The sequence below is a fragment of the Rhinolophus sinicus genome, chromosome 15 (genome assembly GCF_057876585.1).
Source record: "Rhinolophus sinicus isolate RSI-liver-muscle chromosome 15, RSI-T2T, whole genome shotgun sequence".
NCBI classification, from domain to species: domain Eukaryota; kingdom Metazoa; phylum Chordata; class Mammalia; order Chiroptera; family Rhinolophidae; genus Rhinolophus; species Rhinolophus sinicus.
This window is the reverse complement of record NC_142515.1, coordinates 74,382,992-74,523,949: the sequence shown is the minus strand read 5'-3', so window position 1 is coordinate 74,523,949 and position 140,958 is coordinate 74,382,992. Positions and strand designations below refer to the sequence as shown.

At 52.1% G+C, this 140,958-nt stretch overlaps 5 protein-coding genes and 1 long non-coding RNA gene across 24 annotated transcripts in view; 1 reads left to right on the top strand and 5 right to left on the bottom strand.

The window, feature by feature from the left end:
- Positions 1-19,869: 19,869 nt before the first annotated feature.
- On the top strand, positions 19,870-26,471 carry LOC141572667 (uncharacterized). Its single transcript, XR_012498008.2, has 3 exons — positions 19,870-20,348; positions 20,767-20,892; positions 25,256-26,471. It is a non-coding gene; the product is annotated as an uncharacterized LOC141572667 (long non-coding RNA).
- CELF5 (CUGBP Elav-like family member 5) lies at positions 26,463-71,976 on the bottom strand. Of its 12 annotated transcripts, none has more exons than XM_074337558.2 (14): positions 71,840-71,976; positions 68,470-69,124; positions 53,150-53,232; positions 42,417-42,465; positions 40,474-40,602; positions 39,277-39,356; positions 37,462-37,608; positions 36,542-36,683; positions 36,311-36,457; positions 34,806-34,868; positions 34,209-34,298; positions 31,962-32,105; positions 29,615-29,778; positions 26,463-28,286 (listed from the first exon to the last, which is right to left on the bottom strand). In XM_074337558.2, exons 2-13 carry the CDS (start codon positions 68,726-68,728, stop codon positions 29,651-29,653), a joined length of 1,461 nt encoding a protein of 486 aa, XP_074193659.1. In that variant the 5' UTR covers positions 68,729-69,124; positions 71,840-71,976; the 3' UTR covers positions 26,463-28,286; positions 29,615-29,650. The 12 variants fall into 12 exon arrangements, with proteins under 12 accessions (XP_074193659.1, XP_088648391.1, XP_088648392.1 ...); XM_088792265.1 differs by having other exon boundaries at positions 26,463-29,172; positions 29,615-29,904; positions 42,414-42,465; positions 71,840-71,974; XM_088792266.1 differs by having other exon boundaries at positions 26,463-29,118; positions 29,615-29,904; positions 42,414-42,465; positions 71,840-71,974.
- Positions 71,977-72,034: 58 nt separating this feature from the next.
- NCLN (nicalin) lies at positions 72,035-98,263 on the bottom strand. 7 transcript variants are annotated; one of them, XM_088792264.1, is made up of 15 exons: positions 96,583-98,263; positions 90,718-90,908; positions 89,631-89,895; positions 88,012-88,106; positions 86,593-86,673; positions 84,575-84,678; positions 83,433-83,521; positions 83,191-83,330; positions 82,601-82,779; positions 80,963-81,050; positions 80,806-80,844; positions 80,560-80,723; positions 79,642-79,695; positions 79,461-79,539; positions 72,035-72,091 (listed from the first exon to the last, which is right to left on the bottom strand). In XM_088792264.1, the coding sequence occupies exons 1-15, from the start codon at positions 96,764-96,766 to the stop codon at positions 72,050-72,052; spliced, it is 1,794 nt and encodes a 597-aa protein (XP_088648390.1). In that variant the 5' UTR covers positions 96,767-98,263; the 3' UTR covers positions 72,035-72,049. The 7 variants fall into 7 exon arrangements, with proteins under 7 accessions (XP_088648390.1, XP_088648389.1, XP_074193653.2 ...); XM_088792263.1 differs by lacking the exon at positions 72,035-72,091 and adding an exon at positions 77,829-79,307; XM_074337552.2 differs by lacking the exon at positions 72,035-72,091 and adding an exon at positions 77,829-79,307 and having other exon boundaries at positions 80,560-80,720.
- A 3,079-nt stretch (positions 98,264-101,342) lies between these two features.
- Positions 101,343-103,729, bottom strand: S1PR4 (sphingosine-1-phosphate receptor 4). The gene has a single exon (XM_074337559.2). The coding sequence runs from the start codon at positions 102,926-102,928 to the stop codon at positions 101,771-101,773; it is 1,158 nt and encodes a 385-aa protein (XP_074193660.1). The 5' UTR covers positions 102,929-103,729; the 3' UTR covers positions 101,343-101,770.
- Positions 103,730-109,275: 5,546 nt separating this feature from the next.
- GNA15 (G protein subunit alpha 15) lies at positions 109,276-129,275 on the bottom strand. Of its 2 annotated transcripts, XM_074337560.2 has the most exons (8): positions 128,679-128,807; positions 128,183-128,252; positions 121,759-121,943; positions 117,637-117,791; positions 116,794-116,922; positions 114,341-114,470; positions 112,987-113,140; positions 109,276-110,225 (listed from the first exon to the last, which is right to left on the bottom strand). In XM_074337560.2, exons 2-8 carry the CDS (start codon positions 128,250-128,252, stop codon positions 109,999-110,001), a joined length of 1,050 nt encoding a protein of 349 aa, XP_074193661.1. In that variant the 5' UTR covers positions 128,679-128,807; the 3' UTR covers positions 109,276-109,998. The 2 variants fall into 2 exon arrangements, with proteins under 2 accessions (XP_074193661.1, XP_019599615.1); XM_019744056.3 differs by lacking the exon at positions 128,183-128,252 and having other exon boundaries at positions 128,679-129,275.
- Positions 129,276-138,826: 9,551 nt separating this feature from the next.
- The window catches only part of GNA11 (G protein subunit alpha 11), a 19,425-nt gene continuing 17,293 nt past the window's right edge, over positions 138,827-140,958 (bottom strand). The window contains exons 5-7 of the mRNA XM_019744057.3: positions 140,881-140,958; positions 140,643-140,796; positions 138,827-139,255 (exon numbers count right to left, since the gene is read on the bottom strand). The exon at positions 140,881-140,958 is cut by the window's right edge and continues 52 nt beyond it. Coding sequence (XP_019599616.1) covers positions 139,065-139,255; positions 140,643-140,796; positions 140,881-140,958 — 423 coding nt within the window. The 3' untranslated portion in view covers positions 138,827-139,064. The remainder of the gene's footprint in view (positions 139,256-140,642; positions 140,797-140,880) is intronic.

The following is a 140,958-nucleotide window of genomic DNA, read 5'->3' as shown; positions in this document are numbered from 1 at the left end:
GGCCACCAGCAGCCCACAGACCCAGCCAGGAAGATGTGCCATGGGTGGGAGGTGGCTTCCTTGGGGTGAGAGCCTCAGGGTGAGGGATTGGACCCCTGTGCCCCTGTGGGCTCAGGGTGGGGGGCAGGGAGCGGGTGGCTGGCACCCAAGGTGGGTGGGTAACGGCAGGAAGTCGGTTACAGAGGGAGAGAGTCGTTGGCACTGTGATTTCCGGCTGTGCTGCTGGGTTATGCAAAGGGGCAGAGTGGCAGGGTGGGGAGAGCAGGCACGCTGACATTGCTGCCCACCATGGTCCTACCTGACTGAGGAGGGAAATGGAGGTTCAGAGCAGGGTGGCCACTCACTTGAGGCCACTAGGCTGGGATTTGAATCTGGGCCCATTGGGACTAGACACCCTTACCTCATTTCTCCATCTGTCCCTGACTCCCCTCCACTGGGCAACATGGGGGTGGAGGGGTGGGAGGCAGCCGATTTGTTTTCTCAACTCCCAGCCCTGCCCCTGACACGCCACATGAAGCCCAGCCTCAATTTGCCCATCTCGGCAGTGGGCCTGGTTTATTCATTTACTTCTTTTTTAGCTCTAACTTTCTCTTATTTAGCAGACACTGTGCCAGCACCCATTCTAAACACTTTATATGAATGAATGTGTTTAACCTTTTCAGGGACACAGCAGAAGGAGGGGACACAAGTATGATCCCCACTTTACAGACAGGGCAACTGAGGCACAGAACAGCAAAGTGCCTGGGAAGACATAGTTGATAGAGGAGGAGCTGGGATTTGAACCCAGGCCTCTCCGAGGGGGCTGCCCTAAGGTTTAGACAAAGGGGAAGGTGTGCTGTCCTCCCGAGTCTCAGTGAGGGCCACCAGGGATGTGGTGTCCCACGGCCAGTCCTGGGGTTAACCTGCACCCAGGTGCCCCGTGTGTGTGTGGGGGGATGGTGGGCACCACCTCTGAGGGTCACCTTACCAGCAAGCAACCCACGTTAACTGAGTACTTGCTATATGCCATGCTCATTCCTTGTGTGGACTTCTAAATAATCTGGAAGTTGGGATTATCAAGGCCCCCATTTTTTGGAGGACGAAACTGAGGTGCAGAGTGGAGAGGTGACATGCCTGGGGTCAGAGCAGGACCAGAGCCTGACTTCGGTGCCCTTGCTCTGGGACTTACACTCCCATCTCTCAGATACGCTCCATCAGCCGTGCCCAGCCCCACGCCCCTTCCATCAGCTGGACCTGGATTTGGGGGGGTGGGCAGAGGCCCCACTGGAGAAGTGGTGGAGACACAGGGGTTAGGGAGGGTTAGGATACAGACACCCCATCCTTGAAGAGGCCTGTCCCCAAGTCCCCCACCTCCAGCTCTGTTAACGGAGCGATTAACTAGTGACAGATGAGGGGGAAGCCTGCAAGAATTAAACAAACACAGGGAGAGGATGGTTTATATAATCTCCAGGACAACGTGTCCTCTAGAGCCAGGATTAGGCGCTGGCATTTCCCAGGCAGCCCTGGGGGTGGGGAGTGGGCACCCCGCTCTGCCCTGCCCCAGTGCCCACCCTGGCCACCTACCTCCTGAGGCCCAGCTTTCCTCGACCCCTGCTTGTGGAAGGCTGGAGTGAAGGGCAGTGGCGGTTGTTGCTGGGAGGATGCCAGCTCTGCCCAGGGGTGGGGTGGGGTGGGGGTGGGGTCCAGGAAGCATGCCACCTGGCAGATCCGCTCCCAGGCCCTGCCTGCACAACCGGCTTTCAACCTTGGACAAACTAGATACCTCGCTTTTTCCTCTGGGAAATGGGCTGGCAAGGTTATACATTTGGAGCATGGTACACAGTCAGCATTAAATAGTCGCACACCTTGGAAGGCTTCGGAAGCTGGAGAGTGGGCTATCCACACTGTGGGTGGTGTGTCAACAACAGTAACCACAACAATAATAAAATCTAACGATCGTTTCAGTTTTCTTTATGGCACTCAGCATTCCTCGACACGTTTTTCACTTGCTGTCTGTCTCTCTCCCTGGAAGGCCAGCTCTACAAAGATGGGTATCTTTGTTTTGTTGACTACTGGATCACTGGCATCTAAAACGGGACCTGGCACCCAGGAGGTGCCCTGCACGTGTTCTAGGAATAGGAGGATGAGCTGTTTGTGTGTACTGCATAGCTGTTCAGGACCATGCTCTGTGCTCGGAGTGTCAGTATCACATGTGAGCCTCACAAAAACAGGAAGGGGGGGGTCATCGCTCCCATTTCCCAGAGGAGGAAACTGAGGCTCAGAAAGGGCGGGTCACCTTCTCAAGGTCACCCTACAAAAAAGCAGAGCTGAGATTCCAACCCAGCCCTCCTTGATGTCAAGGCTCCTGACCAAATTGCTACTTTGTTTGTCCTGGACACACTTGGTTCTCCGGGACCAATACCCAAGGAAATATGTGGGGCAGCCAAGGAGGAACCTTGGCCTTGTAACACTTTGGTGGCCATGGCACCCTCTTCTCCAGTGGCCAGGCTGGGGACCATGCCCGACCCTTCCCCCACACAGGAGGATGAAGCCACTCAGCTGGCTGAATTATTTTTCTGGTAACGATTACTCAGCTCCAGGATCTTGGAGAAAGGTCATGGCCTCAGCCAGCAACAGCAGCTGGACTGAACAAGGGAGTGGCTAGAATTCCCCCCCTTGCACCCCCTGGCCTAGCCACCATGGCCTCTTGCAGGTGTCTGGTGTCCCTGGAAGCAGTGGAAGCTCCCTGGCCCGAGATGCCTCAGACTGTCCCACAGGTAGCCTCTGTGTGGTCCACCCCAGTCGGTCCCATTTTAGCCACCTGTCTGTCCCCAGCCTTCAGACCCCACCCCCTCAGATAGTAACTGAATCCACCTGGCAGCTTCTTCTGGGGACTCCTTTCCCTCGTGCCTGGCACAGTCCCAGGGAGAGTGGAAACGAGAGTGGGCCAGAGGGGTTTCTACGCCCAGGGACTTGCCAAGCAGGACATGGCTTCCTGGGCCCTTTCAACCATCAGTCTTCTGTTCCCTCCATTTTATTTCTCCATCTTCTCATACAGGCAGTTGCCCGATTCCCACCACTGCTCATACCCTTTAGCCGCTCTGTGGGCCTACTGTGTGCCGGGCACCAACCAGCCACTTAACATATGTCAACTTCTCCCAGTATGACTTGGGAGCACTCTTCCTTTCCCTGAGCCTCGGTTCCTCCACCTGTCAAATGGAGAGTATAAGAATCCTGACCTCACACACAGCATCCAATGTGGCCATATGTTTGCAATAATCAACTAGATCAACTGGAGAGATTCCAGAGCCCAGAGATGCATCCTTGAATGAGGATGATGCAGGCGACACCAAAACAGATGGAGAAAAGCCGGTGGTTCAGTCGACAGCCTAGGGGCAAGTGGCTCGCAACCTGAGAAAACCCAAACTGGTACCCTGACTGACTCTGCCTGTACAGGTGGTTGCCACCTGGATTAAAGACCTAAATGTGAAAGGTCAAATGAGAATGAAAATAGAGGAAAATGTAGGAGAAGAGCTTTATGACCTGGGGGCAAATAAGGACTTCCGAAACAAAACTCCCAAATCCCAAGCCAGAAGGCAAAAGATGTGTAAATTTGGTGACATTCAAATTAAAGATTTCTGCCCAGTGAGGGGAGCTATGAACAGAGAGATGACAAGATAGGAGAAGAAATGGCAGGGCTGATAGCTGGAGTATACAAGGAACTCTTATCCAGGGTTGCTGTACTGCATATTAGAGGGGAGTCATTCTCACTCTAGTCTAACTGAGTTTCATGAAGTCCCGCTGAGAATGCTTTCCCTGGAGGTGTGCAGTATGGTGATCCTGCTCCTCAAAACTACTGCAAAAAGATGGCACCCTTAGAGCAAAGTGGACAATGTGAATGAACAGGCAACTTTCACAGGATGGAAGCCTACAGACCACCAAGCTCAAGAAGAAATGCTGGGCTCCCCAAGCACTGCAAATTAGCACAACAGTCAGGTATCACCGCATACCTATCAGAGAGGCAAAAATGAGAAAGACAGATGATGCCAAGGGGTGCAGAGATGTGAGGACCTGGGAGCGTGTGTGAGTGTGTATGTGTGTCTGTGTGTAAGAGAGGTACTGTGGCAGCTGCTCTGAGTGCAGTCTGTCACTACTAGCTGACACAGATAGGTACACACCCAACAGAAAGGCCACATCTGTCCACCAGAAGGCAGGCACAGGAACGTTTACAGCAGCTTCATTTATAAACACCTCAAACTAGAAACAACCTAAATTCCCATCAGTACCAGAACAGACGAAAAAAAAAGAGGTACATTCATAAGATGGAATATTATACAGCAACGAGAAAGAACCATCTACGTTTATAATAGGGTGTCATGAGCCAAATTCCTATAGTGAAGCCCTGACCCCCAAGACCTCAGAATGTGAGTGTATTTGGAGATGGGATTTTTACAGAGGTGAGCAAGCTAAAAATGAGGTCATCGGGGTGGGCCCTGATCCGATATGACTGGTGTCCTTGTAAAAAGGGGAAATCTGGACAGAGATGGGCACACGGGGAGGCCACCATGCACATACCAAGGAGAGGGGCCTGCAGCAGACTCCCCGTCGGCCTTCAGAGAGAACCAGCCCTGCCAACAGCTTGATTTTGGACTTGTAGCCTCCAGAACTGTGTGAGTCAATTTCTGTTGTTTAAGCCACCCTGTTTGTGGTCTTTGTTACCGCATCTCCAGGAAACGAACACACCAGGGTTGACACATTATGGCCTCCAAGTCAAATCCAGCCTGTGATGGTTCAAGTTTAGATGTCCACTTGGCCAGGTCATAATGCCCAGCTCTTTGGTCAAACACTCATCTGGATGTTTCTGTGCAGGTGTTTTATGGGTGTGATTCACGTTTACAATCAGTTGACTTTAAGTGAAGGAGACAGCCCTCCATGATGTGGGTGGACCTCATCCAATCAAAGGACTTAAGAGCAAAAACTGGGGATTCCTGGTGAAGAAGGAATTCTGCTTCAAGACTGTAACATAGAAATCATGCCTGAGTTTCCAGCCTGCCCTGCAGGTATCAGACTCAAGACCACAACATTGACTCTCACCCAAGTTTTCAGCATGCTGGCCTGTTCTACAAATACTGGACTTGCCAGTCCCACATCACATGAGACAATTCCTTAAAATAGACATCTTTATTTATGTACATATATTTCTATACCTAGCTCTCTATCCACACATATGTCATACATATATGTACACACACACACACACACACACACACACACACACACACCTATTGGTTCTGCTTCTCTGGGGAGCCCTCACCCACACACAGCCCATCACCTGCTTTTATAAATAAAGTTTTACTGGCACACCCATTTACCTACGTATGACCTTTCCAGGCATATTAGGAATATGTGCAACCTACAACAACAAAATAGATTTTCGTCTATGGAGGGAAGGTAATGGGAAAAAACGGTTAGAAATATTTAGGTAAATAAAAATAGGGAGGAACAGGAGAAAGAAAACCTTTAATAATAGGCGAACAGATCGGAGCTTGAAGGCAGGTCTCCTGGTCATGTGCTGTCCTCTAGCGGCAACCATGAGCATCGCAGCCTTGATCACGGTTTATCTTACAGGTGGTTTGCCCCAGACAGAACAGCTAAACCTCAAGCCTGTTAAAGGCTGCAGTGGTCTATTTGCATGGATGCACCACGGTTCTTCTTCTTTTTTAAATTGTGATTTTTAAAAATGTAACCTAAAATTTAACATCTTAGCCATTTTTAAGTGCACAGCTCAGCGGCATGAAGTCTATTCATATTGTTGTACAATCATCCCCACCATCCATCTGCAGAACGTTCTCATCTTCCCAAACTGAAACTGTCCCCATTAAACACTAAATCCCCCTTCCCTCCCCCAGCCCCTGGTTCCCACCATTCTGCTTTTTTGTTTCTGAAGCTTTGTTTTGACTCCTCTAGCGACCTCGTATGAATGGGCAAGGGTGGATTTGGGGTTTGACCCGCCAAGGGAGGGGAGCCCTGGAGGGCTGTGGGCGGAGGGGCGGGACCGGACTCAGGTGCTCACGGGCGCCCTCTGGCGGCTGCAGGGAGAACAAACTGTGGGGACCAGGGCAAAAGGAATTTTACTGGTCCAGGCACACAATAATACTATCAGGTCAATTTATCTAACTTTCGGAGGTCTTGGTGACCCCATTCATAAAGTGGGATTGCAAGGGTTTGGTGAATAGACAGTCTTATGTCTGGCACATAGTAAGTGCTTAGTAAATACCAGTGTGTCCTAAATAGTTCACGTAATCCCTCCAACAGCCCTATGAGGAAGGGATTATTATCCCTCTTTAACAAATGAGAAAAATAACGCACATAGAGGGAAAGTGACTTGCTCAACGAAATACAGCTTGTGAGTGGCAAAATGGGGTTCTTGCTCTTAATCCCTGAGTATCTAGGAAATTAAGATTGTAGATATGGGTGGCAGGGCAGATGTCTCCGAGACTAAATGATTGGAGGAGTTGATTTATTCTTGGAGGGCTTCCTGGAGGTGGTGACATTGGAGCTGAGACCTAAAAGATGAACTACCTAGGCAAAGGGGGGGAGAAAGGGGACCCCTGACAGGAGGAATTGCATGGGCAAAGGACGTGAGGAAGGACTCACAGGAACGCAGGGGCCCAGGTAGATCAACCCCCAGAGTCCAGGGTCATCTTTTTCCCTGGCCCTCCCCACCATCACAGCCACCATATGGCTCTCCCCCTCTCCCCAACGGCACTGTTTCCAGGCCCCCTCCTTGTCCCTTGCAGATTGGGTGGCTCGGCACTGACCCCCTCCCTCAGCCGCCTCCAGCTGGTAACAATCCCCAGAAAGGGGTGATTAAGTGCCCCAGCTGAGGCGGCTGATCACCAGCACACAGGCACTATTTTAATTTTCCACTGATTTGTCTGCGGTGGGCCCCCCAGAGCTGAGCCATGTGTGTGTGGAGAGGAACATCAAGTCCCAATACCGTTTAGGGGAGAGAGGGCAGAGGAGAGGACTTGGGTGGGGAGGTCTCACAGAGAGACAGCTATGGGGGCAACTGGCATGGTTTCTGGGGCCTCCAAATCTCCCCTGCCTGGCCCAGAAGTGGGGGCTTCGTGAGGCTGTGCTGGGCCCTCTGCCCTTCACACTCAGAGCAAGCACTTCTGTCTTCAGCCTCCACCTACCCATCTGTCCATTCAACCAGCCAATTGTCCATCTGTCCATCCATCCATCTATCTATTTGTCCACGTATTCATCCATTCAGCAATCCATCCATCGGTCCATCCATCCACCCCTCCATCCCTCCATTTATCCACCAATTCCTCCCTCCATTCCATTGACAGGCAATTCTGGATCACGTAGGAGGTACTAAGCACTGTTTTAGGACCAGTGGTCTTCTCCACACCTACTCGGTGTCCCCCTAGAACAGCCCCCCAGAGGCCCTGGATTCAGAATCTTCCTCCTCCCCTGTGTCCCTATCTCAGGGACAATTCCACCATCGCTCCCCATCCCTGAGACAGGGATCCAAACATCAGCCTCATCTCCTCCCTCCCCCTCACTCCCCACAACCTGTCTGTTGGTCCCCACGTTGTGCCCACTCTCCCCAGGGCCTCTCCTCAACCCACCCAGTGTCTGCTCAGGTCTCCTTTCCTTCCATCTGGATCACAGCTTCTATCTCCTCCTGGCCCCCATTTAAATTCCCACACCTGCCTTAGATCTGCCCATGTCCCTTCCTGTTCAAACACCTCCCGTGACTCCCTATTCCCCTGTGGAAAAAGCCCCTGTTCCACAGCCTGGCATTCAAGGACCATCACAATCTGACTTGGCACATACCTCTCCCCTCCCCTCTATTATAGCTGTCACACCCAGCACATCCCCACTTCCACACCTTTGAGCAGTTTCTTCTGCCAGGAATGTCCTCCCTGCCATCTTCTTGTGTGGAAAAACTTAGTTAGCATCCTTCCAGGTCTGGATCAAATGCCACCTTCTCCAGGAAGCCCCCAACCAGGGGCGCTCCCTGCTTGTAACTTTCTAACAAAGGACCAGGTGCCCCCACCCTGCCATTGGCTCTGCCCTTCAGGCTCTCAGAGGCTTCCAAGGCTGCCATGTGCAAAGCTGGACGAAAGCACACATCGTGAAGCTCGTGAATGTGTGAAACTAGGGTGTGACACACAGCTGCTGGATGACACAACCTCCCAGAACATCATCCATTTACAGATGGCAAAGCCACACACTGGTATCTGTGCTCACTCTGACCCAGCAGGTGAGCTCTGAACCATCATGTTACCCTGCAACCTCATACAGCCACTGCCCCTCTCTGGGCCTCAGTGTCCCCATCCACAAGCTGCTGACGATAATGGTTCCTTCTTCATAGGCTTGTTGGGAGGATGGAATGAAATATAATGTGGAAGGCTCAGCTGGCTGTGACTCCAGTTGGCTATTATCTGAGATCTCTACTCAGGGCTACGAGTTTAAAGCTGTTCGCTGTGTGACCTTGGGAAATGTGTCATCCTTCTCTGAACCTTGGCCTTCCTTTCTCTGATGACTTCTAGAATGAGAAGCAGCCTGGTTCTGCCCTTCTCCTGGAGAGATAGCCTTAGGAGCCCCCAGGGAAGGGTCTGAAGATCCTACGTTTGTCTGCTCTGGAGAAAAAAGGATCGAGGAGAGGCTGAGGTTGGATATCAGGAAGGACTTCCAGAAGGTAGGAGAAGTGCCAGGAATTGGAGAATGGGGGTCTGATGGGTGCCATCAATGTTCTGGTTTGTGTCAGACTGAAATAGGACGCTGTTCTAGCTAGTGTTTGCTGCCTTCATTCACTCACATCATTCAGTCATCCATTCATTTATTCTCTGAAAAAACTGCACTGACTCCTTTACTATGGGTTAGTGGTTACACCCCCAAGTTCTACAGCCAGGTGGCCTGGGTTCAAATTCCAGTGCTGCCTCTCCCCAGCTCTGTGGACAAATCCATCCACCACTCTGTACCTCAGTTTCCCTATCTGTGAAGTGGGAGGGCATCATGGTGACAACAACTTCACTTTGGCGTGTGGTGCTGTATGGGCCTGCCCGCCTGCTCTGGCCCTGCTTTGTGTCTCCCCGACTCTCTTCTCGGGGCTCCCCGCCCTTCCCCTCCTCACCACTGACATTCCCGGCCCAGGCGCTCCGGGAAACATTCCGTGGTTTGCAGCAGACTGTCCGGCTCCTTGGCGCTTCAGATGTGGGCAGAGTGGGCGGCGGCCGGTCGGGCGCAGGCCGGGGGCTGGGAAGACTGTGCACCCCCGGACCCCCCACTCCAGCGCCGGGCACCCGGCAGGGGAGGCAGTGGGTGGCACTCACAGACTGGCAGAGGGACGAGTTCAGGCAGATGGGGGAGGCCTTCCCCTGCTTACAGCCCTCCCGGGGCTCCCTAGTGCCCCTTGAATAAAACTCAAGTCCTCCCTGTATCCCACAAGGCCCTGCACAACCTACCCCTGTCCCCTCCCTGCCCTCACCTCCTCCCTCTCGCCCCCTCGCTCACTCTGCTCCAGCCACACAAGCCTCCTCGCTGTTCCTCTAACACGCCAGGCACTGTCCTGCCCCAGGACCTTTGCATGTGCTGTTCTCTCTGCCCCCAGTCCTTTGGTCCATTGAGATCACTCAGGCTGCAATGTCACCTCCTCAGAGAGGCCTTCCCTGCCCACTCAGTTCCACCACCCTCTTCTAAAGTCTCTGCAGCCTTTCTCCCAATGTGAAGTTATCTTACGCATTTATTCACTTTTTTATTGTTCCTCACACTGGGCCGTAAGCCCAGGAAGGGCAGGGCTGGGTCGGCCTGGTTCACCACAGACACGTAACAAGCACTCACTGAATAGATGGAGCAACCACGGAAGTCCTCCTGGAATCCAACCACAATCTCTCCTGCTTTAACTGTCTGAATGTCACACAGTTCCCTACCTAGGCACAACCCTTAACATTTTGCAAGACATCTCCACAGTCATCCACTAATTGGATTTCCCACAAAGACCTTGTTGGGGAAGGGAAACTGTTATTTATGACCCCCCCCCATTTTACAGATGAGGAAACTGAGGCACAGGGAGGTGGTGAGATAACTTTGCTCTTTGAACGAATAAACAGAGATTGAATGAACTTAGCTGCATTGTGACTTTTGAGGGCCCAACGCACTTTTGCCTTCCTCCGTGAAACTAAAATCATTAACCATTATCTTTGAGGGCTGCGTTGGTGTACAGATGAATGTGATCCAAGCTGGATTCAGTTCTATATAGTCATAGTATCATATTTACTGCTTTCTTCTGATTGTAAGAGGAGTTCAAATTAAAATCTGTCTAAGGGCCCCGAAAGTCTCGCAGACTCTGGGCATCATGCCTCGTGCGGTTGTAGGCCATGTTGAGTCTGTTGGGATGTAAGGGCTGAGGCTGGAATCTCTGACCCCTGCTCTCTCTCCCCAACCCAGCCCCACATTGTAAATTCTGCCTGGACCACTCACCCTCTGGGGATCCTTGATGCTCTGAGCATAAAGGGACCTTTTCAGAATCACCTTGTCCACTCCACTTAAGAGAATGAAAGTCCCACCAGTTGGGGCTTGGATGCCTCCTGTGACAGATGCCTCACTACCTTTCAGCCAGTTAGGAGGAAGTCCTTACAGAAGTTGAGCTGATCCTGCAGAGGCAGAGCTCTGCACTCTAGGGTTGCACACAACACCCCCACCCCTACCACCACTGCCCTCATCAGTTTCCTATGCCCAAGGCAGCCCTGTTAAAGAGATTTGAGAACCTGTGTTGGGTCTGCCTGTTTCAGCTCTCGCAACTGGGGGCTTCTTGTGAGTGGGGCTGGAGCTGATCCTCTGTGGGGAACCCAGATGACCCACCTGGAAGCTGAGCCCAGAGACAGGTCAGGAGGAACATGGTGAATTGAACCAAATTCTCCCAGGCATCTTCTTTTTGGGACTGAAGCCCTGTGTCTCTCAATCTTTCCCTGCAGGCTGCTGAGCTCCACCCTCTTTCCTCTTCCAGATATACCCCAATATGACACCTGTCCTTGGCTGATTAGTGCGTCCATACCTCCCCTGTACTGGGGCTTCTACCTCAAGTTTGCACAGAAATGGTCTGCTTTTCTCAAACTGCCAGTTCTGCCTGACTCTCCCAGGACCCTGGAGATCAGGGATGGGAAATTGCTACCCTCACCTCCAACTTTGGCCCCAGGCCTCTTCTCCCATTGCCAGCTCTGCCCTTCGCTTGCTGTGTGACTTTGAGCAAGTCACTGTGTTATCTGAGTTTCCAATTGAATCGCCAAGTCCCTGCCATTCTTCATCTGAAACTCACCCACTTCCCTCCACCTCCAGGCCCCCACCATTGCTGGCCTGGACACTGCCACATCAGCTTCAGACTATCCCTTCTTCCTTCAGAAGCCCAGGGGAGCTTTAAAAAATATAAAACAGGTCCCATCCCTTCTCTGCAAAGAGCCTTCCAGGGCTCCCACTTCACTGGGGTAAAAGCCCAAGGCCCTACACAACCTCCCCCATCCCCTCCCTGTCCTCACCTCATCCCTCTCCCCCTCGCTCACTCTGTTCCTGCCCCACGGGTCTCCTCACTGTATCTCCAACATGCCAGGCACGGTCCTGCCTCAGAACCATGGCATGGGCTATACCCTCTGCCTTGACCATTCATTGCTCTTCTCTTCTAATGAATTCTGTCATCTGTCAGGTTTTAGATTGGATGTCACCTCCTCAGTGAAGCCCTCCTAGGTTGCCTAGTTTCAAAGCCCTCAGTTCCTTATAACCCCTTACCAATCATAACTAACTCCTACTTTGTGCACTGATATTTTTATTTTCTGTCTCCCCCACTGGAACACCAGCCCCAAGAGGACAGAGATCATTGTCTGGGTCACTGCTGTGTCCTCAGCATGAAAACAGGAGACACAGTCGGTGTTCAATATGTACTGGCTGAATGAAGAATGAAAAATGAAACCAACACATGATGTTACCCAGGGATAAGGGGGAAATCTCTGTCCTCGTGGACCCTGAGACCTCGATACCCTGAGACTAAAAGGAACAAATCCCACTGCCCCCACCACGTGCCTGAATCAGAAGAACCCAAGAGGCAGCAGCTACGAGGGGCTATAGCAGGTCATGAGGTGCTGTTTCCCACTCTGAGGCCCAACTCTCCTCGGGGACTCACAGAGCACTGGCCATGAAGCCCAAAATGTCCGGGCCCCACAACATTTCCCCGACGGGAAAGTCTAAGGGCCAGAGAGAGTAAGCCACTGGCCCAAAGTCACACAGCATGCCCAAGCTCAAACCTGGGTGTGTGTGATCTAGAACCATGTTGACAGAAGGTTTCAGAGTTCCACGAAGGGTGACAGGCTAGCTCCTGGATGGATGGACAGCAGGGCAGACAACAGTGCATTATTAGCCTGGTGGCCGCATGCTGGCCTGAAATTCAGACACTGGACTTTCAGCCCCGGGTTTCATGGATTGCCCTGCTTCTGGCTTCTCACCCCATAGGCTAGGTCCTGGAAGCTTCCAGAAGGGTGCTCAGTCTTAGGGGTGGATGCTGCCCACACCCTCCCATGGCCAGGCGGCACAGAAACATCTAGGGTCCCCCAGCAGCTCAGACCCTGAGCCTCCTGTCTCCTGGCCAGTTAACCTGGGTGTTCCCCAGCATCCCCAAGACTTCGCTACTCTCAGAACTTCCCATCACAGGCCCTGGGGCCATAGAGTTGCGGCTACACCACTGCAAGGTCTCCAGGTCCAGCTAACTCACTGCCAACCTTCCAAGAGAGCGGCCGCCCTGGGCGCCGGCCTGGCCCAAGGAAGCCGGCATACTTGCATGCTAAATCTGGGGAATCTCAGACACGCTTCCAGGTGCAAGACAGGAATGGCTTTTCTCTCCATTGTCCGGTCTCGGTTTCCCGACTTATAACCACCTTTCCTGTTTTTCAAATGGCTGCCGCCACCAATGCGCCTGATACCCCAGCACCAACGCTCCAGTGTCCAGGCATCTGCGAGGCCCCCTTGCTGCCCACTGTCCCCTCCTGCCCCCAGGAGGGCCGCCCGAGCCCCTACGCGGGCCCGGCAGAGACCTCCCCACTCACCATCCACCACATTTTGGCCGTCATGTCGTAGCAGAGTTGCCATTTGACCGAGGTCTCTCCCGGCTTGCTGGACACCGGGGGCCCAGGCACCTCCATGCTCGGACAGAGGGCGAGGGCGACCCCACGTTGCCTTATTCAGATAGGAGTGTGGGCTGGGCCGGCCGCCTGGGACGCAGCGGTCCAGCGTCCATGGCCCTGGGCAAGAGGGCTTTCTTCGGGGAGTCAGAAGAGGGTGCCTAGGATGCCCAGAGCTGGAGATCATAGACTTGAGAGAAAGAGAGAGAGAGAGAGAGAGAAAGAGAGAGAGAGAGAGAGAGAGAGAGAGAGAGAGAGAGAGAGAGAGAGAGGCGGGGGATGAAGATACGTTAATCTGAGACACACCAGGCCACCAGTCTCATGCAAGTGGCCACCCACAGCCTGAGGAGGCTGTCGCAGGCCGTGTGTGTGTGTGTGTGTGTGTGTGTGTGTGTGTGTGTGTGTGTGTGTGTGAGAGAGAGAGAGAGAGAGAGAGAGAGTGGCAGCAGTCAGTATGATCATACCAAACCAGGGATTTGTGAATGAGACCCTGATGGGGAATACCCCCAAACCTCCAGCCCCTGAAGGAGTGTGGCTTGTTCCATTTACCCGCCCCCCCATTTGCCTCTCCATTAGGAAAGAAAGCCTGGGGCTGGAGGGAGTTGGGGTGTGTGCAGTGGGTGCCCCGACCCACCCACCCCCTTATCCTAGCTGCTGGCTGGGGAAGGCTCCCATGAACGTGCCCCGAGGCCTTGTTAGTTTCAGGCAGGGCCCTGAAGCCATGGGACAGTAGATGGATACATTTTGAGAGATGAGAAAGGAGTTCTCAGTGTGCAAAGAGGGTAGAGGGCAAGGACCCCAGATTTAGAAAGAGATGGGTGTTGGGTTCTGGCTGTGTGATTTTGGACAAGTCACTGTGCCTCTCTGGAATTCACTCTCCCTATCTTAAAAATGGCATATAATCATTGAGAACAGTGGAGGGAGGGAGGGGGATGAGACAAAATGCAAAAGCCCATAGAAGAGAATGTAATTGTCATGATTTCATTTTTTCCTTCCTTCTCACAACCTCTGATCAGTGCAAGCCAGGGAAGTGCTTCTGTTTTCATGATCTAATCATCACTGTGCATGTATGGAGTGCTGAGTGTGTGCCCAAGCTAGATGAGAAGGGACTTGTCACTGCTCAGTGTGGGTCAGATGTCCTGGCCCCACACTGGCAGTAGGAGGGACTGAAGATAGACAGCAGGAAGAACTTCCCAGCAAGGAGCTGCCTGCGAGCTCTGAAATGGCCATGCCAGGGTCTGGCTGGAAAGTATCTGGCCTCTGTGTTTGCATGTGGCCGTGGATTAGGAGTGGACAGAGGAAGTGGGAGGTTGAGCACTGGGTGCTGGATGTGAATGAGACCAAAGCTTATCCCTGTGGAATAGGGAGTGAAGATAGGGTGGCATGTTTGGAATGTGGCTTCCCCAGGCTTGCCTCCTCTCCTCTGTCCCCCAAAAACCTGGAGGAATCTTCCTAAAATGAGGTTCTGACTGGTTCCCTCCCCTGCTTGCAGCCCTTCATGGTCCCCAGTGTCCCCGGGTTACAGCCCCCACATCCTTCCTCTTTTGTCACCTGGGGACTCCTATGCATCCTTCAAAACCCAGCCCAACATTCCCCACCTACGCCCAGGGTGAGAGAGTTAAATAGAGACAAAGGGAAACAGAGATGCAGAGACAAAGAAAGAGACAGAGATGGGGAGACAGAGAGAGTAAAGCGGCAGTGAGAGAGAGAGAGACACCCAGCCATACTCCATCCATTGTCTGGGTCACACACTCTTAACTCCCTCTCCGAGAGGCTTGGGCTCTCAGCCACATTTTCCTTGATAGAAAGATGCCTGTGCGACCCACAGCCTCCTGGCTCTGAGCACACAGGGGTTCCTGGAGGACAGGCCCCAGATCTGAGCTCTCACTGGGACTCCCACTCACCCAGGACAGGGCTGTGCACACGATAGGCTCCAATGATCACAAAGGGCAAGCATGTGGATTAGACCTGGTTATTTGAAGCATTATTATTAAAAGCAACCATTGGTCGACTACCTACTATGCACCCACTGCACAATCACACCCACCCCTCCCATGAGCCATGTGAGGTCAGTACTTCTATTGTTCCTCTTTTACAGAGAGGGAAACTGAGTCTCAGAGATGTTTAGTCAGGAGTCTGAGGACACACAGCAAGTAGAACTCATCGCTGTGACGTAAGGGAGCTGACTATTCACCCAGCTCCCTCCGCCACTTCCTACAGGTCTCATCCACAGATGTCACCTCCTATGGAAGCCCTCTCTGACCCCCCTGTTTAAAATTGCTCCCTCTCCCCTCCAGTTTTTTCTTTATCACTATTTATTTCTTGTCTGTGTCCCTCAGACAAGTGTCAGCTTTTGTCTGTCTCATTTGCCTCTTTGGCCTCAGTGCCAGAATAGCGCCTAGCACAGAATAGGCACTCAGTAATATATCTGTTGAATGAATGCATGAATGCATGAATGAATGAATGAATGAATGAATGAATGAATGAATGAATGAATAACGGATCCAGTGTTTTGCAAACATTGGCATTTCCTGCTGACTTTCACAAAAGGCATTTACATCTTGGCACAAAAGATGCAGGTCTGGCAAAGGGGTGGGGAGGGGCAAAGGACTGGGCATAGCTCCCATGGCCTGAGCGGGGCCACACCTCGGCCATCTCACCCAGCTGAGGTCAGCAGAGCCCAGCCCAGCGGACGCGGTTCACCCACATGGAGGCCCCCGCCCCATAACTATAATTTGCCTCAGTACCTTGTGGTCTAGGAGACAATTACCCCACAGATGTGTGGTTGGAGTGAGGCATTCAGACGGCGGGTCAGAGCCTGGGCCTCGGCGGAAGGCAGATGTGGGAGGCAGCCTTCAAACGGGAAAGAAAGGAGGGAAAGAGAGAGAGAGAGGGAGGGGAGGAGAAGAGGAGGAAGGAGGGAGAGAGAGAGAGAGAGAGAGAGAGAGAGAGAGAGAGAGAGAGAGAGGAGACTACACAGAGACAGAGACAAGGAAAGAAATTGACAGGGACAGAGAGAGAGTGGGGGAGAGGGGGGAACAAAGAGAGGAAGTAGAGAGACAGAGACACACAGAGAGAAACAGAAATAGAAAGAGAAACTACCCAGAGGGACAAAAAGACAAGGAGAAACAGAGTGAAACAGAAAAAGAGAAAGAATAGGAGAGAGAGGGAAGGAGGGAAAGACATACATAGAAAGAGAGAAACAGAGATAGACATGTACATAGAGATAAAGACAGACACACAGAGGGACAGAGAGGGGTAGAGAAGGTGAAAGGAAGACAGAGAGACATACACAGAAAGAGACAGAGGCAAGGAGAGAGAGACAAATTGAGACAGAGAAAGAGAGACACACAGAGACAGAAACAGAAAGGGCAAGAAACCCCGGCTTACCCTACTCAATGGGACAGATTATGGGGCTTGTGGGTCCCTACACTCCCACCCTGGGAGGCCTGGTTCATCAGCTACATTTTCCACTTAAGGAAACGGAGACCTCTGAGGGCCAGCCCAGTGCCCAAACCTCCAGCAGCAGCTGAGCTGGGCCAGGGCCTGGATCTCTGTGAGGGCGCCCACTTGCCATCCCCCCAAGGACAGAGGGCTCAGGGCCACTCTGTGCCTCAGTTTACCCAGCTGCAAAATGAGGAGGCTAGATAGGGAAGCCTCTCTCAACCTTCTGTCCCGATGTGTCTGTGTCCAAATATTACTGAACATTTTTCTCTCAATTGAACAATTTATATAAAAAGACAGATGTATTTAAAAGAAAAGTACTGTTCACTGCTACAGGCTGCCACAAGTCAAGGTCAGCTGTAAATATAAATGCAATAAGAACCTCCTGAATCTTATGCAACTGTACACAGAGACCAAGCCTGAAGCTTGCTTGCTTTGTTTAAAAGATAGTTAAGAATTGGAGAGGTGTCACAGACAGGTTAGGAGCACCCAAAGGCTGTGGGACAAGAGCAAATGATCTAAAACATATGTAACCAGAATCCCAGAAAGAGAAGAGAGCATAATATTTTAAGAGACAAAGGCCAATAAATTTCCCAAAATAAAGACATGAAATCACAGATACCAGAAGCTCAGAAAATACCAAATGGAACAAATATCCCCCAAACACGTACCCAGACATATCATATTCAACATGTAGAAAATTAAAGAGAAAGAGAACATTATTGAAGGCAGCCAAGAGAGGTGGGGTTTGCAGGGGAAAGACATGTTGCATTCAGAGGAACAAAGGCAAGAATAACAGCAGACTTCTCATCTGAAACTGTGTAAACATGGAGATGATGGAGTGACATTTTCAAAGTGCTGGTAAGAAAAGACTCTGAACCCAGAATTTTATACCCAGTGAAAATGTCATTTGAAAGTGAGGGAGAAACGAAGGCTTTTTAGCAAACAAAAATCTGAGAAAATTCATAATTAGCAAGACATCCACTTTAAATATAAAGACATAGATAAGTTAAAAGTAAAAGGATGGGGGAAATATACCAAGAAAACACTAATTTAAAAAACGCTCAAGTGAATACATTAAAAGCAAATAAAGCAGACATCATAGGAAGGGACATATAATGATAAAGGGGTCAATTTGCCAACCCTGAATGTGTATGCATCTAACCACATACAATCCAGCAATATACAATCAAAACACACAAAATCAGCACTGATAGAGCTTAAAGAAGAAATTGACAAATCTACAATTATACTTGGAGATTCCAACACTATTCTCTCAGCAATGGATGGAAAAAATAGAAAATCTTCAAGGTTATAGAAGACCTGAATAACATTATCAACCAACTTGAAGTGACATTTCTAGAACACTCTGTCCAACAACAGTAAAGTATATGTGTTTTTCAAGTTAACATGGAACATAACCAAGATAGACAATATTCTTTCATCATGTTCACCAAGATAGACCATAAAATGAACCTTAACGAATTTAAGAAAATTCAAGTCATCCAAATTACATTCTCTGACCATAGCAAAATTAAATAAGGTATTAATTATAGAAACATATGTGAAAAAAAATCTCCAAATATTTGGAAAGTAAACATACTTTTTAATAATCTAAATCAAAAAGAAAATCTTTAAGAGACCTGAGAAAATACTTTTAATTCAATGAAAATGCAACATATCAAAGTTTGTGAGATGCAGCTAAAATGGTGCTTAGGAGAAAAATTACAGCCTTAATATTATTTATATTATATTTCATATAAATACTTATATTATGGCATTTTACCTGATTTATATTACATATAATATATAGAGGTTGCCAAAAAATGTATACACATTTTAAGAAAGGAAAAAACGATCAAAATTGTAATACTCAACATATATCGATAACAAAAGATGAATACAAGTCATGTGTATACATTTTTTTGGCACCTCCGGTACCTGCTTATATTATAAATTATGTTAATGTACTTCAATGCCCTTGAGCTGTATGCCTAAAAATGGTGAAAGTGGTAAATTTTATGTGTTGTGTATTTTATCACAATTGAAAAAAACACAAGGAGGGAAAAGTATATTAACCATGGGAGTGACATCATCACCTTTGCCAAATTCTATCAGTTAGAGTAAGTCACAGGTCCTGCCTACAATCAAGAGGAGGAGCTGACCCACGGGCAGGCACTCTGGCAGATGTTATGAAAGCCCACACCCCACAGTGCTCTTCTCTGTATCAGATAGACCTTCCCAGCTCAGAACCATCTCCCTGACCCTCAAGCCCCACACATTCTGCCCATTGGGTTTCCAGCTGGATTTCTTCTTCCTGCAATTCTGTAACTTGACTCTCACTCACATTCTTCCTGTAGCCAGGAGTTACCTGCTCTGACTCTTAATCTTCATCCCCACCCTTCCAACCCCCACCCAAATGCTACCTCCCCCTGCAAATCTTCCATTATCACCAGAGGCTTCTCTCACTATGGTTTGGGTTTGCTCAGGCAAATCCCTTCCCCTTTTTGAGTCTCAACTTTCCCATCTGTACAATGGGTCCAATGACACCCTCTTTGTAGCTTTGGTGTCTCCAAGCCAGGGCCTTGGGCATGAAACATTCATTCATCAGACTTTTACTGAGTACCTGCTGTATGCTAGGTCCTCTACTGAGCTCTGGGGAACATAGCAGGACCAAAGCAGACCCCAATCTTGCCCTCAGGGAGCTGACAGTATGCTGGGGGAGACAGACATTAGATAGATACTTATATACATTCATGTTTAAATGACAAAGGTGACAGATTCTGGGGGAATTCTGCACGGCCCTGGCCTTATCTAAACCACACCCTTGCTTGACTGGAAGTTGGCACAAGCCTCTTCTTTTTTCCTAGTTTGCCCTGCAGCATGCTTTCCACACAGCAGCCAGGGAGAGACTTTAAAAAAAACAACCTGTCTCACCTCTCCCCCATGTAAAATCCTCCCATGGCTCCCTACTACCTTTGGGATAGGGACCGACATCCTCACTGGATCTCTGGGGCATGTGATACCTGCATAGTTACCCCCCTGCTACTTCTCCCACCGCAAAAGATACCCCTGTGAGTGAGAAGAAAGTGATAACAAGTTTTGCAGGTGAATATCTGGGGGAAGAAATATCCAGGCAAAGGGCACCGCTTATAAAAAGGTCCTGAAACAGGACCATTCCTGGCGTGTTAGAGGAACAGCCAGGCCTGTGTGGCTGGAGCAGAGTGAGTGAGGAGGAGAGAGGGAGGTGAGGGCAGGGAGGGGATGGGGGACAGTAGTGCAGGGCCCTGTGGGCCAAGTGGAGGACTTGGGCTTTGACCCCAAGGGAGAAGGAGCCCTGCGGGGTTGTGGTCAGAAGGGCAGAGGAGGTTGCTCATTGGCGCCCTCTCTTGGCTTCTGCGGGGATGACAGACTAAAGGTGCTGCAAGGGCGGGGGCCTGGGGACCAAGGCGGAGGAATGCACAGGTCCACGTGGGAGACGATGCGGTTGGACCAGGTGGAGGCAGAGGAGTGGGGAGAAATGGGCAGATTCAGGATAGAATTTTGAAGGCAGAGGCGACAAGACTTGCTAACAGATTGGCTATGGAGTGAGCAATAAAGAATGGAGTCAAAGGTAACATCAAAGTGTTTGGCCGCAGATCCTGGAAGGATGGGACCGCCATCTGCTGAGATAGTGACGATGTGAAGAAGCAGGAGTGGGGACGAAGAACACTTTTGACCTGAGGAACATCCGCTTGGAGATGTCAGGTGGGTTCATAGATTTAGGGCTGGGCTCATTGGAGGCTTTGATGGGGGACAGGCAGGCAGAAAAAAGATTAGGCCCTTGTCCCCATGGGCGGGGTCCTGGGGTTCCTTCTGGATTCTGTCTCCAGAATCGCCTACACACCCATCCACCCCCACACACAGCGGCCCTATGATCAGATCCCGGAGCTGTCCGAGACCCCCGGTGCTGAACCTCCAGCTCTAAGCAGCAACCGCGTTCCAGCTGACGGGGAGTGAGAGATGAAAACGTATGGTTGGACTTTACCCAGAATGGCAAAGCTATTTTGATGCGATTGGTCTGCGCTGGTTTCTATGCCTCGCTCACTCCAACTTGCACTGTACAGACCCCCAAAGAGAGGCAGGTATATGTTGTTCTAAGTTGGTTCCAAACTGCACCTTTAAGGATCGCTGAATGTGTCACTCCTGACGTCGCAATTCCCCAAGCTCTGAAGATAGGCCCGACTTCAGACTGTGGATTGGCTGATGACTTCATGAATATGTGGATCACCATCAACTTCACTTCGCTCCGGTAGGCTCAGGAGAGGGGGCGGAGAGAAGGCGGGACTGGGGCAGGGCCAGGGGTGGGCGCGTGCTCAGGGAACTGCATTTTGTTCCCTGCAGTGTCTCCAGTAGTAGTTACAGCAGCTCCTGGCACACGGCAGGCGCTTAATAAATGCTCCTTGCTGCTCGAATCCAGTAGTATAAATGGTGTCCGGGAGTTCACTTTGCTGACTTAGGAGGAGGCCCAGTTTTGTTTTGCCTTATAATTTATATGGTAACGACAAGGCTATTGCCCGTGTGCACTAACTAATCTCCCTGGTCGTGTCAGCAGACCTAGACAGTGCACGCTATCATAAGCCCCACTTTACAGACGAGGACACTGAAGCTTGGAGAGAGAACGAAAGTGTTTAAGGGCAGGCAAACCTTGAATCGCTCAGCAAATATTGAGAACCCAGAGCTGAGAGTAACAGTCTTTGCCCCCCTTTACCTCATGTCCTATTTCAATCTCAATTTGACCACCACACGCCCTGCTTCCGTCCTCTGTGCAGCCTTGAGGCCAACTAGGCTGAAGGCCCCTTGTTCTCTCACTAGGACCCGGGTAATTCATACCTCTACACCTTGGCTAGGGCTTTTCTCTGCACCTGGAAAATCACGTATGCCTCCATCCCAATTTAGCACCTCAGAACTGGAGAGGGGGTGGTGGCAGGAAGGACAATGTTCAGACCAAGTTCAATCTGGAGAGGAGGGGAGAGAAGGGCGTGGGGCAGATATTAGGGGACGAGGAAAGAAATTTGCACAGGGTAGCTTTTGTGTCCCCGGAGAGAGCCTGGGGGGGTCCCCGGAGAGAGCCTGGGGGGGTCCCCGGAGAGAGCCTGGGGGGGTCCCCGGAGAGAGCCTGGGGGGTCCCCGCACCACCTTATCTAGCTGCGTAGCGCGTGGCACACATTGGGTACTCAATAAATGCTTGAGGCATTTCAAATGGAGACTCCAATACTGAACGAAAGCGTGGGTCTCTGCTCCCCCTGCTGGTGGTCAGGGGCGAAACCTCTGGAAAGGACATTTTTTACTTTTCAAGAGGATTATTCTGACACTTCTGCAGCGCTTACTCTGGGCTTCATAAATATTAACTCATTCATTCCCACAACGATCCTCAGAAGCGTGTGCCCTATAACTTCATTTCCTAGAGGGAGGGGGTAACTGAGCCACAGAAAGATCCGCCACTGGTCTGATAAATCTCATAACTGGTATTTAAACCCTGGTCAGTCCTCTTCCAGACTTAACCGCTCTGCTTTTAGGACACTTAGTAAGCAGCTACTATGTGCTGGGCTCTAAGGAATAGAAAAATAAACAAGTCACAGCAGGCACTGATGACATGCTATTTTAGTTACTATAGCTTCATGATACATCTGTGTTTTATAGGGTAGCATGGTAGAGGTTCAGTGGGCAGGCTCTGCAGCCAGCCAGCCAACCTTTCTGTATTACCCCATCTGTAAATTAGGTCCTACCTCCTAGGGCTACTGGGTGATTGAATAATACTTATAAAGCACTGGGAACCATGTCTGGCACATAGTAGGTGCTCAATAAACAGCTATTCATTTCAGCCCATTCCAGTCTTGCTTCCTTACGATCCAATCATCCACATGAATTTGAGAATCAGTTTGTCCAGTTTCATGGAAATTACTGTGGAGATCTGAACTGTGCAGAAATCAAGGTTCATCTGGGAGAGAACTGACCTTTTAGAATCGTGAGTTGTCCTGGGTACCATCGTCTGGCTTTTTCCTTTATGTCTTTCAGTAAAATGTTACCGTGTTCTCTAGGTTCTTCTGAAGTATATTCCAGGTACTTTGTAGTTTTTGTCTTTGCAGTTGATGAGGTTCTGCTGATGTGTTAGTTATCATTGCTGCACAATGAATTACCTTAAAACTTGGCGGTTTAAAACATTTATTATCTCACAGTGGCTGTGGGTCAGGAATTGGGGGTGCTTAGCTGGGTTCTCTACTTCAGGGTTTCTCACAGGCTGCAATCAAGGTGTCAGCTGGGCTGAGGTCTTATCTGAAGGCTGGACTGGGAAAGGGTCCACTTCCAAGCTTGTGTGGTTGTTGGCAGGACTCAGCTCCCAGCTGGCTGTTGGCCCTCTATAGGGCAGTGGGGTAGCTGTGTTAAATGTAGGTACTTTCCCCAAAACACATCCCATACCTATCTTTTCCATTCATCTTTTAAAAATGTATTTAAAATGAATTCTTTATTTCCTAAATAATACCTAATATATTCACCTTGTCAAGATTGCAGCTAAGACTCAACTCTGCTTCATCCTGGCCCCCCAGTTCCTCACTCCACAAAGATACTCCCCTAACCGTTCTGGAGAATATACTTTTATCCTTCCCTCTCATTATTACAATCATATACATGGTCCCAGAGAGAATGTATACATATTTTAAAAAATAACAAATGCATACACCATGGATTATTTCCTGCTCTGTGCATTATTCTACAGCTCTCTTCTTTTCATCTAACTATGTGACCTAGAGGTGATTTCATTCTCTAACAGCCACATGGTATTCCACGGTGGGAACACTCCCTGTGGCAGCCACCCTCCAAGGTGGCCCCAAATGCCCTACCTCCTGGTATTCATGCCTGTGTGTAATCCTGTTGTGACTGTGGGCTAAACTTTGTGACTCATTTCTAACAAATAGAATAAAGTAGAGGTAATGGGGTGTGACCTGGAGACAAGTCACGAAAGACAGGGTTCAAGAAGTCCACATGGAGAGGAACTGAGGCCTCTCACCAACAGCCACTTGAGGGAACCGTCTGAAACCCCAGTCCAGCCTTCAGATGAGGCGGCCCTAGCTGATGTCCTGACTGTGACTTCATGAGAGACCCCAAGCCAGAATCACTCAGCTATGTCACTTGCGGGTTCCTGACCCACAGAAACTATGTGACATAATGAATGTGTATTGTTATAATCTGCTAAGATTGGGGCAGGGTTAACTTGTTATGCAGCAATAGCTAACTGATACACCCTGGATGTCACTTAACTTATTCCCCCTGAATGAACACGTATACCACAGCTAGGGCTCAGCTGTCTCAAGCACATCCCTGTTCACTCTATGGAGATACTCAGAGGTAAAACTGCTATAGTATAAGGATTCGTGTTCTAAATGTTTAATAATTTTAAGTTAAATGTAAAAGCTTAAATTTGACTACTACAAATAACTTGAATTACAACCTAACATTTGAATTTCAGTCATTACACAGCACAGGGAAGTGGGATGGTGCAGCAGTTAAGAGACCAGCCTGAGAACCTGGGTTCAGCTCCTGCTGTGCAGACTAAAGCAGGGGACTTAACCTCTCTGAGCCCTAGTTTACTACTCATAAAGTCGGGCTAATAGAACATACTCACAGGGTGGTATCAGGCTAGATCAGTGCTGCCTGGTAGTACTTTCTGCAGTGATGGACATGTGACTATCGAGTCCTTAAAATGTGGCTTAGTGTGACTGAGGAAGTTAATTTATAATGATTAAAATTGATTTAAATATAAATAGCCACATGCAGCTAGTGGCTACTGTATTGGATGACACAGGCTTGAAACAATGGTTGGCAAATAGTAAGTGCTTAATAAGTGCCTTGTGGGAACATTATCCTGCCATATTATCCTCCAAAGTGTCCATTTATACCTCACCAAAATGAAGGTCACCCCAGGTGTCCTCTTAACATCCCTATCTGATCATGCTTCTCCTCTGCTCGAAGTCCTTCTGTGGTTCCCCGTTGCCCTAAGATAATGTCTCAGATTTGCTCATCTCATTGTAGTCACAGCATTTAGCATGCTGTAGAATTACTTTGTCTTGCAGAAATGGGTAGGGTTTTTTGGTCCACCTTTCTCCTTGACTGAGGCCTCAGGAGGCCAGGGACAACGTCTGGCACTCGGTAGGTGCTTCATCATGAAAGGACCTCTATAATCCTGCCCTTATCTCTGCATCTGTTTTTTTGTTGGTCAGCCAACTGTCCAACCACCACACCATCTCAAGACTCTGAGCCTTTGCCCAGGCTTTTCCTTCTACCTAGAAAACCCTTCCAGGCAGACTCAGACTCATCTCTCCAGCTCGTACCCCAGCTGGTCCTCATTCTCTGTGTGGGTGCTGGAGCAAGGCATTTCATTTCTGAGCCCCAGTTTCGTCAACCATAAAACGGGATGAATTACCAATAAGGCATGGTTCTGCAAAGCATCTGGCAGGATATTAAGTAGCACATTAAATCCAGTGGTTAGGCTCAGCTTGGGTGTGGCCATCTCCACTATTCACATTCCCACCCGAGTCCCTCCCCTGGAGACCACTGTCCCCCACCCTGGGTCTCAGGACTGTTTTTGTTGTTGTTGTTGTTGTTGTTGTTTTTAGGAACTTTGAGGCCTCCACTAGAGTGGGGCAGGAATCAAATCCACATCGCCTCTCTGCTCTCACCTTCAGGCCTCCCTCCTCAGGGCACTCCTCGGTCTTCGGCTGCATCACGTCCAGTTGGGGACTTTCTCCCTCAACATTCCAATTCAAAATCTATTGTGTAACAGTGCTGGCGAGGATGCGGAGAAACTGGACCCCTTGTGCACTGCTGATGGGAATGTACAATTGGGGCAGTTGTCATGGAAAATGGTTGGGTGGTTCCTCAAAGTGCTAAACATAGAATTACCACATGACCCAACAATTCTGCTCCTAGGTATCTACCCAAGAGAACTGAAATAGGTGTTCAAACACAAACTTGTATACAAATATTTATGGTGGCACTATTCACAATGGCCCAAAGGTGACAACAACCCAAATATCCATTAATGGATGAATGGATACACAAGATGTGGTCCATCCACACACTCAGCCATGAAGAGGAGGGAGGCGCTGACACTCGTTACAACGTGGATGGACCTTGAACACACGGTGCTCATGAGAGAAGCCAGACATACAAGGCCACACAGCGTGATTCCATTTATGGGAAATGTCCACAACAGGCACATCCAGAGACAGGGAGTGGTTGGTGGTTGCCAGGGGCTGGGGGAGGGGATGGAGAGTGACTGCTAAGGGGGACAAGGTTCCTTTTGGGGTGATGGAATGATTTGGAGTTAGAGGCGATGGCTGCAGAATCTTGTGAATGTACTTAATGCCACTGAATTGTACACTTTAAAATAGTAAAAATAGTGAATTTTATGTTATGTGCATTTTGCCTCAATTTAAAAATAATGTGTATTGTAGTGTCTCCTCTCCTAGGCTGCCTCCGTGAAGGCAGAGACCATCTGGTCACTGCTGTGTCTGTGGCCAGCAAAGGAACAGGTGTGCAGTAAGTGTTCAAGAAATGTTTGCTGACTGACTGAATGAATGAATGTGGGAATCAAGAAACACAGACACCTGCTCTTCCTGAGAGAGAACACTCCATTTCTTCAAATTCTGGATGAGTCAGACAAAATCTTGGCTATGGGAATATGAGGCCTGCCTTCTCAGAACATACCCTCCTGCATCCCCTAACTCTAAATCTGGATTTTTCTCTAGCCCACACACTCAATGGGGCCAGACCATTTGGTCTTTATGTATGTGAGAGGGTAAATAAGGGAGGACTCAGTCCTTTAGCAAGTAAAACTTTTATTAAATAAACTTTCAGTTTCTCCAGACCAAAGAGAGGCGTTTTGGACATAAAGATGATGCTTGCAGCTTCTCACCTGAAACACGCCACAGTGACAAGGACCTCTCCAGCCACGAAATTCAAACCAAGTCAACCCAAAGTTTCTTCTAAGTCCTTTTCTTGTCTTTTGTGTGTTTGTGTGTGTGTGTGTGTGTGTGTGTTGTGTGGCGGTTTGTTTCCAAAAGTCGATTTGCAAGTTGAAACTTCATGAAATTACTCGTAGCAGAAATAAAATACATTGTACAAATCACGTAGATCTTCAATGTGGAGTATAAAAATGGTATTTACAGCCAGTAAACATGGACCAGAAGGACACACGCCACTGCACGCCCCGCCTGGCCAGAGCTTGGCGGGTGCTGGGGACACAGACGAGGCCCCCTCTCGGCCCCTGAGCACACGCTTGCACACGCAGACGCACGGGACACAGGCACGCTAGAGAGTGTCTCAGAACAATTATTGAAACAAGTTGGTCAGAAGATTTTTTTTTTCTTTTCCTTTTTTTTTTTTTTTTTCTATGAGTTTTTTTTTCTTCTTTTTTTCTGGGTTGGTCAACACATTTTGGTAGAAACAAAAGGGAATGCTGTGGGTTTTTTTTTTCTTTAAAAATTTTTTTCTTTAGCTTATCAAGTTCTTTGGTGCCTCATTTGGCGAGAGGCCCCACTGAACGTCCAAACGAACTTGACTCTGTGCTTCAAGGTGGGTTTTCATGGTTTGGGTAGCTATACAGAGACACCCCACAAGGTCTCCCTCCCCGCCCCAGCTAGGAAACAAAAATCCATTATTGTTTGTTTTTCCCCCCATTTTTTTCTCTTTTCTTCTTGTACCTGCTCAGAAAGACCAACATTTAAAAAAAAAAATTCTTTGAAGAGGTATCTTCGGCAAAGGGGTGCTTGGCCAGTGCAGGTTGGGCTTGTCCAACGAGCGTGGCGATCTTGGTCATGAGATCGTGAATTCCAGGCTGGTGATCCGAAGGCAGGGAGGATTGGCTGCCTGCCCTTGGGAGGGGGCGCGAGGGGTGGGGGCTCCCCCACCCTGTCTGCTCCCCCGACGGAAAGCTAAGGGCTATTGGTCACATGAGTAAGGCTATGACTGGGGGGGAAGGGCTGGGGGAGGCCAGGGGGTCTCTTTTGTGCCTGGGAAGGCAAGGCCCTGGGACGAGGGAGGGGGGTCGGGGGTAGTTCCGGAAGCTGCAGCTAGGAGCAGGGACACTCAAGCCGGCTGAGCCCATAGGCCAAAGTCCTGGAGGTATATTGGTTGGCTGATGACTCCCAGTGCTTCTCCCACGCCCTGGTCTGACATGACAGCCAGGAGGTGGGGAGACATCGGGCTGCCCGACCAGCCTCAGCCCTTCTTACGTCCCTGCTGAGTGACCCACCCAGGGTCACCTTCTCTTGGATGGAAGGAAGTCGGAAAAGTTTGGTCCCATGATCTATACTCAAAAAATATATATACTGTCTATAGCTCTATATATATATGCATATATATATATATAGGAAAAGTGTGATTTAGTTTGGAGAAGCCACCAAGGTTGTGTGTGGGGGGGAGCGAGGAAATCTCCCAGGAGGGGGCAGTCAACCCCTTGGCCCCCAACTCAGGAGCTCCCCCATCCCCCTACCCCCTTCGGTAGCAGTTCACATTTTGGGGAAGGGGCCAAGGGGAGACAGGAGAGGAGAGGGAGGGCTGGTGTCCAAACTTGGTTGTAATTTACGGAAAAGTCCTGGGTCGGTTGGAAGCGGGAAACCCTCCTGGGGTGGGAAGGCCCCTCACCTGGCGGAGAAGGGAGGGGCGTTAGGGAGCGCCGAGGGGGGCACACAGGCAGACGACCTCACCTCCCACCGACCCCAAAGCGCCTAATCTTTTCGGAAGGAATCCATTTGGGGGTTTGGAGGCTGACACACCCGGCTTGGAAAGGATTTAGGGTCACAAAGCCTGTGTCCTCAACTGGCAATTGGGGACAAATATTCCTGTTTGAGTCTCCTCTCCCCTGCTGCCTGCCACTGAAGCTCCAGAAAGGCAGTTTCGCCCCGTCCATTCCCCCCCAACCCCATCCACCCCATTTCTGTTCATTCACAGCTGTATCCCCAAGTGCTGGAAACAGTGCCTAGCACATAGTGGTGCTCAGGAAGGATGTGCTGTCTCAGCGTGTTAAAAGTGTGTGGATCGCCTGTGAGTTGGCTTTCAGGTGGCGGACTTCCAAACGTGTGTTCCAAGACGTAGGACTCTGACTGCACACCCTCAGATCTGTGGGTGCTGACCTGACAGGGTTTGAAAAGTACCACCAGCCCCTAACTGAGCACCTACTTTGCGCCAGACCCCAGGCGAGGCTCTCTGATGACGACGGCACTGGTGATTAAGATAGAAAAAACCCCAAAAAGAATTATCGAGAGCTTTCCAGGTGATAGGTCTTGGGCTCAGCTGGGAAAATACCATCTTCCCTGTGTGAGTCCTCCCTGCTGAACTCTGGGGGAGGTGGCTTTTAAGAGCCCATTTCACAGATGAGGCTCGTGGAGGCTTGAGGTCAGTAGTTTCCTCATTGGCCCCTTAGGCTCACTGTTCGTTCCTCAAAGAAGGCGATTAGTTGTTGATAAAGTTGTTCACTCTGATGGCAAAATACACTCTTGGGGATTTGTTTGTTTGGGGGGACATCTTTTTCCTGTCATGCCAGTGGGAGAGGCAAAATCACACTTTCCTATCAACCCACTGGGATGAATGATACCAAATAAGGAGCTATGAGAGGGGCCCCGCTGGGAGAGTCACAGGACAGGACAAAAGCCCTCCCCACAACATGCCCCACCCCAGACCACACCTGACCCCTCAGACAAACTTGTATTCGTCCTTCAAAGCCTTTTCCAGGAAGGATTCCCTAAACACCCTTGGTGAGCACTGGCTTCCTCCACCTCCCCACCCCAATCCCACCCTCCCGTCCATGGCAGGAAGTGGGTATCTTCATTCAGCTGCCCCCACCAATCCAACCTGGGGGCTCCTGTAGCCTCTTGCAGCACCCCCCAGCCTGGGGAGGGTTTGGAGAATGGGAAAGGGTGCAGACAAGATGGGGAGGGGAGGGTTGGGATGGGTGGGGCCGCCTGGCGGCTCACCTGGGCCAAGCCCGCAGCCTGGGTGGCTGTGGGCAGTCAGTAGGGGTGTCCCGGGTCTCTGGGCCGTTTCAGCTGCACCTTCAGCCTCTTCATGCCGATCTGAAAGCCATTCATGGCCTGGATGGCAGTCTGCGCGCTAGCTGGGTTGTCAAAGCTCACGAAGCCTGCAGAGACCGGGGTGGACCGCGATGGTGGGCACAATGGGCGTCCTCTGCTCGCTCCAGTGCTGCAGCCCTGGCTTCCTGGCTCACAGGGCCCTGGGGGCAGGTGTGCTCGCAGGAGCAGATGGGCTGGGGGAAGTGGCAGGGCTTGCCAGAGGACACACAGCAACCCTGGTCTAGTTCTGACACCCCTGGGCTTGCATGCCTCTGGGGATGGGGCACTCACTCCTTACCTGGGGTCTGCTCTGGGGAGACTTCCCATTCGGAGTGGGGGACAGGTGGGACCTCTGGGGGTCCTGCGAGGGCCACGTTCTCCCTCCCTTCCACCAGTATGCCTGCCTGTGTCCTCTGGGCCCTGATGCCAACACTGCCTCCTCCGAGACCTCTATCTATCTGGGGTCTTATCTGTCAATCTGACTGTCTATCTCGTGTGTGTGTCTTTTTGTCTCTTCTCTCTGTCCCTCTTTTTCTATCTTTGTGTGTGTGTGTCTTTGTCTCTTTTTCTGTCTCTTTTACCCCCTCTCTCTCTGTCTCTGTCAGTTTCTCTACCCCTGTCTCTCCTGAGACCATCAGAAACACTTAAGCCTCCCTTCCTTAAACTGCCACCAGCCCAAGCTCCCTTCACCTCCCAGCTCAAGGCCACCTGGCCCTACTCCTGTTCCTCATTTCTTGGTCCTCACAGGCTTCTCAGGGGACCATGTGGAGGCCACAGGGGCCAGGGGGTAAAGGACCACATATGCAAGCATTTGGAGGTGGGGACCCCTGAGCTCTGTGTGAGAGGCCAGGTGGGAATCAGGTAGAGAGATGGGGGGGGTTAGGGTTTAGGGGTCTTGCTGAGGCCACGGGGAGCCATGGAGGAATTTAGAGCTGGGGGATTGATGTCTTCATATCTATTCTCTCAAATAATTCCCCGCTCCCCCCCCATTATATAGATAAGCAAAGTGAGGCTCAGAGAAGGCATGTGACCCCCTCATTGTTGAAAGTGATTGAGTAGGTTTTCCTTCAGAAATTTCCTCTTCCTCCTGGAAGCAGGATACAGAAGAGGAGATCTGGGCACTGGTGGGTGTCCCTTACTTGTTGTGTGACCTCAAGTGTGTCACTTGACCACTCCATGTCTCTCTTTCCTCCCTCAGTAAATTGGGACACTTTTTCCCTTTTATGGTTGGATACTGAGTATATGCTGGAGCCACTTAATATTAATAGTCAAGAGTAGGCCCTTCAAAGAGGACAAGGTAGGGTTAACAGTCCAGATTTTGGAGTCAAACAGACTGATTTTAATCTAGATTCTTTGTTGCTATGTGACTTTGAACAAGTGGCAGTGCCTCTCTGAGCCCTAATTTCCTTTGTTTCTGGGACAACGAAGTCCTCCCCAAGGTCCACAAGGCCCTGCACAGCCACTCCCATCCCTTCCTTGCCATCCCCCACTTCCTATCTCCCCTCACTCACTCTTCCACTCACATAGCCTCCTCGCTGTTCCTACAGCATGCACGGTCCAGCCCCCGGGCCTTTGCACATGCTGTTCCCTCTGCCTAGAGCATTCTTCTCTCAGATTTCCCCATGCTGGTTCCTTATTGGTCAGGCCTATTTTTCTTCATACCACTCATAAGTCCCTGACCTATATACTATGTTTATTAATTTCAATCTCCTCCCCCTAGATTGTGCTTTCCAATTCGGTCGTCACTGGCTATGGTGGTTATTTTAATTTAAATTCATTAAATTAAATAAAATTTAAAATTCAGTTCTTTGGTTGCACTGGCCACATTTCAAGTGCTTGGTAGCCAACAGCTCAAAGAGCCCTGATACACAATATTTCCATCATCAGAAAAAGTTCTGGTGGACAATGCAGCAAGACTGTGAGCTTTCTGAGGGCAGGGGTTTGTTGGCTTCCTTCACAGCTCTGTGCCCAGAGCTCAGCACGGTGCCTGGCATACAGCACAATATATCTACTTGCTGAATGAATGAATGAATGAGCCTTAGAAAAGATGCATAGCAAATGCCTGGCATACAGTAGGTGCTTAATAAGTACTCACTCTGATTATGAATGGGATTCTTTTTTTAAAAAAAAGTGTGACTCTTTTGGACTAGGTCTGTCTCATGGCTGACCACCCCCTCCTACACTCCCCATTCCAGGGTAAGGGGAGCGGGATGGGCTGCCAGCAGGAAGGGTTGCCCCAGCAGGTACTCACCAAAACATTTGCTCTGGTTGGTGGCCCGATCCATAAACACCTTGGAGGAGATGATATTGCCGAAGGGCAGGAACATCTGCGTCAGCTCCGTGTCTCCAAACTCCTGGGGGAGGTGGTAGATAAACAGGTTACAGCCTTCGGGACCTGCAGGTAGGGGAGAGAAAGACGTAAAGCCCCCAAGGCGAGGAGGCGGACCCCCCTGTGGGAGGGGCATGGGTTGGAACCTCGGGAGAGGGGTGCCCCATGACACCCAGACTGAAGGGATGTAAGAATGGGGGGCAGGGAAGGCAGGGAACTGACCCTGACCTATATAATCCCACACGCAGGGACTCCAAACCTCTCATGATCCTCAGGCCCCAGATAATTTACAAAATTCTGATGATCCATACCCCTCCCCCAAAACCGATATAAATCCCAGGCAATCCCAAACTCCTGGAAAATCCCTAACCCTCAAACTCCAGATCATTTACAAAAGTCAGGTGAACTGAGGTATATGGAAACTTTGATCTATCTTTGCAATAATTCTGCAAGTCTAAAACTGATTCTAAAATAAAATATTCTTCTATTTATTTTTGAGTCTGATGATCACAGAATAAAATAAGACAAGTAATTAATTATCTGGTCCCAAACCCCAAATATCCAGATATACTTTCCAAAAACCTTGGATAATCCTCCTAACTTTGGATAATTTTCAAAACTCAGATGATGCAAAAATAAAATCAAGTAAAATACAAAGAGTATTCTCCCGTCCCGCACCCCAGATATCCTGAAACCACAGATAATTTTTAAATGGTAGACTATACCAACCAGAAATAATTTTTTTAAAAGCAAGGCTAACCCTCGGAATCATCCCCTCCCCATATAATCGCCAGTGCATGGCTCATGCAAAAACTATAAATAATACCATTTAAAAACCTGGATTACCTGAAGCCATGAACTGTTCCAAAACCTCTCTTATACCCCCCAAAACAAAGGTAATCATCAAACCACCAAGAATTCCCCCCACCCTTGCAATGAATATTCCCCACCTCAAAAAATACAAAATCCAAGATCACACAATCACACCCACCCCTTACCTTCCTGATTAGGGCCACAGTTCAGCTATAATGCCTGTTTTTAAAACGGAAGTGTGTTTCAAGGTGATTGATACGTTACAGCACGATTTTGAGCATAACAAATTTTGCGTTTGCTTGTGGGCTACCTTGTCTCCAAGAAACACTAGATGAATGCAGAAAACCTCACCCAGCTGAACCAAGCCTCAAGAAAACAAAATGCACGTGAGTGCCCACGGCTCAAACACCTACCAACTTCCTCAGTTCCCCAAGTGTGTTAGAAGCCACACTCTTTCCACTATTTCACAATAACTCACATGTTGCAACCCTTCCGATGCCACTTCCACATGCAAATTTCAGGTCGTTTCCACCATAAAGTTGTACTATCCATGTATTTATTGTACTATCCATGTATTTATTGTACTATCCATGTATTTCTTATCCATTTACATTCATAAAACTGTGCTACCCTATTAGGGTCCTATCTGGTTTGTTTTTGGTTTGTTTGTTTTCCATGTCTGCGGGCCAAGCTCCAAGATTCCCTCGCCATGGGTGATTTCGGGTTAGTCTGATTGGTCACTTCTCCCCATCCCCCATCACCACCCCCACTAGCTGGATTAAAGAGAGGAAGGGACTCTCTGGTGCTGAGCGTCCACTATGTGTCAGGAACAGCCACCGCTTATTTCCCAGTAATGTCTCCTGGCACAGATGGTCGCCCGTATTACAGATGAAGAAACTGAGGCACGGGGTAGTGAGGTGTCTTCCTTATGTCACAAATCAGAACTGGGTGGATCCGAATTCTGGTTGTCCCACTCCAGAATCTAACTCCTCCCTCCCTCGACTCTACTGGGGAGGCCTCAGGTTACGCGAAATACCTCACCACTCCACCCCCCAACCTCAAAATGAGTTTCCTATCCAAAAATTCAGAGAATCATCCAGTTTTGGAGAGGACATCTCTATACCTAAGGGGTCCCACTTTCCGGAAGAGGAAACTGAGGCTCGGAGAGTCAGATTCAGTTAACCCTCCCAAACACCCAGGGGCTGCGTCAGGACTCGAACCCTAGTATGTCGGCACCCGGCTACACTCAGCCTCAGCCTCGCGGATCCCAGAGGCCCAGCCAAGCCCGGGTCCTGGAGGTGGACGGGGCGGTCAGAGGGTGGGGCTGGCGCCCGGGGGAGGTCAAAGCCCCCTCACCTTCTCGCTGCTGCTGCTGCTGCTGCAGGAGGGGCGGCGGCTGGGGGACGCTGTGCGCGATGGGCGTGATGGCCGCTGTGGGATACATGGCTGCAGAGACGGGGAGTGGAGGTGGGCGTGAGGTCGATGGGTGCCGGAGTGGGGTGGGGCGGAACTAAGACATAAGGGGTGGGACTGATTCGGGGAAGGGGTCAAATGTGAGGGCGGGGCCAAACCCGGGTCTGGGGAAAGAGGAGGGGCGTAGGCACCGCGAAAAACGGGCCTAAGGGTGGGGCCAAGGCAACAGGGAAGAATGGGGCGGGGCTATGAGTTGAGGGCGTGGCCAAGGCAAGCCTTTGGAAGAAGAGCCAGAGATGGGGCGGGGCTTCAGCAGAGGCGGTGAAAGATGTGAGGGGCGGGACTAAAGGTGGGCTCTTGGGGCGGGACCAGACGCTGAAGAAGGGCGGGGAGGGGGCGGAGCCAAGAGCCAGGATTGGGCCAGAGCCAGAAGTAGGAGGCGTGACTAGGCAAAGAAGACGGGCCGAGGGGCCAAACCCTGCAGGCGGGCTTCGTTAGGGGCGGGGCCATGCGTGGGGCGGGGCCGGGATGCCTCCCTACCTGTATACTGTTGGACTCCGGAGAAGGCAGGGTGGAGGGTCTCGGCCATGGTCGGGCTCTGAGCTGCGGGCAAACGGAGGGGCTGAATGGGGTGGGGGCAGCAGAAGTCTTCCATCCACCCTCCACCCCATCCTTAAGAGCCAGAAGGAGAGCAAGAAACAACGGCCCCAGCTTCACCTCTGCATAAATGTTTTACAGGTGGAGAAACTGAGGCTCAGAGAGTTGAAGTAACTGGCACAGGGCGACTCAGATAGGAAATGGCAGAAGCCAAACTGGAATCCATGTTTCTTGGACTCCAGAGAAGTTGAAACATCACCCCCATCTCTGTCTCCTTATCCTGGCCCCTTGTTCCTTCCCTTTAGTATCTAGACTCTCAGGACTCCCAGCTTTTGCTCCAGACAACTACCCACCCCCATCCCTTCTCCTCTCTCGCTCCTCACACCTCTCTCATCAGACACCCTCTGGACAGCCCCCCTCTCCCACCCCTGCAATGACCTTCCGACTGCCCCTAGTGGAGGAAACAGGAGAGGGGAGAGGTTGTCCAGCCACCAGAGGTGGTGGGTCTAGGGAAGATTCTGCTGGAATAGAGGGATTGCTAGATGATGGAATGGTGTGGAGGGATAACACTGTAAATGAGTCGCATCAATGAATTACTTTGTAGAGCTGGAACAGTTCTGTATCTTGATTGTGGTAGTGGTTACACGAATCTATATCTGTGATAAAATGGCATAGAACCACACACCCAACTGCATGTAAAAAGCGGTACACTGAATAAACTCTCCTACTCCAGTTGAGTTCACTCTAAGCTGGTACCAATATCAGCTTCCTGGTTTTGACAATGTCCTATGCTTATATAACATGTCAGCATCAGGGGAAGCTGGATGAGGGGTACACAAGACTTCTCTGTATTATTTTGGCAACTCCCTATGAGCCTCCAATCATTTCAAAATAAAAACAAATTCTCCTCAATGGTGTAAACACAGATGACTTACTTCACCTCAGCAATGTGTTGGAAGATGTTTGCTTTGAATCATGGTATAGGGTAGGAAAAGGTGGAATCTCTGCCTCCTGAGGGTAAAGTCCAGCCCAAATCAATGCATGGTCAGTATTGAGTGAATGAATGAATGAATACGGGCACTGATATCTTCCCAAATGGTAATGATTAATAATTAAGATTGATGGTGCCATTCTTGGTACTAGGTGAGGTGCTAAGCATTTCACATACTGATTTCATTGTCAATGCAACCTCACAAGATGGCTGATGTTATCTGCCCCATTTCCCAGATGAGCAACCGAACCCGAATATGAACCCAGAACACTGGATGCAAAGTTCCTAAGTTTAACCTCTTTCTCTGTGCCCACAGCCCATATCTGTTCAGCTAAGACTGACTTCCTTTGTTCTGGCCCTCTGTTCTCTGGGTACCAAGGTATAGGAAGTCATGCTTGTCCCAGAGACACTGCCCTGTCCCCTGCTCTGCTAGGCCCCAGGGGACCACCTGAGTTACCTGGGTAGGGCACAAGGCCATTGGCATATACAGTCTCTAGGGCGGGGTGCCCACCAGGGAAGGGCACAACACCTGCAAAGCCATTGGTGATGGGAGCCACGAGGCCGGGCACAGCGGCAGTGCTGAGCAGTGGGGGCGAGTGCAGTCCTGCAGAATGGAAGAGTCTCATGGAGAGGCTGGGCCTGGTCCCTACCCTGCCCACCCATCCTTGGGTCCCTGGCAGACTCTCACCAGAGGCAGGGGTGATGGGTGTGGCAGGCAGCCCATTAAGGCTGACGGCGCCGATCTGCTGGATGTGGCAGGGTGAGAAGGCCACACCAGGGCTCAGGTAGCTGCCCGAGGTGGACAGGACTGTTGTCTGCTGCTGCATGAGCTGGGAGTGGAGAGAGAGTCAGCATGCACAGTCAGGGTGGCACCTGCCCTGATATCGTAGCTCACAGTGATTGGGGTGGGCCTGGTCCTCCAGTAACTAGGGAATACCGTGGCTTACATTAGGGTCAGGGCTCAGTCAGGAACTGTGGTTCAGCCTGGGATCAAGGCCTCAGCTTTGGGATCAGGGCTTAGCATGAGATCGGGGCTCAGTCAGGAATAAGGGCTCAGCCTTGGGATCAAGAATCAATCTAGTATCAGGGGTCACCCTGAGATTAGGGCTCAGGCTAGGTTCAGGGTTCGTTTAGGAATCAGAGTTCATCCTGGGATCAGGGCTCAGTCAAGAATTTGGTCTTAGTCTGGGATCAGGGATCAGCCAACATTGAACTCAGCCAGGGTTAGGACTCAGTTTAGAATCATCCTGGATTTAGAGGCTCAGTCTGGGTTTGGTTTCAGTTCGGGGGTTGAGGCTCACCCTAGATTTGGGGGCTGAGCATGGGGTCATGTCAGTCCAGAGTTGGGATTCAACTTGGACTTGTGGCTCAGCTTATGATTGGGGGCTCAGCCATGGTTGGGGCTCAGGAATCAGCCTGGATTTGGGGACTCAGCCATGTCCAAGATAGGATTCTGAGTCAGAGAGACTGGGCAAGAGACAGAAAGATGGACAGAGAGGCAGAACCCCTCAACAGAGACTAGATGGAAACAGAGAAACTCAGCTGGATCCCGAGAGTGGTCTTGGGAGCCCCAATGGAGACAGAAGGATGTCTGCTGGGATCACTCACAGCCTGGGCGTAGGCGCTGTAGGGGCTGAAGGGCAGGGTAAGGGACGGCGTCAGGATGCCCAGCTGGCCCACCATCTGCTGCATGCGTCGCAGTGTTCGCTCCTTGTCTGTGTCAGCAAACTTGACCACCAGGCTGGAGGAGGCGCCCTGCAGGGGCAGCCACAAGCAGGAAGGGATAAAAAAGGAGGGAGGCAGCCAGGACTCTGGGGTCTCCAGAATACACCAGCTCAGGCCCTTGGGTAAGGGGTGTAGATGGCAGCAGCTGTCAGTCCTGTCCACGACCCCAGCTGCAGACCTCAGGTGCCACAGCAAGACAGCCTGGAGATCAGTCTTGGGTCTTGCACTTGACAATGTAGCTACTACTCCTGTATACAGGTGGGGCATCCAGGCCCAGGGAGCTGTGTCTGGGGTGCAGTGGAGGACCCTGACTGTCAGCCACACTCTCAAAAACAGGAGGAGAATCCAACTGCTGGAGAAGAACAATGGTGGCCCTGGGTGGAGGACCCTATAACTGTTACCCACACCTGAGAACAAGTGAGAATCCAACCAGAGAGGAACAATGGGGCACAGATGGATAGCTCTGTGAATGGCACCTTGCACCTGAGAACAGGTAAGATTAAAACCATGAGAGGCTGACATGCCCCCTTTGATGGAGAGCTCACTCCCTGCTATGCCTGCCAGCCCCATCACTGGACAGCTCTGAGCTAGAGAAAGCCTGACCTGGTGGTGAGCTGGATCCTGCCCTGTGCTTCACACCCATTTTCAAGAACAACTGAGGGGAGAGTTATTCATCTTTCCCATGCAGATTTGGACATTTATGTACAGTGATAATGGCTCCTGGAATCTCCTTCCAGTGGGGCAGGGCCACCCCCAGTGCCTGGGTGATGCTTCCCAGCCTCACACTGCTGCTGACCCACAAGCTCCTGGCTCCAATCTGGCCCCAAAGGGACATTTCCAACCCACCTGGCCCCTTTCCTCCCCTGTTGAAACCCTCTGTGGCTCCCTATCACCCTAGAAGGAATCCGTGCACCTCAGCCTTGAACCGCAGGCCCCTCTACCCCATCCCCCCTGCTCCTTGGGGGCTCCCCATTCCCACCCCACCTTTGATCTTGTTACTCCCGGCACTCTCATATCCCCTGCTGGCCTCGGCAAATCATACCCAGACTCAAGTCACCCCTCCCGGGACACCCTCGTGTACAATCACATACAAATATACATACTCTCACATGCACTCACACACATACACACCATACCTGCTCACACACACTTGCACACATGCATTCACACACTCTAGTGCCCAAAATCACACACGTACACATACATAAGCATATACAGTCACTACGCAACATAGTCACAACCTCACCCACACATATTCATACACAAGCACTCATCCACACGCATACTCACACACTTACCCTCACACACACCTTCAGGGGCACATGTGTGCCTGTGTTCCCCACATCACTCAGGCATACTAATGCAATCACAAAGACATGTACTCGTATACATACACACCAGCACACACCCACCTAACCATACACATTCACATACACACTTCATGTACACATGACACTCACATAACCCTCACCTACTAATCATCACACACTCACAGAGGCATACATCCCACCCACACACTCTCTCAGACACATTCACACATGCATACACACCCCTCACAGCATCATCAGGGGCTGCCCCTCTTCCTCCACCTGTGCCCTCTCTGAAGAAGAGCCAGGGGCTACCGGATGGCTGGGCTGGTAGGGACAGGCCCATTTCCCATGCCCACCACCATGGCCCAGGGCAGTTCCTCCTACTCACCGGCATGGTCTGGCTGCCATGCAGGGCGTGGATGGCCGCCTGAGCCTCCGTGTGGGAGGAGAACTTCACGAAGGCACAGCCTGCTCCAAGAGAAGGACAGATGAGGTACAATGGGTTGTCTCTGGGCAGGCAGGGGCCACAGGAGAGGGCCTGGAGGTGCTCGATGTCCAGTCAGCACCAGACACAGGCAGCCAGAAAGTCAGACAGTTGGACAACACAGCCAGCAGCCATTTGCCCAGGCAGAGAGTTGGAAAATGAAGGATCAGACAGTAAGAGAAGCACACAGCCAGCCAGCCAGCCAGCCATAAAAGCTGGACAGTCAGCCAATTGGCCATCCATTCAATCAGAAAGCCAGCCAGCAAGAGAGCTGTTTGTCAAACACACACTCAAATGCAGGAGACGGGCTTAGAGAACACCCACCAGCCACCGACATAGGATCCAAAGTTGTAATCAGATGTGCAGAATTAAAGTGACAAACCATCAGACACAGATGCAGAGAGATACAGTCCTGTGGGCACACTCAAGCAGAGATACACTCAGGCCCAGATGGGTACGCCCATGTGACCAGAGTTAGAGAAATGGGGATAGTCACCAGACAAGGGCAGACCCAGCCGGCCAGTAACAAAGGTGGACAGCCAGCCAGAGACCACCGGACACATGAAGACCCGGACAGAAAAAGTCTTTTGGACACCCAGGTAGAAAGAGTCAGAGACTAAGAGATGCAGGGGGAGTGATACTCAACCCTAGACACATACAGTCACGTGGGCAGACAGGAAAACAAGTCTTTGGAGGTCATTAAACAATCATTCCTAGAAGGTACAGCCATACAGGAACAGGGGAGTAGGTAGGATCAGGCAGAAAGACAGTCCACAGGACACAGGCAAATCCAGGTGGAAACAGTCCCATGGACAGAGTCAAGTGGAGACAGGCAGCCCCAGATGAACATGGGCACATAGGTAGGAACAGGTGGGACTATAGTCTCTGCCTACCCTGCCACAGGAGTTGGCCCCGCCCACCCACCGGCCCCGCCCACCAGCCCCGCGCTCTCCGGCGGCGCTCTCCGACCCTGTGTCCTAGGCCCCGCCCTGGGACCCAACCCCGTCCCCCTTGGGCCCTGCCCTGTCCCCTGCCTCCTCGTCCCTGACTCTCACGCACGCAGCCCCTCCCCCGGAGCCAGCCTGGACCCTGGTCTGTCACCTTTGCTGCTGCCATCGGGTCCCCGGAGCACCGTGCATTCGTCGATGACCCCGAAGGGCTGGAACAGTCGCAGCACGTCCTCCTCCGACTGCTGCTTGTTCAGCATCCCTACAAACAGCTTCCGATCCCCTGTGGGCGGAGACACCACCTCAGCCAAGTCCCTGCCTCCTGGCCTCCAGGAATTTCTCGGCTGGGCCCTGCCGACGGGAGGGAGGTCACAGCCACGCGCTTCCCCTGCCCTAGGTCTTTCCACCTTCCCAAGTCCCTGCACGGTCCCATCTCCATGCTTTCGCTCACGAAGTGCCCCCTTTCTGGAATGCCCTCCCTTCTGTCCTTAGGGGTCTCCGCTTCACTGCTCCGACTCTCTGGGCAAAGGTGGCCTCTCCCTCTTGTGGCCTCTGAGAGCCCACACTTAGTACCAGGGTTAGGAACTGCCTTGCCTGACCTGGGTCCCTGGCGGTCTACCTGTCTGTTATCTAGATTTTCCAGGGAGGGGCGAGCGCTGAGGGTCTCTGCATCCTCACGGTACTCAGGGTGGCCAGCAGAACTCTCTGCCTAATCTCACCAGGGCTCAGGAGGGGCCAGGCAATCAACATCTGTTGAATAAGTGAGGGCATGTGTGGGTGTGTGTGTGTGTGTGTGTGTGTGTGTGTGTGTGTATGTGTACAAGAGCAGGTGCCTGCAGAGCCTGAAGTCCCCATCTGGTGGGGTTGGGATGGGTGCCTGGCTGCATGCCTGACTGGGATCTGCCCAAGTCTAAGGGCAGGGGTCAGTCGGCCAGTCTCTCCCATGTGAAGCACCAGAGCCCTGCCCTCTTGGGTAATTGCACTGTTCCCCTGTAATCAGGAACGTGGGAGCTTCCTCTACCCCATGGTGAGCTGGGTTACTATGGAGACCCTTTCTCTGGCAGCTGTCACTCATGGGGGTGGGAGGGAGGGAGAGACACAGAAGCAGAGAAAGAGTCAGGGAGAGAGAGACAGAGGTGTGTGTTTGGGGGGGGACAAAAGAGAACACAGAGAGGAGCAGAGAGAACCAGAGAGAAAGAAGGAGAGAAAAAGATAAGGAGAAACAGATATGGAGAAAGAAAGAGGACAAAGAGAAAGAGACATGCAGACCCCACTTCTCTAATCCCTGACCCACTCTGGCAGCCAGGTTAGACAGTGTGGAAACAGGCTCCGAACCCAGATGGGCTTTACCAGCTCCTACACATACACAGGGGTTAACAGCCCTGGCCCCCCCACACCAACCCCGAGGCTGGATGCCCTCCCTCAGTGCCCAATCTACCTGAGATGGGGAGGGGGACGAAAATCACCAAGAATGACTATCCTTGGGTCCCACGGGACAGCCAAGCATCCCCCATAGGCACACCTTCACCACACAGCCCAGCCCACACAGACACCAGGCCCCGAGACTGCTGCCCACATGCCCAGCACATCACAGTCAAGCACTCATGCTCAAACAGACACGCCTGCGCACGGGCCGGGCATGCAGCTGTGCACAAACCCCCACTGCACCAGCCGCAGAAACATGCATAAACGTGCACATACTGGTACACATCTACACACAGACATGCCCAGGTACACATGCTCATATACACACATATGCACTTGTCCGGATGTGCAAACATGTACACACACACACACACACACACACACACGCCCCAGAAATCAATCCACAGTCCTTCAGGGACCCCATCCCCTCTGTGTCTGAAGTTCCCCATTACCACCCGGAGAGGAGTGGAGTATTTCAAGCTCCAGGGGAGAGCAACTGGACCTGGCCTGTGACTGTGGTTGGGAAAAGGGGACACAGCCCCCGCTCTCCTGTCTCTGCCCCATAAAGTGTGAGCAGGCAGGTGACTGCTGCAGCCTTTTGTGCAGGGATCTCCTTCCTTCCCCTATTTCTCAACCAACCCCAGCCTGGCGGCCAGGAGAGATGACAACTACCTCCGCGGCTTTCGCTGTCCGCAGGCTTCACCTGGATTGGCCGTGCCATCTGTGGAGAAAGGGGAAGGGGAGGTCAAGATTGGCAGCGGAGGGTAGTGTGAGTGGGGGCTTCGCCTGAGCTCTTCCAGGCAATTCTGCCCACCTCCCCAGCCTTAGCATCCCAGCAACCCTTACCCTCCACCCCTCCCAACTAACATCCCACTTTAATCAAACATCACATGGTCCCACCTGCAGGGCTTTGCTCATGCTGTCTGGAAAACTCTTACATAGCCTTCAAAACCCAGTAACAATATTCCTTCTTCCAAGAAGCCTCCTTATCTCCCCAAGTGTGATAAACTGTTTGCAAGGATGGCCCAACTCTTCTGGTCCCTTTACGTGATGTGACTTTGTGGTTCCTCTCATCAAGAACTAGAGTCTGTGGGCTGGCCCGGTGGCTCAGGCGGTTAGAGCTCCGTGCTCCTAACTCCGAAGGCTGCCGGTTCGATTCCGACATGGGCCAGTGGGCTCTCAACCACAAGGTTGCCAGTTCTATTCCCGCAAGGGATGGTGGGCTGCGCCCCCTGCAACTAGCAATGGCAACTGGAGCTGGAGCTGAGCTGCGCCCTCCATAACTAAGACTGAAAGGACAACAGCTTGACTTGGAAAAAAGGCCTGGAAGTACATACTGTTCCCCAATAAAGTCCTGTACCCCTTCCCCAATAAAATCTTTAAAAAAAAAAAAAAAGGAACTAGAGTCTGTTTTCCTATTGCAGCTGGACTTGGCCATGTGACTTGCTCTGACCAATAGAATGTGGTGGAAGTAAAGTTGTGGGAGTTGGCTTCAAGAGACCTTACAGCTTCCACTCTTGGGACCCTGAGATTGCCAGGTGGACAAGCCCGGGTGAGCTACTGGAGGATGACAGACCTCATGCAGAGAGAGGCCTCACTGACACAGGACATAGGAGTGAGGTTGTCCTGGCCCAACTAGCTCCAGTTGAGCCCCAACTGACTGCAGCTACATGAATGACCCCAGGAGAGACCAGCAGAAGAACCACACAGAGAAGCCCAGCCTGGGCTTACCAACCCACAAAATCATGAACAAATAAAATGGTTGGGGTGGTTTGATATTGAACAGTAGCTGACTAATACACCGAGGCTGCTACTTTTAGTCAGCTCCCTGAGCCTTGGGTAGGACTGTCATCCCTGAGTGGACCAGCCTGCAAGCCGGACTCATTGTTCTGGACACTGTCCCTCAGCTTGGCACTGAAAATGATGTGCAATGGAAAAAACTACCTCCCATCCCAACTTACGCAGTCATGAGCTAATGTCAGAATTTAAGAACAGACTTGAGGGATGTGGGATGGGGGTGGCATTTGCTGGGACAGAATCCTCCTCCCAACCTGGGGCAGGGTTACTGGTGAACTCTTACTCATCCTTCAAAACCCAATTTAAAAGCCTCCACACAGACAATCCTTCCACACCTTTGGGTTCCCTCCTCCCTCTGCCTCAGAGCAGGAAGTGTCAATGTCTCACTCTTCCCCCCCCCCAGTCTGGGAACCACAGTATCACCCCACAGAGGTCAGGGTACATGGGAGAATCAGGAGTTTGCTGAACTTAGCTGACCAGAAGAAAGCAGCCAATACCAACCAGCACAGAAAGGCACCTGGTCCCACACAGGCCTCGGGTCAGTGAGTATTGGTCCCAGGTCAGACAACCTTGGAGTAGATCCCCACCCATCCAGAGAAGGTACTTGATAAATGTCAGTTGTCTAATAGTGCAGCTGCCCAACAAGGTTGAGAGAGCAGCACAGTTTTCACCCTGTTTTACAGATGTCAAAATCAGGGCCCAGAGAAAAGTTATTTATTATATCCACCAAGGTCGTGGTGGGTGAATCCAGGCACAAGGAATTCCTAGACATCAAATTTAGGGATCTTTCCACCCACTCCCATGAGTAGAGACCCCTCTCCGACTTTGAAACCCCCAAGTCTCCTCCCCTCTGAACTCTGCCCCTTCTCTCAGACCCTGTCCCAGCTCTCAGCCCCCTCTCTGAGTCCCTTCCCTTACTCTGCACACCCACTCCTGAGCCCACTCCCCCAGTGGATTCTCCATCCCTACTCTAGCTCCCCTGCCCTCCCTGAGCCCCTCTCCATCCTGAGTCCTTCCCCTCTCTGCTCCTCCCTCCCTCTCAGAGCCCATCTCACGTGTGATATCCTCCCTTTCTCTGAGTGTGTGTCCCAGGCACACCTGGGCCACCTCAATTTTGAACTCAACCTTGGGAGCCCAAGAACCAGAGAGACTTCTGTCTGCCCCATCTAGTGTCCCCACTTCCCACAGCCCAACCTTCCTGTCGCCCAGCCACACCCTCAGAGGGACCCCGACTACCTGAGAAAAGCGGAACCATGTTTCCCCTTCTTCCAACACACACACACACACACACACACACACACACACACACACAAACACCAGGCCCTCTCCACCTGGGTACCACACCCAGATAGCTGGAGGCAGGAGGGGAGATTATCAACCAAATGGCACAAGAATTCTGGGCTGGGGGCAGACTGTGGTGGTGAAATGAGGTCGGGGGAGAGGGGGCACCTGAGCTCCAGCCTCCTGCTCCCCCCCCACCCCTCCCACCTTGCCGCCTCCCCAGGCCCTCACCTCCTCCCCATTCCCAGCACCTTGGGCAGATGAGGATGGGGTTGCCATGGCAACGCTGATTCACCACACGGAAGCTGGCAATTGTTGTTGCCATGGAAACTGCCTCTTAGGGGCGAACCCAGCTCCTGCCTTGCACAAAAGAGATATTTAAATATAATCTTCTGGAGATGGATGAGCAGAGGGAGAGAGTAAGGGGGGGGGGCCCAGGGAGGGCACCTGTCCCCATCACTGCACCCTTAACCCCCACCCCATTCTTGTGGCCTGCATACCTGCTCCCCATCTCCCATGCCCACTGCAGAGCCTGAGTCCTTCAGCCTCCTACTGGAGGCCCCTGCCCCCGCCTAGGTCAGCTTGGCAGGGGGAGGGACTTCTAGTCTGGTCCCAGATGCCAGGTGGGCAGTCCCCTTCTCTTCAACCCCCCACTTGAAAGCAGAGGCTCGGAGGCCTGGCTGTTCATACCCTGTGGCCCCGCACCCAGTCTTACCCACCGGCCTGGAGATATGCACCAGGCTGGCATCCACGTGCCGCCTGCCCGGCTGGCCCCAGGGCGCACAGGCACGCACAGCCGCACACAAGCTGGGGCCCAGCGCCTCATTCCCTGTGCCCCACGCCCAGGCAATCCACCAGCCAGAAGCGGGGCCCTACCCACTCTGCTCACCGGAGCCTACAGGAGGCATGCCAGTGGGGAAGTGGGATCTCCCCACACCCCACCCCTCCCTCCTGTCACCCCTGCCTGCCCATCTGGCTCTGCTTACCTCCTTCCGGCTCCCTCTCTCCAAGGCTCTCTCTCCATCTGTCCCACCGAGGTCTCTGCTGAATGCCCTCCCTCTCTCCTCCACCTTCTCTGGCTCCCCATCATCGCATGTCTTCCCTGCCCCCTCTCTTCTTCTTTTCATTTATTCAACATTCCCATTTCTCCCATGCTGAGTAATTCTGCAAACCCAGGGAGGACCCCACTGGTCTGGTGGAGCGGGAGACTGAGGCAGATATAGACACTCCAAGACTCACGAGGTCAGGATTGGGGCAGATGGCAGAATCAAGGGCTAGGAGAGCCTAGAGCAAAAAACAGTGAAGAGCTGCCCTGAAGGTGGAAAATCTGTGGTGGGTTTTAAAGCATGAATAGGAGTTTGAAGGGGAGACAATTTCCCATGTTGGAGCAATACATCCACTGACTCATTTAAACTCCAAACAACTTTATCAGATGGAAACATTCCCATTTTATGGATGGATAAATCAGACAGGAAAAGGAGGAAGCCAGAAGCACAGACCCAATTTCCTGCCAGTTTCCTCAGAGTCCTCTGAGGACCCAGCCACTCCTCCAGCCAAGGGTACTGTGGGCTGCAGCTCCAGGAGTATCTGTGTCTTTGGGGTGGGTATACATAAAGTGGCTGGGATCCAGTCCTTGTTCTGCCCCCTAGCTTTTGCTGGGTGACTTCAAGCAAGCCATACACCATTGGGAAAAAAGGGTCCCTTATGTTTGACCTCTTAGTATTACAGATGGGGAAACAGGCCGCTGGGGGAAGGGACTGCAGGAGGAGTCTCTAGTGGTGTGTTTGGAGCCCCAAAGAGTCTCCTGGATTTGCAAAGTTGTGCCTTTAGAAAATGTGGGGACCCCAGGGGAAGTCCCAACTGGATTTTTTTGGGGTGTGGAGAGAAAGGAAGCAAGGTGGACCCCCTATCTGGGCTCCCCAGGCCACCATTCCAACCTCTTCCTCTCCCACCTAGGCCCAGACCAAGCTCCTCTCCTGGTCTAGATGCTACCATGGCTCCCTATTAGTCTTGGGGTAGCGTGTCAGTTCCCCATCCTAGTACTAGAGGCACCTCTGCTGCTTAGCCCCAGGCATTCCTCTCATGCCCCCAGTACACCGCTTTTTCACTCACTGGGCTGGAATGCACCTCATCCTCCGCACCCCGTCCTCACCTTGAAGAGGCGCCCTCAAATGCCACCTCCCGGTGAGGCCTTCCTTTTGTTATCCATCTGCTTCAGTTGCTTTGCGCAGGCCTTGCTTTGATCATGACACATCCCCCACCACACACACACACACACACACACACACACACACACACACACACACTGTCCCTCTTTGGGGTGAGCTCCTGGGAGCAGGGGCTGGGCAGCTCTCTGCGTTCCCTCCCGGAAAGGCCCAGCACAGGGTCCACAAAGACAACCGAAATAAAACGAGGCAAGACCTATGGTTTTCAGAGAAAGTGAAACACAGGCCTTGTCCCCATGGGCACAGAACGAGCTGGACCTGTGCCAGGCAGTGCCTAGCAGGGAAGATAACCCAAGAGCTTGTGCCAGGCTGTCTATACTGTCCCTCTTTCACAGGGAGCAAACAGGCTAAGACAACACGATTGGCCACAAGTCCCACAGCTTGACTTGCCTAGGACCTGTTCCTTCATTCGCTCGGCATACATTTGACAAGTTCTTGTTGTGTGCTTAGCACCTGGCACATGTCACCTTACAGAATCCTCAAAACGCGCCTGCAGTTCCATTTCACAGACGAGGAAACTGAGGCCTAAGAAGGTCCCCTCATTAGACGTACGGCACCTTGGGGCCCCTCACTCATTCACAGGTTAAGCTTGATGCTGAGCCACATCTTGGGGCATGGGGATGGGCCCTACAAGGGGGCCACTTCGGAGACCCCTGTGAGCACAGGAGTTTTCAGAAAGGCCTGTGGGGGGGACCCACAGACAAACAGATAAACGCAACCCTTTCTTGGGTGTTCAGATGACCAGCAGGGTGGCTGTCAGATCTGGGGCATCCCTTGCCCCCCAAGATCTTCACAAAGAACAAGATGGTGTTGCCTCAAATTGTCCAGCCCCCTGCCATCCAAGAGATGGAAGCTGGCCCTCCGGCCCCCACAGCCCCCTGGAATCCGTTCCCTCTCCAGGAACCCCATCCTAGGCTTTGACAACTGACAGAGACCCTCCACTGGGGTCCGAGGCATCCGCCCAGCCTGGAGTCACGGTCCTGCATCCACTCCGGGCTCTATTCTGGGATTCCGTTATTCAATTTAGGATCCTATTCCAGAATGCTGAGATTTGATTAAACCGCGTCCCTCGCGAACACTGCTGGCACACTCGAGGAGGGAACTGGGAAGGGGGGTCACTCTCACTTCAGAAAGCAGCATTGGGGAGGAGGAGCTCGGCTGTGCCATGGGGCAGGGGGAGCACAGGGCCGCAAATTACCTGACGCTCTTCCCCTATGGCTTATCAAGAGACAAAAGGACAGAAGTGTCCACTCCATACTGCCTCCTCATACACACACAGTGTATTTTTTTTTGGAGGGGAGGTGCAGGGGACAGGAGAGATGGTGGCTATCTTGGTCTCTAAAGTGACCCAGGTCTGACCCATAACACCTTGGCTGTACGTGTGGGCATGTGAGGGCATGGGAGCTGACAGGGTGGGCTTCCCAGCATGGGGTAAACCTCGTGCGGCTGCTGCTCTATCTTCTGGCAGAGTCACCTTAGCGGGGGTGGGGGTGAGGGGCTCAGACGTCTGTTTTCCGATGCACCCAACAGGCGAGGGGGCCTTCCGCTGCAGCAGCCCCTCATGCAATCTGTGAATGAGTCTCCCACTCTGGTTCTGAAAGGCTGGTCCCATGTCTGCAGGTGTCCTTGGGTGAGGGAGCCTTACCAGGAAAGTCAACCCCTTCGCTAATCAGAAGCAAAGGTAAACACACTCAGGGATCGGAACTCCTGAGTGTGTGCCCAACAGGAACATGACACGTGCCCACCAAAACAGGAAGAAGGATCTCTATTTGAACCAGCAAAAACTGGAAACAACCCAAATGTCCATCAATAGGAGGATGGACAAATAAATTGTGTATTCGTGTCATGGAATACTACACAGAACTGAAAAAGCACCAACCATGGATGCATGCAACACTGATTCTCATTAGCATCACACTAAATGAAAAAAATGCTGATGGGAAAGCCGACATATAATATGATTCCATTCATATTGGGTTAAAAGGAAAACAGGCAAAAGCCATCTAATATTTGAGGGATGTATTTGTAAGTGCTGACACCATGGAGAAAACCAGGGCTTGGGTACCATAAAAGTCAAGAGAGTGGCTCCTCCAACAGGAAAAGAGGGTCACGGAATGGGGGTTCCCAGGGTGCCAACTGTGTAGCAGTAATGGGGGAGCTTGCTTTACAGTTATGTATGTTATGTGCACTTTTCTCTAAGTGTGTAGTGTTTTGCAAACTTTAAGAAATATTTTTTACAAACCAGGCTCTACTCCCAGAGTATGCTACTTGACGATGGTCCCCAGGGGTCCCTGCTTCCGCCTTCTTATTTATCAAACATCGGCCCTCACCTTCAGGAGGGCAGAGGCCAGCTTGCAGGAAAGTAAACCAGATGAGCCAGAGGTTGAAGGCCTGTGGAGCGGGGTGGATATCCTTTACTCACGAACAAGTCCCTTCTCTTACTTGTACCTTCTCTTGTACAAGTCTCCCCTCTGTTCAAAAGGGCTGGCAGCAGCCCCAGCCCCCTAGTGGACAGGGCAGTTAGATGAGGGGCCTCGGCAGTGCTGGGCAATGGCGATAATTCACACCCCAAGTCCCATGTGGAGGCTGAGGAAACTTGGGCCCAGAGAGGAGAGGATATTGCCTGAGACTCTTCACCGCCCCACCCCCAACTGTGAGCTGGTATCAAAGAGAGACCTCCAACCCTGCAATCTAGATGTATGACGACACTGCATCATGTTCCTGGGTCTAGAACATTCTAGGTCTGTGCTGTCCTACTCTAGAACATTCTAGGCCTGCACTCTCCAACACAGTAGCTGCCCTCAGTCTAGAACATTCTAGATCTGTGCTGTATAAAAGGTAGCTGACCCTTCATGTAGAACATTCTAGATTTGAGCTGTGCAACGTGTCAGTCACTAGCCACATGTAGCCATTTCAGTTTAAATTTACATTTCTTAGAGTAATTAAATAACACTAAAAATTCAGTTCTTGAGTCATATTTGCCACAGTTCAAAGGCTCAATAGCCACATGGACCTAGAGGCCACCATAGTGGACGGCACAGACAGAACATTCCCACCATCATGGAAAGTTCTATTGGACAGTGATGGTCTAGCATGGGGACTGGTAAACTACAGCCCTATTCAGGCCCCCTGTCTGTTTTGTAAATAAAGTTTTATTGGCACACCCATTCATTTACATGTTGTTTGAGGCTTTTATGTGGCTATTACAGAGACTATATGTCTGGCAGAGCCAAAAACATGTATTCTCTGATCCTTTATATAAAAAGTTTGCTGACCCTGGGCTTAGACTATTTTAGAAATATACTGTCCAACGTGGTAGCCACCCATTATATATAGCTACTGAGCCCTTGAAGTGTGGCTTGTGTGACCGGGCAATGGGGTTTAAAATTTTGTTTAATTGTAATTAATATAAATATAAACATAACTCTAAAAACTGATACCCAACTCTATTCTTGGAAAACCTTTAATTATGTTTAGAACCACTTGGGTATGTGAATCTCATTTCTCAACTGTCAATTTCATGAAATTGAGATGGGCTGAGAGTATATAATATGCACACCAGGTTTTTACACAGGATGAAAAAAGGAATGTGAACTATCTCATTAATAATTTTTATACTAACTACTCTGACTGCCTGTTGAAATGATAAGATTTTAGAGATAATTGGGTTAAAATGAAATATAGTATTAAAATTCATTTCACCTGTTTCACTTCCCTATTTTTTTTTATATTATTCGTTTATTGTTGTGGCTTTTTCTTTCTTTTCTTTTTTTTAACTTTTATTTATTTTAAATGTGTTTTTCCAGGACCCATCAGCTCCAAGTCAAGTAGTTGTTTCAATCTAGCTGTGGAGGGCACAGCTCACAGTGGCCCACGTGGGGATCAAACCAGCGACCCTGGTGTTATGAGCATTGCGCTCTAACCAACTGAGCTAACCGGCATCCCCTCGCGTCCCTTTTTAAATGTTGCTTCTAGAAACTTTAAATGCTGTGTGTGGCTTGCATTATGTTTCTAGTAGCGCTGCTCACCAGCTCTCTATTCTCCTCACCAGGGTTTATCCACCTGGGCACTATTGATCTGCGGTGGATAATTTTTGTTGTGGGGCCCCGTCTTGTGCCCCCCATCCCTGGCCTCTACCCACTCCATGCCAATAGCATCTTGCAGGCTTGACAATGACAAACTTCCCCAGACATCACCCAGTGTCCCCTGGAAGCAGAATCGCCCTGGGTTGAAAATTCCTCTGAGCCTAATGTAAACTCTCCCATTAGATAACAGAGGCTCTTATATGTTCTCAACAACATGCCGGACACCTGTCTGCCTCCGAGTCTTGGCACACCCGTCCCCACGTTGCCCCCATCTCCAACTGCTGCAATCCTCTCCATCTCCTGATTCAGCTCAAATGCTTCCTCCTCCAAGAGGTCATCCTGTTTGCCCTCTACTAAGTCATCCATGCAGGGCACCTGGTTCTCCCTGGTGACGCTGCCCCCACCCTTACATCTTGTCATTCACTGTGTGTGGTCACCCTCGTAGTGGGTTGAATGGTGGTCCCCTAAAAATATGTCCAAGTCCTAACCTTCACAACCTGTGAACGGGACCTTATTTGAAAAGGGAGTCTTTACAGATGGAATTGACAGATCTGGAGATGAGGTCATCCTGCATTTAGGGTAAGCCCTAACTCTTATGACAGGTGTCCTTAGGAGAAAGGCAGAGGGATATTGGCGAGATGTTGACATGGGGGAGAAGGCCATGTGAAGACAGAGGCAGGGATTATTGGAGTGATGTGTCTACAAGCCAAGGAACGTCCAGGGGCCACCAGAGGCTGGGAGGGAGACATGGAATGGATTTGCCTGGAGGGAGTGCAGCCCTGCTGTCACCTTGGTTTCAGATTTCTGGCCTCCAGAACTGTGAGACAATATGTTTCTGTTGCTTTAAGCCCCCCACTTGGTGGTGCTTTGTTACAGCAGCCCCAGGACTCCAGAAGTTGATCGAAGGGGGCTTTTGAAAGTGGAAATCAAACCAGGTCATTCCTCTGCTTGCCACCCTCCCATGCCCCAACCACCCCTGGAATAAAATCTAAACTTCTTACATGGCCCTGCCCCTTTCCCCTTTCCCCTCTTCCACTCTCCCCCTCACTCCCACAGCTCCACTCTGCTGACATGCTTGCTGTTCCTCAAATGCATCGAGCTTGGTTCAGCCTCAGGGCCTTTGCACTGGCTGTGTCCTCTGCCAGGAATGTCCTTCCTGCAGATAGTGCACGGCTCCCTCCCTCACCTCCATCAGGTCACCTCCTCAGAGAGGCCTTCCCTGATCACCTGGCCTATCTAGAACACCTTGGCATGTTCCTCCAATACACCAGGTCTCCCACTGTTGGCTGTACTGTGCCCATGTTCCCAGCATTGACAGCTATAGGTGCCACTCAAGCAGCCCCTGAATACCTTTGAATACCTTTGATGCTGCAGGGTCTCTGAGAACTCCAGAGGGGGAAAGGCAAGCTCCACCCCCAGAGCCACAGACCTCACTGTGATTCCTTCAGTTTCCATCAAGATGTGCTGCCTGGAGACCAGGCTCGTCTGGCTCAGGGGGACGCCCCCATCCTACACTGGGGGCAGGAACCTCTTGCCCACCCAAAGAGGAGAAGGCTGACAAGAGAGACTCAGCAGGGACAGAGCCTGGCCTGCCCTCCCCTGGGGATGAAAACACTGCCCACGCAGCTCCTGCATCAAAGGACTCTAGCTCTATTTACTTCGATGTTCCTCCCACATACCAGGCACAGTGCTGCCTCAGGGCCTTTGCATATGCTGTTCCCTCTGCCTGCTAATGCTTCCTCATCTTCAGGTCGCAGGCCAAAAACACTCCCACCCTGGGCCAAGTCCTACTTGCACAACCACACACAACCACTCTGGTGGGTACAGGGTCCAACATGCAGTAGGCATTCAATAAATGCTCACTCTGGTCATCATTTCTGCCCTCTGCATCTTATACCTCTTTCTGAGTCCAGAGGCATGTGGGCTTCATAGCTGATCTCAAAAGGGGCTTCGGCCACCCCCCAGGCTGACAGCAGCCCCTCCATTCCCCCAGCCCCAGACAGCACCCAGGACTCACCCCAGGCAAGGTCTTCTGTTCGTGCAGGGCAGTCTGAGCTTTGATGGCAGAGTCCCTGGCACAGTAGGTGAGAAAGGCACAGCCTAGAAGGGAGAGAATTGTGGGTTTAAGAGACAAGGACACTGTACACCTGTATTAATAGCAGCGTGATTCCAAGAAGTGGCAGCAACCCCAGTGACCTCAATGGATGATGGATAAACACAGTGTGGTCCATCCATACAGTGGAATATTATTTAATCTTAAAAAGGAAAGAAATTCTGACATACGCTACAACATGAATGAGCCTTGAGGACAATATGTTCAGCGAAATAAGCCAGACACAGAAGGACCGATACTGTGTGACTATACTCATAGGAGGTCCCCAGAGGAGTTAAATTTGCAGAGACAGAAAGTAGATGGTGGGAGCCAAGGGCTGGGGGAGGGGGAGGGGAGTTAGTGCTAAATGGAGACAGAGTGTCAGTTTGGGAAGTGAGAAAGTTCTGGAGATGGATGGTGGGGATGGTTGTATAACAAGGTGAATATGTTTAATGCATCTGAACTGTACACTTAAAGATGGTTAAGATGGTAAATTTAATATTATGTGTATTTTACTACAATAAGAAAATTTGGGGGAAAAGGAGGAAAAATGGTTAAGATGGTAGATTTTGTTATGTGTAAAATAATAAAAAGGAGGACCCTGAAGCCACCTTTTGCGGGGCGGGGGGGAATGACAGTAGCAGTGTTCAGCTCCCCCCACCCCAGTCCCCAAAGAGTGAAACAGTAAAGGACAGAGAGGAGACCAAGCGGTTAATTAAGTCCATGGCTGATGCTAGATGAAGAGATACTGAAAACACTGGGCTGGGCGAGGTGGGGTTGGGGGAGTGGACAGAGCAGCAGCTGCCCAGGGGAGTCCAGTGGGGAGGGCACCAGCAGCGCCAAGGAGCCAGAAGAGGCCCCATCACTGGGATTAGGAGCAGTGGGCTCTGCCACTGACCTGCTTTGTAGCCTTGTATGGGGCACTGTCCTTGTCTTTGCCTCAGTTTCCCCCACCAGCGAGGATGGTCCGAAAGTGCCATCCGATGGACCAACCAATGGGGGGGCGGAGCCAGATGGGGTGTGGTTCAGAGGCAAAGGGCTGGGCCAATCAAGAGAGGCAGGGAGCAGGGCCGGCCCTGAGGGGTCCAGAGTGAGGGTGTGATTGGACGACTCCCTGGGGCTGAAGGGGGGATGGAGGGGGTGTGCGAGGTGTGGGAGCCACAGAGATAAGAGGTTGAGAGAGACAGAGACAGAGAAGTAAGGAGAGAGAAACGCCCAGAAAACGACCAACGAGATCAAAGGTATTTTGAAAGATGTTTGCCGGAGGAGGGGTGAGGTCCCCTGGGATGGACACAGGGGTCTGGGCCTTGCCTCCCTAACCTCTGTGGGCCTCATTTTCACTGCCTATGAAATGAGACCATCATTCGCTGCTCCGATGCTGTTGGACCCTGTGTCCTTCATCCCCAGCTTCCCCCACTCATGGTCTCTGTCTCTCTGCTTCCCCTTACCTTGGACCCCTGTGCAGAGCTCTTGGAACAGCTCTGTGATGCCCACTTTCACCCCAGGCAGGAGCTAATTAGAGCTATGACCTGCTGGGCTGCACTCACCACAGGGCCTGCTTTCACCATCTGGGCTGGGTGATGGGGAGGGTTCCCTGCCCAGGCCTCAGAGGTCCCCTGGAACCCTGGGGAGGGGGTCACTGGGCAGAGCTGTGCACGGTTTCTAGCATTTTAAAAACCATTTGTAAAATGTAAAATGGTGTACCCATTGTGGAGAACAGTTTGGCAGTTCCACAAAAAAGTTAAATACAGAATTACCATACGATCCAGCAATTCCACTCCTGCATATCTACCCAAAAGAACTGAAAACAGTGACTCAAACAGAAATTTGCGCACCCATTTCACAGCAGCATTACTCACAACAGCCAAAAGGTGGAAACAACCCAAATATCCATCAACAGATGATGGATAAACAAAATGTGGTCCACCCATACAATGGAAGATTATTCAGTCCTAAAGGGAAGGAAGTTCTGACACCTGCTACAACATGGACGAACCTTGAGGACATTATGCTCAGTGAAACAAGTCAGACACAAAAGTATAAGTACTGTATGATTCCCCTTATAGAAAGTCCCCAGAGGGGTAAAATCCATAGAGACAGGAAGTAGGTGGTGGTGCCAGGGTCTGGGGAGAGGGAGGAAAAGTTAGTGTTTAATGGGGACAGAGTTTCAGTTTGAAAAGATAAGAAACTTCTGGAGATGATGGTGGGGATGGTCGCTTAACAATGTGCTTAATGCCACTGAGCTATACACTTAAATACTGTCAACTTTGTATGTATATTTTACCACAATAAAAGAATTATAATTGGGATATATTACAAACACCACCACCCCAAAAAGCACAGAACATGTAAGTGTACAATGTAACAAATACAGTCATGTGACCATTTCACAGATCCAGAAATAGAGCACGGCAGCCACCAGAAGCCCCAGTGTTCCTCCCACCCTACAATAATCTCCTTCATTCCCAAGAGGTGATTGCTATCCTGCTCTTGTGATAACCAGGTCATTGCTTTCATCGTGGTTTCCCACCCCACATGCATCACTAATCAGAGTAGTTGAGTGCTTCTCAGTGTTGAAGTATGTAAATGGAATCATAGCACATGTCCACTTTTGTGTCTGGCTTCTTCCACTCAACAGTAGGTGGTCATGTGTATCAGGGATTAATTCCTTTTTGTTTCTGTGTAATATCTTATCCCATGAATATACTACAAATGGTTATCCATTCTTCTCTGGATGGGCATTTAGGCTGTTCACTCTTTAGGGCAATCATGATAAAGCTTCTATGGAACATTCTTGCATATATATTTTGACGCACAAAAGCATATCCAAGAATGGGACTGCTGGTGATAAGGTTGGTATATGTTTAGCTTTAACTGAGTCTTTCAAACAGTTTTCCAAAGTGGGTTGTACCAATGTATAGCCCACCAATGGGGTCTGAGAATCCTATTAAATGCTTCATTCTCACCAATTTGGTTTTTTCAGGCTTTTAAATGTTAGTCATTATGGTGGGTGTGTCACTGTATTTCAGTGACATTGTAACATACACTCCCAGAGTTATTAATGAAGCTGGGCGCCTTGTTGCTTTGTAGTTCTTTACATATTATGTGCACTTAGCTGTTTTTGGTTATGGGTGATGCAAACATCTTCTCCCGATCCATGACCCATCTTTCTATTATTTTTCTGTGTGTGTATTTCTACTTTCTGAATTTAATTCCCTAAGGTCTTCAGGAAAATGAGAGATGCTAAGACAACTAGTACTAAGACCTGAGAGAAATTAGGCATGGCTGGGAAGAAATTGGGCTGCAGTGATATGTAAAATAGGGGCAGAACCCTTCCTTCTTGGGTCCTTTCTTGCCTGTGGAGCCCTGCCTGCAGAACAGGGAGTGTGCTGGCCCTGGGAGGGTAGGAACGGACCCCCGAGCAACCTTCTGAGGCCATCATCCTCTGAGTCTGGAAGTTATGCTGCAGAGGAAGAAACAACAGACGTGTGAGCCGCTGTCCCTGGTGCTGAAACGTTTCCCTGTTCTCTTTGCCCAATCTCTTCTGGGCTTCTTAGTTTTTCTTTTCTAATTGGTGAAAGTGTGTGATGTTTACCCGATTCTGGACAAACGGAGCCTTGGTTTTAGTTCCTGACAGGGCTGAATTGTTTTTCCCCTCCCTCCAATTCATATATATGTTGCTGTCTTAATCCGCAGGACCTCAGATGTGGTCCTTATTCGGAAATAGTCATTGCAGATGTAATTAGTTAAGATGAGGTCATACTGGATAAGGGTAAGCCCTAATGCAATAGAACTGGTGTGCTCATAAAAGGGGGAAAATCTGGACACGGAGACACACACACAGGGAGAACGCCATGTGAACACAAAGGCAGAACCCCAGGTGATGGATTGACAAGGCAAGGAGCAGTAAGGATTGCCAGCAGCACCAGAAGCTGGGAGAGGGTCCTGCATCAGATTCTCCCTCAGAAGGAACCAACTCTATTGACACCTTGATCGAAGACTTCCAGCCTCCAGAACTGGATCCTCTGAAAGAAACCTCAGCCCACTCAATGCTCACATCAGGCGAGCCTTTCACCCTGATTCCAACCTTGGCCACCCCTACCCCACATACCAGCCCTGTCAACCACAAGGGGACTGAAGCCCAGTGTCCAGCAGCCCCTCCCCCAGCTGTCTGAGCACTGAGGATGAACTGAGGGGTGGGGCAGGTAGAGGGCAGTCCCACCTGCAAAAACCGGCAGGCAGAACACTCAGCACTTGACAATCCTATGGTTCCCTTCACATCCACCCCCATTTTCAAAGTCTGGACCAGGGCTGGTCGGGGGAGGGGAGGTCAGTGCCCACAGATCTCTTGAGACCCAAGGGTAGAGCAGGGACCAATGGGGGAAATTCTCGGGGAGCAAGAGATTTCCTCCATGTAGGGAAGTTCCCCAATGACTATATCTGCCTTATCACAGCTCTCTTGGTAGGGAAGGAGCTCCCCATCCCTAAAGGTAAGCAAGCAGTGGCTCCACAGAGAGGAAACTGTCTGTAGGGAGTCTGAGGGTCCCACTTAATGCCAAGATCCTCTGCTCTCTGCTCCAAGATCTGAGCTTTTGGGATTTCATGATTCAAAATTGTAATAATGATAATAATAGTCGATGTCCACTGAGCCCAAGGCATCTTATGGGGGTACGTCACCCATATCAACCCTTTGAATTCTCAGACTAGACCGAGATAATGGCACTATTGTTTCTATTATTAGCCCCATTTTACAGATGGGAAAACTGAGACACCAGCTGTGGAGTCATCTGCCTGGTGTCATCGAGTGACAGGGGTCAAAAACGTCTGAGTTTCAGAAAATTCCAGGGCACTAAGGACTACTTTAGTTGCTGAAGCTTGTTACACTAATCGAATGGCCTAAAAACGTTTTTAAAATGAAAAGAAAAAACTGGTTTTCCTTCTTACTATTTATAGTCCTTATTTTCGTGCATAAGTCTGGGGGTTTTGTCACTTCCCAGGGAGTTTGGTACATCCAGGATGGACCTGATGGGTGCTGGCCATGTCCCTGGCTGTACCCTGACCCTGTCCACACCCCACATTTGGCCTTTCACTGACCACCTTTGAACATACAATTTCCTTGGTCTACACATCCTCACCCTCATCTATGTCTGGCTTATTTCTCCTCAACCTTCAGGTCCCAACTGAGTTGCCCCCTCCTCTGGGAAGCCTCCCCATCCTCAACTGATATTGGGTGAGACACCTCATGGGCTTTTCCTGTGCCTGTGTGTCCCCCATCACAGTTCTGGTCACTCATGCTATAACTGCCGAGTCGTGTGTTATTTGCCCTCACAGGACTGTAAACCCCCTGAGGGTGGAGACATGGTATGTCCCAGTCACCCACGTGTCCCACCCAGCACTGGGCCTACCACACAGTGTGTACTCAGTAAGAATTTGGCCACTGATCATGGTCTCCATCCTGGTCCAGCCCCATCTCTCACATGCACAGGGGCAGTTTCCTCTGCCCTGGTTCCCCAGCTTCCATCCTAGCCCCCCAGTTTGTCCTTTCCACAGCAGTCACCAGAAAGTGCCTGTGAGCACCGAGTCAGGTTATGTCCCCACTCTGCACACAGCCCTCCAGGGCTCCCAAATCCCTCTTGGTAAAAGCCCAAATCCTCCCTGTGACCCACAGAGCCCTGCACGACCTGCCCCCATCTCTTCCCTCTCTCCCCCTCTCATACTCTGCCGCAGCAACGCAGGCTTCCTCACTGCTCTTCCACCACACCAGACATGGTCTTGCCCCAGGACCTTTGCACATGTTCTGAAATGTGCTTCCGCTAGACCTCCAGATGGTTCACTCTCTCACTTCCTTCAGGTATTGGCTCAAATGTCCTCTTTAGTGAAATCTTATTTGAGCACATGTTTAAAATTACACCCCTCAACCATCCCCCACCCTGTTCTATTTTCTTCCAGTGTCCTTATCACCATCTCACATGCCATATATTCTATTTGTTTATTTCTGTCTCCCCCAATGAAATGTACCTTCCACGAGGACAGGGTTTTTTTATGTGTTTTGTTCAGTGCTGGATCTCCAGTATCTAAATAGCGCCAGACACACAGTAGGTGCTCAATAAATGCTTGTTGATTGAATTTATTTTGTTTCCAAACTGACCTAATATCAAGACCACCTCCTTAAGGGCAGGGACCACATTTGATCCATCTTTATCCCTCCCCTTCCCCTCCCATGCCTACCACAGGGTCAGTCAACATTTTCTGAGCACCCACTATGCACCAGCTGCACTGGGGAAACAGATGCAGGAAACACACCCTTGTTTCTCTTCTCTCTGATCCCCAACATCTCCTCATCTCCCCAGCCAGGACCCCAACCACGACCAGTCATGTGACCCCCCCATCTCAAATCTTTTGATCCCAAACCTCTGCGTGCCAGTACACCATGTTCTTGGTCTTCAACTTCAGCTCTATAATCTAGTGGCAAAAGAAGGGGCTCTAACCCTGCCCAATGCCTTTCTGCTGTGTAATCTTGGGCTAGCCACTTAAACTCTCTGAGCCCCCATTTTCTCATCCATAAAATATAAGTCATACTACTATCCATTAAGGATTATAGGAAACACTCCCTTGCTGTGGGGCCATCTCTCCACCAGCCACCTGCCCCTGGCCATCCTCTCCACCAACTCCTCCACCCTCTCATCCTGAGGCTGTCCCCCACTTTGCTGAGAACAATGAGGTTGATGGGTCCTTTCCCCTATTCACTGTCCCTCCCCACACTTATAAATTCATCAGTTCCTGCCCAGGAGGGCAAGGACTCACACTCCTGGACCCCACCGTTGAAAGCACTGTCTCCTGCTGACCTCTGACCTCCATGGCTGCTGCTCCTCAGACTTTTTTGTTGCCTCCTCCTCTGTCCTAGCCTTCCATGTTGGGGCCTCTCATGGCTCTTCTGGACACCCACCAATCTCCCAACAGCCATCTTGACTCCTCCCAGGGGTGTAGTCACAATTACTGAACCAATGATTCGCTCATCCTTAGACCCACCCATCCACCTGTCCATGAAACCATCCATCCACCTATCCATCCACCCATTCATCTATCCATCCACTCATCTACCAACCATCCATCCACCCACTCATCAACCCAATCCATCCATCTATCTATCCATCCATCCATCTATCCATCCACTCATCCATCCATCCATCCATCCATCCATCCATCCATCCATCCATCCATCCAACCATCCATCCACTCACTTACCCATCCACCCTAGAGCAGGGTCTCCCTCCTCAGCACTGCTGACACTGGGGCTGAATCATTCTCTGTGGGGGAGCACCCCGAGTACTGTGGGGTGTTGAGCAGCATCCCTGGCCCCACTCACTCAATGCCAGGAGCACCCCCAGTTGTGACAATCATGGATGTCCCCAGATATCACCCAGTGTCCCCTGGGAGCAGGGTCGCCATGGGTGACACCCACTTCACAAGAACCCTCCCTCTTCCTCACCTCCCCACCCCCACCAACAATAATGATAATCTGACATCTTAAATATGTCTCCAGCAAGATCCTCCTCTCCATGCCCATGGCCCAGGCCCAGCTCAGGCCTCACTCTCTCCCACCTGGGTCACAACTGGCCGCCTCTATGACTTTTGGCCTCCCACCCTGCCCCTATCCTTCTTCCACATAGGCCACAGGAATAAAGAAATATTCCCCCACCCAGCTCTGATCTGACTATGTCTTCCCTAGCTCTAAACCCTGCCACAGCTCCTCAGTGCCCTCAGGTCAAAACCAAGATTGCCAGTCTTTACAGCCTTCCCCAACCTGTCATCTGACCTCTTCTCTCAACATTTCCCTCCACTGCCTTAACTTGGATCCTCTTGTAATTCCCCAGACACAGTCTCCTTCATGCCCCCAGGTGCCTGACTTTGGAATTCCAACCCCTCCCAAATATCCAGCTGCGTTCTAAGGCTCTCTGTTCCTCAGCTTCCCCATCCAAAAAATGGAAGACCCAGAGTCCACATTCTCCAGATTCTGGAGAATGATCCCCTTAGGGGACCCTGTCCTTCTACTGCCCACAGCCCTCCAGGGCTCCCACCTCCCATGGGGCAAAAGCCCAAGTCCTCCCCGAGGCCCACATGCTTCTACACACTCTGGCCCAGTTACCTCCCTGCCATCTCCTCCTCCCTCTCTCCCTTGCTCACTTTGCTCCAGCCACACAGGTCTCATCACTGTTCTTGCAACATGTCAGACTCATTCTGACCTCAGGGCCTTTACACGTACTGTGTCCTCCTCCTGGAATGCCTTTCCCTTGGCTTTGGAATAACAGCTTTCTTATCTGTCATTCAGGTCTCATCCCAAATGTCACCTCCTCAGAGAGGCCAGCTTTGGCCACCCAAGGTAAGTTGTCATCCTCAACACTCATCTGGTTTTGTTTCCTTCACATCAACTCACTCCTATCTAAATCTTATTTATGTGTTTACTGGTTTATTGTCAGTCCCTCTTCCCCACTGGATTGCTTGGTGTGCCCAGAGCCTACCTCAGTGCCTGGCACATCATAGAGACTTGATAGCTGTTGACTACCCATCTGACTGCATGGCTATGTATTGATACGAACAATGTGCAAGACATTACTCAGAATAATTACATTCATTACATTATATAAGTGAATTACAACTTTTACAACTACTCTGTGAGACAGCTATCAATACTCTTTCTCTTACAAATGAGGAAGCTAAGGCTCAGTAAACATGAAGTGGCTTGTCCAAAATCACACAGAAATAAATCAGAGCCGGGAATGGAAACCACAAGTCTGTCAACCGGCAAAGCTGATGGGCATTCCCATTCACCAGGTGAGGAAGAAGGTGGTAAATGTTGGGGAGATGTCCATCTTCTATCCTTCAGTCCACACATCCATTCATCCATTCCTCCATCTACTTACCTGTCCATTCATTCATTCATCCACTCATCTATACATCCATTCCTCCATCCATCCATTTATGATCCATCCATTCACCCACCCATCCATCAATCCATTCAGCCTTCCATCCATCTACCGACTCTGTCATCCACCAGTGCATTGATGCATCTACCGATCATTGCCATCATGCATCCATTCATGCCTACATTCATCCACTCACTTATTCATTTCTCGCTCGCTCTTAGCCAGCCCACCTTCCCACATCCCACCTCTCCTCCATACTTCCATCCTCTCATTCCCTCATGCCATTCACATGCTCCACTTCCAAATTGCAAACAAGACGCAGTCCCTGCCCTCAGAGAGCTTACGTCTAAGCGATGATCTCCATGACCCCAGACCAACAAGACTACTGCTAGGTCAGTGTCTTCCATGTCTAGCAGCCCCTCCCTTTGGCCTTGGTCACCTTCAGTCCGAGGACAGACAGACTCCCTGGATGGCTTTCACCCTGAGTCTACATCTCTACAATCTCCTTTTCTGCCTCCTCTATTATCCTTCCAAAGTGGGTCAAGGCTCAGGCTGGGAAGTGTGATGCCTAGCTATACTGCTGTGTGATTTGGGGCTGGGTGTTGGCCCGCTCTAAGCCTCAATTCATTACCTGATCCATGTGGCAGAGGGGAACCTGGTTCTTTAAGAACCATTGCCATCTGAACACATCTGCTCTTTTGCATTCCTCTTTTCCCACACTGTGATCCTTGCCCTGAGGAGATTTCATTTTATCCATCCAGGTGTGTAGGAAGTGGACATCTCCTGAATAAGGCTCAGAGGCTGGAAAGAGGCTGGCGGTGGCAGTGGCAGGTAACAGGACATGAAACTCCATTTCCATGCAGGTCTGAGATCCTCCCCTGCTCTAAATTCTTCCATGGCTCCCTAGTGGCCTCAGGAAAGAGTCCAAGCTCAGTCCAGCATCAGAGGCTTTTCAGGGTCCAGCTCATGCTGACTTTCTGGCCTCATCTCCCATGCCTCACCTAATTCCTCCTCTACTCCAGCTGTGCCCCTTCATACCTCCAGGGCTTTGCAAACCCAGTTCCTTCTGCCCATATCCATATGGACAGAGACATCCACCTAGCTGACTCACTGCTGTGTTTCACACCTATCATAGGGCCTAGAACACAATAAGTGCTTCTGTGAATAAATAAATGAAATGCTTTCTCCTCCTGCAAACTCCTATTCATCCTTCAAAGCCCAGTTCTAATGCCCCTCCTCCATGCAACTGGATTCCCCAGGCAGAGTCCCTGATTCCCTATCCAGATCCCTCAACCTTGCATCCCTCCCTCAGACCCAGCCCTGACCACTATGACTGTAGGTGTCAATGTCTAGTTGTCTCTCTCTATCAGAGGACCCTTGGACCTCTTTTGCCCAGTATAAGGCAAGTCTCCAAATGGCTTTCAGGAAGTGCTGACTGACTGAGTGAGTGAATGAATGAATGAGTGAGTGAGTGTGGTCCTACTACATGTTCATGATGGCTAGGTTCTCATCTGCCAATATCAGGGGTAAAAGAGATAGGAACCTATTTCAGAGATAGCTCCTGCGTCCACTCCCAATGCCAGAACCTTTCAGAAGAGTCCTGCCATATAAGCCCCACATCAGAAGGGGACCCTGGGGTTCCCAAGACCCTTTTCTTCTTTCCCACCAGGGCAATAGCTTCATCTTCCCCCCACCTGAAGCTTCCAGAGTTAGTGCTCCTCTGGGCCTTTACACATGCTGTTCTCTCTGTCAGAAACACCTTTTCCCATCAACAGATCCTTCTCAGCTGAGTCACATAACATGCCTAACTCCCACTGACCAAGCATGAACCAAGCATGCTAAAACCTTAACTGCCATTCCCATCCTCACCTTCCGAAAACCCTCTGAGATGGGAGGCCCCAATGATCTCTCCATTCTATAGTGACAACACTGAGGTTGAAGAGACAAAGACGCCTGCCCAAGTCCACATAGCCGGTAAGATGCAAAGAAACACCAAGCTCTTAATTGCTCTCCCACACTGACTACCTCCTCCAGGAAGCCCTCTTGGCCCCCATACCTGCAGGGGCAGGGCCTCCTCTGGGTTACCCCTGACGATGTGTGTGTGTTTCCACCATCATAGCCCTGCCATCATCACCTTGCAACCTCCTGGCTCCTCACTGTGTCCCCTCACCAGACTGGTTCTGGGCTGAGGAGGGGTCTGGTTGGTGTCCAACATTGTATCCTGGGTTTAGAATGGGGCCTGGTACACAGCAAGTGCTCAGTAAATGTTGGTCATGTGGGTAGATGGATTCATATCTTGCTGACTCCCACAGAAATTCCTGTGTGCATGGAATCCTCGCTCCACACAAATGCAGGCACACAGTATGTGCTCAATCAATGTCCTCTGCCTGATGGAGGGCAGAAACGATGTCACAGTCACTTGTAAGGCCTCGGGAGCCTCATAAAAGCCTGTTAAATCAATGAAGAATGAGAGGCTGGGGAAACTGAGGCACAGAGCGAGGTGTGCCTGGCACAAAGCCATATAGCCAGCCCCTGTGGCTCACGCCCAGCCCCCCTCCCCAGCCACTATCCCCTGTGCTGCCCCAGGGAGAGTGACTCCTTCCTGGGTACCCCGCCAGGCAGCCCCTGCCAGCAGCCTAGCCCACCGTCTCCCTGGGGCTGGCACGTCACACTCGGAATCTCACGCCTCAGAGCTCAGCGTGCTCTAGCCTCCCCTCCTGCCACTGAGCAGAGCAGCTGGTGCTCCCATGGAAACCACAGGCCCCCCCCAGACCCCCCCACCTTCACCAGCCCCCCTTACAACCTCCGCTTTAAGACAAATATTGTCATTAACATGCAAATGCATATGCGATTACCATAAATGGGAGGCAGGGACAGCGGCAGCGGCCAGCGAGCCCTATCGCCAGGGTGGGCATTAATAGTCAGCTCTGATCAGGGGAGAGGGACACCTCAGGGTCACTACAGGCACCCAGCCCCCTTGGAGGGAGAGTCCTGGAGGGGGCCTGTTGGGGGCTAGAGGTGGATGATGACGACACCAGCCACTGGGAGCCCTATCCCAGCCCCCAATTCCTGGCCTGAGCCCCTAGTTGAACTGGGGGAACTGGGGGCGGTCCCCTTTCTCTGGAGGAAGCACAGATCTAGGGGATGGGAGTGGGCCTGGGCCTCCCTGCTCCCCCTTCTCCATCTCTCTCTCTTACTCCCACCCTCTCTTCCTCTCCTTGTGTATGTGGAGAGGGGGGACTCCCTCTGTCTCTCCCTCCCTTTCTTGCTCCCTCTGTCTCTGTCTCCATCTATCTCTCTTAAAAACAAAAAAAGTCAGTACCCAGGAGCCTGCTCTCTTTCTGAGGATCCCTCACTTCTTGCTGTCTCCCCAACCCCTATCTGTCCAATCCCCAGATCTCAGGGGCTCCACTAGCTCCCTTGCCTTTCTCTTGGTCCCAGCAAGACCCCCATGGCACAGGCCCTTAGGAATTGGAGTGCCCGTCCCACTCCTGGCTGTGGCTTTCAGATGTCACAGTCCCCTCTCCCACACCATCTTTGAGGAGCCTCACTCTCGGCTTGGTGGAACCCTTCCTCACACACATTTACTTCTGCTTCCCCTGGTTTGGGAGGGAGACAGGTGGGTGACAGCGGGGAGGGCATTTCTGGTTGGTCCTTGGGACCCAGTAGTTTTCCCCTCTGCGTCTCAGTTTCCCGTTTATATGGAATGTGCTGATGTTTGCAAGCCCCCCTCAGTGGCGATCCCTTTGATGGGGGATCAAACAGGCTCCTGAATGTGGAAATCAAGGGTGATATGGTCATGAGGATAATGACGACACTGGGAGGTCACTGCGACCACAGTGGATGTTTTCACTTAACCCACTTTGGCCCTTTCAGCTGCCCTGGTGCCGAGTTTCATGGGATCTCCCAGCATTCAGTGGCCCAGAAGGCTCTGGGGGGGATTTAATTTATCTCCACCCCCTGGGGTCCACAACCTCCACACCTGCTGCTCTCTGCCAGTACTAACAGGGGGCACTCTGGTCAGTTGGCTCCCCAGAAACTACACCAGTTAAGTATTAGTGGGGGAGGTCCAGGGACCCCTCAGACTTCCCATTCATTATTCCACCTCCCTTTGCCTGAGGCCCAGAGAGGGGCAGCCACTAGCCAGAAGTCACACAGCTGAACCCCAAACACAGGCCTCCATTCCAGTTGCACTTCAAGACACCCCCACCTCCAGCTTGCCTCCCACAGTGAGGTTCCTCCAGGCCCAGCATGGGTGGGACTAGGAGGGGGATCTATTCTTGACCTGAGGGTATTGGGGTGGACAGCAGGGGAAGCCTTCCATCCTTGCTACCCTCAGGCCCTGCATCCAGGACTCAGACTAGCCCAGGGCCCCTGTGAAGAGGAGGGTGAGAACTGGCTGTCATGGACAGGCTGCTTCCTAAATGTTCAGCCTCCAAAGAAAGAATGGGAAAGACCCTGAGACATCCCCCCCAGCCCAACATTCTCCAGCCAGAAAAAAATAACCCTACATTCATGGGGCCCTGCTCTGCTGACAGAAGGGGAAGCTGAGACTCCGGCCCAGGTAAACATTCAACCACAGCCCCCCCCACCTCTCCTTGCTTGGGGGGGGGGGTGTCTTTCCAGGGGAGATTTAAAAATGAGAAAGGGTATATCTCTATAACCCATCTGTTTCCCTGACCCAGAGTTCTCCAGCAGCCTTTCAACATTTGGGGGGCCATGTGGACAACCCCCCCACTCCCATCAAAATCTTTCTAGAAATAGGCCCTTCCGATATACCAGGGGGTGAGGGCATGTGGACAGAGCCCTCTACACAGCTGTGGACCCCTGAGCTGGACTCGTGGGCTAGAGTGAACCCTCTGCCCTCCTAGGCCACATGGAGGAGTTAGATTTTCCAAGCCTTTTTTTTTTTTTTTGGTGATGGTTGGATTTGAAAAAAGGTGGGGGATGGGAGGTGTTTCTTTTCTCCCCAGGGTACCAGCTGAGGGTCTAGTTGAAATGAAAGGCCTGGGTTCTGTCCTACCAGACTCTCCCTATGGTCTGCTCCCACCCATCACTCATTCATTCATTCATTCATTCATGCATTCATTCAACAAACCTGTATTCATGATTACCATGCCTGCAACACTGAGGGGAGGATAGGGATAAATGGATATGAACTAGGTCATAGGCCCTAGTCCACCCCGAAGGCCCCCGAGGCCAGCCGGACCTGCCACAAAGCCTCCACCATCCCCAGCCTCAGTCTCCAACACCCAACAGGAGAGCTGTCAAAGCCACCCCAATTCAGACTGGTCCCCTGATCTGAGCCCAGGGCTGGGGCCACAGTCCCTGGGCACCTGCTCCCAGCATACCATCAGAGACAGAATCAGGTGGGAGGGAGGCAGGCAGGCCTCCCCAGCCCCCTGCCTCTCCCACTGGCTCGCAGGCCTCCCACGCCTCCCCTGTCCACCCCAGGACCTGACTCTACCAGATGGACGGTCCAGACTCATCATCATTGGCCTCAGACCTCAACACATTGCTAACAGGCTTGGCCAGTTTTAACTTGAGCCAAAGGTGGAGGCAGGGAGCGGGAGGGCAGGGAAATGGAGGGGGGATGCTCATCCAAACAGAGAGGGTGGGCAGGGGGGAGAGCGAACGGTAGCATTTGAACCACCCAAGGCTGGCTGTGCCCCCAGCCTGGCTCAGCTCCCTGTGCCCCCCAACCTCCTCCTGTTTTCTTTGTAGTTACCGATTAGCCTGGGGTCCTGGGCATCCGTGTGTCCCCCGAGGCCAGCCGGACCTGCCCCACCGGCCTGGCTTTGTGAAAATGACCAAAGCAATGGAGTCCAGAGGTGCAAAGTTCCCCGATGGTGCCTGGGGAGGCCGAATGAATGGGGGGGGGAGGGTGGCTTTCAGGCAGCTCCCCCAGCAAAGGGGCAGGAAAGAGTGGGTGAGGGAGGGAGGAAGGGGTGGGGGTCTGGGGGAATAGAAGGGAGGAGAGAGAGAGAGAGAGAGAGAGAGAGAGAGAGAGAGAGAGAGAGAGAGATGTTGGGGGGGAGAATGGGAGGTAAAGGGAAATGGGAGAGTAGAGAAAAGGAAAGAGAGAGAGGGAGAGAGGATGCCGGAAGGTGGGGAGGGAGGGAGAGGGGGCGGAGGAGGGGAGGGGGCCAGCTCAGATCTGTCAGCTGCACCCCCAGAGAGGGGAGGAGGGGTGGGTGGAAGGGGGGAGAAATGATGCTGTGGCAGAGGCAAGCAGTGGGAGGTGAGGAGAGGAGGGCTGGGGGAGAGAAGATGCCGGAAGGTAGGGTGGGGAGGAGAGGGGAGGGGAGGGGGGGCGCCCACCTTTGTGCATGCCCGTGTAGGGGTCTTTGAGCACCGTGAGCTCATAGATGCGGCCGAACTGCTCGAAGAGAGGCTTAAGGTCCTTCTCGTCCAGGTTGCGTGGGATCTGGCCCACGAAGAGCTTGATGGCGTCCAGGTCCTTCATGCCGTCGGGCTGCCCCCCGGGGGGCTCGGGCCCACTGCTGCCCACAGGCGAGGGACGAGGCTGCAGGAGCTGCTGTTGCTGCCGGCGCGCCTCGCTCTCCGTCAGGCGGGCCATGGCGGGCGAAGGCGGGCGGCGGGCGAGGGACCGAGCCGGCGGCGGCGGGCGGCGGGCGGACTCGCAGCTGGAGCGACGGACGCCGCCTCCCGCCTCCCTCCCGCCCCGTCCCCGCGCCCTCCTCCCTCTTGAGTACGCCCGCTCGCTCCAGCATCAGGACCACAAAAGGGCGGCTCCGCAGCGGCCCCTGGCGGCTGGCGCGCGCATCGCCATCCCGCCTCCCACCTCCCGCGCGCATCCTGTACCCCTCACCCCTCAATCCACATCCGCGTCCTGGCGCCCAGTCCAGGCAGGGAAACTGAAGCCAGTGGGTCCGCAAACCCCGCCTTCTGGGTGAGTGACGGCGGAGCTTCAGGCAGGACAGACCTGGCTTCCCGGTGGCACTGGCTCCTCCCACTGATAACAACAGGAAAATTAATAAAAGTAGTGCCCAGTCCTACAGGATGCGTAGTAGGCATTTACTGGGCTGCCCTTGGCACTTTTAAGTATACAGCTCATCAATAATAATAATAATAATAATAATAACAATAATAGCAACAAGAAAGAACACTTTGATAATACTATGTGCCAGGCACTGAGCTCAGCACTTCTAAGTTTATAACTTACAGAATAGAAATAGAAATCATTGTGTTATAGCAACAGCAACCAGTAACACTATGTGCACACACTGTTCAAAATATTTCAAAGGATACTGACACATTTGGGCCAACCGCTCTATGAGTATCATATCGCCCCTGCTTAAAACTCTCCAAAATTGTCCTAAAATTAAAGCTGTGTCCTCTGTTCAGTCTTCAAGGTCCTACACGACCTGCCCTCACCTCCTCCCTCTCTCCTCCTCGCTCAGTCTGCTCCTCACACTGCACGGGCCTCCTCACTGTTCCTCCAACACACCAGTCATGGTCCTGCCTCAGGGCCTTTGCATAGGTTGTGCCCTCTGCTCGGAATGCCCTTCTCTCAAATGGTGCATGGCTCATTCTCCAACCCCCATCACTTTCTCTGTCTACCTTCTCTAAACTCGTTCAGCCACCATTATTACCTCCTTTCTCAGCCTTTCTTTTCCCTCCATCGCATTTATACCCATTTTAATTTAATTCTAATATGCTGTATATTCACTGGATTATTGATAAAGCACAGAAGTCTTTCTAGGAGCCAAGATCTGTGCTAACTGCTTGACTTACACAAAGTCATTCAATCCACACAACAAACTCCTGGCGTGATTACAAATAAATAAACAAGATATTTTTAGACTATAATAAATGTAATGAAGGAAACAGAGCTAGGTGAGTGGAGGGAAGGCTTCGGGAGGAAAATTCAGGGAAGGCTGTTTACAGAGAGAACTTTGAGCTGGTGAGCATGGAGCAGCAAGTGTAAAGGCAGGAAGTGTCCTAGCAAGCTGGAGGAACAGTGAGGACACTAAATTAGGGAGAGTCCCACACTGAGCGATGGTTGGGGGGGGCAATCTACCAATCCTGATTTTATCTTAATTTCTAATTTATTTTCTTTATTTTAAAACAAAGACAAAATCAGTAACAATGCTGTGTTGACCAAAGAAAAACTCAGTAATACTGAATTCGATTGAAAATGTTGACATTTTACTCATCATGGATTTTTTGGCATTAATTTTAATTTTAAAAATGTTGCACTAAAATATTCTTTATTGTGTTCATTTTAATTTTAAAAACATATTGCAGTAAAATATTATTTATCTTGATGACCGAGTTTTTTGGCACGCCCTTAAACTTTGCTCCCCAGGAAAGCTCAGCCCAGCCCCTGCCCATTCCTCAAGCAACCATTAAAAGATAAGTCTGTTCCTATACCTGTTTTACAGAGGGGCAAACTGAGGCCAAGGTCACCTGCGAGAGTTCACACAGTGAGAGTTCTGGGATTTGAACCCAGCCAAACCTGACTCTGGAGTCCACACACTTCCCAGCACTGCACACTGTCTTCCCCAAGGCACCGCCTTCCACTTTAGGCAGCCAAGCCTCGGTTTCCTTATTTGTCAAGTGGGACTAAAGAGTGAATAGGGTGAAGCTTTCGGCATGGATTCAGTGAGATAACGGGCGACCCTTAGCATAGTGCCTGGGACATACTTAGCGTTCAATAAATGTCTATTGTCATGACTGTTACAGGCAGCCACCTGACCCCACCCCCAGACAGGAGCAGGGTATCAGGGTTAGGTGAGGAGCAGAGCCAGGGTGAGGGGTCATGGCCTCCCAACAGCGCTCCACCCCTGGTCCCTGGTTCTCAGCTAGCGGCCCCAGGCTGAGCTGGCAGAGCTGAGCCGGAGAAAGGCTCCGTCTCCATGGAGACCCAATCAGGATGCTCAAAGACTTGTGGGCTTTTGATGTGCTGGAGAGTCGTTAAAAAGAATAAAAATAAAAACCCACCAGCCCTCCTGTGAGCCAAAGATGAATTTCCTCAGCCTCTTTCTTCCACCCAAAACAAACTGGGGGGAAGGGACAGGGAGGAGCCCAGTCTAGCTCAAGTGTGACCTCCAGGAACTTAAATTCAGCATCCTACCTCCTGAACAATACTCATCTCTGGAGTTTATTCCCTGACCCAGCTGACACAACTCAGCAGTATCAGGGAACGGGTAAGGGTAGAGAAAAGTGAGGCTGCATGCCTGAAAGCATTTGGAGCCCAGGAGGCGGATTCTCAATTATTATTAGCCAGAGAACACCTGGTCACATCAGCCTCATTGTAGGAGGCCCACAGTTTGAGCTGTTACTAAAGAAGCACTGAGGGTGGGAGCAGAGCCTGTAGGGGGTGCTGGGTCAAAAGTTGCTTGGCTCTCTGAACCCAGTTCCTCATTAACCTGCCCCAGGGCCTTTGCACCTTAGTGTTCATCTCCCAGAATGGGGTTTCTCAAAATACTTACATAAACTTACATAATCTTAAAGGAAAACTGGACATATTGGGGGTCATATTGTTCTCTGTGGGGGCACCCTGGGCACTGTAGAGGTTGAGCTGTATCCCTGGCTCTACCTACTTGGTGCCAGGAGCAGCTCCAGTTGTGACAACCACAGATGTCCCCAGACATCGCCCAATATCCCTTGAGGGGCAGAATCACCCCGGGTAACAACTGCTGATGTGGACAGGTAAGGCGCTTACCTCAGCAGAGGGGCTGGGTTGGGGACAGGGGCAGGGTCCCCCTACACTTCTCACACGTGCATGTGCCAGCCTGGGTGTCCTGCTAAGAATGCAGAGCCTGATCCAATAGGTCCAAGGACTAGGACTTGGACTCTGCATTTCCTCACAAGCCTCCGGGCGATGGGCAGCAAAGTTCTGGGGAGATGTCTGTTGTGTTCCAATCCCAACTTTTCACAGCAAGACTCGTTTCATAGACTGTGGGTGTGAAAAGGGCTGAGCCCCACACAGAGGAGTGAGAAATGGTTCCTGGTCCTTTCTGGGACCTCCCAAACCTTGTTCCCCTCTGCCAACACCGTGGCTTTCTGCTTGGGAGGGAGGTGGCAGGGTCAGCGGAGGTCAGGGTCATTTTGGGGGGGCAGGGTCAGCGGGTATAGGCCCAGCCTGGAGCTGCCCCTGCTGGAGCCTCTGCCCTCTGGTGGTCTCTATACAGCCAGCCTGAGTGATGGTCACCCTCACCCTGTCCCCTCAACCCTTTGGCCTTGCTCCCTCTGTGCCCCCAAGTCCTTTGCTGCCCAGGCTGTCTACGGTTCTTCTGTTCCCAGGAGTTGAAGCACCCCCACCCTACCAGCGCCTAGGGGCTCAGGGTGTGTCTCCTGGGAACACTACATAGAAGTCCCTACCCATCCCAGAAGCCTCCTGTCCTCACACATCTACAGACAGAAAGCAGAGACCTTCAGTGGCCACACCCCTAATTCTACCGCCTCCCCGACTGGGAAGGAGCTGCCTATTCACCCTCCTGCAGATTCTCCCAGGTCCCCAGCCCCACCATTTGGCTTCAGGGATGGGAAAGGATTCCTCATTGGGCCAAGCCCTCACCGGTCCCTCTCTCAACAAACTTCACTCCCTGGACACGGTGTGGGGGTATGAGGTCTGAGGCACAGCTTGGCCATCCCTAAGCCAGCCTGGGGGTTAGGAAAAGGAAGTGAGGGAGGGGATGGCAAGAGGAGAGGAGATCCAGCCCACACCCCTCCCCCAGGGGTCGCGGCCACTTCTCCCTCCATCCCTCCTTTGACATGGCTCTGCCCCTCTGGTCACAGCCCCTGAGACCAGGAGTGGACACCTGCCCTGAAGGGCCAATGAATGCTTTCCCTGGGAACAGAGGAGTCGACACCTACCCTCTGTGGGGCTGAGTGTGTATCATATTGAACTTGGCAGTGTTCAGTAGGTTTGTTTCCAAAGTTAGGGGGAGAAAGAGAGAAACACATTCTCATTTCTGAGTGAGCCAGCCCCAGTGGGTTCCTGTAACGTGATCAAAGCTGCATGGGCTCATATATCGTACGATTCCATTCATATGAAAGGTCCAGAACAGGCAAATCCAGAGACAAGAAGTGGGTCAGTGGGTGCCGGGAGCTGGGGAGGAGAGGCGGATGGGGAGTGACTACTAATTGGGATGGGGCTTCTTTTTGGAGTGATGGAATGTTCTGGAACTTGACAGAGGTGACAGCTGCACAACTCCTTGAATAGCCTAAAAACCACTCAGTGGTACACCTAAAAGGGTTAATTTCATGGTATGTGAATATATCTCAACAAAGTTGTTTGTTTGTTTGGTGTTTGTTTTTAACAAAAAACTGTGAATGGCACTTCTGCCTCCCTTTTGCCACAAGACCTCAAGGCAAGATAGTTCACCTGTCTGAATTTCCCTTTCATCTTCTGTAAATTGGAAATAAAAGCAGGTGTGTAATCCCAATGAATAAATGTACAGGGAGGGAGAGAAAAATCCCCACGTGGTGACCTCCGGAGTGATCACGGATTTGGGCAGGACTCACTGGGGGTGTGTGAAAAACTAGAGGGTGGTGTTTGAGGAGTAACAAAGTATTTGCACCGTCTCAAAGTATCTGCCCACAGTTTGCTTATGAATGGGGAGACACCCCATTATTGACACAACCAGGGCTCACAGCCCAGGAATGCACACCGAGGACACATCATCACCACTTTCACTTCATTCTGTGATATGCCCACCCCACCCCCAAATGCCAGCTGAACCCAATCCTATGGAAATATTAGGAAACCCAAAGTGGTGGGCATCCCACAAAGCCTGGTCAGGACTCGTAACAAACGTCATGACAGTGAGACACGAAGACGGGGGCCATTCAGGGTAAAGGCAGCTAGAGAGACAGCACCCGGGATGCACTGCATGATCCGGAGTGTTCTTTACTGTGAAGGACACTGTTGGGGACAAGGGCCAACATTAATCTGTTAACACTATTGAACTGGTGTCAATTTTCTGACCTGGGTGATTGTTCTATGAGGGAGAAGAATGCCCTGGATTTCAGGAAATATACTTTGGCGTTTTTAGGAGTGAAGGGGGTGGAGAGAGAGAAACAGAGACAGAGAGAAAGAGACAGACAGAGACAAAGAAAAGGATAAAACAAAGGTGGTAAAATGTTAACATTTACAGGAGATATGAAGGGTTTAGGAAGTTCTGTGTACTATTCCTATTTCTGACATTGTGTCAAAATGAAAATTTAGAAAATAGAAATGTTTGTGGAATGCTGGGCAATATAGCTAACTTCTCCCTTTAAAGCCACACAGGTAAATTGGCCCCCAGCCCACCCACCCAGCCCAGCTGTGGGCTGGCATCTGTCTTGGGCCCCAGCTGCAAAGCATCATGGTTGCTTCCCTCCTCCTGGGCAGGCAGGCGTGGATTAAGGATGCCATGTGACTTGGGCCAAGGGTGGAGCCTGAGCAGCGCCTGGGGACCACACTTCTCTTAGCACTCCTGCTCAATTTGCTCTGGGCCTTTGTAGGTGTTTAGGATGTTTGGGGTCATTAGTGACTCTCAGAACTGAGATTGAAATGTTTAAAGAAGTCACCAGTGTGTGTCCATTGCAAAATGGATCTGTTCTGCTGTCTGGTAGGGGCCAAAGCTTTTCCACAATGCAAGAGAAGAACAGCATAGAATTTTCCTGTAAACAGCGGTGGGGTGGCGGGGTGGCGGGGTGTGCGTGTGTAAGCATTTCGGGTTTGGCAGGCCACATGGTCTCTGCTGCAGCTGCTCAGCTTTGCCCTTGCAGTGTGCAAGCAGCCACAGAAGACACACAACAGAGTGGGCGTGGCCATGTGCCAATAAAACTTTATTTACAACAGGCAGCGGGCCGGACTAAGTCATGGGTGGCAGTTTGCTGACCTCTAGCCAAATCCACACTCCTTCCCAATGTGCCAAAAGGCACCTACAAGAGTTTGTGATGATGGAAAGTTGGACACAAGCTGTGTCCCTCAGGAGGGATTGGACACAAGGTATTCTCTGAGGATAGAGTACTATATAGCAGTGAAAATGAAACATAAAAGCAAGAGTTAATGCAAGATAAAGACAGTATGTTACCTACGTTTAAGCTGTACAGAAAAAATGCTGAATATTATCTATGTATAAAAGTATATGTAAAAATTATTCATTTAAAAAATGTTTTTATTGGGGAAGTGTGTTTCTCCAGGGCCCATCAGCTCCAAGTTATTGTCCCTCAATCTAGTTGTGGAGGGCGCAGCTCCCTGGCCCATATGGGAATTGAACCGGCGACCGTTGTTCAGAGCTCACGCGCTAACCAACTGAGCCATCCAAACGCCCCTACAAATTATTTTAAAGAATGAAAAGGATACAAGCAGTTGATGATGCTTCTGGGCAAGAGGGGGAGAGATCAAGGTAGTTACAAGGGACAGCAGCTTGTGTTTTATTGCCTTCAAACAAAGGCCTCTCCCCAGGAGAGGTCAAAGACACTGGATGGGACCCCTTTGGGGTCCTGGTGGAAAATGCAGTACCCTTTAAAGGACGCCTTTGCCCAAACTGTTCGCTGCCACCCAGGGCTGATGGGGGACTCAGGTGGCACTCATGATCCCCGAGGGAGCCTACAGAACGAGCCCTCATGTATCTGGCATGGGCAGCCTGATTTTATTTCATCTTCATAATTATCTCTGCGGAGTCAGTGACCTTTCCAAATACAAGTCAGGCCACATCCTCCTCTCCTTGGGCCACCCCTTCCCCAGTTACCCATCACATTAAGAATAAAATGCAAACAGCTCACCAAGGCCCCTTCAAGCGGCCTGACACGTCCTCCCTCTCTCCCCCTCATCACTCTGCTCCAGCCAAATGAGCCTCCTCACTGCTCCTTCAACATGACAGGCACCATCCTGCCCCAGGGCCTTTGCACAGGCTGTGGCCCCTGCCTGGACCACTGTTCTGGATTCCATGGCTTACTCCTTGTCATTCTGATTTCACTCGAAAGCCCCTTCCTTGGGGAGCCATCACTGTCCATCCCCCGGTATTTCAACTTGTTGTTTGTCTTCCCCAGGGGATTTGGAGCCCCAGGTGGGGACAGCAGCTCTCATTTTCAGCACATTGCAGGGGGGCAAATATTGGTTGACTTCACAGTTGAATGAGACTAATCTGTAGTGGCACGATCAGCAGTTGCCTGGGGACAAGGGCACAGGGAGAGGTTGCAAAGGAGAGTGAGGAAATGGTCACTACCTCGGTGTGGTGATGGCTGCAGAGGTGAGTGAGCCTCGCTGCACGCCCCTCATGCCTACAATGAGCTGTGTAAACAGAAATACTTTAAACATTTTATGAGTCCTATTTTCAAAATGAGATTGCGTGTACATATATCCACATACACTGGGAAACAGGATGAAAACACTTGGACATGTTGATGGCGGCTGTCTTAGCCAGCTGGGTTCCTGGTGGCTTTTGTTGTCTTGGTTACAATCAATGGAACTTTTTGTGTAAAAAAGGGGCTATCAGCCTAGGTTAATATGAGAAGGCAGGCTGTTCTTTCCTCTGACACCTGGGGAGTTTTACCTGAGTCCATGCTGGGACCAAAGACACCTTCCCGTCTTAGCTGGAGGGTGGGAGGTTAGGGGGTGGGGGGAGGCAAGGCAGAGTAGAGAAGGGAGCAGAGGCTGCCATGACCCTGGGGACAAGCTAAGGAAACCTGGGAGCAGTCTCCCCTCTGGGTCCAGCCCATGTTCAGGTTCCAGAATCACCTTTCTAGCCCCGCCTCAGGGCTCTGGGAACCCAACCCCTGCCCTCAGTAATCTGCCCACTGCATCCCCCAAACCCCTCGCCTCCACCTGGGCCCCATCATCACACCTGCACAGACAGCCCCCTCCACCCTGCTCACCCGTCTCCTGCCCCGTGTCTTCCCCTCAGCAGCCACCAGGGGGCACCTGAGCACCCTCCAGGTGCTGTCCCCCCTCTGCCCACAGCCCTCCAGGGCTCCCACCTCCCTCGGGATAGAAGGATCCACCGTTCACTTCCTCGGTCCCTCCACCAATGACCCTAAGTTGCCTCTCCCAGTACACCCTGCCTCCCCCACTGCTTAATTTTCCCCACAGCACACATCTCTAAAACCATATTTTGTCTGTCCTCCCCCATTCCCCAGAACACAAGCTCCGGAAGGCAGACCTTTCCTTCACAGATGAATCTTACAGCCCAACACAGATGCACAACGATGTCTGTGGAATGACAGAGAACTGGGTACACCAGGCAGATCCTCAGGAGCTCACAGGCCTGGAGCAGAGAACGGGACCCCATAAAACCTAGAGTGGCTAGCTGCACTGAGCCCCAACAGACCTCCTGGAGCCTGGTTTGGGGCTGACGATGGGCCTGGCCGGTGGGGGTGGCCTCCCCACAGCCTACCCCTGTACTGAGTTGAATAGTGTCCCCTCAAATTCATCTCCCCTAAGAACCTCAGAATGAAACCTTATTTGGAAAGAGGGTCTTTGCAGCTGTAATTAGTTGAGATGAGGTCGTACTGGAGTAGGATGAGCCCTAAAGCAATGACCAGTGTCCTTATTAGAGACACAGACAGCGAGAAGACACCATGTGAAGGTAGAGACATAGACAGGAGCCATGCCAAGGAACGCCGGAAGCTGGGAGAGCACAGGACAGACCCCCTCACAGCCTCAGAAAGAACCAGTTCTGCCCACACACCCAGGAGCCGCTGGACAGGACACGTAAAGCTGATTGTTCGATATGGCTTTATTTTCTGATGGTCCGACTATGTCCCACAATCAGCCTGAGCCCTGAACAGTCAGTGGTCCTGACGGGCTGCCCTGGGGAGGGAAGATGCTCACTCGGCAACCCCAGAGGGCGCATCCACCGCTGTCACCCTCCCCAGCCCCCCCGTGGCATGAGGCCCCAGGGTTGGCCGAGCACTCAGTCAAGTTTCTGGGGGAGTCACCTGGCAAGGCGGAGACAGCCCCCAGAAGAGCCCAGTCCCTCCAGTTAGCTGGCTTCAGAGAGGGGATGGAGGCAGGCCGGGCGGGGGTTGGGAGGGTCAGACCCCCTACCCGTTACGGCAGCTCAGTGTCCAGGCGCCTGGAGCCCCTTTCTCCTCCATGCTGGCCCTCCCCTTAGCACGTGACACTTCGCTGCTTGTATTGCTCATGAATCGGTACACCTGGGTCTCCCTGAGGTCCACCCAGCACTGGAGGCCTCCTCCCCACTCTTGAGCTCACACCCCACAAGGCGTCTAGTTTGTGGAGTGACGGCTTGGTCAAGGCCCACGGAGCCCACACCGTCCCCCTCTGGGTCCCATAGTCGTCTCTCCAGCAAGCTCCCGCTTGATACCCCAACATGGATGTCACGGCCCCAGGACACATCCTCCTCACAGATTGGAAACGGGCTCAGGGAGCTGGGCTAAGAAGCAAGTAAGCTGAGGCCAGTGGGCCTCTCCTCCAGGGCCTCCTCTACGGCTGCCTCCAGCCCGGGGCCTCTGCAGGCACCAGGTTCCCCCTTGAGGGGCCAGGGGTTGGAAGCCCAGGGAAGACAGCCTTGGGGAGATGCTGGCCATCCTGGGGGAGCAGCGAAAAGAAACAGAGGAACCAGAGGCTCCAGTGACGGGAAGCGACGCAGGGGCCGGATGGGAAGGCGGAGTGGGGGAGGCTGCTGGGTCTTCAGGGCACCAGCCATCCAACGGGGTTCAGGGGAGACGCATCCCTTCAGCCCTGGCCTGAGTGGGGGACAGAGGCTTCCGAGGGAGAAGCTGCTACCCTGGGACCCAGAGGCTGGCGCTGCCCTCTTCAGACAAACAGGAAGAGAGTATCTGAGGGGGATCGGACAGCGTGGAGGACAGGCACAGACCTCAGGGCTGTGCCAGGTGAGTTTCCTTCCATCCACACTGGCTTAGCACCCTGCGGGCTGCAGGCCTGACCCCTGGGCCAGGGGCTCATCCGCGGCTTGTTCCCAAGTCCGTGGCCTGGCCCTGGGATGCCACCCAACGCTCCTCCAAGGGAGTTCGAAGGACAAAGAGAAAGAATCCCCGAAATCCTCAAGAGCAACACAGAAAAGTTCTGTAATTCGGGATTTCGCTGCCGAGCGAGCAACGCCGGCTGTGCGTTGTGGGCAGCAGGCGGGGCCCCGGGTGCTGGCAGGGCCCCGTCACTGCGTCTTGGCCTTCAGGAGCAGTCTCTGAACTGTTCTGTACAGGAGGTTGAAGTGCTGGGAACAGCGGGAGGATGCGAGTGAGGGGACAAGTGGCGCCGGGGAAAAATCCCCACCGCGAAAGGCCCCAGGGCCAGCTGTGGGGTCCCCTGCATCTAGGCAGAACTTGTCTGGCCAGCCCACCCTCCTACCTGAGTCCCGCCCGCTCACCTGGACCGCTGTGTAGGCCATCCCGAGGTAGGCGGTGATGCAGACGGCCAGGAGCAGGTCGAAAATGGCTGGCTTGACCCTGGTGGGAGGGAAGGTCAGGGGTCAGGGGAGGGCGTTGGCTTTGGGGTTAGCCAGCAGGGGGGCAGTGCCAGCCTCCCACTCGTGGACCACAGCAGCTCACCTGTAGGCGTTCATCACCTGCTTCAGCTGGTCGTAGAAGACAAACTCGGGGTCCCTGGGGATAGAGTGCATTCTCAGTGGACTAGGCCTGACGCTGGGCCACGTCTGGCCCCCAGACACCAGACCACCCAGAGGTCCCACCAGCCCAGGAACATGGCAGGGAGCACCCCGTGTGTGTCTGTTCAAGGCTGCCACTACCCCTCCTGCGGAAGGACTGTCCTTTATTCTGAAGTGAACTTCTTTCCTATTGTTTTGGGTGTTTAAGACATACTCTTTAAAAATAAAACAGTGACTAGAAATTTTACTGGTCTAGGAAACATTTCTATAGAGGGAAAGTGACCATGGCCTGGGAATCAGAGACCCAGGCTCCACGGCTGTGGGTCCACTCTGAGCCTCGGTTTCTTCTGTCTAAGCACTGTCTCCCAGGTGCACCACGAGTTGGGACGAAGGTGGAGGCCGAGCGAGGGCACGGAGCCAGATGCTCGCAGGCGCCCCTCCTACCACAGGAAGCCCAACTGGGAGCTTGGGAGATGGGAGCAAAAAAAAGACAAAACCCAGGGGGCTCGTGGTGGGGAGGAGCACCCGAGAGTAGACAGGGACCTGGGCACACAAGGACCAGAGCGGAGAGAAAAACCCAGGCCACCCGTCAGTTCTATGTGGATGTCATACAAACAAGGAACAGGCTCTCAGTGTACCAAACACTGCATGGGACACACTTATACTAAAAAACAATTTGTTGCTTACCTGGAACTCTAATTTCACTGGGAACCTGTACTTTCTAGTTATCATTTTACTTTTCGCCCAGTACTGTGTATTTGCCCCATGTGGCGCCCGGGGTGGGGGCAGCCCCCAGAAGAGCCCGCTCACGGTCCCGCCGAGACGGGGGGGGGGGGGGGGGGGGGAGCCGTGTGCGCCTCACCGTTTGTCAGCCTTGATGTGGTGCTGCTTCACCTCCTTCAGGTAGCGGCTCAGGTAGTGCTCCAGGGTGTTGAGGAACGTGCCGTCCTTGTCCACCAGCTGGGCAGCACGGGGCTGGGTGGTGAGCCAGTCCATCACTGAGTCCAGCTGTTCCTGCTGGATCTGCTGCGAGGGACGCGGCCATGGTCACAGGAGCCCTGCCCCCCCCACGACCCTGGGCCCCCTGCCCATCCGGCCCGGCGGTTACCATCTGTTCCGTGAAGACCGGCATGTCTGGGGGGGTCCCCTGCAGACAGAGGAAGGGACGGGTCCTGAGTCCAGGCCCACCTGGCTCACCAGGTCCCAGGGTCCTACCTCGGGATGGCCTACGCAGCCTAGGGCTGCGACCGCAGCGGGTGTCTCACCTTCTCAGTCAGGTTGTAGATGACTCGAGTCAGGGCCTCCGCGATGAGCCTCGTGTTGCGGGTCAGGGTTTTAGAGTCAACCCGGGACCTTCAAGGGCAGATTTGAAAGAAATCTCTATGTTTGCAATCAGCATCACTTACAATCACCAAACACAAGGGCAATCACACATCCAATAATAAAAACGAGAAGAGCCGCAGCCTCCTCAGGCAGGGCGGGCACCTTTCCATACCTCGGATTCTGCTTTAAAATGGGGGCCCTGCCCTCCTCGCAAGGCTGTGCAGTGCCCTCGGGGGTAAGGGGAAGTGGGGGTACTCCCTGTGAGAGTGTCTGGACCCCTCTAGGCCTCAGTTTCCTCATCTGGAACATGGGATGGGAGTGGTCAGGGCACCTACCTCCATGGGTTATTGAGGGCAGAGTCAATGTAACATCTAGTAGTGGGGTGAATGTCCCCCCAAATTCACACCCACCCAAACCTGGAAATGTAACCTGATTTGGAACTGACCAATCTTTGCAGATGTGATTAGTTAGGACGAGGTCACACTGGAGTAGGGTGGCCCTAATCCAATGGCTTGGTGGCCTCATAAGGAGGAAATTTGGACAGAGATAATTATGTGACAACAGAGGCAGAGACTGAGGTGAAACAGCACACACCAAGGGACACCAAGGACTGCTGGCAACACACACCTAAAAGGAGGAACTTTGGGGGTAAAATGTCACTGATCCAAGTGGGTGTGAGGTACTGGGGCCTCCTGGGTAGGGGTGAGTGTGGGGGGTGGCTGGGCTCACTCTCTGGACCCTGTGCCTCCTTCCCACCAACTCTCCCTTGCTCACAGGTCCCTCTGACCTGGAATGCCCTTCTTGCTCAGGTACCTCAGCTTCACTGCAACCTCCTCCAAGAAGCCCTCCAGGAAGCCTCCCTGATGCCCCAGGACCAGCCAATGTCCCTGCTGTGCCTGTTATCTCTCTAGGCTGTGCCCCTCCAGGACCACCTTCTCTCTCATCTCCCCAGCAGATGCATGTCCAGTAGCCAGGCCGATGCCCAGGATTGGCCAATGAGAGGGCACAGGCAGACTGTCCCAGGCTCAGGGTTTGGTAGCTGACACCACCGTAAAACCCCAGCCCCACTGAGGGCTATCATGCCACCAGGGGAGACCAAGAGGACGTCAGGTCCTAAAACAGCAGAGGCCAGAGACTCCCAGCGTCACGTAGAGACAGTGAGGATGGACTGGGTGGGGAGGGCTCCCAAGGAGGCATGAGGGTCCAGGGAGACGACACAGCTGTCCAGGCCACGCACAGCGTGCAAAGGCCTGGGAGCAGGAGCCACATGTGAACTGACATGCTCAGGGTCTAGGGGTCGTGAAAAGGGGCCGGGGACCCCAGGCCACTTGCCATGTCCTCCCTGCCCCAGCAACCCTTGTTGAGCGAGCCCAGGCAAGCCACCCGCCTTTGTTTCTCACGCTGCCAGGCTGGCTCCAACCCCTTCCCCACCAGCCACATAGTGGCTTCACTGCCTCCAGGCACTGTGCCCACCACTAGCCCCCACTGTGGAAGAAACGATTTAGGACGTGGCTTGTTCACAGGGCGCAGCAGACAGGGAGATGGCTGCGGGCTATGGGGGACCCCAGGGCCGCACTCACCGCACATCCATGATGCTGCTGCGCTGGCCGTCGCGGTGGCTGTCCAGATGGGACAGGGTGAAAGCGGGCAGCCGGCGGATGGCAAAGCGCTCATGCTCCCATGCCAGGATGTCCTCCGCCAGGTTGATCTTCTTGTGTACCATAGAGAAGCGCACCTCCGGGAACTGGTGAGCGGCCACCTGCGGAGGGGGCGCAGTCAGAGCCCGCCCACTGCTATGGGGGCCGGGCCATAACCTGCAGAGCCAGGCTACAGAGGGTCCTCCACCCAGCTCGCTCCACAGACGTCCACGCAGGGCCGAGAGCACAGAGGGTCCCAAGTCCTGCCCTGAATCACCGCATCTGGAAATGGGGAGAAACCCACTTGCCCCCTGGAAACCCAACCGAGGCTCACTCAAGCCCCTGGGGTTTGCAAAGCACCTGGTCTGACGCCTGGACGATGGTGAACACCAGCGTACGAGGGACACTGGGACAGATGTCCCAGCACACCCCGAGTCCCTGAGCCTCAGGGGGCCCATCTGTGAAATGGGCACAGGCCTGGCACTAGGTCGAGTTACTACCCAGAAGGCTCCCTTGTCCCCAGGAGCACCTACCATCTCCAGCTCCCGCAGGAAGGCGTGCTGCAGCGTCCCCTCCCTGGGCGGCTTGGACACGTGCAGGTGCAGGCTGTCCCCCCGGCCCACAGTGTCCAGGCAGAGGACGAAAGCCACATTGTCCTGGAGCAGGCTGGAATCTGTGGGAGCAGTAGGAGCTGACGGGGGAGGGCGAAAACTGGGGGCCCTCACCCATCTGGGGCCCCTGACCCCACAACCCAGGCCAGCTGGGGGCCACCAACCTGTGTGATCTAGGTTGTCTTCCAACCAGCGCTTGGTCCCCTGATAGTTAAACTTTCCCCCTCCAGAGGCAAAGAACAGGAGATTATACCTGGGGGGAGCAGAGGTATCAGGGTTGGTGGGATGTCCAGGTCCCTGACAAGGAGGCCTGGTCTCCTTCAAGTATGAAATCCTGACCAGCCCGTAGGACAGGGCTTCCTCACCGCCCCACCGCTTCCAACAGAACCGGTCACCTCTGTGGGGGCCGCCCTTGGCACTGTGGGTGCTGAGCAGCCCCACGCACTCAATGCCAGGAGCTCCCCGAGTCGTGACAACCACAGATGTCCCCAGACATCACCCTGGGGGCAAAGTCACCCCTGGATGACTGCTCCAGAGGCTTCTCTGAGCTCTCAAAATTGAGATGACCTGGTTTCAACCTACCGGGAAACAGACTCAGGAGGATGGAGAACTAAAGGAATTCAGGCTGTTTGTGGGCCCGAAGCCAGGGCTGTCACAAAGAATGAGACCTCTGGGCCTCCCCTGCCCCCGCCCATCCACCCTACCAGGGCCACAGTGGTCCTTACAGGGGAAAAGAGGCAGAGAGAGGACCATGTGAGGAAGGAGGCAGACACTCAAGTGACACAGCCAGAAGCCAAGGAACTGCGAGGGCTGCAGGTAGCCCCCAGACGCTGGGGGAGGCAGGAGGGACCCTGCCCCAGAATCTTAGGGGGGACACCAGACCTGACACCTTGATCTTGGACTTCTGGCCTCCACAAGTGGGAGCAGAAATACCTGCTTTCAGCCACTCCGTGTCGGGGCTTGGTAACACAGCTCTAGGAGACCAACACTCACCCCAGGGCAGTGCAGGATGTGGACGAACAAACCGAGAATGACCTGGCCACAGTGCCGAGATGGGGAAACTCTAGTTTAAGTGACTGTTTCTATTACTTGCAGCTGAAAGCATCCCAACCCTTCTTGGGACCAGCAGCATCAGGGCCTCCAGGGTGGGGTTCCAGGGAGTGGATGTGGGAGAGGCCTGGCCCCCACAGCCCTCAATACACACACCATTATTCCTGGGGTTGGAACCGCCCCTGGGCCACGAGGCTCAAATGTAACTGGTGTGGCACCATAAGCATGTGGCTCCTCCCTCCTGGCCATCACTTACGCGGCGTGGGTGCGTTTGTAGGTGTACAGCCTAGAGAAGAGGCGAGCGAGCTCCAGCAGCACGGAGATGCCGCTCCCGTTGGAGTCAGCGCCATGTGACAGCCACTGCAGGCGGGCAAGACAAGGCCAGCAATCACCCCCTCGGCCACGCACAGCACCTCGCAATCCCCACCACAGTAGCAGCAGCACTCTGTCCCCAATCTTGTCCCGTCCACATTTAGAGCACAGCTGGGAATGCTGCACTCCCCTGTTCAGAACCCCAGACTGACGGCACTGCAATGTCCACAGGGCTGAGACCCTGGACACTCGAGGCCCTTCTGGGTCTCCTGGCTGACTCTGCCTTGTGCCCGGCAGTTAGCTGTGCCACCAGGGCAGCCATAGTCCAGCCTCGGCATGTGCCCGGGGACCCGCAGGCCGCCACCGTGGGGGTGTCAGCGCAGGCTCCCTCCAGCCAGCCAGACCACCCGCCTTGAGCTTCTGAAAGCTCCCCCTACGCATCTGGGTTCTGAATGGAAACAGTATTCCCAATGGGGCGACTGGTTCTTGGGGAAATAAAAAAATCTTGGGTTCCATACTGGCTTGGGACCCTCCCAAGGTCACAGTCCACAAACCGACATATAGTGTATTAATGGTATTAAAAGTCATAGGGAGGGGGTAATGTAACACTCAGTGAGAAGCCAGACACACAAGGCCGCACAGTGATTCCATTTATGTAAAATGTCCACATCAGGCACATCCAGAGACAGCAAGTGGGTTACTGGTTGCCAGGGGCTGGGGAAGGGAGGTGGGGGGGGGATGACTGCTAATGGGGACAGGGTCCTTTTTGGGGTGAAGGAACGTTGTGGAATTAACGATGATTATACAACCATGTGAATACACCACATGGTTGTATAATCACCACTGGATTATATGCTTTAAAAGAGTAAATTCTATGTTATAGGAATTATATTTCAAAAAAATTTTCTTAATTTCACAGACAGTAAGAAATAAGCCCCAAAAGGTCTAAAAAGGAATAATGAGCAATGGAGACGTGTGTCCCAAGCTGACCGTTCAGGACCTGTCTCTGGGCCCCAGCTGGTCCAGCCGTGCTCAAGGATGGCCTTGGCCTTCCAGGTGGTGTGGCCCAGTTAACAGCTGTCACCCATCTGTGGCATGGTCAGCTGCTCATGCCAGGCTGCAGGTCCACCCACCATCAGCACCCTGTTTGGTTCAGCTGATTGTTCTTTCAAAGCAAGACTTTCTTGAAGGAGGAGGTAGATCTGCACTCCGGCGTGAGCCCCACCTCACTGGGCCGGGGCTGAGAGCACGGCGCTGGGAAGGCCTGCAGCCTGCAGCGGGGCTCAGCGGGCCTCACACTTCTATCCTCAGAGAGGCCGGCTTGCAAGGCTGGCCCTCAGCAGTGTCTGGAACCGGACTCTGGGGGTTCCCTGTCCCTAAACGGCCTGTGTAAACACGTGGTTCACGCTGAGCACCTGCTCTCCTGGAGTCTGGGATCTCATATGTGCCAAGCAGAGGGTCCCACGTGACCGACCCCCAGTGAGCACCCTGGGCACTGCCTGGGTCTATGTGAGCCTGCTGGGGACCTCACATGCATTGTCACAACTCATTTTGGGGAAATTAAGTGCATCCTGCGGGACTCCGCCAAGAGGAGACAATGGAAGCTTGCCATGAGAACGACTACCTGCTGAGTCCTGGGGTCTTCCTGGCAAATTATCAACCAAGTATCTTGGAGACCCTAACAGACAGCCTGGGGCAATTCCTGGCCCAGCCACCTAGCTGCTGTGGGGCCCTGGCTACGACACCCACCCCAGCTTAGCCTGTCTTCTCAGCTCCAAGATGACACCTACCCTGCAGGGTCCTCATGGAGACCTGTGGTAATGCACAGGTGCCCTCAGAGGGGGTGCTGCTGTTCTGACCGCAGCCACTGTCCACACTGATGCTTCTGCCGCTGCACTGGGCCAGAGCAGTGTGGGAGGAAGTGTGCCCACCCCCCTTGCTCCGACACAAGCACATACGTACAGGGGCCACTCCGAAGGCGTCATAGTGGGCCACAATGACGATGGTGGGAAGGTCCTCTCCTCCCAGCCCTGTCAGCCGCCCCTGCGGAAAGACAGACTGTGAAGCACCAGCCACCTGGGGTCGTGACCACCAGAATAGCCCAGGCGGCCCCCTATCTGGCACTAGGAGGAAGGGCGTATTTTTAACTTTGCTGGCTCTATGGTCTCTGTCATGACTAGTCATACGTGAACGAATGGGACAATACGTGAACGAATGGGTGTGGCCATGTGCCAATAAAACTTTATTTCAGGTACAGGCCGAGGGCCAGCCTCGGCCAAGGGCAGGTCTAGCTACCAGAATCTGCTCACTCTTCTTCCAGAGTGCTTCTCCCCCTGGAAAACAAGCCTGTCCTCCAAAGGCTGAGCTCCAAGCCACTATCTCGGACGGCAGAACTCTGTTGATGGGGAAAAATAGTGCAGTTGGGAATGGGGCCCCAAGAGCCCCATGGGGTGCGGATCCCAGTGCTGGCAGTGGAGAGTGGGAGGGAGGCCGAGCGCCCTGCTTCATCCCTGGCCCCTGCTTCCCATGTGAATTACAGGGATGGCAGAGGGCTCACAGCAGCACAGACATTTCTAGAACCAAAGACCACGGCATCCGGGACGACAGGTTGTAACAGACCCCCAAATGGTGAGAAGAGCCCACAAGACCCTTGGTGGCTCCGTCTGCTGTGACCCCTTGGGAAACCAGACCAACTGCTGCTGCACCCAACTTCTGGAAGCCTGATAACAAGGACTCTGGCTAGTGTGGTTTTCTCTGCCCAATCACTACTATCTTTTACGCAGTCTTAAAAGATGTATTCATCTGATTATCGTTATCGATTGCTCAGAGGCTATGGTGGCTTCCCCTGAACCTGAATCAACCTGCCCGGCCTGTCTTCTCCACCTGGTCTCTGCAGGGCAGCCTGCCCCACCTAGAGCCCTGGTCCCCGCCTCGCTGCCCCTGCACTTGGCTCCAAGCCTCTCAGCCTGGATGTCCCTGAGGTCCCTCTGAATACGTGGGAGAAATTCTTTAAGGCAGGGATGGCATCTTGCTCACCACTGCCTCCTGCATACAGTGGGGGCTCAAAAAGTACTCAGAAAAGCATGGGATTCTCGACCGACTCTGTGTAACAGCCCTAAGGCTCACTCACTTAGTATTGGAGGGGAAGGGACGGCTGACAATGTGGTTGCACCCCAACTTCTACCTGAGCCTGCAAGCTGACACGGGGCAGAGGGGGACTGGGGAGCAGGTGTAAGCCCCTGGGGGTCTGGGCCCACAGGCGCCCCATTAATACTGCAGGAAGTGCCTGGCCCCAGCACAGGGCTGCGGACGAGCACGCTTGACTGCCGGTTCTTACTGATGGCCTCCGGGCAGCAGGACGACAGCGGTCTCGGCACTCACCTCCACGCTGGTGATGAGCCAGTCGCTCACGGCCTTGCTCTGGACCCCACTGGTGACCATCTGGAAGCCATTGGCAGTGGCTGTGTGCAGCAGCACTGGGGACAGGAGCAGAGGGGGGTCAGCCCGGGAGTTCTCTGACCAGAGCCAGCACCCCGGACCCTAGGGGTTCAGTCCACACAAAGCCATGTGCAGAACTGACCACACAGACTAGAACGCAAGGCGATGACTAGACACAGGAAAGAACCTGGTATCCATGATGAGAGCTGGTGAGACAGTCACCCCGGGCGGGCAGGGAGTGCGTGGGGTGCCCTTAGGGCTCCATTGTAGAATTACATAGGCACGTGCACGCCCTCTGACCCAGTCTCCCAAGGACCAACTCAGCATCCACAAGACGGTCACCCCAGAGGTGATCCAGAAACAGGAGTTTCCCATCAGATGGGCCACGATCCACCAGCCCAGCCCCAAAGGCCAAAACAGCGTGGGCACCCAAAGGTTTGTAACCCACTCGTGACCAGACAGGAGACAGAGGCCCCCTCGCTCAGTGCAAGCAGACAGACCACTGTGGATGCCACTTTGTCATTTGGGGCCAGGGACTTTTAAAAATGCCTATAAGTTCTCGCTGTCTTGAGTCCATTTTTGTTCTTTACGCACTTAAAGACACAATTGTAATGGCTATGTAAGATATTACCATTGGAGGAAGCTGGGAGAAGCCTGCCCCTCAGGAACTATAATATTTTTGCAACTTCTAAGTTTTATTCCAAAATAAACAAGTTATTTCTAAGTCATGATCATTATTTACGATTTTATATCCTGTTTTTTCCACTTACCAATGTACAATAGGCATTATCCCACACTGCTCAAAATTCTACCCTGATGTCATTTTTAATAGCTTCATAATATCCCACTAAGTAGAAGACTGCTCCTCTCTCCTGCTCTAACTGGAAATTTAGGTCTTTCCAAAAAATCACAAGGCAGATGGCTGTTGTCATGAATTTGATCCAGACCAGGGGTTGACAAACTTTTTCTATAAAGGACCAGACGGTCTGCCACTGCCACTCACCAGTGCTGTTGTAGCATGAAAGCTGTCACAGACAATAGGTAAGTGAATGGACACAGTCGTGTGCCAATAAAACTTTATTGACAACCATAGCCCAGGGCTGTAGTTTGCCAACCCCCAATCTAGCGTCCCATGCAGCTGACCACCTGGCCAAGAGGATTGACTCTCTGTCTACAGCTGAAACACATATCGCCAAACTGTTTCCCCAAGGAGCTGGGCTGAGTCTACCAGTGTGGACAAGCCTGCCTGCCTAATCCACTCCGGTCAGCTCTGAATATTTAGTTCCTGTTACATCTGCCGTTTCTACAGGTGAGAACACAGCATTGGGTGGTTCCTTTAGGCTGCAAGTCTTTAATTTTGCTATCTTACTTTTGACAGTGACCCACTCCTGCTCCCAGCTCACTACGGCGACCTCAGTCTATGGGGTCGGAGGAAATGGGTTTTCTCCTCTCCTCAAGAACTCTGCTGACCACCCCCACCACCAACCTAGCATGCAGCAGGTAAAAGGGACAGAGAACACCACGTTTTCCATAAACAGCCAAGGGCTAAAGACAGGAAATACCTCCCTCCAAATCAGTGGTTCTCAAGCTTTTGTTTGCCTGGAAATCAGCGTGGGGCAGGGTGGGGCCATAAAGTGCAGAGTCCTGTGATACAGCAGGTCCAGGGCAGGGCCCCAGCGCACCTTCGGCGGCAGAGGCAGAGCCCTGGGAGGCGGAGGCGGCCTGCGTCTGCTCGTAGATGGAGAGCAGGGCCTCGTCTTCCACAGCGAAGTACACAGGGACGATGGTCTCCATGGCCAGCATCTCAGGCTCAATCTCCATGAATTGCTGTGGAAGAGACGCACGTTAAGTGGCATGGGGGGGGATGCCCAATGGCTGTCCCTGGAGGGCAGGCAGGCCAGCGCCTGGAAGCACACCTGCTCTGAGGCAGCTAATAAGGCTGAGATTTTGCTGAAGAGGACAAAGCAGGAGGGGGATCGAGGATGGAGGAACAGGTGAGGTGTGGCGATGCCCGGGGCCCCCCCGGACGATCCGCAGCAGAGAGGAAGTGGGCTGGGAACAGGCACTGGGGCCAGCCACACTGGGGCAAGGTGTAGCGACACTGTGGGCCAGTCCCACGCCCACTGGCCATCACACCCTCAGCTCTAAGTGGGCAGTAGGCACTGGCTTCCCAAGCTGGCAGCGCAGGTTCCCACACAGACAGAGGGCATGAACCGCCTGGCAAAGCCAGCTTGCAGTAAGCATGGGCTCCCACACTCTCTTCTCCTCTGCAAAAGCATCTTCACTGCAAGATCTGAGGGGAGCCCATCAGACCCCCATTCATTCAAAGCAGATCTGTCCCCCTCGGCACTGGTGACATGGGGCAGGATCATTCCCTGTGGGGGGCCATTCAGGGCACTGTGGGGGCCTGGCCCCACCTACCTAATGCCAGAAGCACCCCCAGTCGTGACATCCACAGATGTCCCCAGATATCAGCATGTCCCCTGGGGGCGGAGTCACTGAGGCCCAGGGACCACTGACAAAGGGCAAGGGCTCAGGGAGGTGACATGAATGGCCCAAGGCCACACGGCTGACTCCAAACCCAGCGTTCTTTTTTCCACGGAAGCTTCTGGACCTAAGCCTGTGTGGTAAGTGGGGGCGGCGTCTCACCCGGATAACGTCCTGGGGGACGGCCGCCGTGGCGCGTGGCAGGATGATGACCACGGCGCCGGCTGACTGCCGCAGGGCCTTCTGGTACCGCTCGTAGGAGAAGTCCAGCAGTCTCATGAGCACGCAGCGGCGGCTCAACACGTCCGCATCCATGGTGCGCGCCTCCGTGTTGAGCACGGCGTTCCGCGTGCCTGTGGGGGTGAGGGCAGCTTCCTTCAGAGGGGCAGCAGGACCTCGTCCCACAGACCAACTCGGGAACCCCCAGGTCCTGCCAGCCTACTGCCCAACGCCCCAACATGTGCCTGCCATGGCCAGCATCCCGCTATCCATGAATGCAGGGTCCAATTGAACCCTGGACAGTCGCAGGGCCTTTTGAGAACCAAATGAAAGCTGAGACCCTTCCCCCTGGATAAATCCACAGGCTCCCATAGCTCTCAGCCACCCTGGGGCAAACCCAAACTCCAGCCCCACTGACCTGAGCCCCGTGGCCCTCCTGCCCAGGGACCCCCCCCCCCCCCACCTCCACGGCTCCAATATCGCCTTCGTCATTTCCCTGGAGCCTCAGCACCACCAGGGATGTTTACAGCTATCTATTCCCCTAACTAAACTGGGGTTCCAGGGACAAGGACCTCGTTCACTGCAGTGTCAACCCAGCATCAACGGCTACTCCGGGCCCAACAGGCTCTTGATGAACACCAGCCAAGAGAAGGAGTGAATGAATGCCAAGTGCCCAGTGACCCTGTGAAAGCTCCAGACACGCCAGGGTCTGCCCCTCAACACAGTAGACACTGGGGTCGTGTCACTCTCTGTGAGGGGCCGTCCTGGGCACTGTGGGAGTTCGAGCAGCATCCCTGGTCCCTACCCTCTCAATACCAGGAGCACCCTGTTATGACAACCACAGATGTTCCCAGAAATGACCCAGTGACCCTGGAGCAGTCACCCCGGTGGGAACCACTGCTCTACATCCAAGTGCCATCCCTTGCCTCTCTTCCAAAAACTCGAGAAAGATCCGGAGACTCAGGGAGGGAACCAGAGGCTGAGTCCTGGCCTGGACCCCAGCCACTCACGAGCTTCCTTCAGACAACTGAACCCCCTACCCCCACCTGACAAGAAGTGGTGCGTGGGAACCTGGATGGCGCAGAGAGCTCTTCTAAGGCCAGCAGGGTCCCCTTGGGCACGCAGCATGTGAGCACTGCTGCCCCAAGGGTTCTGCTGGAGAAAGGCATCCCAAAGAAGCCTGTGGATGTTACACGCAGGACCGTGGAGGGGCTAACGTGGACGTGTTTCCCACAGGTACATATGGCCACAGCAGCAAGCCCTCGGGGACCATCTGTCCCCACAGACAGGGGGCTCAGGCAGCCTCCCCCACAGCCATGGCCACCAGCACTCTGCTGGAAAGCTGCCAGAAATCCTGACTCTTACATCAAACTGCCCCAATGGCAAAGGCAAGCATGGAGACCGGAACACATCACACGCTGCAGGCCGCAGAAAGCAAACAAACCCTAACCATGCTGGGGCTGGATGGGGCCCCCAGGCAGTAAGCATTCAAAATAAAGACACAGAGAAGCAAGGCTTCCCAAGGGGAGCCAGCCCTCGCACAGTCCTGCAGGTAGACGCTCAGGGGAGGTGGCATCCAGGTACTCAGAAGCGGGCCTGTGCTAGGCTCCACTAAGCCTCAGGCCCAGGGCCAGGAGCCCAGGTCCCTGGCTCTGCTTTCCAGGAACTCACTCTCTGGGAAAGTGGACAGATGGGAGAAGGCCTGCTTCCAAAGGAGTGCCCTAAGGAGCTGGTGGGGAGAGGTGGCCAGCAGGACACAGATGGGTCAGCGTCCCAGCTGGGAATGGGGAAGGCTGTCTCTGGGGCTGGGGGCCTGTGACCAAGGAGTAAAGGTGGGCCATGTGCCCTGGGCTGGGGCAGCTCTGCCTCCACACCCAATCCTCACTTTGCTCTGCGTCAGGCAGTCCTCTGCAGGAGCCCTGGCAGGGGAGGCAGCAAGGACCTTTAGGGTGTCCTTGAAGCTTCTGGAATGCCCAGAAGGCTCCTCCCCCATGTCCCACCTATCTGGGCCCTCAGCCTCTTAGGGGCCCTCAAATGGGAATGTCACCTCAGGGAGGGACATGGAGGGTAGCCTGTGGAGCCTATTGTGTGCATCTTTTCACTGGGCCTGGAGCTCCTGCAGGGCAGCAATCAGGACCGTCTCCGCTTTCCAGAGGGTGGACGCAAGGCCAGAGTGGGAAGGAGGGGTAAGAGCAAAGCCAGGTGGACGCCAGCACCTTGGCCACCCCCAGACTCTGAGTGCCCTAAGGGCAGAGACCGTCTTTGCTGACAGGAAGCTGAAGCCGGCAGAGCCTCCCTCACCCCTGCTCTATACTGGCAGAGGCCAGGCTTGGCGGACAGCACTGGGCACCTGGGGAGAAGTCCTGGTTCCCACAATGGAACCAGACTTGAGTGGGGGCTGCAAACTTTTCTATCGAGGGACAGAGGATCAACGCTCTTGCCGGGCGGGCCACACTGGCTCTGTCATGACCACTCAGGGCTGCTGTCAGACGGCAACTGTGGGCATGGCTGTGTGCACAACTTTATTTACAATAGTGAAGGGCCAGTCCCAGGTGAAAGAGCCCTGGCAAGTCTGCCCAGCATGGGCCCTGGGATGCTAACACCCCCACTTTCTAGGGGATCAAATGAGATGGGCGTGAGTGGGCCACTAACCACAGCAAACAAGGGCCCACGGCAAGTGCTGTTAAAGCAGCAGTCACCTCAGGAGGGCCAGAGTCCACCTGTGTGGGGGGGTGGGGGGGTGAGGCCACACCTGTGGCCCTTACCTGGTGTATTTCCCTCAGCCCAATTCACACCACAACACAAACAGCACACGCCTTTCCTTCCTGGGCAGCTGCCCAACCCTGTTTCTTAACAGGCATGAACAGGAAGTTGGGAAATGACAGCGACCGAGAGGCAGGTCATAGCAGAGATGGGGAGCCTGCAGCATGCGCTCTGGGACACGGTGTGAAAGACACTGGGGAGACTGAATTCAGCGGGGACCTAGCCAAGCAGCTCTCACAGGCACCACCAGCCGGGAGAGACCTGGGCTCCCTGGGGCCACAGCAGGCCTTTCTGCTGCTGGAGAACAGGCAGCAAAGCCTCAGACTCAGGAGGGGACCCCCTGCGACAACCAACTCCTCCTCCACAGCAGCGACTATCCCACCAGCTTCTCCCCGGGCGATGGTCCACCCCAATCTGTGCTGGGGACATCGCCTGGTGGGACCAGCCTTGGGGGTGCAGACATGCAAGCCCCACTTGCAGGGCCTCGTCCAAGTTTCTCAAGCCAGGCCTCTGCCTCCCGGCTCTGCAGACAAGAAGCAATCGGCTAAGATAGGTGGGCACCCCGCCAGGCTCCCTCTGATCACTCCCGGAGCCCACAGTCTCTACTGATGTCCCATGTGGGCCAGACAGCATCTGGGTTTCTCACTAGGAGCAACAAAGATGGGGGGCCAGGAAAGAGGGCATGTTGGGGGAGATGCCAAGTTGGAGAAAAGAATGGGAAGGAATCCCAGGATCGGGGGGCACAAGATTCGGAACAGAGGGAAGAGGAAAAGAAAGCTGAGGGAGAGGACGGAGGAGGCCGGGGAGAAAGAAGGTGCCCCAAGGATCTGCAGTGGAGGAAGAGGGAGAGGGCAGCTGTGCGATCAGAAAGACAGGGCCAAGGCACCTGTCTGCTCGGCAAATTTAGCCAGCATTTCCTGGGCAGGTTTGGAGTGAAGAGAGGCCAGCCACATCAGGTGCAACAGGACAGTGCTGAGTCGGTCAGGGGGCGTTCTGGGGGCATTCAGGCCGTTGGATTACAGCTGCCCAAGGGGCCAGAGAGAAGCTGGGTGTGCTGGAGGGGCAGGACAGGAGGCTCTTAGCAAGGCTCCCAGTGTGAGTCAGGACAGAATGACAGGGGTGAACGGAAGGAACCAAGACCCAGGATCTGGAGAAACTGGTTCTATCCAGTTCTAGGATCCGGGCCTTCTGGATTGTGGATTCCTCTGGAAACCAACAAAAACTCTAGACCAGGAGGGCAGCCACCAGTCACATGTGGCAATTTGAGTTTATTACAATTAAATAATGCTAAAAATTCCTTTCCTGTTTCATGAGCCACATTCCAAGTGCCCAGTATCCACCTGTGGTTGGTGGCTCCTGTATCGGACAGTGAAAATACAGAACCTATCCACTGTCGCAGAAAGTCCCATTGGGCAGTGATGGTAAAGACCCTTCCCCCAGGAGAATGTCAAATAACGCACAGAAACGTCCACAACATTCAGGGCTCCTGGCCTTCCTTCCCAGCCCTCCAGAGCCGGGGGCCGTGGGTTCAGAGCCCCTCAGCACTGCTGCCACTGGGGTTGGATCATTCTCTGGGAGGGCATCCTTGGCCCCCACCCAGTCAAAGCTAGGAGCACCCCCAGTCGTGACAACTATGAATCCATCACCCAATGACCCCCAGGTTGACAACCACTGCTCTGAACAGAAACAATGTAACTTTGTGGTGAGAGATCTGAGGGGAAGTCTGGACATGTCTGGGGGGGGGGGGGTGCTCTCCAAGGGCCTCACAGGGGTTGGGGGTCAAGGGAACACACGTTGGGCCTGAGATGGTCTAACAGGAGTGGCCAATCCTAGAGACCTGAGGCAGACCCTTCAGAGATGAGGGGACCAGAAGAACTGGAGAGCGGGGGGGGGGGGGGGGGGGGGGGGGGGAGACCCTCCCTTGCGAGGAAGTCAGGCCTTGACTTCAGGGGACCTAAGGCACCAGGCTGGAAGAGAAACCAGTGGCCAGAAAGTTCTGGGACACCAGATACAGCTATATAGCTGGGAGGAGGCGAGGGAATTTAGGATGACTTGGGCACTGGAGTTAGATGAGGAAGTGGAGGTGGGGAGCAAGGAGCTATGCAGGATCCAGGCCAGGGGTCAGAGACAACTCAGAAAACCTAGGGAGATGGACCAAGTGGAGGTCCAGAAAGCTGGGGGTAAAGAAGGTGGGAACAAGACATGGGGTCCTAGGGACCCTCAGGAACCTAAAGGTGCCGGGGCTAAACTGGGGAGGTGGAGGGAACCTGGCGGGGGAGAGGCTGGCTAAGGAATTCTGAGGGCTCTGGCTCATGAACTGGGACCAAGGAGAGTTGAGCCTGGGGAGAGATGGGTCCTGACGTGGGGCCAAACCTGGGTGAGCGATCAGCGCTCTTGATCTCTGAGGCGGGCAGAATGTGCACGCTGCGCAAACAGCACCGGGGTACCCAGGGGCCGTCGAGGTCTGGGGCTGGTTGGAACACCGCGCTGGGCTGCTCGGCCTGGCAGACACCCAGCAGGGAGGACCCTCTCCAAACCAAGCAGGTGGAGCTCTGGGCGCAGGGCATGACCCAGTGAGTAGCGGCACCTGCGCGGTGTCCGGGGAAGGGACCCGAAGCAGCGTGAATCTGGCCAAGCTGGGAAACGTTGAAGGGACCCAGGGGTTCAGGAGCAGGAGGAGCTTGGCCTGAGGATCGGAGCTACCGGTTCTAGGGCATATAGCCCCTGTCAGGGACGGGCGAAGTGGGGCTATGGGACCTAGGACACTGTGGAGGGGAGCTGGGGGGCCTAGCGGAGGGTCCAGCCATCCGGGCTCCGACGCCTGAGTCCTGGGTAAGGATCTAGGGGCTGGACTCCAGCTGGACAGGCCGAAGTGGCGGGTCCTAGGGCCCGAGAAGCAGACACCGGGCTGAGGGAAGGGGGCATCGCGGCGCGGGGCGGCTGGACCCGGGGGAGGGCGGGAGGAGGCCGGCCGGGCCAGGATCCCGAAGAGGAGGCCAAAAGGGACTGGCGGGGCCCCGAGGAGAGAGGCCGGAATGCACGCACCGTAGGGTTGCCCCTGCAGGTCGTACTGCTGCATGCGGTAGACGGTGAACTCGTGCGCCGCGTCGGCGGCGGGCAGCGGCGGGGCCACCAGCAACAACACGGCGGGCAGGAAGACGATGAAGCCGAGCGGCAGGCACGACGCCTTCAGCATGTTCTCCAGCACCTCGCCTGCTTCCTCCAGCATCCTGGCTGGCAGCAAGGCCGCGCTGCGCGGCGGCAAGGACGGAACGACGGCGACAGCTCCCGCGGACTCACCTCAGCATGGGTAGCCGGCGGGGTCCTCTAGACTCGGTGCTGGGCAGCCCGCGCCAACTCCGGGGTCCTGCGGGCACTGCTGCGGACCGCCCGCCCGCCCGCCGCGCTGCCTCCTGGGAAGCGTAGTTCGTACGGCGCGCGCGGAGCGACCTGGGAGTTGTAGACCCACTTATTCATTCCCCAATGGAAGCCGCGGTGGACTGTTGGCTAACACTGCTGAAGTTTCACATAAACTCGAAGGCAGAAAATACGGAGACTTAAAATAGAACTACTTGAAGTGAAACTTACTTAAACCTTGTCTTTGTTGCGCGAAGTGAGGAACCCCTTGCTGGTGCAGGATATGACCTTGCGACCAGGAAAAAAGTTAAGAATTGAAGATCTGAGGGACCCGCTTAGTGTGCTTTGTCTTCTGGGGATTGTAGTTCAATTGAGCAAACACAAGGGCTCATGGGACTTGTCTTCCTGGAAGAAGTTTGAGAAAATCGCTTAAAACTCCCAAGGAATGTAGATGTTAAATGCCATGAGGGCAAAGACTTTCGTCAGCTTTGTGCGTTATGTATCCCCAGAACCTAACACAAGGTCTGGCACACAGTGGGTGGGCCATACAATTTTTAGATGAATGAATGAAAGACGAAATCATGATAGGTTCCTAAAAGGATGACGCAATGGATTGTGGGACTTGTAGTCTGGAGCCTGAAGTTCATGCATAATCATGCTTATTCATTTGGGGGCATACTCAGTAAAAAATTATTTGTTGTTCATCAGAATTTTAACTTCAACTGGTGTCCCAAATTTGTATTTTCTAATCTGGCCACCCTACGAACCCCATCTCAGAGCCAGGGATCTTGAGGGGCATAAGTAACTCACACCCCCTTGTATAGATGGGAAGACTGAGGCATCAGGGTGCAGCGCACAGCAGCCCTGATCCTCAGCGAGTTGACATCCCAGGCTCCAATATAGTGGCATTTGTGCTGATTAACAGCACTGGGTCAAGTCTCCGCTCCTCCACTTCCCAGCTGTGTGATTTTAGGCTAGTCACTTCACCTCTCTGAAGATGAAGTTTCCTCAACTGCCAAATATGACAATCAAACACTCTCTCCCTCCCCTCAGGGGTGTATAAGAATTCAATCAGATAACCCACATGAACTGACTCAGAAAGAGGAAGGCACACATGAAGCACTCCTTAGGTGTAGGTGTGAAAATACACCCACTTGCTCACCCTCAGGGCTGTTGCATCTGCTCTGCCTGCAGCACACTCTCCCCCACCTTTTTGCATGGCTAGGTCCTTACTGAAATGATGTTGGGCATTTCTTGTCTTGGTGTTTGTCATCCCCACCAGAGTGGGACCTTTATGAAGACAGAAACCAGGTTATTTATAGCTGGAAATTCAGTGCCCAGAATAGAGCCTGACACACAGTGGTTAAGTGAACAAACCAGCCCACCCCTCCCAACTACGTCCCCTGCTTCTGGCCATTCCTCAGGCCTCTCCAGGGGGGTTCTAGGCCCAAGGGGTCAGAAGCAGCCTGGCAGGGCAGGGGAAAAGATGAGAACTCATTCTGGTGCACGTACTCTCCATTACCAAACATTTATTACCTGCGTCTTCCACCTGCTCCCCATTTTCTCAGGCCAGGCTATGAACATGTAAGACACACACACACACACACACACACACACACACACACACACACTCACCCAGAGACAGGTCAAGATAGGGGCCTAAACTTGGCTCAGACAATGACGCTTGGACCCTAGAGCTGCCTATGCCACCTCCTCTCCTAAGACTTGGTTTTTCTGTCTGTAAAATGGGGAGGTTCAACTAATCCTGCTCTGTTGAGCTGAAACCACAGGCAGCCCAAAGAATGAAATGGAACATTTGTTCTGAGTTTTCCAAGGAGAAAAAAAATTGGTATTCATTCATTCATTCATTCATTCATTCATTCATTCAAGAGATAGTAACAAGCAGGGATCAAGAAGCCATTTGCCTAGGTATGAATCCCAGCTCTACTGCTTCCCATTGTGTGACTTTGAGTAAGTTACCTAACCTCTCTGGATCTCAGTTTCTCCATCTGTAAAATGGAGTTAGTGGAGAGGTTTTGTGGGCATCAAATGAGTTAATACAAAGGTGATTGCAATGCCAGGCACCAAGTGATGTATAAGGCTTTGTTATTATTATTCATTTAAAAGTATACACATAATAGTTTAAGGGTTTTTCTATGCCTTGCTTTATCAACATCCCAGGAGGGCAGGGCCTATCAATATGCTCATTTGACAGATAAGGAAGCTGAGGCCTGTGGTGTCCAGCGCAGCTGGGGAACAGTAATGGGTTACAGATGCCTGAGCCATCTACCAAGCAGAAGTCAGGATTTGGGGGGACAATTCCACCACTGTCAAGGAGGGCTGAGGCTCAGTGGAGGAAATGCTGCTGGGTCCAGTGTTTCCAGAGCTCTAGGTCACTTAGCACCTACTGTGTGCTGGGCCCTGTACTGGGTGCTGGGGACACAGCAGTGACCCAGACATTGCAACAATCTCCACTATCACAGAGCTTACAGTCCAAGGGAGGAGATAGGTGGGTAACCAAGGGTGATCAGAGCCGCAATGGGACACGTAGGCAGCTGTGGGAATCCAGAGGAGGTCTAGGGAGGAGGATAAATCAGGGGAGACTTCCTGGAGGAGGTGATGCTAAAGCTGAGATCCAAAGAATGGGCACAGCTGATGGGACTACCAAGCCAGCTGAACACAGGCCCAGAACACAGGCTGAGAGCTTTGGGGCACCCCAAGCTCCACTCACCCCAAATTTCACCAACTCCTCTCCCCCACCTACTGCCGTCCCAGATAAACACACCCAGAACAGGCATCATGAAAACATAAGAAGTATTCCAGCTTACTATGCACCCATATACATGCAGGAACTCTATCCAGCCGTGTCCAACAGAACTTCCCATGATGATGAAAATGCTCTGTATCTACAGTGTCCAAAACAGTAGCCACAAGCCACATGTCATTAGTGAGTACTTGCAATGTGGTGGCTTGACTGTTATGGGTTGAATATATCCTAACTCCCAGGACGTCCAAATTGTAAAATGGGGTCATAGATGTAATGAGTTAAGATGAGGTCATACAGGAGTAGGGTAACCCTGATCCGATATGACTGGTGTCCTTATTAAAAAGGTGAAATTAGGACACAGACAGGCACACAGGGAGAACGTCATGTGAACATAAAGGCAGTAATGGGGCTGATGCGTCTACAAGCCAAGGGATGCTAAAGATTGCCAGCAACCCTAGAATCTAGGAACAGATGCTCCCTCACGGCCTCGGGAGGAGCCCACCACCCTGCTGGCACCTTGATGTCAGACTTCTGGCCTTCAGAACCAGGAGAGAATAAATGTCTGCTGTTTAAGCCCCCTCATCTGTGGTACCTTGATGCAGCAGCTCCAGCCAACCACTACACCAAAAAACTGAATTTTTAAATTTCATTTCATTTTAGTTCATTATAAGTAGCTTCACATTGCTAGTGGCTGCTATACTGGATGGGGCAGTAAATGGTTTCCAATCACCACAACCCTCTTCATGCAGAGCAAGAACAGAGGTAGGGTGCTGCCCCAAGAACTTGGCAAGACGGAGGCAGAAAGACCCACAGACAATGGCTTGGTCCTGGGAGGATGGAGTGAGAGAATGTTCTATTAGCCAAAGATGGCCACGTATTGACGGTGTGTACCTGCACTGTCCAATATGGCTGTCGCGAGTCCCAAGGGCTATTTAAATGGAAACTAATTCAAAATTCAGTTCTTCAGTTGCCCTGGCCACTTATCAAGCTCTCATTAGCCATGTATAGGCCTGGACAGATGTAGAGGCTTCAGCCAATGTTGGATGTTTTGTGGGGCACACTGGATGCCACGCACCATCGCAAGCACTGAGCATGTACCAACAACCTTGTGCTGTGGGTTCTGCCTGTTACCAGCCCATTTTACAGATGGGGAAAGGCAAGGCAGTTAGTGCTAAACAGAACTCTAGAGGAGTGAGTCTCCTGAGGCCAGCAGGACCAGACCTCTGCTGGCTCCCAGACTGGGTTCTCAAGAGATGCAGAGCTCAGACGTGGAGGAGGGAGGCTGCTAGAAGGCCCAAGATGTCAGATGGGGTCGGGAAAGGGGAAGTGAACAAGAGGGGGCGGGTGTCAACTGTTGCTGCCTGTCCCCCCCACCTGGCAGCCTTGTAACGCTCACATACTTTGGGCAGAATGCTCTGGTCACAGACAGGTGTGCACACACATAACCTCAGGCACACACAGAGGCCTGCCACACACAGAGATGTCTGTGCACACACAGACATGCCAGCACTTGCACACAGGCACAACCCATTCTGCCCTCACAACCACACCCTCCCAAGCACACAGCCAAGGCCCTCCCTGGCCACAGATATGCCTCCTTGCACCCTCCCAGCAAACGCACAGTCCCCATGCCGTTGTCCCTCTACACACACATGAATAAGAGGGAGGCTGAGACATCTCATACTATCATTAAACTTCCATGTTGCCAGGGCAGTGACCCCACACCCTGCCCCTTGCCACCTGGGAGCCCCACTGAGGCTCAGAGAGGGGCCAGGACTTCCCCAGAATTACACAGGAGTCAGGGGCATACGTAGCAACCCCATGTGTCCCCACTCCAGGGCACTCTCTGTTCCAATAAGCGGTCACCTCCTTCTCTGAGGAGACAATGAAACACCCACTTGGTGTTAGCAGACCTAGGGGCTCCGGGGAGCACCACAGGGCCTTGGGACACCTGTCTGGTTACCCTGTTCCCTCCTCTCCATCCCAGCCATCTGCTGCCTCCCTGCAGGCTCCCAGGCACCTTGTCACCCATCCTGGGCCTCCTGCAGGCTGGGAGGAGAGCCTGCGTGGGCACGCACTGGCGGCTGGGCCACCCTCCCCAGCTGTGGCTCAGATACTCCTCACGCTGGAGATGCTGGTCAGGGGCTCCCGCATCCGAAAGCTGAAAGACCGGGAGCCCCGAAAGCTGTCCCTGGGCCTCAGTGAGCTGTCGGTGGTAGAGGCTCCAGAGTGGGCTTCGGCGGCCTGGGCCAGGCAGTCCCCAGGCCCTCGCAGGCCCAGGCTGAGACACCCAGAGCAGAGGAAGCCCAGCACGGCTCGGCACACCTCCCGGCTACGGAAGGAGTAGATAAGCGGGTTGATGGCCGAGTTGAACACAGCCAGCATCAGGATCCAGTCCATGCCCCTCAGGTACTCTTGTGCCCAGATGTTGGAGCCAAAGATGTCGGCCAGCAGCAGGCCAAACAGTGGACCCCAGCAGACCATGAAGGCCACCAGGATCATGAGCACCGTGTTGAGCAGCCGGCGGGCATTGCGACGCAATGGGGCACGTGAGGCCGTCTGCCTGTTGGCCCGGACCACCCGGAAGATGGCCCCATACAGCACCGTGATGGTGGCCAGGATACAGCCAAAGATGACCACGCAGAAGAGGATGTAGGCCTTGGAGTAGAGCGGGAGCAGGCTGGAGCAGTTCTGGAAGGCACACGTGCAGTTCCAGCCGAGCAGGGGCAGCAGGCCCAGCAGGGCGGCCAGCAGCCAGCAGAGCCCGATGAAGCCCAGGACACGGACCTTCTTAGTGCTCCCGCTCTCAGCCACTGGCCGCACCATGGTGGCGAAGCGCTCACCGGCGGTAAACAGCAGGCTGAAGGTGGAGGCGGCCAGAGCCATGAAGAGCACGCCCTCCCGCAGGAACCAGGTGGCCGGTGCCAGGTGGAAGGTCCGGGCCCCGGACAGCAGGACATTGACCAGGTAGGCCAAGCCGGTGAGCAGGTCACTCAGCGTGATGTTGACCAGGCAGTAGTAGACCCAGCGCCGGGACCGCATGCGGGTCACGATGGCCATCAGCACCAGAAGGTTCTCCAGCACCACCAGGCAGCTTATGGCCGCGAAGAGCCCCTGCAGGATCCCCAGCCCCCTGTCCTCAGACCCGGTCCGCCCCACCAGCCGGCCTGAGTGGTTGTAGTGCAGGATGATGAGCTGGCTGTGCCCGCCGGCTGCCAGCTGCTGGCAGGCCTCAAGGGCCTCCGCCAGGGACCCCGTGCTGTTCATGGCAGTCCCCCAGGGCAGAGTGAGGCCCTGGGTGGCTGGCCCCAAGCAGGGTGGAGCTGCACACTTGCCCGGTCTTGGTTTCCTGTTATTTGAAATTTCCTGTTATGTTCAAGGTACCCCCAGGGTGAGGGTGAGGCCTGGGAAGGGAGGGGCATACCAACGGTCGGCTCCCACCCTGGCCCCAGGAGCACGCTGTGGCCCCACCTGCTTCAGGACCCCTGCCTCTGTCCCCTCTGTTCCTCGAAAGAACCCCTGCAATTGCACCTGCCACCGCTCCTGGCTGGGTGACTCCCTCCAGGACCCGGCTGTTCCATCACTGTCTCCCCAACTGCTCTAACTGTGCCTGGCACACAGTAGGTACTTAATAATGTGTGCCAAGTGACTACACACATGGTCATGAGCACCACCAGGTACCTTGTCAAAGGAGCGGATGTACACCATTTTATCCCTATGACAGGGCCAGGACACTTGCAGTACACCTGTCCACAGAAGGGAAACTGAGGCCTGGAGAGGCAGCACCTGCTGTCCAGTTCACACAACAGGAGGTGAACACCCACCTACAGACACACGTGGGTCCCTGGGGCCAGGACCTTCCTTACCAGGCTTCAGTTGTCTCTCTTGCCCGCTGAGCTGGCCCTACTAGGAGCGAGCTGGGGACTCCCACCCAGGGTAGCCTCTCACCTCTGGGGGAGAGGGGCTCACAGGAAAAGTGGGGGTTCACCCTACTTCCCCATGTCCATCCTGACCTGGCTCAGGCTGACTCAACCTGAGATGGCTGAGGACTGAGGCGTGGGCTCCAGGTGGGGGTGGGAAGTGGGGGAAATTCATGGAGTAGAGTCGACCCTGGGGGGCCTAAGAGGGGAGGCACAGCCCCATCCTGGGATCCTGGGGCCTCGGGGGGACGCAACCTCCCTCGCCAGGACCGCAAGGCCCTGGATCGCACTGGCCCCTTGAGTGTCCGCATGAGAGGAAGGGTGGGAAAAAGGTAGGAGGTCGGCCCTGGTGCCCACAGTCCCTGACCAGCACTCCTCCCTTTGTTCACTGTTCAGCTCTGGGAGAAGGACAGTTTCAGGGAAGCTCAGATCGAGGTGCTGCTTGGGGAGGCGGTAGCATCTTGTCACTAGATGTGACCAAGCAGAAACGGATCTGGAGGGGGGGTTGTAGGAGGAAGGGCTATGCAGGAAGCTGCGTAGGCAGCTGGGGTTTGAGGCCAGGCATAGGGTGGGAAACGCAGCGAAGTCTTTCCCATGTACCACTCTGCGAAGTAGCGTAGTCCACCCTCATTGCCAGCCTCACAAGGGGCCACCCGACTCAGATTTTATTAGGACAGGGACACACTACATGTTCTGAGGCTAAGCCTGTACCCTGGATGGAGCCCTGATCCCAGGCTGAGCCCTGATCCTAGATTGAGCCCTGATCCCAGGCTGAGCCCTGATACTGAGCCCTGATCCCAGGCTGAGCCCTGATACTGAGCCCTGATCCCAGGCTGAGCCCTGATCCCAGGCTGAGCCCTGATACTGAGCCCTGATCCCAGGCTGAGCCCTGATACTGAGCCCTGACCCCAGGCTGAGCCCTGATCCCAGGCTGAGCCCTGACCCTAGACTGAGCTTTGATCTCAGGATGAACCCTGACCTGGGCTGAGCCTGTGATAAGCTGACCATGACCCTGGCTGAGACCCAGCCCTGGACTGAGCCCTGATACCAAGCTGAGCCCCAACTTTAGTTGAGCCCCAACCCTGACTAAACCCTGATCCCAGCTGAGCCCCTGACCCCAGGTCTGGAAAGCAAATTCAGGACAAAAGTAAAATGCTGTGAGTGAGCAAAGTTTGACTAACGAGGCAGAGCTGTCCAACAGTGACCTCTCCCATCAATAACCTGCTGCCCAGGAGGAAGGCTATACATGCATCATACCTTATTTAATCTTACCATCAGCTTACCAGGCTGCAGAAGAAAAGCCACCTCTAGAATCAGCCCCGGACACACAGAGAGAAGCTGATAGATTATACTGCACCCAGAGTGTAGCACTAAAGCAGGTGTGAAAAAGAACAAGGATGATCTCTGTGAGTGGAGTGACTTCCAGGTCATATTGTTACGTACAAAAGAGCACAGGTCGTGTGGTACCTTTTGTGCAATAAAGAAAGGGGGATAAAATATACACTTATCCACTCATTTTTAAAAACAAAAACCCACAGGAAAGATAAACCAGGAACCAATGAGGTAAGTTACCTACAGCAGATGGGTGGGATTGAAATTGAAAAGAGGAGGGAATGATACCCTCAGAGTGTCCCTTTTTGCATTGTTTTTAAACTTGTTAATGCTTCCTATCGTCAACAGTAAAATCAAATCAACAAGGATGGAGAAAAAGAGTTTTAAGAATAGAAAACAAATGAATCTAATTACATTTAAAATGAAAAACATAACTGCACAGACATAGAAAAGAACCAACCAGTGCAACTTTTGGACCCGAGTACTCGCTCTAAAGACAAAAGGAACTGCAAAGAGATTTTGAACTTTGTTTAGCAGACATATTTTGGGGAGTGGTATGGAGTTAGTGATTCTGAAACTATCGTGTGAGTTATGGGACTGAGCACAGTGTCAAGTGTATTGACAGTAAAAGCCAGGTCTTCACTGTAAGAGAAAGATGTAAATATGGAATGGGGAAAACGTGGAAGAAGCCCACAGGAATAGAACAGGACGAAAGTGTCAGCATGGACTCATAATTTAAACAAAAACCTATTTCCTGACTCTGTCCACTGAGGCTCCCCAATAGCAATGAGCACATCAAACAGCTAGATCTTGGCTTCTCAGTATCACTCCCTTAAAAAAAAAAAAGAGGGAGGGAGGAAATGGGGCAGGAATCGTGCAAGATGAACAGGGGTGTTAGCACATTAGTGGGTCAGAAAGTAAGGTAGTGCTAGGAAAAGGAGGGGGACCTGTCAGAGAGACCCAAGAGACTCAGGGGCTGCTGGCCCAACCTGGAGTGATGAGAGTGTCAGCAACGAATGATCTTAAATTCATAGGGACAGGAACTGGGGTAGTGTGTGGGGGGAAGGGCAACGAAGGGGAAGAGGAGAAGGGGAGGCGGAGTTAGTGTTTAATGGAGACAGAGTTTCAGTTTTACAAAATGAAAAGTTCTCAGGTGGATGTGGGGACAGTTGCACAACAATGTGAATGTACTTAATGTCACTGAGCTGTGCACTTAAAATGGTCAAGATGGTACATTTTATGTTGTGTGTATTTTATTTACTGCAATAAAAAAAATGGGGGGGGGGGAATCTTTCCATATGACCCAGCAATTGCACTCCTAATCATCTACCCAATAACAGAGTTAGAAAAATCACCCTTTTTGTAACCATCATGGTATTAGTTGATCTAGGCAAGAATCAACAATAAATGTTAACATCATTGGGTGGAAGTTTGCTGGGGAGCGGGATATTTACATAATCTCAAAGTATCTTCCTACAGATTACATATTAATTACAAAGAGAAAAATATCTTACTTGAGAAACCAGGGGAATGTCCTCTTAACCAAGCCATCCAAGTAAACATCACCGGGAATGCAATAAATGAACATGGCACACTGAGGACACATCCCTTCTAAGTTATTCCCGCCAAAGTGGACAGCCTGCTTCAGACCATCAGACAAACCCAGTGAGGACATTCCACAGAATAATAGGCCTATGCTCTTCGAAAGAGTCAAGGTCATGAAAGACAAAAGGAGACCCAAGACTCATGAAACTAAAAGCTGTAAGTGGTCCCCAACTAGGTTCTGGAATAGTAGAAAAGTTTCTGTAAAAGACGATATTGGGACAACTGAGGAAATTTTCATATGGGCTGTGTATTAGGTAATATTACTGCACCAATGCTAGATTTCCTGAACTTGGCCCATCGCCTTCTGCTTATATAACAAAAGGTGTTTTTCATAGGAAATACATGGTGTTTGGAGTAAAGGTTCATGAGGTCTCCAACTTTGAAATTATTTAGAAAAATTAAGAAAAAGAATGTGTATATTCTCTATAGAATATATAATATGCTTTTAGATTATGTTTATAGAGAAATACAAAGCAAAAGGTTAACCATGGGCCGATGTAGCTCAGGGGTCAGCAAATCTTTTCTGCAAAGGGCCAAATAATTTTGGCTTTGAGGCCCAGACAATGTCTGTCACAACTCCGCCCTCCATAGAGAAAGTTGCCAGAGATGATATGTAAATGAATGGGTGTGGCTGTGTGCCAAAATTTTATGTACAAAAACAGGCATAGAGCAGATGGTTTGCTGACCCCTGACCTACATAGGATAGACAAGAGTGCATTGTAATAATACTTTTGCAACTTCTGTAGGTTTGAAATATTTTCAAAATAAAAAGATGAGTGAAGAAAATATGGATTTCCTAACTTTGTGGTCAGAGTGTATCTCTAAATATCATCTTCCTTTAAAAGGAAGTAGTGCTTCTTGGAGAAATGGCTGAATGCAGAATTAGGGGTAGGAAAGTATAGGACAAGACAAAAGCATCTAACTTGTGCCAGAACTATGAACTCTTAAGACCACCAGGGTCATGTCAACAGGACTGAAGAGCTGACTCAAACTGGCTTCCACTGTCCACCAGCCAAGGAATGCCTGGGGCTCCCAGAAGCTGGAAGAGGCAGGAAGGATCCTGCCCTAGAGCCCTCAGAGGGAGTGTGGCCCCACTGATGCCTCTGGCCTCCAGAATTGGGAAAATATGGTTCTGTTGTTTCAAGCCACCCACTCTGTGGTACTTTGTTACAGCAACACCAGGAAACTAATACAATACCTGATCAGCACTCTTCAAAACTGTCAGTCATCAAAAACAGGGAAAGTCAGAGAAACCATCACAGCCAAGAGGAGCCTAGGAAGATATTGATGGCTAAGTGTCATGTGGGGTCCTGGATGGGATTCTGGGACAAAAAAAGGACATTAGAGGAAAACTGAGGAAATATGAATAGAGTATAAACTTTAGTTAATAATGTGTAGTATAAATGATAAATGTCTAACTATTAGTGTTTTGCACACATGAAACTAATAAAAAAAATCATAGGGAAGAGAAAAAAAAAGAGAAAACCAAATACCAAACAATGCTGAAACATTAGAAGTATTTCCATTTAAGATAGAAATAAGATAATGTTACCTACTGTTAATTCTAATATTCAGTACAGGAGATCCAAGATTGTGTAATATAGTAAGACAAAAAAATAAATGTAGGCATTGGAAAGGAAAAAAATATTTTTATGAAAGAAAAAAATACTTTAATTTGTTCTTTTAAATGGTGATGAGAGATCTATTTATAAATCTTATAAATTTCTTATAAATACAAGATCTATTTCTTCTTTATGCAAAATACTTGGTGATCATAGTCAAGTCAAAATACTCTCCATTTGTTCTTTTAAATGGTGATGAGAGTTCTTTTTTTATTTCACTCATGTGTGGGATCTAAAACTGAAAGCAACAAACAAACAAGACAAACAAACAAAAACTCATAGACATAGACAACAGTTTAGTGGTTGCCATAGGGAAGCAGGGAGGAGAGGAGGTAGAAAAAGGTGAAGGGGTGAAATACATGGTGACGGAAGATTGGACTTTGGGTGAACATACAATGCAATATACAGATGATGTATTATAGAATTGTATACTTGAAACCCATATAATCTTATTAACCAATGTTAACCCCAGTAAATTCAATTAAAAAATAATAAAAAATAATGTGTCAATGTTGGTTCATTAACTGTAAAAAAAAAAAAGTACCATATTAATGTAAGATGTTAATAATAGGGGAAAGTGGGTGTGGTTTTATAAGGCAACTCTGTACTACCTTCACAATTTTTCTGTAAATCTGAAACTATTCTAAAAAGTAAAGTTTTTTAAGTTATAAAAAGAAGTGTTGAATGAATGATAGAATCTTGACTCTGCCACCCCGCCCCCGTGTGTGACTTTAGTCAAATGACTGTTTCTCTGTGCCTCCATTTCCTCATCTGTAAAATGGGGCTTGTGATACACAGGGCTTCCCTGAGGATGGTGGGATACCATCAGATGGAGTAAGTGGAGCCATCATCGTCATCTTCATCACAGACGGGTGGAGGCTGCTGCTGGAATTTTGGGTCAGTAGCAACAGAGGGTGGGCTTAAATGTGCCACCTGCCAGGGAGGGAGGTTGGACACCACCTTCTGCTCAAAGTGCACACCTTCCCGAATAGCTTTGGGTACTGTGCCCTGCACAGGTGGGTGGACAACAAGTAGAACTTTTTTCCTTCCTTCTCCATGTTTCTACCCCACCGGGGACAGGCGACCTGAGAAGGGATTGCGGGGGGGGGATAAACAGGACACCCCTAAAAAATCATAAGTCTCCAGAATGTCATTTCTTTAATGTCCACCCCACAAGGGGCCCCACAGAAGATGAGGGAATAAATACAGTAGGTTTTAAGATGCCGTGCGCCCAGCCCCCAGCCTAGGAAGGAGGGGCATGCCTGTGGGCCTTGGTTTCCCTCGTCTGCAAACCAGAACAGGACACACTATGAGCCGCGAGGCTCTGAAAGGGTCACTGTTTTCCAGGGTTCTCTACCCACCCCAAGAAAAGGGAAATCTCTGAGCTACCCAGACCTCAGGCTGGGAGATACCATCTCCTTCCGCCAGGAGGCGCCAGAGTCCGGTGCCTCGTCCTGAAAGTCCACTCCCGCAGCCCCGGGGATGTGCATCAGCCCCAGGGGGTTCTAGACTGCTGCCCAGCAGGGGTGAGGTTCCTGAGAGAGCCTCATCCACCCAAGTCCTACATCCTCTGCTTTCTTCACCTTTCCTCCACCCTGGCATCCCAAATGGCCATTATGCTCCCTTTCTGAGGAGGTAAACTGAATAAAGTGAGGGGATCCCAGGGGCTGTCCTGGCAAGGGGCAGAGAAGGGAGGGGCGGCGACTGGCCTTCCATTCCCGACTCACTTGTGGCCCTTCTGTCACCTGGGCCTGGAACGACAGGGGGCATCTGGGCTCTCTGAGCGCCGCCCCCTCCCACAAGGTCCCGCCTGCCACGCACAGGTCTGAGCCCCGGGGGTGGATGGCAAGGGTCTAGGTCACAGCAGGTTGATTTCATCCAGGTAGCGGGCCAGCACCGAGTCCCGCACGTCCTTGAAGACCTTGCGGATGTTCTGTGTGTCCGTGGCGCACGTGTAGTGGCTGAAGAGGCGCCTGGAGCGCGAGCCCTTCTTGCCCCCGTCGGCGCCATCCACACAGCCAGCGTACATGCGTGTGTACATGTCCAGGATGAACCTCTTGGCTGCCTCCGCGTCCTGCTTCGGGCCTGGGGAGCAGGGGTGAGGGTAGTCAAGGCACGAGGCTCCTGTGGCGGTCAGGTGACCCTCCCTCCTCGGACCAAGGTGGGACTCTGGAGACTCTTCCCGATATGGGCAACTTAAGGCTTCAGGGACCCCAGGGACCGCCACAGTCTAGCACTCAGATCCCGTCTTTTGTCTTTTTTGCTGGTCACATGCCTCAGGCCTAGCCAGTGGGAGCATCAGGCTGGAGGTTGTCACATGACCTAGGATAGACCAACGAGCCTCAGCTCTGGGACTCTGGGTAGAACTGTGGTGATGGGAGACCCTCTCTCTTGGCTGGGCTTGGAGCTGGGGGGAATGGGATCCTGGAGCTGCAGAGACAAGCTAGTGCAAATGCGGAAACTGAGGTCAAGAGAAGGAGAGGAGATACCACCCTGGTGAGGCACATGGGCTGCCGTGTTGAAAGCACAAAGTGAGTTACAGGCCCAATGCCTGGCTCCACTACTTATTAGTTGGGCTGCCTTATATATTAATCTATGTAAGCTCTGTGAGCTCAGTTTCCTTGTTTGTAAAATGGGCATCAGAATAGTCCCAGGCCTCCCAGAGTTGTGAGGATTCAACGTAATCATGTTGAGGGCGCTGTAATCAATACTCAGAAGCCTTCCTGAGTGTGTGCTAGCATTGTCCTTTCAGAAAGGCAGGTTGCTTAGTGGTTAAGGCCTACCAGCCCTGAGGCCAGAATGTCTGGGTTGGAGTCCTGCCTCTGCCACTCCCTGGCTGTGACTTTTAGCAAGTGACTGCACCTCTCTGTGCCTCAGTTTCACCATCTCTAGAGTGGTGAGAAGGATGAGTCTTACTGCACAGGGTTTTTAAATGAGGATTAAACAAGTCAACATGCGAGCGTGCTTCCATCAGTGTTACATGTGTTCGTTGTTATTGGTTTATTATTATTATTTATTATCGCCACAAGTTTATTTAGTATAGAGGAATGAAGGGCTGAGAGCCAGAAGTTGGCACAGGGTGTTCCAGCCTCTTTGGCTGGGAGAAAAGGATGGATCATGAGGGTTCCCCACGACCTGAAGGGAAACAAACAATCCTCAAAACTATTCACTTCATCCTTGTTCCCAAACTCTCCAAGCCATGGTCCCCTCCCAGGGCTGCTCAGCTCAGAAGCGGGTGAGGGGTGTCCAGGCCACCATCCTGAAACAAGTTGACATCTGTTGCCCAGACCCTGACTCTTGTGGTTATGATTGACTGGGATTGGTCATGGGGGCTCCAATGAGGTCAGGGAGTCACACCCATGATGATGTCACCACTAAGGGTTTCATCACTGTTGTTGATTGTGTATTGGAATGAATAGTGTTCCCCCAAATTCATGTCCACTCAGAATGTCAGACTATGACCTTATTTGGAAATAGGGTCTTTGCAGATATAATGAGTTAGGTTGAACTGAAGTCATTACTGAAATAGATTGGGCCCTAAATTCAATGACTTGTGTCCTTATAAAAGGGGGGGGGTGCCGGTTGGCTCAGTTGGTTAGATGCAGTGCTCATAACACCAAGTTTGCTGGTTTAATTCCCATATAGGCCAGTGAGCTGCGCCCTCCACAACTAGATTGAAAACAGTGACTTGACTTGGAGCTGATGGGTCCTGGCAAAACACACTGTTGCCCAATATTCCCCAATTTAAAAAAAAAAAAAAGGGAGAGACAACCAGAGACAGAGAGAAGGCCATGTGACAATGGAGGTAGAGATTGGCTGAAATCTGATCACCCTGAGACAGTCATGCTATGAGCAGGCCCTGGATTAAGAGATACTAGATGAGAAAAGGGAGAAGGAGAGGGAGAGGGAGTGAAGAGAGGAAGAGGGAGACGGAGAGGGAGAGGGCAGGAGGGAGGGAGAAAAGAAGGAGGAGGAGGAGAGGGAGAAGGAGGAAGAGAGGAGGAAAGGAGAGGCCGAGGAGCACAGAACCACCAGATACATGATGCAAGAAGCCATCTTGGAAGTATATCTCCGATCCCAGCCACCCCAGCTGATGCCACATGGATCACAGATGAACTTCCCCACCTCAATCCTTCCCAAATTCCTGACCCACACAATCATGAGCCAAGCGAAATGGCTGGTCTACAGCCCCTAATTTTGGGGGGAGTTTGTTACTCAGCTGGGATACTTCTAGAAGCTCCCTTTATCTTGTCCCCTCTGGAAGATACACGAAATGATGCCCAACACATACCATACTAATTGGCCCTCGGGTTGCACCAAGGGTTTGTTCCCAAACCTGTTGTATGCCTCTTGATTAATATACACGAGACTACACAAATCTATCAGTTACAAATGCAACATGAAAGAAGGTTGTTGTAGCTATGAAACTGAGCCATGTGCTTTGGAAAGCCTTGTTCACAGGTCAGTCAAGGATTATTTTAAAAATCACTATCAACGATGAAAAATTAGAAAAAGTTTCAAAAATCTAAGCAGATTCTGGAAATAGTTGTCAATGCCTTACGAGTATGGTTTATGTCCAACAGAGCCACACTCCAAAGATCTAGAGTATACATCCTTTCAGAACTCCACACTTTAAGCAATTGTGAGTATGGAGGCATCTGTTATTCTCTCCCAGTTCTAAAGATGGAGAAACTGAGAACAGAGTGAGGTTGGCCGTGGAATCTGGGTCTGGGACTCAGGTCTGTCCAATCATATTTAAAATTCCACTGACTCCAAGTTGGACAAGCATCTCTCTTGGGAGCTGCTTTTAGGAGGTGAAGGGTATAGAAAGTTCTAAAAGACTCACCCTGGAAACTAGGGAAGTAGGTAGCCAGGTGAGAGGTGGGGATCTTCTCCTCCAGGATGTCAGTTTTGTTGAGGAAGAGGATGACGGATGTGCTTTTGAACCAGGGCAGTTCCAGGATGGTGCCAAACAGGGCCAGACTCTCCTTCATTCGGTTCTGGGTTGGGAGACACAGGCAGGTCGTTGCTGCAGCCGGCCAGCTCAGCCCAACACAGGAGCCCTCCCCAACACGGAGATGGGGCTGTCAGCCCACCATCCAGTGGCTTGGGGTGCCCCCCTTTCTGCCCAGCTGAGTCTAAGGGGGTATGGCCAGCTGCCTGTGTGCGCCCACATGGTTTTGTGCCTCTACTGGTTTGACTAGCGTCCCCCTCTCACCCAAATTCATGTCCACCTGGAACTTCAGAATGTGACCTTATTTGGAAATAAGGTCTTTGAAGATGTAATTAGTTAAGAAGAGGTCATACTGGAGTTAGGTGGCCTTAAGTCCAATGACTGGTGTCTTTATAAAAATGGGAAATTAGGAAACAGACATGCATACAGGGAGGAGGCCATGTGAAGATGGAGGCAGAGATGGGGTGATGCACCCACAAGCCAAGGAACGCCAAGGACTGCCAGCAAACCACCAGAAGCTGGGAGAGCATGGGACAGATGCTCCCTCAGTCTCAGAAGGAACCAGCCCTGCCGACACCTTGATCTCAGACTTGTGGCCTCCAGAACCAAAAGAGAATAAGTTTCTGTTGTCTCAGCCCTGAAGTTTGTGGTCATTTGTTACAGCTGCCTGAGCAAACTAGGACATCTTGTGTGGCTCAATTCGAGCAAGAGCTGTGTCAGAATGACCTCAAACTCTTCTGTCTGATTCAGTCTGAAAGTCAAAATTATAACATCTCCCCCTCAGATACCCGAAATATCTATGTGAAACTTTAACCACTGAAAGCACACGTGTCAGAGACGATAGTCTGCCCGGTCACGATGGGTGTCCATCAGGAGAAGACGTCACAAAAGAAGATGGATCCTCACCAGTATTTCTGAAGGAAAGTGTGATGTCATCCAAGCAGTGTGACAATATTCCCAGGATAGCTTGTGTTGTGCTTGCAGGGGGCTGTGTCTCGGGACATGAGTGTCCCTCTGTGTGTGCACATGTGTGTGTCACTGGCAATGCAAATATTTGTGGATCTGAGTCTTGGGGCTCAATGGTGTGATCATGAAAGAATGAAAGGAGAGGCTCAAAGCCACGCCAGACACACTCAGGCCCTCCCAAGAGTCGCACTGGGGCTTCCTACTCAGCCATGGGTCCCTGGGCCCGTGGGGGGTGAAGAGCAGAGGACACGGAGCCCTAGCATCCACGGCGGCCCCTCACCTCTTGGTTGTTCTCCTCCAGGCATTGGTCATACTCGCTTAGCGAGGCCAGGTAGATGAGAGCGATCACATTCTCGAAGCAGTGGATCCACTTCTTTCGTTCTGACCTCTGCCCCCCGACGTCCACGATCCTACCGGAATTGACCCCTTTCAGAGCTTAGACCTAATCAGGACCCCACGGTGTGGCACCCCAGACCCCAGTCACATCTGGGACATGCCAAGATCAATGTAACTAACAGCAAGAATGGGGGCCCGCGCCTCTTATGTGTTACTGCGTTTCTCCTCCATGGGGCAGGTGTCTCCATGACGCCTGTTATACAGATGAAGAAACTGAGGTGCAGAGAAGAGAGGGGGCTTTCCCGAGCTTCTACTCCACTGGGCCGCCTAATTTCTACACCCATAAAGAAGAACAGAAGGTCAGACATATGTGGAGTTTGCCCTGGTTCTGGCTGCATGGCCTGGGGGAAACTGCAGACCGTCTCCACAGCTCAGTTTCCCCATCAGTGAAATGGGGAAGCTGTATTCTGGCTGGCCAGGGGAGTGTCCAGTGGCCACACAAATGGGCAAATGCCATCCACTCTGTGTGTGACCCATGACAAGGGCCCTGCCTCCACCCCCACACACCACAAAAAAAGCCTGACCCCCCTCCCGCCTTCCTGTGCTCTTTTCTAAGAAATGTGGGTCACTGATAAACAAGCCCTAGGGATACGACCGACTGTTACTCAGGCAGCCAACAGGAAATGCCAAAAGCCTCAGAGCAAGAAGGGACTTGCCCCACTATACAGGAGGGGAAAGAGGGTGGTATCCCCAAGACCAATCCCTCATTGCATCAGACTCCCTCAACCCCCCATATTCCAGAGTGAGATGTGGGTGCAGTGGTTAAGAGTGGGGTTCTGGAGAACGAGACAGACATGGGATACACTACTTGCCAGTCTCCCTTCTCAGAGTCTCAGTTTCCTCTGAGCCCTCACTCCACTGATTAACCTCTCTCTCCTTGGCCTAAGAACCTACTCAAATCTCCCACCTAAAAATCCCCTCCCCAGGCCAGCCTTCCCTGTGAACAGTCCCAACCTCTACCTTCACTCTTAAACTTGTATCCATCCATCCACCCACACACTTTTACATCCACTGATGTATCCATGTATCTACCCATCTACCCATCCATCCATCCATTCACCCACCCATCCTTCAATCCATTGATCCATCTATCTAATCACCTATCCATCATCCACCCACCCACCCACCAATCCACCCATCCATTCACTCATCCATCCTTTCGCCCACCTATGTATCCCCCCATCTTTCCAGCTGTCCTCCCACATTCACCAACTTCCACCCTGGCCTTGATCTGATCATCACTTTGAAAAAGGAGCCTCAACCTCAGCCCTTAACCGTGGGGGGCTCCCCATCTAATGCAGGAGACCCATGGCAAACAGATAAATTATGAACCTCCCTGGAAAGGACTATTGCAGAGGCCAGAAAAACATGTTTGGGACTGGGATGGGGCAGCCAGGGAAGTGAGAAACTCCACACGGTTGGGTTGAACACAAGCCGTTTCTAGGCATCACCCTGCACCCTCAACAGCTGCCTGCCATCAGCCCACAGACACGGAGCTTGCTAAGGTCACCAATGACTGTCTAACTGCCAATCGCAAAGTCACTTCTCTCACTGCATTCTTCCTGACCTCTCCTTGGCCTTTGACTTTGCCCATCACTCTGTCTGGACACTGTCTTGCTGCTCAGTCTTCCAGCTCAGGCCTGTGTGCGTCCAGCCACCTCCCAGATGCCCCAGACCTCTCAGACTCAACGTGTCCAAGAACTTCATTGTCTTATCTAAAACCCCCACCTTACAATCTACCCATTCACCTTGATGGGAAAGCTGGGAGTCATTCTTGACTTCCTACTCTCATTCCCACACTCATCCAGTCTTGCCCATTCTACACCAGAAACATTTCTTGCACCATACCCTCTTTTCTATCCCCAGAGCCACTGCGCTGACCCTTATCAATCCTTCCTGCTTGGACCATGGCTCCTGCCTCCTCCTGACCCCTAGTTTCACCCCCTCATTGACTACAGGGATCACTCTCTGAGCTTCCCCAGCCCCAAATCCATCCCTCTGGCACAGCTGTGACCACACAGTGTCTGTTTCCTCCTGCCCAGAAGCCCCTCAAGAGTCGGCACTAGTGAACTCCTACTCATCTTTCAATGTCATAATACCAATGTCCCCTCCTCCAGGAAGACCGCCCCTCCTGGAGCTCTGGTGCCTCACTCTGGGCTCTCCATGTCCTAGTCCTAACTTCACAGGGGGCTGGAGGTGTCTTTGTTCAGCTTTGCGTCCTTCAGCCTGGAAGACCCTTGAGGGCTAGGGCTAGGAGACTCCTACTCATCCCTCAGACCCCAGCTGCTTTGCCCATCCTCCAGGGAGACCTCCCCACCGCGGGGGCTGAACACTCACCGCAGGTTGGTTTTCTGCACGGAGAAGCAGTACTCATTGATGCCGGTGGTAGGCATACGGCTGCGAAGCACATCCTGGGCCGTGGGGACATAGCCCTCCTCAGTGATGCGGTCCAGGTGCGACAGGTAGCTGGGGAGCGAGGAGCCCTGAGCCCAGCCCTAACGCCTCCCTGGCTTCTCAGACCCACCACCCAGAGTCTGCTGGGGGAGGAGAACCCCCCCCAGGAGGGGCCAGGATATCTGGGGTCTGCGGGTGGCCCAGAGTACCACCCTGAGGCCGTGAGAGCATTGGGGAGAAGCAGCTTCACTCCCCCACGACTGTGTAACCTCAAGAACAGCTTCACGGGGGAGGGGCTGTCACCCAAGAGGGCACTGCCCCCCGAAATAGTGATGGCTTGGGAGCAAATCACCCTAGACGTGTATTACTGTGTGATGAGGAGCAGCATCACCCCAGAAATGGTGTCACTGGGGGCGGCATCAACCCAGGAGCTGTGTCACCCCAGGAATGACATCACCCCAAGAACAGGGTCACTGAGGAACAATGTCACCCAGGGTCAATGTCAGTCCAGGGCTAGAACTTCCCTGGATGTTCCAGGGACATCACCCCAGGAACAATGTCACCCCAGGGACAAGATCACCCTGGAGCATGACTATTCCACAGCCAGCCATGCCTAACAGCATGTCCCCACAGTGGGAGTCGGCCAGCCTGAGGTCCCCTCTGTCCAGGTGCGGTCCTGGGACTGGGTCTCCGCTCACCGTGTCTCAGCCGGCAGCTCAGCCCAGTGCTTGCCTTGCCCCTGCCCCCACCCCCCCCATGCCTACCACCCACAGACCCCAGACTCACTACACTGCCGAGTCAAGCAGGTGGAACTCGCGGCGGCGCTCGTAGCAGGCCCGGATGCCAGCGTCCCTCCACAGCCACTGCATGGCCATCGCATAGCGCTTTTCAAAAGTGGTCACTTTGTAGGGGTCCTGGCTCATGACCAGGCTGGCGTGGAGCTGGAGAGACAGACAGAGCTGGTCAGGCGGCCTCCAGACAACCCAGCAAGCCCCCTTCCCCCTCTTCCCCGCTGCCTCACTTCTATCCCAGAGCCCAGTGGAGTCCGTGCACATCCCTGCACATTCTCACTTCCTCTGCTCCTGTGATGTGCTCCGTCATTCATTCATGCATTTACCCACAGAGGAAGCACGGAGGAAAAGCACCAACCCCACTATGAGGGGCAGCAGAGGGCGCAGCTTCTGGAGGACGACGCAGGATAAAGACCATCACCCGTGTTCGCGGAGCGATTCCTATCCTGCTCTTTATAAACACAGTTCCTTGACTCCTAGGAGACAAGTCCCTACAGGTGTCCCCATTTTACAGATTAGGCAACTGAGGCACGAGAAATTCAACAACTTGCCCAGGTCAGCGGGAATGGGTAATGCCTGGGTGTTTGTGAATAGCCCCTGTGTAGGATCAATTAAAAAGTCTGCAGCCTGTTATGGGCTGAATTGTGTCCATTACCCTTGCCCTCTGCAAATTCTGTGTTGAAGTCCTATCCCCCGGACCTCAGGATGTGTCTGTATTTGGAGATGGGGGTCTTTATAGAGGTGATCAAGTTAATGAGGTCATTAGGGTGGGCCCTGATCCAATATATTACTGGTGTCCTTATAAGAAGAGATTGGGGGCAGGCCCGGTGGCTCAGGTGGTTAGAGCTCCATGCTCCTAACTCCGAAGGCTGCCGGTTCGATTCCCACATGGGCCAGTGGGCTCTCAACCACAAGGCTGCCGGTTCAACTCCGGATGGTGGGCAGCGCCCCCTGCAACTAAGATTGAACACAGCACCTTGAGTTGAGCTGCCTCCTGGATGGCTCAGTTGGTTGGAGCACGGGCTCTCAACCATAAGGTTGCCAGTTCGATTCCTCGACTCCCGCAAGAGATGGTGGGCAGCGCCCCCTGCAACTAAAATTGAACACGGCACCTTGAGCTGAGCTGCCGCTGAGCTCCCAGATGGCTCAGTTGGTTGGAGCGCATCCTCTCAACCACAAGGTTGCCGGTTCAACTCCCGCAAGGGATGGTAGGCTGGGCTGTGCCCACCGCAACTAGAAAACGGGACCTGGACCTGGAGCTGAACTGCACCCTCCACAACTAAGATTGAAAGGACAACAACTTGACTTGGAAAAAAAGGCCTGGAAGTACACACTGTTCCCCAATAAAGTCCTGTTCCCCTTCCCTAATTAAAAAAAAGAAGAAGAAGAAGAGATTGGGACAAAAACATGCACAGAGGGACAACCACATGAGGACACAGGGAGAAGACAGCCGTCTGGAAGCAAAGGAGAGAAGCCTCAGGAGGAACCAAACTTGCTGACACCTTGATCTCAGATTCCAGCCTCCAGAATTGTGAAAAAATAAATTTCTGTTGTTTAAGCCCTCCAGACTGTGGCACTTGGTTGTGGCAGCCTGAGTGAACTCATACACAGCCTGAAAATGTATTGACTCCAAAGTTTTAAAAAACACAATCAAAATGAATAATAATTTTAAAATCAAAAATTAAGAGATACATCCTTCTAAAAATTCAGAGTAAAAATTATATTCAGTGAAGGTCCTGAATAGACCTTAATGTGCCTTGAATGAAGTGAATGTGGGTTCTTTGCTCTCAAAAGACAGGAGACTGGAAATGAGACAAAGATGTCCACTCACGTCATTTCTTCCTCTTTTTTTTCCTCTCATGCCATTTCTAATTAACACTGTACTGAGGTCCCAGACAGGGAAAAGAAATGAAAGGTGTCAGGTTTGGAAAGGAATAAATTACACTGTGGTTATTCACAGATGACATGACTATATGTAGAAAACCCAAAATAGTCTAGAGATAAACTATTAGAATAAACAAGTGAACTTAATAAAGTCCCCAAATGCAAAATCAATAAACAAAAAACAAATATATGTCTCTATAATAACCACTAACTAGTGGAAAATTTTTAAAATTTAAGTCCCATTTATAGTAGCATCAAAAGATAGCAAATACCTAGGGATAAATCTAACAATAGATGTGAAACTGAGAAAGCACTCGTGTCCAAAATATACAAAGAATTTGCTACAAATCAGTAAAGAAAAAAAACTGAGGAACTATATATTTTTAAATGAACAAAAAACAAAAATTTAAAAAATGGGCAAAAGATTTGAACAGTTGCTTCACAAAAAGAGAATATCCAAGTGTCCAACAAACATAAAAAGGTATATAACCTCATTATTAATCAGGGAAATGCAAATAAAAACCACAATGAAATACCACCAAACACCCAAAAGAATGTCTCAAATGAAGCGACAGACAGCATCAAGTGTTAGCAAAGATGTGGAGGAACTGGAACTCTGCACGTACTGCTGGTGGAACTGTGAATTGCTACAATTACTTGGAAAATAGGTTGGTGTCTCCTACTAAAGTTGATCGTACACGTCCCTTATCATTCAAATCTATTTCTAGGTAAACACCCAATGGAAATGCATGTATTTGCATAAAATATATGTAGATGACCCAACTGTCAACAACATTAGAATGAATAAATAAATAATCCGTGGCATACTTTTATTGTGAAAATAAACTAATCACAACTATACCCCCCAAAATGGATGAATCACAGATATACTCTTCAGCACCAGATCCCAGACATAAAAGAACATTCTGGAAAAGTCCAGAAAATTTGAGGTAAAAAAAACAGGCAACCACGTATGGTGATGGAAGCTGGGATAGTGGTTATCCTTGGGGGGAGCGTCCTTCTCATCTATAAAATGAAGTAATAGCTGAAAGAGGTTATTGTGAAGATTAAATAATCATATCACCTGCTAACGCTGGAATGATGTTACATTCCAAGCACTGTTTTGAAAGCTTTGGGCACTTTTCATTTATTGTTCTTATATCAGTTCCATGAGGTAGAAACCACCAACCCCTAATCACTCTTCCAAAGTCCTTGGATCAGCTCAGATTCACAAATCAGAAGCTTTCAGATTTTAGAAAGATGATGTGATCTCACACCTGTGAGGATGGCTATTATAAGACACAAAACAAACAAAAAACAGCAAGTGTTGGCGAGGATGTAGAGAAATTGGAACCCTTGTGCACCGTTGGTGGGATTGCAAAATGGTACAGTGCTGTGGAAAACAGTATGGTGGTTCCTCAAAAAATTAAAGATAAAATCACCACATGATCCAGCAATTCTACCTCTGGGTGTTCCTCAAAAAAAATGAAATCAGGATCTGGAAAAGACATGAGCATTCCATGCTCCTTGCAGCACTATTCTCAATAGCCAAGAGGTAGAAACAACACAAATGTCCATGGACAGATGAACGGATAAAGAAAACACGGTCCATCTAGACAATGGAACAGTGTTAGGCCTCTAGAAAGAAGGAAATTCTACAATAGTCAACAATGTGGATAAACCCTGACAACATCATGTTAAGTGAGACATGCCAGAAACAGAAGGACAAATACCGTGTGACTCCACTTACAGGAGGCACCCAGAATAGGCAGAGCCCAGGGAACAGAGCAGAACACGCTGGGGGAGGAGGGTTTCCCTTCCTTTGGATAGATAGTTCTAGAACTCTGCTGCACAACATCCTGCCTCCAGTTAATAATATCGTATTATGCACTTAAAATTTAAGAGGGTAGATCTCATGTTGAGTGTTCTCACCACAATAAAATAAAATTTAAAAAAAATTACTGCAGCCCCTCCCAGCAGTAATCAGTCCATGGTATTGATATCTCCACCAGGGAGCAATCACTGACCCAGGACTCCCACCGGCACTCAGTATCATGGAGTCCAAGCCTCGAGCCCTGGAGGTGCATGGGGGAGCTGTTCTTCACAAAGACTTAGGGGCCCAAGGGGACACAGCTGTGCCCTGGGGGTCTGAGGAAACACAGCCTAGACCTGAGCATCCTAAGGGACCCGACCCCCCAGCGTGGCACCCACATGGCAGCCCTGGGACGCTCACCTTGTTCTCCGGCCTGCTGAAAGGGATCTGCAACCGGTCCATGGCCTCGATCATGGCCCGCATGGACACGAAGATGTTCTGGTACACCAGCGGCCGGAAGCCCTTGCGGTCCTCCTCCGAGTAGCCGGCGCCGTGGATGATGCGCATCTGCTTGATGAACGTGCTCTTCCCGCTCTCGCCCGGGCCTGCAGGGTCACGCGATCACTCAGCCTCAACCCGGGCCTCCCAGGTTCAAGTCCCTGCTCAGCCAGGGCCACGCTCTGGGACCCACGCTCTGGGACCTTCACCACCCTGTGCCTCGGTCTCCCCACCGGTAAACCGTGGATCACGTTAGGCCCTGCCTGCTAGATCGACGTGAGAGTGACTTCATCATAAGGTGCTCCTAGTAGGGGTTGGCAAACTACTGCCCTCCAACCAAATCCAGGCCGCTGCCTGTTTTTGCAGGGCCAGAGAGGTTTTACAGTTTGTATGTTTTTTCCATTTCTAATACTTTTCATGGTTCCAGTTTTTACACTTTTAAATGGTTGAAAGGAATCAAAAGGAGATTGGTTTGTGACACATGAAAATTATATGAAATTCAGGTTTCAGAGTCTGTCAATAAAGTTTTATTGGCACACAGCCACACCCATTTGTGTACAATTGTCCATGACTGTTTTCTCATTACATGAGAAATGGCAGAGTTGAGTAGTCAGACAGAAACACTCTGCCCACAAAGCTGAAAATATTTACAATCTGGCCTTTACAGGAAAAGTTTGTGGACCCTGGCTGTAGAGCATGCCTAGACACAGTAAAAGCTACATTAGTGGTCACTATTATTAGTAGTATTAGTGTTTGCCATAATTATAATTGCTATTATTTACTATAATAATTTCAGGTAGAAAAACTTTAGTGAAGGAAATAAAACAGGATAAATAGATAATGAGAGTTTAGGTGACTACTATAGCTGAGCGTCAACAAAGGCCCCTCGGTGGAGGTGATTTGTGGGGTTGAGATCTGAAGGCTGGGAAGGTTGCTCTTGTGCCAAGATTTGGAGAAAGAACACACCCTACAGAGGGCACAGCCCATGCAAAGGTCCTGGGGCAGGATAGTGCTTGGCGTGTTGCACAATGAGGAAGCCTGTGTGGTTGAAGTAGAGTAAGTGAGGGAGAGGGAGGGAGGAGGTGAGGGCAGGGAGGAGATGGGGGCAGGTCGTGCAGGGCTTTGTGGGGAGGACTTGAGCTTTTACCCCAGGGAGGTGGAAGCCCTGGAGGGCTGTGGGCAGAGAAGGGGCTGGACCTGACTCGTGTGCTCACAGGCGCCCTCTGGTGACTGCTTCAGGGAGGACAGATGGGGTGGGGCAAGGGCAGAAGCGATTGCACTGATCTAGGCGGGAGACGATGGGGTGGACTCAAGAGCTGGCGAGATGGGGACACATTCGTGAGATATTTGGGGGACAGAGTCACCACCACCTTGCTGATCGACGAAAGCGGGGAGAGGGCTCCTTGCAGGGTCAGCTGCAGAACTGGCAGGGCCCAGTGCAACATGAAACCACAGGGACCTTCTGAGGGAGGGGCACTGGGGGGCTGCCGGAGTCACTGGCACACAAAGCCAGCCGTGGGTTCATGATAACAATTCTGGAATCTTCAAGAGTCCGGGACCAGAAGCTCAAAGTCCAAGGCTCAGCTCCCTGCTGTCTGAGCTCTGAAATCTCCCTCTCTGTCTGTGCCTCAGTTTTCTGTAAAATGGGTGTGATAGCCTGGTGGGAAGTGAGGCCGGGAAACTCCTCCAACATCTGGTCACCTGGCCTGGCTCCTGGGGGCAATGACGGGGGTTTTCCAGGGATAGGAGTGGGGACTGGTGCAGGAGGAACTGGAAAAACCGCAAAAAGGGAAGGGGTGGCCTGGTTGGAGTCCAGAAAGAGGAAATGGGAGCATAGGGAGGAGGAGTGGAGAGAGTAGGGAGCAAAGAGAAGGGGGTGCCATCTTGCATCACCCCCAGGGGCTCCCTGTACCCTGTCCACCCCCAGCACATCTGAGGGCAAGGAGGGCAGGTCTGGGGTAGCTCCAGGTGTTGTAAGTCCGCTGGAGTCGAGGTCCAAGAAACAGAGATGCTTAGTGAAGGACATTAGGAGGAAATTGGGAACACTGGTGGGAGAGGGTCAGGGTTGCCTGGGCGGACGGTATTCCATCATGCTCATCACCTGCTTTTGGTCACGGTCCTGGGGGGGTCTTTGATTTTTAGTGTCACTCAAACCCACAGAAGTGTTTAGGAGTAAAAGGCATCAGGTCCTCAATTTACTCACAAACAGTTCAGAAAAAAATGAATATGTATGTATTAAATACATAAATGTATAGTAAATAAATTATCGCTATAGTCATGCACTAAATAAATTAAAAGTATGTACACACATACTTACACATAACATATACATGTGTATATATTTAGTGGGGAGAAGAATAAAGGAAATATGGTAAAATGTTAACATTTGCAGAACAATCCAGGTGCAACTTTTCTATAAATCTGAAAGTATTTCAAAATAAGCTAAGAAAGTATTTCAGAAAAACAACTCTAACTGCAGTGTGAGATGCTGGATTGGATACTGGAATAGAAAAACAGCCTTCGTGAAAAAGACAGTGAAATCATGAAATCCACTGCTGATAACGATTGTTATTGTCTGGAGTTTAGTTAACAGTGATGTGACAGGAAGGAGCCCATGTTAATTTCTCAGCTGTGACAATCGCACTGTGTTCTACAAGATGCGGACATGAGGGGAAGCTGCTCAGGAGTGGGGCGATTCCGTGTACTATCTTTACAACTTGCCTGTGCATCTAAAATTATTCCCAAATAAAAAGTTTCCTTAAAAAAAAGCACCCCATAGGTCCACAATCTGAAGCTCTCCAATGTGGGGCCATATGTGTCTCAGGTTCTGAAATTTCTTGGATTTTAGGAAGGGGACATGTCAAGCTCACTGAATATTCCAGAAGTGAAACATCTGAATGGCACAGTCACCAATATAAACCCACAGCCTCACTTCCCACTGACAAACCTAGGGAGACCGGCCAAGGGGGATAGCAGAGGTGGCTGAGCCTGCGTGCCCTGGAGAGCTGAAAGTGTGAAGCACCATCTGAGCCAAGCCTCCGGGCGAGAGAGAAGGCTCTTGGCCCCACATTTCAGGTGGGGAAACTGACTCCCAGATCGGTTGAGGAGAGTGCCTTGGGTCATGCAGCTGGCGAGTGGCCAAGCTGGGACTCAAACCCAGTTCTGTCTGAGCCCCAGAGCTCATGGGCTTTTTATTCGTCATATGGGGAAGTTCCCCATGTGCTGCCTAAACAATAACAACAACAACAATGATAATAACAATCGTTATCAGCAGCAGCACAGTAAGCATGATTTAAACTCTTGGCATCTGCCAGGACCGGGGCGAAGGTACTCTGTGCGTGTCCTCGGTCAATCCTCATAAGATTCCTGCTGTTGTCCCATTTACAGAGGAGACATGGAACTCAAAGAGGTGGCATGCCTTTCCCAGGGTCACACAGCTAGTGGAGAAGCAGAGGACTAAAGTCAAGCCCTATGGGTCCTTCACTCACAGAATGGGACACGGCCAGTCAGCTGGGTCAGGCGTCATCAAAATATCAGTTAACGTGGTGTTTCTACAGATGCTCAGAAGCTGGATGGCGCCTCCAGTGCTGCCAGAGACGGCGCTGAGACCTACAGCAGGAGACTGCAAGCTATGACCTTCCTCTTGGTTGCTTTCCAACTCTCAGACCTCTGGTCTTCCCAGAAGCATAGAGAACAAAGGTCTCAGGAGGCAACAGTTAACTTTGTTGCAATGCACTGATTCTTTTTCTCTTCTGTTTTATTAAAGAAAAAACAATCCTGGCCTCGTGGATGGGTCACAACCTGAACTCTGAAAAACTCCTCGGGTGGAACCCCCTCTTTGTAGCCCATGCCTGTCCTGAAGCCACTAAGGAACCCGGAAACTCTCCAGCTCCCCCACCCCGCTCCTGGTCTGCTTCAGGAACCACCACCACCACCCCACCCCGGCCCCTTATGGGGCTGGGGGCTGCTGTGGGGAGAGCTGTGTCTACTTGGCAGGGGCCTCGCAGCCCAGACAGGAAGTGATACTTCCTCCTGGGGCGGGATGAGGAAGTGGAACCCAGCAGAGCCGGGAGGAGCTGGGCCAAGCCCTGGGCATCACGAGACAGTGTGTGGCTTCTGCCACGGAGACAGCAGCCTCAGGCCGCCACCCACCCCAGGAAACAGGGCTTGTGGGGCCCAGGAGCCAGGCTGGGCAGCCAGGCACTGGAAGGCAGGCAGCTCAGCTTCTGTGTCCAGTTCTGTCTCAGACTGGCCACTAACCCAGACCACTCCTGTTGCTTCCTTAGGCCTCAGTTTCCCCATCTGTCATGGGAGTTCTATGGTTTTTCTCTTCCGAGGCACGTTGACAGGTTGGTCAAGCACACAGGCTTGGAACTGGAATGCTAGGCTCCCATCCTGGCTGTGTGACCTTGAGCAAGTCTCTTCACTTCTCTGGGCCTTGGTTTCCCCATCTGCAGTCACGAGTAGTCCCTACCTCAGGTGATATGGACAAAGCTGGCTTCATTCTGACTTTTCCCCCTCCCCAACATGGTAATCGCTTCCTGTCAGGTTCAGACACCCATGGCCCCTTGGCCTCCATCCTTAAAAGGATCAGCAAATCTCCAGGACAAAATTTACTTCGCATTCAATTCCTGTTTTCAAGAAGGGAGGGAAGTGTGGAGGTGGCCCTCAGGGCTGGGATAGGGGTGATCGAAACCAGTCCACAGGGCTGTCCACAGGGCCACCCTCAGTGCTTGGGTACACAGACAACCTCCTCTCTCCCCTTCCCCTCCCCACACGAGCAGAACGGGCTTCCTGATTTGGGGCTGACTGTGCAGTGGTCGGAGTGGTGTGGGGCAAGGGTCGTTCCCAGCTCCAGGAAGATATGGTACAGCTCTGGGGGAAATTGCCCCTGAATCAGGATTGAGTCATTCATTCATAAAGCATGCACTGGGCATCTGCTATATGTTAGTTTCCTTGTACTCCTGGGCTACGTGCTGGGAACACAGGAGTGAATAAGACAGACATGGCTCCCACTCTTGTATTGTTTGCTATATAGCTAGAGAGACAAACAATAAACAAGTAAACTCTTAAGAGAGTATCAGTGAGTGAGTGCTATGAAGAAAAACTGAGCAGATGACGAAGAAGGATGGGCCTGTCTTTGCAGGCAGAGAATTCAGGGAAAACTCTGAGGAGGTGACACTTGAGCTGAGACCTGCTTTGAGTGAGAATGCCAGTCATGCAAAGGCTTGGGTGACAGTGAGAATTCTTGGCAGGGAGAATGGCAAGTGCAAAAGCACTGAGGCATGAATAAAGGAAATTTAATGTGTAAGGAAAAATTACTAACATTGATAAACCCCTAGCCTGACGGATGCAGAAAAAGGACTGAAGACAAAGAATGGGAGAGGGGACATCACTACAGATCCTACAGATACAAAAAGGATGACAAGGGAACGTTATAAACAACATTATGCCCATAAATTTGACAACTTCGAAGAAATGGACAAATTCTTTGAAAGACATCAATAACCAAAGCTTACTTGAGAAGAAATAGATAGCTTAAATGGGACTATTTATTAAAAATAATAAGTGATATATTAATGTCACATATATTATTTATATAATAATAGCCTACCTATTACGTCAAATAGAGATAGCTATTAAAGCAATTAAATTCTTAATCAAAAAGCTTCCCGGCTCAGTTTCACTGATGACGTTACCAAACATTTAAAAAAAAACATGAAATATTCAATGAGGAGCAAGGAAGCCAGGTGGTTGCCACTGAAAGATTACGGCCAGTAGAAGGAGCTGGGGTCTGAGAGGTCAAGAGGGGGGCGAGTTTGGATTTATGCCGTGCCAGCTCACCTTGGGGAAATAAATGTGGGGAGGATTCTTTCACCTACTTCAGCAAGAGGGAGCAATGTTAGAAGTTGGAAGGGTACTCAATTAAGGTGCAGCTCCTGGGGGTCCCGTGCTCCCTTCTCTTGCCTCTCTCCACTCCTCAGGACTTTCCACCAAGCAAGGGAAGAGAGGTGACTAGACAGATGACCAGCCTCTCTGTCCTGGGCCAGGCAGATGTGACTTCAGGACGCCTGGGGCCTTCCCCAGCCCCCATTCAGGGCTCAGGGGGTCGTGGGTGAGTTTCCAAGGCCAGCGTCCTTGGAGCCATACACAGGGCAAAGTGGTTGGGGCAGTGGACACATGCAGGTGATGACACCTGAGGTTTCAGAGGTCACAATCTCAGAGCATCACAATCCACACCATCCCCCTACTCCCTCACCCTGTTTAACTTTCTCCTCGATCTTCTGGCTTCCAGAAATTATTTTATCTGCTTTTAGTTTACAGGCTTAATGTCTGTTTCCCTCACCAGAAGAAGAGGAGGCAAGGACAACTTCCATCTCCTTTGCTGCTGTGTCCCCAGGAGCTACTCCATACATCTTGAATGAATGAATAAATGAATCAGAGCCTGTTGGCAATGCTCTGCCCTCTGGATTCATGCTAATAAATCTCCAGAACCCATGTCAAGCCCTCCCCTGCTGGCCTGCCATGCAGGGAGGGCCGCCTAGAGATGGAGGGAGAGGGCAGGGCTCCTGAGCTCATAGTTCCCTTCCCATGACACACAGCCGGTACGGCGTGCTGGGCCTGCCAGGCTGGAGCTGGGCCACCAGGCCACCTCCATTCTTGCAGATGCCCTGCAAGATGGCCAGGCCCACTACATGCACCTTTGGACTAGGACTGGGCCACTCTGTACCTCAACCTTCTCATCTGGCAAATGGGTTCCCAGGCCATCCGGGCAGGTGGAGGCGAGGACCCCCTCCTCCAGCTCTCCTCCCGCTGCCCATCTAGCTGGGCCCTGGGCTCACCCAGCAGCAGGAGCTTCAGCTCGCCGCGGTCCCGCTTCTTCTGTTCCAGGAGGATCTTGTTGATCTCCTGGTCGATTCGGGCTGCCGTCTTCTCGTCCTCCGTCAGGCACCAGGGGCAGCAGCGCCAGGTCAGGGAGCGGGCCATGGTGTGGGGCCTCAGAGGGCACAAGGAGGCATGGCCCCGGCCCCCCGGGGAGGGCACCCCCACCCCGCCGGCTCCGGGGTGGGCTCCTGGCAGCCGGGCGTGAAGGGGCCTCCCTCTTCTTGGGGGTCACCCCCCAACTCCGGGGACCCCCGACTTCCCGGCCTGGGGTACCCAGGTGGCCCAGCTCGGCCTGAAAGCAGGGCACAGGACGGGTTCGTTCGTGGGGAGGAGGAGAAGAGGGGTGCGGAGGCTCAGGGCTCCCCACCCATCTCCAGACCGGCCGGGCCCTGCCAAACAGGTTGACGGTGGCGGCGAGGAGAGGGGGGGGTTGCCCCTGGAGAGGGCGGGGCGGCCTCGAGGAAGGGCCCCAGCGCAGTCTGGGTCCCGGCAGCCTGCTGGGCCCTCCTTCCTCATTCTGGAGAATGGGTGTACTCCATCTTCCCGGGGCCTCTGACCCCGCCCCGGGCTGGCCTCAGACCCACCCCCAGCCCCTCCCCGCCAGGCCTCAGAAAACCAACAGCGAAGGCCCGGCGGGCGGCACCTACTGTTTCAAGTGCATCCGAGTGGGGGCTTGTTTCACACACATCGCCCAGAGTTACTGCGATCACCCCCTATGTAGATGAGTAAACTGAGGCAGACATCATGATGCGACTTGCCCCTGGGGCAAGGCTGGGACCAGAGAGAGCCTGTAGCCGAATCTCACCCAATGTGCCCCAGGGTCTAAATGCTGACCAGGCAGCTTTGGGGAGGGGCCATTCATTCTCCCTGCAAACACTGATTGAGCACCTACTGTGTTCGAGGCATTCTAGGCACTGCAAGGAACAAACTGACAAAGTCCCTGACTCCTCTACCTAATATTCTAGTTAGAGGGACAGGTAACGAAAGACATTTTAAAAAATATTCAAGCCTGTTGGATGGTGATAAGTTCTGAGGGAAAAATGAAGTGGCTGCGGGAACTGGGAGATGTTGGGGGACTTGGGCTCTGACTTCACACAGGGAGTCACAGAAGGTCATGCTGACCAGATGACATCTGGGACCAGGAGGAGACAGGGAGCCTGAGCACAAGAGGACCCTGGGAGTTGAACCCGCTGGTCAAGGGCCCCTGCCCTGACCCCCTTAGCCCTCAGGACCCTCAAAGTTGGACAGGAATGCAGGGGGTGAACATATGGCTGCTTTCTAGACTCTCACAGCCAAAGAGGGGGTCACAAGTTGTCTCTAATCTAGCAGATCTTGGCCATGTCTGGGTGCAGAATCCCCTTCAAGAGATTCTTGAAAGCTCTAGAAAGTTCTGGAACACCGCTCCCTCCTCCCCCCAGATATACATAATACAGGGCTCTGGACCCCTCACAGATAGCACTATCAAGGCTCAGAGAGGGTGAGTGAATGCCTGGGATCACACAGCAGCAACCGTCACCCTCCCCCACACCCCAGCCAGCACGTAAGTGCTGAGGTCCAGTTTTCTCTGCTGTTGAATCATGACCAATGGCAGGTGGGAAGTTTGATAGGGGCTCATCAGGTCACTGGGGCCAGCAGGCCTTGCCCTGCCCACCCACCCTCCGCCCTCCAGCAGGATGGCCCTGAGGAGGTAGGGGTGACTTCCCACTGATGGCAGGTGAAGAAAAGCAGAAATCAGTCTGAGCTAAGCAGGGCTGGGAGGACAGGGCAGAACAGAAATAACCAGCTTGGCAGAACCAGGCTGAGTCACAGAGCAGAGAGCAGAGGAAAGGAAGTGTAGGAGGCCCGGGAACATGCAGCCATCCCCTCCGGGCAGCTCCCTGATGCCATTCCCAAAAGGCACCAGCCACAGCATGTCACAACAGGACTGGGTGCAGGTCCTGGTCTAACACCTTCTGGGGCTCCCTCTGCTCAGAAAAATGCCCAGCCCGCTCGATCCCTGCCAGGGCCTGGCTTCTGTGAATTTCTCCAGTTTCAAAACAAATGTCCCTTCCAGTTCCCCCCAAAAGGGAACTGGTTCTTTTTCACATGTCAGGTGCTCGTGGGGACATTTGTCAAGTATTAGTTTATAGGGGAGTACCAGGGTGAATTTTTGTGCATATTTGAAACACACACACATACACACACACACACACACACACACACACACACACACAGAGAGAGAGAAAACATGTAAAACATGAATATATAACCTAATCAATTCTTCTGTAACCAACACCCATATGATCCCCAGTCAGGCCAAGACGAAGGACATTGTCAATGCCATGAGGGTCCTCAGATACCCTTCCCAATAGGAACCTCCTCCTTCCACCCCGCGGTCAGCACTGCTCTGACTTCCACGGTATTTCTGTTTGGGGCGGCTGGGGGCGGGGGGGTGGTGGTGTTACTTTTTGGCAATAAGATTTATTTCATCTTTCAGTTTTTAAATGTATGTGACGTTGTCTTCACTTCTCTGGTGTTCGGTTCTATGACTTTTAACACAGGTAGAGTCATATAAATTATCAGTGAAACAGTTGACAGAATATAGTCCCTTTCCCTGAAAAATCTCCCTCCCTTGTAATGTCAGACCCCTAGCCCCTGGAAACCACTGATCCACTCTTTGTTGCTACGATTTTTTAATCTTTTTGAGGATGTCATATAAATGGATTCATACATGATGTGGCTTTGGAAACTGGCTTCTTCCACTCGGCATATGAGATTCGTCTATGAAGCTGGGTGTGTAAAGAGCCCATCCCTTGCGACTGTTGAGTAGTTTCCTGTTGTGTGCGTGCACCACCCTTCATCCAGAGAAGGATATTTGGATTGTCTGCAGTTTAGTGCTGCTGTAAACACACATATTCAGGTCTCTAAGATAAATTCCTATAAGTGGGATCATTAGGTCCTAGAATAATTGTGTGATTAACTTGGTAAGAAACTGACAGGCTTCCCAAAGTGGCCGGACCATTTTGCATCGCCACCAGTGATGTCTGAGCATTCCAGTTTCCTACACTTGGTCTTGTCTGTAGTATTTATCTTAGCCATTTGATGGCATAAGTAATGGTATCTTATTGTGGGTTTAATCTGCATCTCCCTGATTGACTAATGATGTTGACTGCCTTTTCGTGTTGTTTATGTGTCATCCATATCTTCATCAATGAAGCATCTGTCCAAATTTTACCATTTCTTTAATGAGTTGTTTTCCTATTATTGTGTTTGGAGAATTCTTTATATATTCTGGATACAAGTCCTTTATTGGATATGTGCTTTGCAAATATTCTGTCCCAGTCTGTGGTTCAGCTTTTCATCCTCACTACTGTGTACTTTGTGGAGCCAAAAATTTTAATTTTGATGATGTTCAATTTCTCGATTTTTTTCCTTTATGGATCATGCTTTTGGTGCTTTATCTAGTAACTCTTTGCCAAACCCAAGGCCAGAAAGACGTTTTCTTCTAGGAGTTTTATTGTTTTATATTTTACATTTTTAGATCTGTGACCCATTTGGAGTTAATTTTTGTAGAAGTTCCTTCCTTCCTTCCTTCCTTCCTTCCTTCCTTCCTTCCTTCCTTCCTTCCTTTCTTTCTTTCTTTTTGCATGTGGATATCCAGTTGTTCCAGCACCCTTTGTTGAAAAAACTGTCCTCCTTTCTGCATTGAATTTTGCCCAAAATAATTTCATTGTATTTGTGTATTTAGTCGATGGTGTTGTCTATATTCTAGCTAATATTCTGTATGCTCATCCAATCTATTGCTGAGAGGGTTGTTGAAAGATAATTGTACATTTGCCTATTTCTCCTTTCAGTCCTATCATATTTTGCTTCATCTATTTCGTGCACTTGTTATGTCTTCTTGGAGAATTGAGTCTCTTATGTAATGTACCTCTTTACTTCCTTGCTTTTCTTTATAAATTTACAACTGAATTAAGCAACCCTAACACTCATATTTAATTTTTGTCGTTTTTGAACTTGCTATAAATGGAATTGTGCAAGATGAATTCTGGTGTGTCTGGTTTCTGTCTATTACTCATTATGTTTGTGCAGTAAATCCGCATTGGTGCATGTGGTTGTAGTTCTCTAATTCTCATTGCCACAGATGATTCCATTGGGTGACCATCCCATCATCGAATCACCCACTCTTTGTGTTTTTTTACCAGTATTTTCTATTTATTTTTTAAATGATTGGCATGGTTTCAGGTGTACACAATAACTCGATATTTGTACATATTGTGAAATAATCACCACAATAAATCTGGTTAACATCCAAGACCACACATTACAATTTTTTTTTGTAACGAGAAATTTTAAGATCTACTCTCTTAGCAACTTTCCAAAGCACAGCACAGTGTTATTACCTGTCATCGCCAGGCTGCAGTAGGTTTCCATTCCGCTGTTGATGGGGGCTTAATTAAGGTTCATTTGGAGGCTGTAATGAATAGGGCAGCTACAGACATTTGGTCCATGCCTTTTGATAACCATGTGTGAAATTCTGTGCATAAATACCGAATTGTGGAAGTGCTGGGTTATCAAGTATCCCCAGATATTAGCTACTTTTGCCAAAGTGCATGCACTAATTCACACCCCCACTAGCTCTGGGGAGTTTTTGAACAGCTAAATTTATTCCAACCCAAAGATTCTCCTTTATTCAGAAAAGGGGCACTCTTCGAAGCTTGTTATTAAAAATGGCCCTTCTCTACTAACAATTGTCACCCCAATAAATTTATTTATATATATATATATATACATATATATATATATATATATATATATATATATATATATATAATCAGTAAAAAAAAATGGCCCTTTTCTTTAATGAGAAATAGGACATTTACATAGTGTCAAAGTACCTCCCACTCCTCAGTTGATGGGATTATCGGCCGCTGCAGGCCACAGCTGCGTGCCTCTCTGGACCTTGCCCTTACCCACACCCGAGGTCATGCCCACCCCACCCCTAGGTGGCACAAGCCTGGGATACAAAGTCCATCCCTCTCCTGTTATTTACTTATGAGTCATTTATTTGGATAAGACAAAAAAGTCTCGATTCAGCAAGTCCACCTCTGGGTATATATCTGAAAGAATGGAAAGCACGGACTCAGACAGGTATTTGCACAGCCGTGTTCACAGCAGCACTGTTCACAATAGCCAAAATGTGGGAAGAGCCCAAGGGTCCATCACCGGGCCAGCAGGGCCAGCTTCGTGATCGTAGGACCCAGGCTCAGAAGTTTTTTTGGTCTTAAAATTCTCCTAATTTTGAAACAAGAGCCCTACGTTTTCTTTTTGCACCTTCCCCTACCTGGCTGGACAGGTCATAGCTGGTGACCCAACCGAGAAGCGCTGGCCTACCATCAGGGCAAGAGCAGACCGCTCTTTGCCCCGATTTCCCATTTAGAACCGAGATGATGACAGGACCTCGCCCTCGAAGATGCAAAGTAGAGCCTGCACGTGGGTGGGACAGCGAGCGAGCAAAATCGAGCTGCCCCGGGTGAACATGAAGGACATAGCGTACAGGTGATATCCAGGTGCATCTACAGCCTCAATAAGGCTCTCTTCCCGCACCGACCTCCCAAATCCTGCTTCCCTCCTCTGCCTTCATTTAGTCCAGCCCCATTAATTTCCACTTGGACCAGTGCAGTCTGCTCCACTCTTGTCCCCCAGCTCCCCCTCTCGCCACCCATAGTCTGTCCTCCTGGCAGCAGCCACCAGAGGGTGCCTGTGAGCACACAGGTCAGGTCCTACATCGCCCTTTCCCAGTGTCTCCCCGCAGCAGACACCAGAGAGCCCCTCAGGTCCCGCCCTTGCTCTTCCCGATCTGTCCTCCCCGCAGTGACCACCAGAGGGCGCGTGGGAGCGAGTCATGTCCCACGTCATCCTTCCCCGTCTGTCCTCGCCGTAAGGCTCACCAGAGGGCGCCTGTGAGCATCCATTTCAGGACCTACATCGCCCTTCCCCAGTCCATCCTCCACGTAACGGTCACCCGAGGGCGCATGTGAGCACCCGAGTCAAATCCTGCATCTCTTTTCCCCAGTCTGACACCACCCCCCTGACACCCCCCCCCCCTCCGCCGCACAGCAACAGCCACCAGAGCACCCAGGTCAGGTCCTGCATCTTCCTTGGTCTATCCTTCCTGCAGCAGCCATCAGAGGACACCTGTGAGCACCTGACTCAGGTCCCATCCCTCCTGTGCCCACAGCTTTCTAGGGTGACCACCTCCCTCGTGACAAAACCCCAAGACCTCCCAGTGACCCACAAGGCCCTGCTTGACCTGCCCCCGTCCCCTTTGCCCTCACCTCCTCCCTATGTCCCCCTAACTCACTCTGCTCCAGCCACACAGGCCTCCCAGCTACTCCTTCAATTTGTCAGGCGGGTCCTGCATGGGCTGTACTCTCTGTCTGGAAAGCCCTTCCCTCAAATCACTGCATGGCCCCTTCTCTTCATGTCTTCCATAGGCCATCTCTCAGAAAGGCCCTTGCTGAAAAGTCTGCAGTGTCACTATTGCTCATCCCACTACCCTGCTCTGCTTTTCTTCACAGATTAAGTCATGGTGACAAATGCTGTCTACCCCACTCCACCCCCCACTGTATCTGCAGTGCCTAGGACAGTGCCCGGCATACAGCGGGACTTCAAGGCATATCCCGCTGATGAAAGAGTAAATAAAACTGGAGGATGATGGGGAGAAGCTGGAACCCTTGTGCACAGCTGAGGGAACGTGAAATGGTGTGGCCACTGTGGGAAATGGGATGGCAGTTCCTTACTAAGTTAACAGACTTCCCAGCAATTCCAAATTTCAGTATTTATCCAATAGAATTGAGAACAGGGACTCAGAGATTATTTGTACACCCGTGTTCACAGGAGCATTATTCACAATGCACAAAAGGTGGGAACACCCCATGTGTCCACGGACGGATGATGGATAAACACAATGTGGTCCATCCAAAAAGGGAATAGTACTCAGCCTTAAAAAGGGACACTCTGACACCTGCTATAACGTGGATGGACCCTAAGGATGTTATGCTCAGTGAAATAAACCAGACACAGGAGGGTAAACACTGTGATTCCACTCACAGGAGGTCCCTAGAGGGGTCAGATTCATGGAGAGAATAGATGGTGGGAGCCAGGGGCTGGGGGAGGGGAAGGGGACAGAGTGTCAGTTTAAGACGATGAGAAAGTTCTGGAGATGGATGGTGGGGATGGTCACACGACAGCGTCAACGTGCTTAATGCTGCTGAGCTGTGAATTTAGAAATGGTTAAGATGGTACATTTTATGTCTACTGACCATGATTAATATTTTTTTTTAAAAGGAAAAAAAGATTGCAGAGCCCACTGTCCAACATCCTGTTTAGACAGGTGGGGCCTTGTCCTCATAGCAGCATCTCCAACCATGAGTAGCACACCTGTACCCTGCCCCCAATAAGGAGGTGCTTATCTTGCAAGATGCTCCAGCCCTCAAGACAAGCGACTTTGAAGTCAGGGGCCTAGTAAGAGGACCTCAGAGCAGGGGCTCTGGTGTCATGGTCCCAGCCCAAGGGAAGGCGTGGCTCCCGGGAACTCAGACCCCAGCCTGAATGGATGGACTAGGCGACACCATGGGGGCCTTCATGGCTCCTCCACTGCCCTCCATCCACCCCTGTAGCTAGCAACAAGAAATAAGCCAGAGGGGCCACAGTGTTTAGGAACGAGATTTATTCCAATTTAAAACAATTCATTTCAGGAGAAAGATATGAAAAGTCAATTTCCATCAGGTATCTCTAGATTAAGGGGTCAGCGCCCCAACACGCTGAGCAGAGCCTGCCATCCCACCCACCTGGACGAGACAGCCTCGGCCACAGGAGGCTGGCGTTGAGCTAATCGGGCCCACCCCTAGTGCACACGACAATACATGCATTTCAAATGACAAAAGGTTTAAAAACAGCATTTTATATAATATTCATGTTTTAAATAGGTTAAGGTTTAAATCGTCTGAAATCAGGACTGTGTAATATACAAGTATAACCAGACAGTGTCCACCCTGCCGATAGGCACAGTTCCCACACCACCGCTGGGGACATTGGCACTAACATGTCTCTCTCGGAGAGACAGGCACCCAGGGCATTGGCTGCACTGCTGGGTGACCTGACACAGTGGGAGGAGCTGGGACGTCAGCACACGAGAGAAAGCACTAGGAGGGGAGTTCATCAGAGTGGGAAAACAAAAGTGACCAAGCTCACAGGGCCAGGGAGGGGCCGAGACCTCCCACCCCAGCTGGCACTGGCACAGAATAGGTCTCAGACCCACCGCGCACAGGGGTGGCCCTGCCCTCAGCCCCTGGGGTGGAGACAAGCCTGTGGGGTTCCAGGAGGCCTGGGCCAGGGTGGTTTGGCACTCTAGACAGGCTTGGGCTGTGGGATGCTTGGCACGCTGCCCCTTCTTGGGGAAAGGCTAATACTTTGGGTGCCCCACCCATGCGCTCATGCCACCCCTACAGAGCCCAATCCAGTTCCCTTTTTGCGATCTGGGCCTTTGAGAGGTGCTAGGAAGTCAAGATGCCCACCCTACAAGGACCCCAAGTCCCTTCGGGCCCACTGCCAGCAGCACCACCTGCTCCAACTGAAGACACGAATAGGGGGTTACGGTTCAACCCTCTCGAGACACATGGCACAAAAAGGACCCTTTTTGGAAAACTGGCTGAAAAGCCAGCAATCCCCAGCCCATTCTGCACTCAGATGGGGCTGATCCCCAGGAATGTAGCCTCCCCCAACTTCTGCCTGCCTTCTACCCCCATCGCTGCGAGGCCCTCCTGGCTTTGTCCTGCAGATACCAGCATGGCGTGCCTCCCCACCAGATAAGCTGGAGGGAGGCAGAAAAGAGGAAGTGAGGGCCGGGAGCCCAGAACTGGCTGTCTGAGTGGGTTGGATTGATTTTTCAGTTGTTTCTTTTGTTTTTGTTAGTCCCCAAAAGAAGCAGCCCACAGACCGCTACCGTGGGGCCCAGGTGTAGTGGGTGGGGCCGAGGAATCGCTGGTGGTCCATTCCCCCTAAGTTTGTGCAAGAAAACCAAAATGAAACACTATAGTGTTCAGTCTACACCAGATGGAAAGCCATCTCTCTCCCCCCAAAAGCCCAGCCCCTGCTTGTTCCTGCCCTCAGAGTCCCTCTGAGAGGGGACCCAGGCCCATGGCTCTGGCACAGTGCGTAGCCGTGGCTGTGGCCTGGAGGCTGACCGGGGCCAAGGTGCCAGCTGCTGGCTCCCCCGTGACTTGACAGCTCCGGGCAAAGGGCGCCTGCGGCTGCCTGCTTCTCGGCGGCTCGGTGCAGAGGGTCAGCAGTATGTGCGACGGCGGCCACCACGCCCGGGAACCAGTGCTGGACGCTTCATCAACCTCTCTCTGCCACTTGGGGACAGACCTGAGAAGATTCCGAAAAAGTTCCCAGCCCACTGTCAATGTTTCCAAATTGGTTACGAACTGGAACAGAAGCAAAAGCGACTCCCATCCAAGTGGGCCCTCTCCCGGCTGCCAGGTGATGGCGAATCCCACAGGTGCTGTCTGGCACGGGCAGTGGACACGCTGCCATCTGCTGTGCAGGGACAGGGCCCTAGGGGAGCTCCTGGCAAGCAGATGGCCCTGGAGACATAGCCCAGAGGACCCTCAAAGCCGCCAGGGCTCTCACAGAGGCTGGTGGGGTCTGCAGCCACCCAAGGCTATGAGGCAGGGCCCAGGGCATCTCCGCCACTGCTGGGGAAACAATATACTTTTTGTTTTTCCTCAAAAAAAACAAAAAATGGTTAGGCACTTCCCAGGGTGGGCAACAGAGGGCGCCACCCACCCCCACTTCTTGGAGTCCAGAGAGCAAAACCACGGCAGAGTCGTGAAGATGTCAATAACTTAAAAAAAAGAAGAAACAAAAGTCACAGTCTCCGTATCTCCACGCCTTCCGTGATTGAGAACACAAGGGAGGACAGGATTGGCCAGTCTGAGGGACCAGGGATGGCAGGTGGCTGTCCCTCGTGGCCCGAAGGCGCCGCCTGGGGCTGAGGGAGGCCTGGAGGTGCCGGGGCAGGTCACTCGCGTGTCTCATCTCCGCTTGGATCATTTTGCTGTTTTTTTCTTTCTTTTTTTTTTTTTTTTTAGAAAAAGGCGAGCCACAGTTGAGGCCAGAAAAAGGCAGCCTGTGCCACTGACAAAAGGTGAGAAGGTGCACAAAGTGTAGAAAGAAAGATGTACATCCCCTGATAACTGTGAAATAAAAAACATTTGTTAAAAATAGGAAACAACTCAGCTCCTCGGCGGCAGAGCCGCTGTCACGTCATCCAGGAGGGTCTGTCCCGGGCCCTCAGGTCACACCAGGTTGTACTCCTTCAGGTTGAGCTGCAGGATGGTGTCCTTGACGGCAGCAAAGACGAAGCGGATGTTCTCCGTGTCGGTGGCGCAGGTGAAATGCGAGTAGATGATCTTGTCGCTGTCGGGGTTCAGGTCCACGAACATCTTCAGGATGAACTCCCGGGCGGCCTGTGCGTCCCGCTGCGGGCCTGGGGGAGACGGGCAGTGAGCCTGGCTGGGATGGGGCAGCAGCGGGCAGGGCAGCTCCCTGCCCCCAGTGATGCCCATGGCCAATGCCTCGTATCCCGACCGCGCTGTGGCCTCTGTGCGCCTGCTGATCTGCAAGGCTCCCTGCCCATCCCCCCCATTTGGCTCTGGGCCCCCCCAGCCCAGCCCACCATCGCTGCACACAGGGCTGAGGACCTCCAAACTGGGGCCAACCTTCCTTCCCAGCCTCACTTCACCCCACTCCATTCATGCTGCACTCCACACACATCCCCAACCCAAACACGGGCACGCGTCCACACTGGTGCACACAGGCGCACCCCACGCACGCACAGCTGCCACCTCAGCCACTCTCCCACACGGCCTGCTGGCTGTCCATCTGTCTGTCCACACCCCTGCCCAGAGGCTCCCCCCCCCCCCACAATGTCTGTCCTTCCCAGCCCATGGTCTGCACACACCCTCAAGGGCTTGGTCCCCATCAGCGAGACAACCTCGCTGTTCCCTCCCAGCAATGCTCCTGCTCTCCCTGCCACCGGGAGTCCCTGCTTGCCCCGCCCAAGAGTCCTGAGGGCCAGGTGTAGAGCCCAGCACCCTAACCCCAGGCCTCATTCTGGTCTTTAGAGTGGGAACCAACAGCCCCAGATCATGAGGCTCCCCCCCATGGCCAGTCAGGCCGAGCCTGTCACCCCACACACGCAGGCTGGGCATAGTCTTCCACAGGCAGCACCCTTCCGTGGGGGCTCCCAGCCAGGACGCTCCTCCCCATCATGATCCCTGCTCCTGTAAGGAGTGTGGACAGCGCAGGCACAGAGTGTGGGTGCCACCACCCGCTGTGGAGGGCATAGCCGGGTGCCCTTAGGGACCTGTGGGGCAGCCCAGCTACAGCTCATGCACAACAGCGTGGGGTGGTCCACCCACGAGCTGTCTGCCTTCCATTAGGAGCTTGGGCTGATCCAGGTGGGGGTCAGGACGGTAGTCTTGGGTCACCCTTTATTCCCAGCGCCTCGCTCCTTCATATGGCCAGGCCCCTGAACCCACACGGGCTCCTTGCTCAGCATGAGCAATCGGGGACAGGCCACCAAGTGGGGGACTGGAGCCAAGTGTCCCATCACATCTCCTGCTGCCGAGTACCAACCACAGGCCCCCCCACTCCCAGGGACACGAGGCCTGCCCGCCCATCAGTGGCATGGGAGGAGCCAGGAGGCAGCCATGAGTGCAGCGCCAGCCGGGGAAGCTCTGGTCTAACTGCTCGTGGGCCCCTGGAACCACCCTGCCAGCTGTCAGACGAGGACACCAAGGCCCAGGGAGGGTAGGGACACGCTGGGGGCAGCCAGCTGGCCTCCCCGGTAGAACCGGGGCAGCTGTGCTCACCGTCAAACTCAGGGAAGTAGTCGACCAGGTGCGAGTACAGGATCTTGTCCTCAAGCAGGTCCTTCTTGTTGAGGAACAGGATGACGGACGAGTTCTGGAACCAGGGGTAGGTGATGATGGTCTTGAACAGGGCCTTGCTCTCCTCCATGCGGTTCTGTGGAGGGACAGCGCCAGGGTCGCCAAGGCCTGGGGATCAGGAGGGGGCTGCGGGTGGGGCGCATGCGGGAGGGGGCCTCACCTCGTTGTCCGACTCCACCAGGACTTGGTCGTATTCACTCAAGGCCACAAGGAACATGATGGACGTCACGTTCTCAAA

Excerpts from the sequence above, each read along its gene's own strand:
- GNA15 (XM_019744056.3), bottom strand. The coding sequence starts at position 128,823 with ATGGCCCGCTCCCTGACCTGGCGCTGCTGCCCCTGGTGCCTGACGGAG. Across the intron at positions 121,944-128,678 it reads GCTGAAGCTCCTGCTGCTGG|GCCCGGGCGAGAGCGGGAAG; the intron begins GTGAGCCCAGGG and ends GTGACCCTGCAG. Across the intron at positions 117,792-121,758 it reads TCAGCAGGCCGGAGAACAAG|CTCCACGCCAGCCTGGTCAT; the intron begins GTGAGCGTCCCA and ends CTGTCTCTCCAG.
- NCLN (XM_088792263.1), bottom strand. The coding sequence starts at position 96,766 with ATGCTGGAGGAAGCAGGCGAGGTGCTGGAGAACATGCTGAAGGCGTCG. Across the intron at positions 83,331-83,432 it reads AGACAACCTAGATCACACAG|ATTCCAGCCTGCTCCAGGAC; the intron begins GTTGGTGGCCCC and ends CTGCTCCCACAG. Across the intron at positions 81,051-82,600 it reads AGCAGCATCATGGATGTGCG|GTCCCGGGTTGACTCTAAAA; the intron begins GTGAGTGCGGCC and ends CTGCCCTTGAAG.
- CELF5 (XM_088792265.1), bottom strand. The coding sequence starts at position 68,728 with ATGGCCCGCCTGACGGAGAGCGAGGCGCGCCGGCAGCAACAGCAGCTC. Across the intron at positions 53,233-68,469 it reads CTACACGGGCATGCACAAAG|GCTGTGCCTTTCTCACCTAC; the intron begins GTGGGCGCCCCC and ends TCTCCCTTCTAG. Across the intron at positions 42,466-53,149 it reads AACAGAAGACCTTGCCTGGG|ATGGCACGGCCAATCCAGGT; the intron begins GTGAGTCCTGGG and ends CTTTCTCCACAG.
- S1PR4 (XM_074337559.2), bottom strand. The coding sequence starts at position 102,928 with ATGAACAGCACGGGGTCCCTGGCGGAGGCCCTTGAGGCCTGCCAGCAG.